The sequence below is a fragment of the Bicyclus anynana genome, chromosome 9, assembly GCF_947172395.1.
Source record: "Bicyclus anynana chromosome 9, ilBicAnyn1.1, whole genome shotgun sequence".
Lineage (NCBI taxonomy): Eukaryota > Metazoa > Arthropoda > Insecta > Lepidoptera > Nymphalidae > Bicyclus > Bicyclus anynana.
The window spans coordinates 12,154,956-12,297,843 of NC_069091.1; the positions used below are offsets into that span (position 1 = coordinate 12,154,956).

The 142,888-nt window shown below is 36.7% G+C and overlaps 8 protein-coding genes across 15 annotated transcripts; 5 read left to right on the plus strand and 3 right to left on the minus strand.

The window, feature by feature from the left end:
- The first annotated feature begins 1,174 nt into the window (after positions 1-1,174).
- Positions 1,175-44,876, plus strand: LOC112043958 (pyrokinin-1 receptor-like). The gene is made up of 5 exons (XM_024079654.2): positions 1,175-1,324; positions 33,480-34,384; positions 39,011-39,231; positions 40,609-40,726; positions 43,188-44,876. Exons 2-5 carry the CDS (start codon positions 33,592-33,594, stop codon positions 43,409-43,411), a joined length of 1,356 nt encoding a protein of 451 aa, XP_023935422.2. The 5' UTR covers positions 1,175-1,324; positions 33,480-33,591; the 3' UTR covers positions 43,412-44,876.
- Positions 44,877-49,272: 4,396 nt separating this feature from the next.
- LOC112043953 (acyl-CoA Delta-9 desaturase) lies at positions 49,273-63,072 on the plus strand. Its single transcript, XM_024079648.2, has 7 exons — positions 49,273-49,427; positions 54,317-54,493; positions 55,317-55,447; positions 57,919-58,124; positions 60,481-60,666; positions 61,576-61,682; positions 62,847-63,072. Exons 2-7 carry the CDS (start codon positions 54,325-54,327, stop codon positions 63,041-63,043), a joined length of 996 nt encoding a protein of 331 aa, XP_023935416.2. The 5' UTR covers positions 49,273-49,427; positions 54,317-54,324; the 3' UTR covers positions 63,044-63,072.
- Positions 63,073-64,422: 1,350 nt separating this feature from the next.
- Positions 64,423-75,494, minus strand: LOC112043973 (glutamate receptor ionotropic, kainate 3-like). The gene is made up of 9 exons (XM_052883613.1): positions 75,449-75,494; positions 74,172-74,373; positions 72,898-73,068; positions 70,296-70,513; positions 69,605-69,813; positions 68,165-68,316; positions 67,560-67,632; positions 65,184-65,340; positions 64,423-64,427 (listed from the first exon to the last, which is right to left on the minus strand). The coding sequence occupies exons 1-9, from the start codon at positions 75,492-75,494 to the stop codon at positions 64,423-64,425; spliced, it is 1,233 nt and encodes a 410-aa protein (XP_052739573.1).
- Positions 75,495-87,218: 11,724 nt separating this feature from the next.
- On the plus strand, positions 87,219-94,658 carry LOC112043952 (acyl-CoA Delta(11) desaturase-like). Its single transcript, XM_052883614.1, has 5 exons — positions 87,219-87,555; positions 88,531-88,661; positions 90,081-90,286; positions 91,352-91,534; positions 93,937-94,658. Exons 1-5 carry the CDS (start codon positions 87,219-87,221, stop codon positions 94,172-94,174), a joined length of 1,095 nt encoding a protein of 364 aa, XP_052739574.1. The 3' UTR covers positions 94,175-94,658.
- Positions 94,659-95,860: 1,202 nt separating this feature from the next.
- On the minus strand, positions 95,861-101,228 carry LOC112043897 (uncharacterized). Its single transcript, XM_024079559.2, has 3 exons — positions 100,807-101,228; positions 100,439-100,545; positions 95,861-100,213 (listed from the first exon to the last, which is right to left on the minus strand). Exons 1-3 carry the CDS (start codon positions 100,874-100,876, stop codon positions 99,701-99,703), a joined length of 690 nt encoding a protein of 229 aa, XP_023935327.2. The 5' UTR covers positions 100,877-101,228; the 3' UTR covers positions 95,861-99,700.
- A 1,316-nt stretch (positions 101,229-102,544) lies between these two features.
- Positions 102,545-119,278, plus strand: LOC112043960 (E3 ubiquitin-protein ligase TRIM9). Its single transcript, XM_052883714.1, has 9 exons — positions 102,545-103,431; positions 104,343-104,438; positions 105,290-105,523; positions 108,079-108,226; positions 110,504-110,646; positions 111,111-111,249; positions 111,342-111,572; positions 111,761-112,083; positions 112,589-119,278. Exons 1-9 carry the CDS (start codon positions 102,751-102,753, stop codon positions 112,730-112,732), a joined length of 2,139 nt encoding a protein of 712 aa, XP_052739674.1. The 5' UTR covers positions 102,545-102,750; the 3' UTR covers positions 112,733-119,278.
- A 1,207-nt stretch (positions 119,279-120,485) lies between these two features.
- On the minus strand, positions 120,486-130,111 carry LOC112044808 (ATP-dependent RNA helicase me31b). 2 transcript variants are annotated; one of them, XM_024080775.2, is made up of 8 exons: positions 129,972-130,111; positions 129,311-129,533; positions 129,153-129,237; positions 128,861-129,067; positions 128,393-128,564; positions 126,493-126,643; positions 124,965-125,160; positions 120,486-123,463 (listed from the first exon to the last, which is right to left on the minus strand). In XM_024080775.2, exons 2-8 carry the CDS (start codon positions 129,370-129,372, stop codon positions 123,014-123,016), a joined length of 1,323 nt encoding a protein of 440 aa, XP_023936543.1. In that variant the 5' UTR covers positions 129,373-129,533; positions 129,972-130,111; the 3' UTR covers positions 120,486-123,013. The 2 variants fall into 2 exon arrangements, with proteins under 2 accessions (XP_023936543.1, XP_052739675.1); XM_052883715.1 differs by lacking the exon at positions 129,972-130,111 and adding an exon at positions 129,709-129,820.
- Positions 130,112-132,218: 2,107 nt separating this feature from the next.
- On the plus strand, positions 132,219-141,702 carry LOC112044762 (WW domain-binding protein 4). 7 transcript variants are annotated; one of them, XM_052883721.1, is made up of 8 exons: positions 132,219-132,335; positions 137,399-137,576; positions 138,057-138,129; positions 139,338-139,529; positions 139,633-139,771; positions 140,247-140,346; positions 140,781-140,951; positions 141,457-141,702. In XM_052883721.1, coding segments are annotated over exons 2-8 (873 nt in total). In that variant the 5' UTR covers positions 132,219-132,335; positions 137,399-137,574; the 3' UTR covers positions 141,653-141,702. The 7 variants fall into 7 exon arrangements, 6 of the variants coding, with proteins under 6 accessions (XP_052739681.1, XP_052739676.1, XP_052739677.1 ...); XM_024080717.2 differs by lacking the exons at positions 132,219-132,335; positions 137,399-137,576 and adding an exon at positions 137,602-137,936; XM_052883716.1 differs by lacking the exons at positions 138,057-138,129; positions 139,338-139,529; positions 139,633-139,771; ... (1 more) ...; positions 140,781-140,951; positions 141,457-141,702 and adding an exon at positions 137,153-137,201 and having other exon boundaries at positions 132,241-136,714; positions 137,399-137,542.
- The last annotated feature ends 1,186 nt before the right edge of the window (positions 141,703-142,888 follow it).

A 142,888-nucleotide genomic window follows, 5' to 3' on the forward strand; every position in this document is an offset into this window, starting at 1 on the left:
ATTGGGAAAACGGGAGAAGTTACTCCATTTTTACAGCGATACTACTGTAAGGGCTGGATTAAGACGTCTAAGGGCGGGCGTCCGCTATTATTAAATAAAGAACATAGACATAACAGGAAGCTAACGCTATAGTTATTTTCAGTCTCTTTTCAGCACGACGATTATTCACGTTTTTCTCTTGAGACGAGTAAAGTAAGTCAATTTACTAGGTATACGGCTATAGAATAATGGTTAAAAAGTTTATTAATTCGGAGGATAACTTTATTTTTAATTATATGTATATGTACTTATACTGTTTTTATCAATAAACAAGTACTCAAAATAAAACAATTATTGATTGACTGTTATATGTACAATATAGTTAAGTGCAATTGTATCTCAATAGACACATGTACGAGTATCATTATCATACTTGGAAAGCTATAACGCGGGAGCTTTTCAGGTTATAAACATTTTTCCATAATGATGAGTAGGTACCCTATACTAATATTTATAAAGATGAAGAGTTTGTCTGTTTGTTTGTTTGCTTGAACGCGCTAATCTCAGGAACTACTGGTCCGATTTGAAAAATTCTTTAAGTGTTAGAAAGCCCATTTATCGAGGAAGGTTATATATTATCCTCTTATTCCTAAGATAATGGGACTACGCGGGTGAAACCGCGCGTCATCAGCTAATTATATATACATGTATCCTGTTTTATTATACGGCGTGGTGACTGCAGCTTGGAGAAATTAATAATAACAGGCACATTGACAGGAAAAGACCGAGGGGCCACCAACACGATGGGCTGACCAGCTGAAGGAGGATAAAGGGACGAAGTTCTACACGATAGCAGCGATGGTCACCAACAGAAACCGATGGAAGGCGTGGACCCGCAGGAGGCTGGGATCTTACCAGAACGACTATAGAGAAAGAGATCCTGTTTTAACAATAAAATAAAAATGAAAACTTGCGTAAAATTTTACTTGCGGTCGCAAGTAAACAAAATAAAACAAATATTGATTGACTGTTAAGTGTACAATATAGTTAAGTGCAATTGTATCCCAATAGACACATGTACGAGTATCATTATCATACTTGGAAAGCTATAACGCTGGAGCTTTTCAGGTAATCATTTTTCCATATAGATGAGTAGGTACCAACAACACGCGGGCGGCAGTGAGCGCCATGATTTCGCGGATGATACTCGTCTTGCTACCGCGTCTGCAGTTCACGCGTAATTTCGCAATTCTGTAAACTCGATTACCTATAAAAAACATTTGCTGTGTTACACTTAATTTTATTGTGACATTGGATTACGTAATTTGGAATACAAGTAGATGAGGTGAGAAAATTGATTATTCATTAAAGTGTAAGCAAATCGGTGAACACTAAGCATTTATTTTTGTCTCACCTTTAAATTGTTTATGTAAAAATAATTAAAAACCTAATATTTCTCTTTATTTCGATTATAGGTAGGTATTTAGCATTCATGTAGGTACATTTTAAATGGCTACATAATTATGCACAGCAATTATACGATGCAGTTAACACATGCGATTAATATACTAACTGATTGATTGGTTTAATGGAGGGAAGTAAAGAAACGTGTCTTAATCAAATATGTAGGACAAAATAAAATATCCAGGAATCCTTTAACTGCGCTAAAGTCAAACATTTGGTATCTATACTAATATTATAAAGCTGAAGAGTTTATTTGTCTGATTGAACACGCTAATCTCAGGATTTGAAAAATTCTTTCAGTGTTAGATAACCCATTTATCGAGGAAGGCTATATTCTATCCCCGTACTCCTACGGGAACGGGAACCACGCGAGTAAAACCGCGTGGCGACTACTAGTTAGAAATGAAAGCACTCATCCGTTATTTATTAGTGACACGTTGCGAATAGGTTGCCTATATAAATTGCGGCCACATTTTCCATATAAAATCTAGACAACAATGAACTAGATCAAAAGCAACTCAATAAAGTTAAATTATGCATAAAATAAGCTTTCATTTGACATATTGGACAACGACATATTAAAGTCAAGAAATTCTAGAACAGTGTTTTAAAAAACTTTCCTATCTTTCCTATCTTTATCGGTAAAGTCGTAATTTGTAATTTATATTCATAGTTTTACGTACCACGATTACCACAATAAAGGTACTTAGGAATACATAAATATAAGTCGCCGCAATGATGTTAAATACTGTTAGATGTGAAATTTTCACATCTCAATGTTAGTTGTGGTCAACAACGAACGTTATTTCAACAAATAAGACCTAAATATCATCAACAATGTAGAGTTGTGTGTTTAGGAAGTGTAAAATCTATATATACATAAATAAATAATGGAATTAAAAACAAAATTGTGCATGTATGCGCTCAGTTTTGTGGCCTATTAACAACTCTGAAACTATTAGAATGAAATCAACTGAAGCTTGGCGCGATTTGAGTTCATACTACTAAGAAGGACATAATATACTAATGTCCCGAATATATAGAATTCTTTTTATCCCGAAAAGTCCATGGTTCCAGTGGGATTTCTGGTAAACTGAGTTTTACGTGAACGAAGTCACGTGCATCCGCTTGTATATATATCTTTACTAATATTATAAAGAGGTCAAGTTTGTTGTATTGTAGGGGACAATCTCTGGATATATTGAATCAATTTGGAAAATTCTATATTTTGATATTTTATACTAGAGATAGGGGACTAGCGCATCAAATGTGCATAATTGTCTTAATTTTATTTAGTCGCTTATTAAACAACGAAAGTGATTTAATAACATAATACCTAAATAAGGTCTACAATGTCGAGTTGTGTGTTCAGGAAGTGTAAAAACTATATATGTATATAATGTTAGTAAACACAAAATTGTACATGTGTGCGCTCAATGGAGTAACAGCTATATTCGGATCACTTTTTGCAGTGATTTTGTGGGGAAGTAACATATCTATAATATAAAATATCGTTGATAGTTAAATATTATGTCTATTACGAGAACACGAACTACGCGGGTAAAACCGCGCGGCGTCAGCTAGTAAAAAGATAGATAGATAAAGTCTTTATTGCACAAAAAGTAACAAATCCATACATATGTATATTCCTAGTAGGTAGATACTTAAATATATTTAGTTTCCGGTCATCACATTCAAATTGTCTTATTCTGCAGGATCCAATTACTGCACTATTTCAGAGCAGACACTTCTTGTTAACTCTTAATTATCCTTTGGGACACCAATACAAACTCCCGCTGTTAGTACGGTTCCTTTCTTGCAACTAAGGTTTACCTTCTACAAGGCAAGCAACAAGTTAACTTACGAACTTATAGAGTGATCTCTACTAGTGAGTGATTCTCGAGTGAAAGCTCTCAAATGAAAGCGCACTGAAAGAAAATATTGATGACATAATCAAGAGTGTTCTTAGTTTCGTTAGGTCGAAAATTGGTGGTGGGAAAATTGGGATATGGAAATCCGATTGTCAAGTGAGAGTATCAATTACTACATCTCAGTCTTTACAAAAATTCTGCTAAAGAGGATTTGGCATGTGAGTTATTATTCATGCGTCCTCAAAATCGCTTCATTCTCAGCATATTTTAACAGCTTACTACAGGGCCCAGCCTTCCTCCTTATAAGTGAGGGGATATGAAACTCAGACCCACCACGCTGCTTCAATGCTGGTTGGCGGGATTAGGGCTATAATATAATGTTAAGTTAACATCTACTATAAGATACTATTAATAATGACCAGACTTTACGAGCTGTCTGAGACACGGGGTGTAACAACACCAACTTTTCAATACCAGGCTGAGAATGATTACTGAAAATGTCTTGGAAAAAAGAAAAGCTCAGTAATTATTCCATGACCCGACCCAGAATTCGAACCCAGGACCTCGTGCTCCGAAGCGCTACATAAGCTATCCTGCCTATAAAAATCTACATCTATACTAAAATATAAAGCTGAAGAGTTTGTTTGTTTGTTTGAACGCGCTAATCTTAGGAACTATTGGTCCGATTTGAAAAGAGGTCATATCCACTGGGCTATCACGGCTCAGTAGTAAAATGTAATCCACAATCTCCTTTGGTTTGAATAACCTAAAAATTCCCGTAAATTCATAGGTTCATCAAACATCTTTCTTTTTTAAGAAATCTTTACCCTTCATATAGGGCCCCCCAACTAATTTTGATACAGGGCCCCTCCAAGGCACGCTACGCCACTGTCTTCACGTTATGCACACTCAACTTCTCACAGCGCCTGGTTTATACGTCAATGTCACGGCACAGGTCACTGACATTCAACTCATATTCGCTCATTTTTCTCTCGGATTCTTTCATTAATTTCGTTCAAAACTATGTTGACGTGTGTGACGGGCCGTCAGTGAGTAAACGCAAAAATACAAAAATATCGCATTAGTGAACGCATTAGCGCTTCCTCCACGAATTTGAAATGTGTTTTCTTCACCAGAAACACATAAATATGCGAACAATAATTAATTACTTACGTTACGTGCCTACAAAAACCCCACTGAGCGCACACATGCACAATTTTGTGTTTACTTACATTATATATTTTTTATAAACAATTTTATACTTCCTGAACACACTACTCGACATGGCAAACAATATTTAGTTATTATTTGTGTTTTTGTGTAGTTTCAAAGTGAGATGTTTGGTATAGTGATTTCTTTAAAAATGAGCGGAGTTAATTACGGAATACGAAAAATTTCGACGCGTTAGTGACATATCTAATAGTATAACGACAACGTCTTTAGAGTGGAGTGTATAAAATTAATATAATTATTTTTAGCAATAGACTTTCATTCAATAATTCGTTCCCGATTTCCTTCATTGAAGGCCCTCTAGAGGTGTTGTGACGTCATCATTCAGTACGGCCATATTTGTTTGGGTTTTCGATCAACTCAACCTGGACGAACTGTACATTGCCTAGGCATTGTATAGAATACCTGAATTATACAGATTGCCAGTAACACAATACAAACTAACGTGTAGAAATTACACCATAATTTGTATTTTAAACCTAATGCAATTATTATCTACAGTGCATAAAAAGTAAATTAAATGTAGTGAGTAATTATCCAGTAAACACGACTTCAAATTTATTACATTAATTGGTTGATGAGCAAGCAATTAGATACAACTAAGTACTCGTAAGCGGCACGGCATAAACGCTACGCTGCAAAAACATTCATTACAAAGCTGAGCTGTGTTCTAGGCATTGGCATTCTTGGATAAACGCATTATTGTAATTAGTATTGCTAGACTAACAGACGCCCGCGACTTCGGAGAAAATAAGGTATTTTTTATTGTAAGATGGTCATTATCACACACGCGCCACACACATACGTGCGAAACAATCTATTAAGAATTAATTTAGATATGATCATTTAAAATCTGTTATTTCACTACGAGTATGTACTAGCTAAGGAAGAGTGGAGTCTTTAAGCACAGAAGTAGTTTGACTGATGGGAGGCTTTGGCCGTGGCTAGTTACCACCCTACCGACAAAGACGTACCGCCAAGTGATTTAGCGTTCCGGTACGACGTCGTGTAGAAACCGAAAGGGGTGTGGATTTCATCCTCCTCCTAACAAGTTAACCCGATTCTATCTTAGATTACATCATCACTTACCATCAGGTGAGATTGCAGTTAAGGGCTAACTTGTAAAGAATAAAAATAAAATAAAATAAAAATCCTAGACTAACAGACGCCCGCGACTTCGGAGAAAATAAGGTATTTTTTTTATTGTAAGATGACCATTTTCACACACACGCGCCACACACATACACACACACATGCGTGCGAAATAATCTATTATCAATTTATTATACAAAAATCAATATAAGTATCTTACTTTATTTACTTACATAAAATATATAATACTAGCGAACGTCCGTGACTTCGTCCGCGTGGAATTTAGTTTTTCGCAAATCCCTCGGGAACTATGGATTTTTCCGGGATAAAAAGTAGCCTATGTGTAAATCCATGCTATAATATATCTCAATACCAAATTTCAACTAATTCGGTTAAGTAGTCGAGGCGTGAAAGAGTAACAAACATTCATATCATCAAAATCATCAGTTTTCGCAAATCTCGGGTAACCATGGATTTTTTCGGGATAAAAAGTAGCCTATGTGTCAATCCAGAGTAAAATCCATTTCCTTTTCTTATTTTAGCCAAATCGCTTCAGTAGTAGCGGCGTTAAAGAGTAACAAGCATTCAAACATTCGCGTTTATAATATCAATAGGAGTAGGATTCAGAGTCATAGATCAGCTTTCGCCTCGTCAAAAAGCCCGCCTCTAAAAACACCTGGCCCAAAGGTGCCCATTAGGCTGGCGGCGTTGCCTCTTTGAAAAGCACTTGACAACCTTTGGAGCCAGGGTCACCAGCATAAGGGTACATAGCGGGTGGGCCGGGTGGGCCGTGCCCACCCTAAAATGGACCTGTGCCCCCCAATAATAGACTTGATGTCGTGGGCCAGGCCCAACCTAGAAAATAATCCTAGATACGCTAATGTTCGCCAGCGCGCATATCGTGGCCCCTGTCCTTTAAGCGCCGATATATGTCCACCAAGAAATAATTTAGTAATGTTCATTTAAAATCTGTTATTTCACTACGCATATGTACTAGCTATGGAAGAGCGGAGTATTCAAGCACAGAGGTAGTTTATACACTCCTAAAAGAAGGCTCCAAACTCACATGTATTTAAGTCATTTTAGAAACTTAAATAAACGATTTTTTTTTATTTTAAGGTTCCGTAGTTCACAGTCCCTTACAGTTTCTCCATGTCTGCCTGTTCGTCTGTCCGTCTGTTCGCGGTTTAGCGCAGAGATTATTGCTACTGGAAAGCTGTAAATTAACATGAGCATGTAACAATGTACATTAAGCCCTCATTCGCACGAGAGCCTTTTTAACGTCCGTTAAAAAAGCGTTCAAATATAGTATGGAGTTAAATGAAAAAAAAGTCTATTTCCAACGCCCAACACTGAAAATGCAGCACTGCTCGAAAAAAAGCTTCGTGTTTTAAAAACGTTGTCGTGGGAACGTATATTTGGGAATGCGTTTGCTGTATTTTAACGCTTTTTTAAGGTCCGGTCTCGTGCGAATGGGGGCTAAAAATGGAAACAAAGTCGTAAAATAAAATTTCGAGCAATATTTTTTTAGGGTCCACCCCCTTTACATGTAGTCCCTACATGTAAGTCGGTATATTTTTTTTACTCGTATATATGTGGGGTATCGTTGAATAGGTCTTTGAATATTTTTCGATTTTGAGATCCGTTTGTAAAATATTAAGCTATTAAGAGCTAATTTTTGTTAGAGTCAAGTGTCCCCACCCTCAACCGGCTAAATGGTTGGATACGTGAAAAAGTTCACTAAAGTAGAATATATAATGAAATTATAAGAAAAACTATAACAATTAAATCGCAATTGGTATTTAAAGAGTAGGTAATATCTATTTAATAACCCCTATTATGCAACCCTTTTATAATCTATTATTATCCGTCCATAGAAAATCCGGTTCCATAGTAGGTTTCTATCATCGATATAAATTGTTAGATGGACATATTAAAAAACGCACAATTTTATGTCATTACCCAAAGACGTGCACGCACATCTTATCTTAGTACGTAACAAGCGCATGCTGTGAGTGGACGTGAACTTAAAAAATATTTACTGTTTTTTCTTATTTTAATTCCTTAATTATGCCTTTGTGTTCATTTTGGAAGTGTAAAAACACAAGCCACATCATGAATAAAGAGAAATGTGTTACGAATGATGACGTAATCAATATTCGAAACCAATGACAATTCCGCGACGCTTTGAGACCCATCTAACGATCTACGATCGATGGTTTCTATTATATTTTTATTTAAGTACTTTGATATAGTTGCACATCGATACTCTGGAATGCCTCTAAGAGGAAGTAGCCGATGTAATAGTGCAGGTAATTTGTTGTTTACTAATTATTACTTAAACCGGTTTGCGCTAGGGTTGCCAGTACTATATACTATTGTACTTAATTCGGGTCTGCGTACTATACAGTAAAATGTCTTTATTCGCAGGATATAAGTTCCGTAAATGTGCCGCGAATATGAAATGATAATTTATATGGAATTATATATGAGATACATTTCTAGGCGGCAAAAAAAATGGCAATACAATTGATTAGTTATTTATTCAGACCTAGGCAAGACTTTAAAGTGTTTGTGTGGTGGTTTTTAGAAGCTTATTCATTTCAGACTGGTATGAATACCAGTGGCTTGCAACTTGCCACTTAAAAATAACAGTTCGTTTCATAGATGAATCAATTTTCATAAAAAATCACAACAATCGTTTGTCATTCTTACCTTCATTTTGCTATACGAATACGACCTATTCGATTCGCGATTCAGACAATATTTGCAGTCAAAACTGGTTGAAAATGCATATTTTATGCAGTCCGCGATTACAGATTTGTAGCCCCAAATAAAGGAATTAAGTTGCGGGGCGTTACCGTTTGTTAGAGTATAATATACCTATTATATTCGAGGAAGACTATATATTATCCCCGTATTCCTACGGGAACAGGAACCACTCGGGTGAAAACACGCGGCGTAGTATACTGAGAAACACTAACCTTCGACACTCCCTTGGGTAATAACATATCGGCGTTAAAAAAATTAATTAACAAAAATGCGAATGAATTATTAAAGTGCTCATCAGTATAATACCAAAGCTAGGGCTAGTTATACTTTTGTTTGGTATATTTTTTTTTTTTATTCTTTACAAGTTAGCCCTTGACTACAATCTCATCTGATGGTAAGTGATGATGCAATATAAGATGGAAGCGGGTTAACTTGTTAGGAGGAGGATGAAAATCCACACTCCTTTCGGTTTCTACACGGCATCGTACCCGAACGCTAAATCGCTTGGCGGTACGTCTTTGCCGGTAGGATGGTAACTAGCCACGGCCGAAGCCTCCCACCAGCCAGACCTGGATAAATTAAGAAAATCTCAATCTGCCCAGCCGGGGATCAAACCCAGGACCTCCGTCTTGTAAATCCACCGCGCATACCACTGCGTAACGAAGGCCGTCAAATCAAAATATGTTTGGTAATTTGGAGAGAAACTTTAACTTTATGTCTCATGGAATTTCGTTCAGTAGAAACAATTAATGTTTTGGCCGAATTAAATTTAGATTTGTCCTAGACGGAAATATATGACTCGAATTTCACGTATAATAAGTATGTATAATATATTATTTATGTGATATTTTATGAGACCAAGTTTAGTTTGAAGCAATATACCTAATGTTATATACGTCTCTGTTTCATAAAAACGTATTACAAACAGCCTATGGTTTTAACAGCGGCCTAAAGATGAAAAAATATTTTCATTCAGTACAACTAAGCCTTCTTCGATAAATGGGCTATCTAACACTGAAAGAATTTTTCGATTCGGAGCAGTAGTTCCTGAGATTAGCGCGTTCAAACAAATAAACAACACAATATTAGTTGATAGATATATATACAGGGTGTAAATAGAAAGATATTCTCACCAGTATAAGTGACTTCAAGGCCTATTAAAATATTTTAGCCTATGCGGCTGCCGATTGTAAGTCCAGGTTCAATCCCGGGTCAGGTTTCGAAATATTGAGGATTACTTTCTTTTAAGAAATTAGAAGTAGGTAGTGGGGAAGAAATAGAAGACTTAAGCCGTGTTGGTCCCAAAAATTATTGTTGAAATTTGATTTTAATCAAATCAAGTGAAGTTATCACTCTAAGTCAGCTAACCCTCATTGAAACAGCGTTGTGGGCAAGCTCCAAGATCGACTAGACTATTTTGAGTATTTTACGCCTCCGTGGCATAGAATAGTCAAAAGACTAATCCCCGGCTGGGCCGATTGAGGTTTTCTTAATTGGTCCAGGTCTATCCTACCCTACCGACAAAGACGTACCGAGAAGCGATTGAGCGCTCCGGTACGATGTCTGGTAGAATCCGAAAGGTGTCCACAATCTATATGGTTGTGGACAAAGAAAGTATCCACCTCAGCACGATGCCACACCGAGCTGTGACGCTGGTTTTCAGTGTGCCTAGAGTTATCAATATTTTCATACTGTTACTATCGCGTTAACGTAAACGCGAATCTATATGGAATTGAAACAGTTGTGCAGTAGTGCCACTAGATGGCGCTGTTTCAATTCTTTAGCGTTTGCGTTAACGCGATCGTCACAGTATAAAACTGCCACTAGGCTCTCTGGTGAAACCTTGTGTGTTCACGGACGTGTCTACGACTATGGTTAACTTGAAACTTACAACAAACAAAATCTCTAATGTTAACAATATTTATTCAACTAAACTACTACTTGCTACAACCACTACTATAAGTACCTAGGTACTAATGCCACTTTCAACGTAATTTTATAAGCCCCTTTACGTAAAATGAGTATAATTATTTAATTTCTAAAACGGAAATACGATAAACTATGTAGTGACTCATTATATGAATAGTACACAGAAATACATAATATAATAACCCTACATACCCATTTTGTTCGTGACTATGAGTGCGATACAGGTCCTTCTATAATTGGTCTGAGTAAAAACCTGTTTACGTAGGCACGTGTGCACGTGAATTACATTTTGCCGATAGCTTGTACATAATGTTTTCTGTGCCGGTAGACTTAATAAGTACTCCGTAATGTCCGTAGTCCGTAGTTGTGACCTGCAATATAATGCAATAATAGATACCGTAATAGTCATAAGGTTATTTAACGATTTTTACACAAATCATGAGAGACAAAGTAACGCTTATATTAGCTTCACTTGTAAATATGTATTGTAATGTATGTAAGAAAATCATGGAATCTTAATCTGACCCCCTTCCCCGTCTATAATTAGGATGAAATTTTGCATACGATCTAAGTTCTGATGACAATACATGACTAGCTAAGAAACAAATCCAATATAGCGGCCTCCCCAAGATGGCGGAGTGACTGTTTGAAATCCACCCCCATGATATGGATATCAAAGGAATAGGTTTGCTGTCAGGAATACGAAAAAAATAGTCACGTGACTTAAATCCAATATGGCGGACGTCCAAGATGGCGGACAGGCTATTTGAAATTCACCCCCATAATATGGGTATCAAAAGTGTTTTTTAATTTTTTAATTTATTCATGTTATTTATGTTGAATATTTATTTATATTGCCTTTTTTACGCTGTATATTTATAAACCAAATTCCTAATACAGTTTCCTTGTAGAAACCGAAATTGGATGTGGATTATCGTGCTTCTCCTGACAAATTAGCACACTTCCATCTTAGATTGCATAATCACTTACCATCAGGTGAGTAGTCAAGGGCTAACTTGTAAAGAATAAAAAAAATCTTAGATTTCATCATCACTTACTTACCATCAGGTGAGATTGTAGTCAAGGGCTAACTTGTAAAAAATGAAAAAAAATGTCTTTCCCGGATAGTTGGAGGGTTGGAGTTGGGTCAAAAAAATAATAAAAATAAACATAATTAAACAATATTTATTTCATATAATTAAAATAAATTAACATTATTAAATACACGATTGTAAAATAATAATAGTAAAAAGCCCCTTCAACTTAACAAAACATCGAGAATGACAACAAAATTATTATAAAGATTTCTAGATATTTCTATTTCCAGAGTTTCTAGCTTTGCATCAGGACAGAACTTTCCATTCGATTTCTGGAATTATTTCTTATGTTTTGGATATATCACCACAAATGTTTGAATCCTAGGAATTTCCTCTTCTTTTGCTTTTTTCCTGGGCCTTTTCCGCAGTTGGCCACTAAAGGTTGGCCGTTGTTGCTTCGCGTACTCATTGATATTTGAACGTTCGTTCGTTATCAACCCATATTCGGTTAATGATGAGCTCTGGACTCGAGCACAAACCTAATTCGATCAAAAATTAATTATAATTGTTATTGAATGAATGTATTTGGTACAATTCCGATAGCAATTGCAATTGTATCTATAGATTTCCTAGGAAATCTCTGTTACATAATTTATTTCATACATTTCTGGACTATTTTATGAATTATATCCATTTCCGTTCACAGATATAAAAATAACTTTCTGCGCCTACACTATCATTTAAAAAAAATATCTTGCTCGTACTGCCACGTGTATGAATCCGTCAAAGTACTCGTATTTTGTTTCACAGTCAACACATGTCATGTCTGGCAGCAAAAATTTAAATGCAAACAAAAAAAAATCGGATCGGTATGTCTGCACACGTTTGTAAATCTTTTCACTATTCCCAACTACCTAAACTGTCTATCACTGTGGAAAAACGAAAATTTTTACACTGTGTAAAATGGGTGTTTTGTTAGTAAATTGGATATTATTATCAGCCCATATTCGGCTCACTGCTGAGCTTGAGTGTCCTCTCAGATTAAAAGGGGTTGTGCCAATAGTCTACCACGCTGGCCCAATGCGGATTGGCAGACTTCACACACGCAGAGAATTAAGAAAATTCTCTGGTATGCAGGTTTCCTCACGATGTTTTTCCTTCACCGTTTGAGACACGTTATGTTTAATTTCTTAAAATGCACTCAACTGAAAAGTTGGTTACATGCCCCGAACCGGATTCAAACCCACACTCTCCGGAATCGGAGGCAGAGGTCATGTCCACTAGGCTATCACTTCTCTTACTACATGCAAATGATTAAAATTCCGTGAAACAGATTTTTTTTCCGATTTCTCCATTTTATCTTAGCAATATTAGCATGTTTTTCCACGACATTCATTTTAAATTGAAATTTTTAATTCGTGACATCTAATGAATCCCTATTTCGTTTAGTCACGCTATAACCTCAGAATACTATAACTTGAGAACGACTTTTACAATTCATCTTTTTTATTTTTTCCAATACTTACTTGCAGAAGATTCTTACGAAACGAGAAGTTTAAATTAAGAAAGTTTTTTTAATTAGGAAAGTTAAGGATTTTTTTCTGTAACTCTACAGAAAAAAATCCTGACTATTTTACAATTAACGTAAATTGGAGACGGACGGCAGAGTTTCTCAGCAACAACAAAACAACAAAGCCTAAAAATGAACATGAGTGAGGCATTCATTAGTCAGACCATGTGTAATGCTTATGTAGGTACCACTTTACCCAGTTATTGTTGAGGAATGTGCTCTCAAAATTGTAGACAAGTATACAATATACATCTACCTAGCCTACCTAATCTATAGGACACACAGTCCTGTTAATAGGTAGGTCCAATTTCGAGAAAGAGATGAACCGTCAAATCCAGCTCAACTGGGCAGCGTTCGGGAAACTCCTCGACATCTTTACAACCAAAATTTCTCAGTATCTGAAGACGAAAGTTTTCGGAGAGTGTGTGTTGCCAGTGATGACTTGGATCCAAGACAGCCGAGACTTGGCCGATAACTGCGACCCTCATAAAAAAGCTCAAAGTCACTCCTCGCCTATCCCAAGTAACCCATAAAGAATTACACAACAAGAAATGTGGACGGCCCCAATGCCAATAGCATACTGAAGCCCCGCTACCCCTCTCTAACTCCCTACTCTTTACGGAAACAAGTCACGCCACCTATCATCAGCACAAGCCAACACGAGGTAGAGCGACGTCATATCCGTTTCAGACTACTATTTTCTACAATACATATATATTACACGAGATATACATATATATCTCGTGATCCGAAGCCACTTATGCTAACCACTAAACTAACAAGATAATTATATTATTACTTAAGTACTACATTATCTAGAAGCTTTATTTAATAAGATAAATTGGGTTTATAACGATGCTAATAATGTTGATAAAGCCGTAGGACGCAGCTAGTCATTAAATTATAATATGACAATAACACAAATGAACCCACAATGTATCCCTGCGAGACACTCATTAATAAAATGAACTCTCCGTTTAGAATAATGTACCTATTTTATGTGCCGTATGTTTCACTAAGAACTGAAAGTTAATTAGCGTATTCTTTATATTTTCCTCAGGATTAAAATAATATATATGAAACTAAATTTTATTAAACGCACGCAACTGAAAAGTTAGAGGTGCATGCTCCGGACTGGATTCGAACCCACACCCTCCGGAATCGAAGGCAGAGGTCATATCCTAAAAGAGGAAAAAACATACACACTTACACACAAACTTTCGCCTTTATAATATTAGTAGGATAGGATTGCAAACTTATACGAGTATGTACCAACAGTTATTTACACTGGTTTCCGCCATGATAATTTTCTCGCGTTTGACATTTTTTTTCACTAATGGCCCTTAAATATGGCGTGCAAATAAAACTCGTCGCCAGAAGTTTATGTTCCTGCATAAATGAACGATGATTTTTTCTTTATGAGTATTACTGTTGCTATATAAAATTTACACGTGGCAGTTTTTTTTTCTTTCCGTATATTTGTTTGCTGTTGTTTTTTTTAAGTTGGCCCTTGACTACAAACTCATCTTATAAGCGATGATGCAATCTAAGATGGAAGCAGGTTAACTTGTTAAGAGGAGGTTGAAACCCACACCCGTTTTCCGTGTTGGGTAGACCCCCTACTTACCTGATATTGATTTCTTGTAAATTTCTAACTGTAGTGAAATTCAGTGTTAAAAACTTAAGTAAAGGTTTTCTTTTCTCAGGTTTTTACAAGTTCAAAATGTATTGCGACCACAAAGCGGATACCAACATCCTACTACAACTTACACAATGTTATAAACATATATAATATTTTTTTACTTCATAAGTACTTTTATAAATAATGTATATGTTTTGATATTATAAGATAGTATGATGTAAGTAAATAGGTACTATCAGTGTATGTATTGAATCCACTATAGTGGACCCCCATTTTCATTTCATGGACGTCCAAATTTTTTTTCGCTGACGTAGACTTGCAGGGGTCGATATAGACTACTTTGGGAATCACTGGTCTAGCCCTTTAGTGGGCATTTAAAAAAGCTGATAAGGATGATATTTGTACACGCTTAGTCGGTTAATTTTCCTTGTTTTTGTGTATAACTGTCTCGTTTGTCTAGACTTTAGAGTATACATACACAGTCTAGACGTTTGTTGTTTGGCTCGCCGACCACGAATTCGTGCCTATAAGATCAGAAAATTACAAAATTATTTATATAAACAAACTAGCGGACGCCCGCGTCTTCTTTTCAGGATGAAAAATGTGTTAATCCAGTAATCTAATCTAATTAATCCAATAAATAATTATTTGTATATATATATCGACGACGCTAACCTAATAACAACCGCCCCTGTAGCCAAGTGGCATGTCGATTCTCTTTCTACTATCGCAAACGCTCCGAAAACTAGATAAATGTATGGGAATGACATTTGCTATCGACAGGTCACGTAATCAGGATCTGTCATTCCCAATCGTCGTGTCACTTGGCTAAAGGGACCGAATCGCTTCCAGTTGTCTTGCCCTCTATAATGGTTTGAAGCACGGATTGAAGAAGTAAAAGCGTTAGCTTTTAGCGTTTTCTGTTCGGCGGTTAAAATTCAAATCAAAACTAAAATCTGACATGGTATAAACGGTACGATATATAAAAAGAATTATCCTTTTCCAAAAAAAAGAATTATCTAAGTCGGACCATTCAGTAAAAAGTTATCCGTATTCACACATAAAAAAATATACGCGCCGAATTGATAACCTTCTAGCCGTTTTTTTTTTGTCGGTTGCTATAGTAAATACGGCTAAGCCTCGCTCGATTATGTTTTCATATTTTTTGCTGCTCAAAGCTTAAAAGCTTCAAAGCTCGCCCAAACCACCCCCGAAGCTCATTGTACACATAAAAGATACTACCTACAGCTTAAACATAATTATATGATTTCGTTCAAGTTATTATTTCTGCATGCTCAAATTGCTACGACACTAATTGTTTTGCTGTGCCTGTATCCACTTGATTACTTAATTGCTGGCATACTTTTCTGATGATATATATGATGATATACGTAAATGCTCATAGAAGTAGCACATCTTACTCTTTGCCAAATAACTCTACAGGCTCCAGAAGCTGCTATTATATTGTTATGTGAAATAAATACCAAATCCCTAAAGGCAAGCGACTTTTTTTACTTTACAAGAAAGTGTCTGGCGATATTGTGGTAATAACGTGGACTATAATACTACAGCCCTACTTTATTCAATTCAATCAGAATTTTCATTAATTTAAGAACAAATTATTGGGTGTGAAATTACTAGCAATTTATACCCTCATTTTTAACTTGGTACACATCGAGTAGGGCTGTAATAATAGATGAAATAATTAATGCAGAAGATGCATGTAGAATTGTAGCCATGGCTGGGCAGTATTTTAATTACGAGTACCTACTTGAAATAGAATGTAATATGTAAGTGGTATATCATTACTAACAGACGCTGAAGTATTTTGTTTTTGTAGTTAGTATTTTAAATATGAGGTTCCTTCCAAAAATACATTTAGCAGTCTTATTATTGGATATGTTCTGCAGAAAATCAGAGCAAGACATCTTCGATAGCTATCAATGACTTTTTATCATTCTCCAATCAAAGGCTGATTTCTGTCAGTGTACGTTACATCATACATCATGCAATACATAGGTACATGTACTTTAGTGAGTTTGTTGTGGGCTCTTCTCGGACCAAAGCGCTTTGGAACTCTCGAACTTCAATTTTAAGTTTTCGATTATAATTACCACCATTAAATTAAATTATGACATAACTTGACGTCTCAGAAGTGCTTGTAAACTTAGCCTAATTGAAATAAATGAGTCTTGATTTTGAATTTTTTTAAATATCAAATGTAAAAGTTAAATTATATTTTACTGTACAACCTAACAGGATGGGCTATGTTCTATTGATAGGTAAATATCCTGTTCGCATGGTACTACTTTCATTACTAACTGTCCTAGACTTAGTCGGTGTAATTAATTTGTAATTTGCATTGTAATTAAGGTAAAACATGTACTTGGCGCAGCCTTATTATATCTACTGTGGCGCAGCTCTCATTGTAGGACTCTCATCGCAAGCTTGTGACAGTGTGCTCGAAGATTAGTTAACTATTTAAATCGCTACCGTACATTGTGCGATTGTACTATCATCGCTTGTCATCTCATACAAACTGTCACGTTGACAAGCAATTATCCTGTTCGCATGGTAGTTTCTTTATCAGATGTCTTGGACTTCGTTGTCGTAAATTGCACGCATTTAAAAATAGAATAGGGATGATGACAGTTTTTTTAAATTGCATATAAATTAAGAGTATACTAATAGTAAAGTAATTTTGTAAAAGGAACAGGGTATCTGCGATCATTACTTTCGGAGCTACAGGGATTTAAAGGGTCAGATTTGCGGCGCCGCCGCGGATCCCTGAAAACCCCCCATACAAAATAGCACGAACTAATGACGTCGTAGGCAATGTAATGATCGTTAGATTTGTATGTGCGTTCAAACAAAATTACTAATATCTATGTTATTTGTGCGTTTATGTTTATAGTTCAAATATTAAATAATGTCACATTTAATGTAAGGAAGCTAAAACTGTATGAATTTTCATCGAATTACGATAAAATATTATTAATAGATTTTGAAATTTTATAATCTCATTTATTTTGCAAATATCCAGAAAATCTTTGCTTTTTATGTATAAATTAGTTAACATTGACTCTATTTACCCGAATGTATCATAAAATATATATTCAAACCTAGTCATCATCCCCATTGTAAGGATTTATGGCATGTTTTAAGGAAATCTTTTACTGTGTTTAGAACACATAAACAAACACACTAGTACCAAAGTAAGTTTGTTTGTTCATGTTTTAATATGATAGAACTACTCAGTTGCAAAGTAGATGAAGCCGCTGACAATAGTTAGTATTAAAATAATGGCATGCTCGTAAGGAATTACTGTAGCGAGTGTACAATTATCTTATAGTAAGACTCAGTATTATTGACAGGTAACAATAATCTCACAGGAAAACCGTTGTGAATAATTTAGTACATATTTTTCTTTTTCAACCGGCGCAAAAACTGGAATAGTCCAAGATCCCAGAGCGATCTGACATAACTTATTTTCAAATAGATAAAACCTTAGGTTCTCAGTAGTGTCTCATGCGCTTTGAATACCTGTGAGTTTATGGAGCTCGCCGTGGCGCACCTAGCCAGGTAGTAGGTGAGACAGGTAACTAATAATAAATAATAATAAATAATAAATAAATAAGAGTAACTTAACTTGAATTTTTATGGCTGATTTTTGTATATGTTTTATAGAATATTATTCTAAAGTAGCATCGTAAGTGTCAGACACTTTTCATGGACCAAAACTTTGGTCAGACGCTTTAAAGTTAAAAAAAAAAAAATCAACTTTATTTATTTTTACATGTCTGACTTTTGAATATGTTATTAAGGTAACTGTTATTAAGTTATATTTCATTGGTCAGACAAATTTTAATGACCCAACAACCCCTAAACATAAAAATTATCAGCCGGGAATACTAGTGTGAGAGCACTATGCGCATATTATCCTCCCAACCACAAACTTAATATTATCGCAAAGATATCATCTCAAGTAATACTCGTATCAAAAAATATTACAGGATATCAAATTACTCAAACTTACCCTCATCAAGTTTTTTAATAACACGAATATTTTCTGAAGAAACAATAGGTTCATGGTTCTGTTATTTGGATAAAATAAAATCTCATTCACTGGTGAGTTTTCATTAGTAGGATATTTAGTATCAAAAGTATAGATCCTGGGTTCAAATACTGAGCTTCTCTGTTGTCAAAGAAAAGGGAATGCCCATCCCGGGCCTGGTCTACCCAAACCACACAGCAATTAATTAATATCTAAAAAAATTGATAATTCTACTATAATATACTCGTAGTAATGATGAAATCATTATTATATAAAAAAAATTTGTTACAACATAGTTACAACGTTTTATGACATTTTTAATTCATCTTTATTTTTTCAGAATCCAAAAAACGTTAATTCATGTTGTGCTGACCCCATCTAGCATAGGATTGGGGCAAGAGGTGGCAGGAGTAACAAAACGTACATAATTTTGACGGCCGCGTGGCGCAGTGGGTAGTGACCCTGCTTTCTGCATCCACGGCCGTGGGTTCGATTCCCAAAACTGGAAAATATTTGTGTGATGAGCATGAGTGTTTTCCAGTGTCTGTGTATTATTAGTATTTATATTTATATTTTATTAGTATTTATATGTAGTATATAATTGAATATTAATATTATAATATCAACTATCTTAGCACCCATAACACAAGCTACTCTGTATGCTTACTTTGGGGCCAGATAGTGATGTGTATTGTTTAAGTATATTTATTTATTTATAATCATTTTTTTTAAATAATCATTTGTAAGTACAATACTTTAAGGGGAATACTGGGGAAGACTGTGTCAGACATCAAGTTACCTTAATCCGGCAAAATATTAAGATTATTTTATGAACTCTGAATAATTAAAATTCGTTATTTTTTTAATGTATAGAACCAACCTAAATAGGTACAACGAATGACTACCAGGTAATTACTATACCTACACCTATACAAATAAAATATGAGATGTTTTTGTGTATATTTTTTTTGATACACAGAAATCAATGTTAAACTAACACCTTATAACAAACATAATCCCACTTGTAAATTATACCAATTCTCGCGACTCATTTGTTCTACCGTAAAATGTTGTGAGATCCATGTAATACCAAGTAGGTTATTTTATTCAGTCCGTTATTTGGGACCTTCTGCTTAAGTTATTACGTAATTAGCTAACCGAACAACATTTTATAGTGACTATATTAAAAATCTTTTATATTTTGAATAAAATAGATTTCAAATCTAAATATTAAACTTCTATGACTGCTATTTTTTTTAAACTAAAAAAATATTTTTTTTAAATAATTTATAAATTAATTAAGGCTGGAAGTGCCTTAGAGTTTTGATGATCGATCAGTTAACAGGTGACAAAATTAGGAAACTTTGACCAGTTACAAAGTTTCTTAAACTACAAATACAATAAAATTTTAAATATACCGTATCTGTACAATATCTACTTGGGTACTCCAAATTCGGTATTCTGTTTTCATCTACAACGAAGTTATAAGGGGTCGTAAATAGCTTGAATTGCTTCTAAAAAAGTATGATACGACCGTGTCACTATTGCTCGACTTGGCGAGGACACTGCCGTGCCCCCAGATACGAGTTTTGATAGAACAAGTAGTAGGTAGTAGCCTTCAAATCGATATTTTATAATACGCAGTACGTTAGTACAATAATTATTTTAAAACTACTCAACAAAATGTGCACAAGAACTTCAACTTATTTGATTCCACTATAATCACAAAAACGAAGAAAAAACTGTTGCTATTGAATTTAATACTTTTTGGATCGAGTTAAGGCCATGAACATAAACAAATTACGATTTTATACTTCCTTCGTGAACAAACGAATCGTTAATTAGTATCGAAATACTCGTAAAGATAATGCCGGTACAACGTTTTCAATCCATGATATTAACGAGTTAGTACTTATTTTAAATATACTCAGATCCATTGATGCTCTGGAAAATTATCATAAAATATTTATTAAAGTAACAACAGTTACTAGCGATCAGTCATCATTACTTCATAAATACGCGTTATTCTGTTCCAGTGTTATTTTAAAACTCTATAAGAAAATAATGTCGATAGCATCAAAAATTTTTTCAAAATTAATCACTTTTGACGAGCGGGTAAGGATTATATCATGTATATGAAAACACATTCGCAAATAATTGGGGCCCAAATATAATATATAGCAGTGAGTTATTCTTAAAAAATATATATGTTATGCTGTTGCGGACTTTTTTTAGAATAACACCGTCATACAAAATTTTTGCGCAACTGTAACCGTTTACACAGCTTTCCGTTTTTGCCATATGCTCATGCTCTACTCCTATTGGTAGTAGCGTGATGTGACTATGACACTCAGAAATAACGTCGCTTTTTATAAGTACTTGTTTTTTTTATCGGTTCAATAGATCTAAGGATTACCCCCTACAACGTCGCACTAACTTTACCTCTTTGTCTTGGTATAGACTTTATGAGAATGTTGAGTTTGACTTTGCTCGTGACTCATATGAAGTTCAAAACTTATCAGCTTTGACTGAAAACAAAATTTGTCTGGGACCGTCTGCTGGTATCATTGTTTACACACGTGACATGTCTGTTGGTACGAGTAGGTACAGATCGAGAGCCTGCAAAAGCCAGATATACCTCATTTTAGGAAGATTGATTGAAAAGGGGAATGCACACCGGCCAATACAACTTCGGTCTAGGGAATCATCATCATTATCATATTAGCCGATGGACGTCCACTGCAGGATATAGGCCTTTGTAGGGACTTCCAAACATGACGATCCTGGGCCTGTACCTGTAGCCATGTGGTACGTCGATTGTCTTTCGAAAACTAACAATTTGGGAATGACAGATTCGATCGACAACTTGATTACGAGACCTGTCGATAGCAAATGTCACTCACATAAACATATGGAGTTGATAATATGATGTATAAAAATATTAGCACCGCCTTCAAATTGATCAGCAGGTATCAACAGCAAAGTAGCAGGAACTTAATATGATGTTATTTTTCGCTTTTTAGTTTAGTCGGTACGTTTTATGTTTTTGAAGTCGGTGGATTTTTTTTTTAATAAAGTTTTACTTATTAAAGCAGAATTATTTTTATATAATGAGTAAATTGCCGGATGGTTAGGATAGGCTAGGCTAGGTTAGGATATGTAACCGGGGTGGAATGGTCTTAGGTAAATACGGTAAACAATTATGGAGTTTGAACTGTGTTGACTTTGGTCTGTTTACCCCAATTCCCAGACACTCTGTCCATATTTACAGTGGAGTAGCGATGAGGGGTTAAAGGGGGCAAACATTTGTAAATCTAGTAGGTAACTAACTCCTTAAAATTTAGTACAAAATATGGCTCTTCAAAGCCTGCAGTAATAATGGGATCGCTCGACATTTCTTCTTATAGATGTATGCTTCTTCCTTAGCAATGGTAGGTAGTTTATCTTGATTTTCAATAAATTGTAAGATGTAAATCTGTAAAAATAAGAGAGGGGGCGGAAAATTTTCTGTCTGCTCTGGGCGGTGAATTTTCAGTCGGCCCCACTATAATATGCCCACACTAAACTACTGAATATTTGCATATCTTTAACTTTACTACTGTACTTACTTTGAACAACAATTTGAATGTCTCCTCTGGGGGATATTCATATCACATATTATCATCCAACCGGTTCCGGTACGATGCCGTGTAGAAACCGAAAAGAGTGTGGGGTTTCATCCCCCTCCTAACAAGTTAGCCTGCTTCCACTTTAAATTGCATCATCACTTACCATCAGGTGAGATTGTAGTCAAGAGCTAACTTGTAAAGAATAATAAAAAAAAACCCTAATACCCATCTGCTCATTGTTTTCTGACTGATTGCACGATGTAACATGGAACAAAAAAAAATGTATAGTTTCACATCCCACAGCTTTTAAACGGCTCGACCGATTTTCATCAAACACGTATAAGAAGACTCGCCGGTAAGTCACGTTACATACAAAAAAAATTGAATCGCTTCATCCGTTCGGGAGCTATGGTGCCATAGACAAACACGTCAAACTTATAACACCCCCCTTTTTGTGTCGGGTAAATAATATTTTAAAACAATACCACGTCGTATCCCCCAAACAATGACAACGAAATCAAAGTTTTGAGTCGTAGTTTGAACAGTTTGTAAAAAAAAAAGCAAACACCAATGGCCCGGATGCCTGTGTTGTCCGGCTCGAACGGATGACGATGCAAATGTTTAGTTACTTAAATAAACCTTTTAAGTTAATATAAATATACTTACTGAATATGACACTGCATTAGTGTGATTTCTGGTTTGTTATTAGGTCTCTTTGAGAGTAAACTCATCTGAGGAGCTACTACATCATTTTTTATAGTAATAAATAGCCGACAGCCAGCGGTTATACCCCGCGTAGATCCCGTTCCCGCAAGAATACGGGGATATAATACACTATAACACACAACGTGGCTTTCTATCAGTAAAAACATTTCAAAATCGGTTCAGTAGAACTAGAGATTACCTCACAAATTTTTCCTCTTTATAATATTAGTATAGATTTAGATAATTAACGTATCAAGCAAATGACTCGCCTTTATTTATAACTAGCGGACGCCCGCGACTTCCGCCCCTAGACCTCTTTACTCCAGCCCGTACAGTAGTATCGGTGGAAAAATGGAGTAACTTCTCCCGTTTTCCCAACATTTCCTTTAACTGCTCTGCTCCTATTGATCGTAGCGTGATGAAAAGTATAATATAACCTGCCCAGGAGTATGAAGAATAATTGTACCAAGCTTCGTTAAAATCCGTCGTGTAGTTTTTATTTCTATAACGAACACGCAAATGGAAATATTGGAAATATATTTCATGTAGGTACAGAATTGACCTCTCTACAGATTTATTATAAGTAAGTATAGATTTACAATTTACAAGTTAGCCCACCACAGCCAGTTAGCCTTAACTACAATCTCACCTGATAGTAAGTGATGATGCAATCTAAGTTAGAAGTGGGCTAACTTGTTACTCGTAGGAGGATGATGAAAATCCACACCCTTTTCTGTTTCTACACGACATCGTACCGGAACGCTAAATCGCTTGGCGGTAAGTCTTTGTCGGTAGGGTGGTAACTAGCCACGGCCAAATACACTGATGGTAGGTAAGTAAAAAACCTATAAAATTATAATATATCCCGTCTCCTATGAGGAGGAAGGCTTGGCCCTGAAAGGGGGCATTAAAATACACACACTATTTCGCAGGGGATGTAACGAACAACGTGATTGTAAAGTAAGGCTAGTTGAGATAAATTAATTTTGACTTTGACTATGAACTCGTTCTACAAAATTCCGACGTATGCCCATTACCTAAGGCACAGATATCATATGTACAAGTACCTAAGGTGTCATCACAGGTAGGTAAAGTAGTACGAGTAATTACACCAGCAACCATAGTTCGACGGTTTTAAACCACAATAGATGAAGCACATAGTTCGGATATCAGAGAGCCGATGAACGTTGGGGGTCCTAAATTGCTGTAATGACGACCCCGCTTCAAAAATTGCACGGCCCACTATACGGACTCATTATATAAAACGGGCAGGGTGTTTGGAAAACCTTACTGTAATACTGCCTGCTGGACATACATGTAAGTCTCTTTAATGTGTGTCCAAATGGGGAAGTCTATCGGCTGACGATGATGATGATGATGATGATGATGATGATGATGATAATGTTGATGATGATGATGATGATGATGATGATGATAATGATGCTGTTGATGATGATGATGATGATGATGATGAATAATGAATAATTTTAAACAACAATACTTACCTACCTATAAAGTAACTGCATACTTTATTATACCTAGATTTCCTGCCCATACCATACCTTTGGCGTGAACGTCAATTTTAAACTCAATTTAAATACACATGAATACAACACCGTATCTACTCACACAAAAACGTTTAAATAACAATTTAAATGCATACTAGGTAACTCCTTCGTTATAAAAACATTGCCAGTTATTAGTAAATTGAACTTCAAAAGAAGTGAAAAAAATTTAGACACCTTTAACCTCAAGTTAATTTATAAACCGTCAGTCGTTATTTGAATTTGAATTTGAATACAATATAAATTCGAGAACAATGACTTTCAAAAATTGCGTAGTTTCCATCAAATGTCATGTGTGGTGGTAAATATTTTGTGGTAAGTACCTATTTAAAAATAGCCCGATAAGCTAACGAAACACATAAAAAAACCGGTAAATTTTCAGTGATCTAAGAGTCTGCGTCCGCGAGATCATTATTCTCTATAATCCGTCGTTATTTTATAAAATGAAACTTTTTTTTCTTTTCTTTAACTATTTCATTGGCTGTCCGGAGGAGATCGCTTTTAGCGATCAGACCGCTTTTGAGCATTTTACTTTTCTTTTATGTTTTCTTATTTCATCATCATCATCATCATCATCATCATCATCATCATCATCATCATCACCATCATCATCATCATCACCATCATCGTCACCATCATCATCATCATCATCATCATCATCATCATCATCATCATCATCATCATTATCATCATCATCATCATCATCATATCAGACGATGGACGTCCACTGCAGGACATAGGCCTTTTGTGAGACTTCCAAACATTGCGATCCTGAGCCGCCTGTATCCAGCGAATCCCTGCGCCTCGCTTGATGTCGTCAGTCCACCTAGTGGGGGGTCGACCGTCATTGCGCTTTCTATTGCGGAGTCATCATTCCAGCACCTTGAGACCCCAACGTCCATCGGCTCTTCGAACTATGTGCCCCTCCCATTGCCACTTAAGCTATGTCGGTGACTTTGGTTCTTCTGCGAATCTCCTCATTACTGTTTGGATCACCCAAAGATAAATCTAGCATAGCTCGTTTCATCGTCCGCTGTGTGACTTTGAGCCTTCTAATGAGGCCCATAGTTATGGACCAAGTCTCATCCAGGTCATCACTTGCAACACGCTGTGTTCGAAGACTTTTATCTTCAGGCACTGAGAAATTTCGGACGAAAAGATATCACGAAGTTTCTCGAATGCGGCCCAGCCGAGTTGGATTCGGCGGTACAACTCTTTCTCGAAATTGGACCTCCCTAACTTCTTGTTTAATTGCAGCTTCATTTTGTGTGCAATAAAGCCTTATTTTATTCTGTTCTTTGTCAACCAATACTTTTACAGCCAGGAAAGCCAGGTTCTACAGTAAGTAAAGTGGACTTCAAGTCTTCAAGTTCACTCTATTCGAGTAGCTACACGCGGAAAAGTGCAGCTATGTATTATTATTATTATCTATTATCAACCCCGCTGGGATGTTTTCATAAACTGCACAGCTGTACGCCTTGTGCTTAGGGCAAACTCGAAGTTTGGCGTGTAATATACCTACTTAGATACTTACAAACAATTTAATTCATCATCATCATCATTATCAACCCATATTTGGTTCACACCTGAGCTCGAGCCTCAGAATGAGAGGGTTTAGGCCAATAGTCCATCACGCTGACCCAATGCGGATTAGCAGACTTTACACACGCAGAGAATTAAGAAAATTCTCTGGTATGCAGGTTTCCTCACGATGTTTTCCCTTCCACGATATTTAATTTCTTAAAATGCACACAACTGAAAAGTTGGAGGTGCATGCACCGGACCGAATTCGAACACACCCTCCGGAATCGGAGGTAGAGGTCATATCCACTGGGCTATCTCGTTCAATATCATAAATTAAGGTAGATAGGTAGATAGATAACAATGCGCCCACGTAGCAAAATATAAATCTAGAATTTGTAATTTAACTTATTTAGTACTTTCTAGGTTTAGAAAGTATTAAAAATTTAGTTATACAGAGGACAGTACAGTAACGTTCTAGATAAATAAATTGCATAGGGCATTGAACTTAGATGTTTACAGTTGTCAGTAATATATTCGTAGCAACGCTGAATAAAGTTCAAACGTTCTGGTTTTCAGATTAGATTCTAATTTCCGCAGCTTCAGTAGTAAACATATCATATCTACATATATAGATAAGTAATTTTATTCACAATAGTTTATAAACACAATTATAAAGGACATGACCCAAAATGGCCTTTATTATTTATAATTTATAAGCAGTTCGATAGTATTTTTATAGATAGAAGATACAAATTACTGTTGAGAAAATAATTTTCAGAATTGGGACATGTCATTTAAATTGTAATACACACAGTTGTAATTGTAACACAATGAAACATCGATTCTATGGACGCAGTTTGTATAAGCACATTAGATCGTGATCATATACTTTTGACAGAGGGGTAACGTCTAGCGTGGCAGGTCTTATGGTAATTGGTCTGATACCTAACAGGACTGACATGGTGAAACCATGGTAATTGGTAACTGTGTAATACAGATAACATGTTCGTGTTTCATATTTCATATTTACTGTATAAGCAATACCAAGTATTTTACATTATAAAATACACGTGCAAGCTTTTTACTGTGTAGAGTAAAAAGCTTTTCTAAAAATTAAGTTGATATTGAGCTTTTTATAATTCGGCGAATCAATTTATGTTACGTCATGATTTTAATGGCGCTAAAATTTCACAGAATTGGGTATTTGACTACCTTTCAATTCAATTTCAATTTTCAATTACAATTCAATTCAAAACATTATTAACTTATTAATACATAAAAAATAAAAATTGTTGGGATATTTGTAAAATCTGAATCCAATCCCGAATCCAACTCGGCTGGGCAGCATTCGGGAAACTTCGCGACATCTTCTCGTCCGATATTTGGACTAAGATCGATCTAAGACTTTTGTCTTTAGGCACTGAGGGCCTGAAGACAAAAGTCTTTGAACAGTGGATGTTGCCGGTGATGACCTATGGTTCTGAGACTTGGTCGCTAACAATGGGCCTCAGAAGAAGGCTCAGAATGATACAGCGGGCGATGGAACGAGCTATGTTAGGAGTATCTCTACGTGATCGAATCAGAAATGAGGAGATCCGCAAATAACCAAAGTCAACGACATAGCTCAACGAGTTGTGATGCTGAAGTGGCAATGGGCAGGGCACATAGTTCGAAGAGCCGATGGACGTTGAGGTCCCAAAGCATGGGAATAAGGGAAAAAAGGGAATGGCGACCCGGCACTAGTAAGCGCAGTGTTGGTCGACCCGCCACCAGGTGGACTGACGACATCAAGCGAGTCCCAGGGATTCGCTGGATGCAGGTGGCTCATTGTCTTGATGTTTGAAAGTCCCTACAAAAAACCTATGTCCTGCACTGGACGTCCATGACGGCTGATTTGATGATCATGATGAAATAATAAACAGAAAAATATTCAAACTTTTCAGCAGGTCACCAGTACACTTTAGTCAAAGGGTCCGGAAAGGACCCATTGACTAAGGTATCGAGTCCCTTTTTACGTTACTATAATCCTAAAAGTGACCCCTAAATAAACAGCGATTCCAAAGCCGTTATACTTTATTATCCATAAAAAATGAAGGCTGTTGGATACAACCTCCGTCCTAATCATGTCACCATTTTCATGTCAACAGGGAGCTATAAAGATATAGGACTGGGTCATAATAACTAATACTCATATTTATAAAAATGAGTAGGTACTAATACTTGTGATTTTATTTAAAAACTTAAAATTATTATTTTACGGGTAGTTCTTGATTTTAATATCTGTACTAATATTATAAAGCTGAAGAGTTTGTTTGTTTGCTTGACCGCGCTAATCTCAGGAACTACTAGTCCGATTTGAAAAATTAATTATTTGTTAAATAGCCCATTTGTCGAGGAATATATTATACCTATATATTATACCCGTATTTCTACGGGAACGGGAACTACAAGGGTAAAACCGCGCGGCGTCAGAAATCCCTAGAGTGACCAAGCTATATTTATTTCAGATTGTTCAAAATTTTCTATCATCAATCAGTTTTTCAATTATTGATTAAATTACCAATGTATTATGATACTTCTATATATGTTACGCTCAAAGATCGAAAACGTTTAGTGAGCGGAAAAATAGCTCACAACGCGTTGTGGTCACAGTAAAACATCCACATAGCGTTATGAAGCTAATGAAAATGCGCACGACACGTTGTGGCAATCACAAAAAAACCTATCATTAAAAAGTATTACATTGGAATATCAAATAAAAACATTCAGATATCATGAATTCAAATTTAATTAAAACTTCTATTAGGTATTTAAAAACAGCTAAGTGCAAATAACTACGTACCCTTTTTCCCAATCTAAACCTTAGATCGCCATTGACGGTCAATTATTCTCACGTTTCTGAAAAGTAAACGGCAGTACCCACGCAGCATATTATACAAGTCATGTACGCAGTGACCAACACACGATCACGTCATAGTCGTGGGTGCTACAGAAACGTGAGAATAATTGACCGTTTGTGGCTAGCATTAAGTGTTTTTATTTACACGAGCGGCAGCTGCTACTGACGACTCCAGTCGACTGCAGTCGACGACGTCTCGGCGGTCTACGGTCGTCGGTTGAGTTGCCGCTCGTGTAAATGAACCCTAAGTTTTAATTAAACCTGCTAATTACAATATGTCAAAACCTTAGATACATAGATAATAGGTCAAAACACTCTGGAAAACAAAGAGAAGTAACCTAATATACTTTTAATCATAGATTTACGATTCGGTATACATTTATCTAAATAAGTAATTTCGTGAGCTCAACAATTTTATAAAACCGCTTTTTAATTAACGTTCGTACATAAAGGTCTTTCTCTTTGTCAATTTATCTCTTTAATAACACAAACATATATTGCCTCATAATGTACTTGAACTAGTAGGCTGGGGAGTCGTGTATTATTTTATGATTTAATGTATCGCCAACGTGGTAAACCGTAAACAATTCAAATCCTGCACAGACTTAAAGTTACCCTTCCCATTTCCCTTTAAAGGAGTTTTTCTTACTACTGCTCTCTCCGCAGAAACTAAGGAGTTTTAGAAACTCCTTACTTAGCTAGTTTCTACAAAGAGTTTCTGTCACAAAAGGAAAGTACTATCCACATGTAATAGTTTCAGTTATTTCGACTAGGCGTTGGCCGTTGACATGTCCGTCGAACTATCTTTAAAATCTCTTTATAGATTCTGAGAGAGACAATTTGCCAGCGTATATTTGGCATTATATCGAAAATGATATTTTATTTGTTTGATTAGACGAAAATTATTTTGTAAGCACTTTCTAGCCTCAGTCATTTCGGCTGCGTTAACATGTACGTCGGACAATCTTTCAAATCTCTTTGGAAATTCTGAGAGAGACAATTTGCCAGCGTATAATTGGCATTATCTCGAAAATGATATTTTATTTGTTTAATTAGACGAAAATTATTTTATAAGCACTTTCTAGCTTCAGTCATTTCGGCTGAGCGTTAACATGTACGTCGGACAATCTTTCAAATTTCTTTAGAGATTTTGAGAGAGACAATTTGCCAGAGTATAATTGGCATTATCTCGAAAATGATATTTTATTTGTTTAATTAGACGAAAATTATTTTATAAGCACTTTCTAGCTTCAGTCATTTCGGCTGAGCGTTAACATGTACGTCGGACAATCTTTCAAATTTCTTTAGAGATTTTGAGAGAGACAATTTGGCAGCGTATACTTGGGCATTATTTCAAAAATGATATTTTGAATTATTTGTGTTAACACTTTCTTGCTTGAATCATTTCGGCTGAGTGTTAACATGTACGTCGGACAATCTTTCAAATCTCTCTAGAGATTTTGAGAGAGAAAATTTGCCAGCGTATATTTGGGCATTACCTGTCTCTAAAAAATGAAATTTTGCTTGTTTGATTTAAATAATTAATAATGTAATATAATGTAATAACATTCTACCAGCTTCACTGCACATATAATTACAATACCTATAGTATATAATGTACAGTGTTGTTTTTAAATTTAATATTTAGCTGTTCTCTGAAATGTTTGTAATACATAATTATGTAAAATATTGATGTTCTCTCGTGGCATTTATAATAGGCCTACAATATAATAAAAATCTAAATGTAGCATAGTCTACAATTTTGAGTCAAAATAAATATATAAATCCAGCGGCGACTGGTTAGTGAACAATAACCCAATTGGGATACCACCAAAGGACATAAACTAATAATAAAAGTACAGAAATCCTTTGAAGGGTCGAGTGTTCCCTTTTATAACGAAATCCCCAAAGTAATTTTGAACCTTCTAAATGATAAATTTAAAGCTTGTGTTGAAACCTCAGAATAGTACACGAAAATCTGAGGTTAAAACATATTCATTAAGCAAGGTTATTCGACTACTACATTTCTAAACAACGAAGAGGTAGATGTAATAAATATACTATGAGATATACAGGGTGTCCCGTAATTAATGGATAATACTCAAATGGTAAATACACCACCTAATTATCTAAACTAATTTGAATAGTTTTCCAAAAATCCAAAGGCTGACCAAGATAATTTTTTTTTTCGGATTTTACAAATTATTATTTCATGTATTTTGAACTGAATGTTCTGAATAAAATATAACTTGGTCACCCTAGATTTTTTTACGTTTTTTTTTTAGAATTTTTAATATAAAACATAAATATTTTAAGTTTGAGTTTTTTATTATTATTTTTTACTTTTTAAATGGGACTTAGGTTTTTGTGTCGGGGGGTTTTAAATTTTTAATTTAATTAGTAAAAGGATCAATGAATTATTAAGATGACAAAAATGCATAAATAAGAATGGTACATACTTTTATTATATAAATATAGCAAGTATATTTTAAAAAAAATCGACTTTATGTTCCTCGCTTACAAACGCCAATTTCATATTATGTAAAGACCTAATGCATATCACATACTAATATTATAAAGCTGAAGAGTTTGTTTGTTTGTTTGATTGAACGCGCTAATGTCAGGAACTACTGGTCCGATTCTTTCTGTGTTTAATAGCCCATTTATCGAGGAAGGCTATAGGCTATATATTATCCCCGTATTTCTACGGGAACGGCAACCACGCAGGGAAAACCGCGCGGCGTCAGCTAGTAGTATCATATACTTCTGATTCTTTTAGGACATAACCTGTACTAAAATAATAATAATATGTGCATAGTTTATTTAGTAGGTACCTACCACCATATCTTTCAAAGCTTTTGTTGTGTAGATAGTTCTAGCACAAAGGTATAAGCCATCCTAACATTATTATAATGTAATTCAGTAAAAGGTAAACAAGATAAGTAGTCACATGTAAATTTAATAACCTATTTTTATGTTCATATGATTCTATTACTCACGTTAAGCGTAGTATACGAAATAAAACCCATCGAATAAATGACAATGGGTTGTTGTAATCTACTTATATTTTTATTGCCTCCATTTCTTTTGAATATCAGTTTCTGGAAGTTCTTTCAATACCATCGTAATTGTTAGGTACGATACACATAAAATAACGTATTATTGAAAATTTTGAAAAACCCCCAATCCCGAAGGTAATGAAATTATCTAGAATTTGACTTTAATGCCTGAAATTCTTTCTATCCTTATATGTGAGCCGTATCAAAGAAAATTGTTTTAGTTTTATTCCAATATAAACAATCGGATTTCCATACCCCAATTTTCCCACCTCCAATTTTCTCATCCACTACGAACATTTTCGAACAAGTCGTCAATATTCTCTTTCAGCGCGCTTTCATTTGAGATCCCACTCCAGTACATTTGCATAGAAATTCAGTTATTCTTCCCCACTTTCATCCCCTACAACTTTTAAACGGCTCAACCATTCATCAAACACTAGCGGACGCCCGCGACTTCGTCCGCGTGGAATTTAGTTTTTCACAAATTCCTCGGAAACCGTGAATTTTCCGGGATAAAAGTAGCCTATGTGTTAATCCAGGCTATAATATATATCAATATAAAATTCGGTTTAGTAGTCGAGGCATGAAAGAGTAACAAACATTCATATCATCAAAATCATCAGTTTTCGCAAATCTCGGGAAACCATGGAGTTTTTCGGGTTAAAATGTAATCCAGAGTAAAATCTATTTTCATTCCAAATTTCAGCCATATCGCTTCAGTAGTAGCGACGTTAAAGAGTAACAAACATCCAAACAAACAACATCCAAACATCCATACAAACTTTCGCGTTTATAATATTAGTAGAATGTCACATCAAACATAACATAACAACATAAGAATAGTTGCACATAAGTCACCTTTATTACAAAAAAAAACTAAATTTAAATCGCTTCATCCGTTCGGGAGCTTGCACAGACAGACTGACCGACAGATAAACACGTCAAACCATCAAAATGAGTTGGTCACGTAATTGCTACAATCCAACGCCAACGCGCCCACTGCATCCATGGCCGTGGGTTCGAGTCCCAAAACTGGAAAATATTATGGGTGTCTTGGGTGTATTTGTACATTATATAAATATCTATATGTAGTTTATAACTTTATAATTACATATAAATAATAAAATACGCTGTCTTAGTAAGTAGGTGTATTTATTTATTTATAAATGAGGTAGGTATGTCTGGCTATCGCAGACTCTCGTTCTATTATATAGGCGAAACAACTAACCTTAAGCCCTCGCGTGGAGGGTCGATCATCCCCCGCTCGAGGGTTCTCAAGGGGACCTAAGGTATCAAGCGGGTTGCAGGGAGCCGCTGGATACTGGCGGCTCGAGATTGTTTTGTTTGGAAGTCCATGCAAGAGGCCTATGTCCAGCAGTAGAAGTTCATCGGCTGTTAATAACAATGATGATGATGATGATGATGATGATGATGACCTCCGATCACATAACGTTAACTAAGTAAATTATTTTGTTTCAGGGACTCGGATTTCAAAGAAGAAACATGTGGAAAACTTCAATTACGACTACAAAATAACTACATTGAAATTATAAAACGACAGTAAATTATAATGTAGAATGATTACATAATCATGGACCCCCTCGACGATAATATAACCAATACAGACATGAATGGCTCGCACGTGGTCGACCCAACACATATATTTGGCCCTCAAAGAGATTCTCTGTACATCGTAGTCCCTATCACTATAATTTACTCTCTTATTTTTATCACTGGGTTGTTTGGGAATATAATCACATGTATCGTTATAATCCGAAATAAGAACATGCACACTGCCACAAACTATTACTTATTTAGTTTGGCCATATCTGACCTCCTCTTGCTCGTGAGCGGGATGCCACAAGAAATGTATTCAATTTGGTCCAAATGGCCATATATATTCGGTAACGTGTTCTGCGTAATTCGCGGTTTAGCGGCTGAGACATCGACGAATGCCAGCGTTCTGACGATCACTCTGTTTACAATAGAGAGGTACTTGGCGATTTGTCATCCTTTTGTGTCGCACAAAATGTCTAAACTATCGCGAGCAATAAAGCATGTTCTACTGCTTTGGCTGGCGTCGTTTGGTCTCGCTTTGCCTCAGGCACTACAGTTTGGTATTAAAGACCACAGAGGTGTCACGATGTGTTTACAGACAAGGGTCATTATCGAGCATTCCTTCGAAATCTCCACTTTCTTTTTCTTTTTCGCCCCAATGATGGTTATCACCGTTCTATATTCTCTCATCGGTCTGAGGCTAAATAAATCTAATTTAAGCAAGGATCACCTCGAAGGAGATAGTTTAAAGAGGAATTCCAAAATTATACAGAAAATGCATCGAAAAAACAGTACGCAGTCAACAAAAAGAGTTGTTAAGATGCTTGGTAAGTAATAAGTGTAGTCTAATTATTTTTTGTCCTACTAATATTATAAACGCGAAAGCTTTGGATGTTTGGATGTATGTTTGTTTGGATATTTGTTACTCTTTCACGCCTCGACTACAGAACCGAATTATCTGAAATTTGGTGTTGAGATATATTATAGCCTGGATTAACACAGGCTACTTTTTATCCGGGGTGTAAGGGGGAGGCTAGTACCAGTCAGTCTCCCCAACTGCCAACCTCACCTGCTCGTGGTGCACCCTGCAGATGGACCGACGAGGCTCTGGCGACCGACGAATGGCGGTATATCCATTCCCACAGGCTAGATTACGAAATGCCTCAGGCCGGTGTCGGGCAGCAGCGACACCGGCGCGAGTAATCTAGCACTGCGCTGACCAACCCGCATGCCCAGCGTGGTCAGTACTGGGCAAAACTTTGTATGGACGGCAAAAACAAAACACAGCCCCTAGTCCCCGGCAGCCCCGCTATTCCTGGCTCTGGCAGCGGTTATGGTAACGGCGGGGCAAGGGGTGTTAAGAATCTCCGGCAGAGATTCCGCTGCCAACCCCGACGACTAGACCTGGCAACATACAACGCACGCACTTTGAGGTCCGACGAAAAGGTCATCGAGCTGGAAGAAGTTATGAGCAAGTTGCACTGGAATATCATAGGATTGTCTGAAGTCCGAAGAGAGGGGAGGGCTCGATAATCCTTGAATCCGGCAACATGCTCTACTACCGGGAGGGCGACCAACAGTCCCAGGGTGGTGTCGGATTTATCGTTCACAAGTCCCTCGTGAACAATGTTGTAAAAGTCGAGAGTGTGTCGAGCAGGGTAGCGTTCCTGGTCCTCCGAATTACCAAACGGTATTCGTTGAAGGTTATACAGGTTTACGCACCGACCTCGACACATCCCGACGAGGAGGTAGAGGTATTGTATGAGGATATTTCTAAAGCCATACATGCCTCAAACTCTTATTACAATGTTGTGATGGGGGATTTTAACGCAAAGCTGGGCGAACGTAGCGGTTCAGAGTTGAAAGTGGGACGATTTGGATATGGGCAACGGAACGATAGGGGCCAAATGTTGGCTGACTTCATGGAGAAGGAGGGCCTCTTTATGATGAACTCCTTCTTCAAGAAGCCACCACACAGGAAATGGACCTGGATGAGCCCCGATGGTTCCACGAAAAACGAGATCGACTTCATCTTGTCTACCAGACGGCAAATATTCAACGATGTTTCTGTGATCCATAGGGTGAAAACCGGTAGCGATCACCGAATGGTTAGAGGCACGTTGAATATCAACATTCAGCTGGAACGGTATCGACTGGTGAAGTCTACGCTCCGACCTACTCGTGCCCATATTCAAAACCCCGAGTCCTTTCAACTAGAACTGCAGAACCGCTTTGATTGCCTAGCAAATTGCGAAACTGTGGACGATCTGAACAACAGGTTCGTGGAAACTGTCCATTCCGTTGGGTCTAAGTTCTATAAGACCCACCGTGCGAAAAGAACCAAAAAGTTCTCGGACCAAACACTTAAACTCATGGAAGAAAGGCAAGAAATGAGATTACAGTCTTCAGCAGATGCGTCAAAATACCGACAAATCAGTAGACAGATCTCTAAGTCGCAAACCAGCGACTTGCGAAATTTCAATACCGAGCGTATTAAAAATGCGATTGAAAATAATCGAGGCTCGAAAGTTTTCGCCAGAGATCTGTCTATTGGACAGAGGCAGCTGACGCGTTTGAAGACCGAACACGGTAATCTAATTTCTTCCAAGCCCGAGTTATTAAGTGAGGTCGAGAAGTTCTATGGACAGCTATACACGACTACTCAGCAGCCTGTTGCCAATTTGGCTAAAGACCCTAGAGCCAAGTTGACCCGACACTATACCGAAGATATCCCGGACGTCAGCCTATACGAGATTAGTGTGGCTCTCAAACACCTGAAGAACAATAAGGCGCCAGGTGAGGACGGAATCACAGCAGAACTCCTGAAAGCGGGTGGAAAACCGATACTTAAAGTCCTTCAGCGATTGTTCAATTCCGTCATTCACGAGGGCACGACGCCTGAGGCGTGGCATAGGAGCGTGGTGGTTCTGTTCTTCAAAAAAGGTGACAACACCTTGCTGAAGAATTACAGACCCATCTCGCTGCTAAGCCATGTTTACAAATTGTTCTCGAGAGTCATTACGAATCGTCTCGCTAATAGGTTTGACGACTTCCAGCCTCCCGAACAAGCCGGTTTCCGAAAAGGCTTTAGTACCATAGACCACATCCATACGCTGCGGCAGGTTATACAGAAGACTCACGAGTATAACCAGCCACTTTGCTTAGCGTTTGTGGACTATGAGAAAGCCTTCGATTCGGTGGAAACCTGGGCTGTGCTAAGGTCATTGCAGAGATGCCGAATTGATTACAGGTATATCCAAGCGTTGAAGTGCTTGTACGAAAACGCCACTATGTCAGTCCGTATTCAGGATCAGACTACGAGGCCAATCCAGTTGCAGCGAGGAGTGCGTCAGGGAGATGTGATCTCTCCGAAGCTATTTACCGCCGCACTGGAAGACGTCTTTAAGCTTCTGGACTGGAGCGGACTTGGCATCAACATCAATGGCGAGTACATCACTCAACTGCGGTTCGCGGATGATGTAGTCATCATGGCACAGACTCTGGATGACCTTAGTACCATGCTCAATGACCTCAGCAGCGTTTCTCAACAGGTGGGCCTGAAAATGAACATGGGCAAAACAAAAATAATGTGTAATGCTCATGTATCGCTCCACCCAGTTATAGTTGAGAACGCTGCACTCGAAATTGTAGACGAATACATATACTTAGGACATATGATCCAGTTAGGTAGGTCCAATTTCGAGAAAGAGGTGAACCGTCGAATTCAACTCGGCTGGGCTGCATTCGGGAAGCTTCGCGACATCTTTTCGTCCGAAATTCCTCAGTGCCTGAAGACAAAAGTCTTCGAACAGTGCGTGTTGCCAGTGATGACCTATGGTTCCGAGACTTGGTCGCTAACTATGGGCCTCATAAGAAGGCTTAGAGTCACACAGCGGGCGATGGAACGAGCTATGTTAGGAGTATCTCTGCGTGATCGAATCAGAAATGAGGAGATCCGCAGAAGAACCAAAGTCACCGACATAGCTCAACGAGTTGCGAAGCTGAAGTGGCAATGGGCGGGGCACATAGTTCGAAGAGCCGATGGACGTTGGGGTCCCAAAGTGCTGGAATGGCGACCCCGCACTAGTAAGCGCAGTGTTGGCCGACCCCCCACCAGGTGGACTGACGACATCAAGCGAGTCGCAGGGATTCGCTGGATGCAGGCGGCTCAGTATCGTGATGTTTGGAAGTCCCTACAAAAGGCCTATGTCCTGCAGTGGACGTCCATCGGCTGATATGATGATGATGATGACTTTTTATCCCGGAAAAATCCATGGTTCCCGAGGGATTTGTGAAAAACTAAATTCCACGCGGACGAAGTCTCGGGCGTCCGCTAGTTCCTTTATAAATGAATCTACCAGATGTTTTGCAACATTAAACACATATATTTTTTATGGCCCGAATAGGGATTCGTGTTTATTATTTTTTCAATAAAAGTATAAATAAAAGTGCAAATAGTAGTACACATAGCCTGTTATTTGCTGTTAAAACCCATCTGCCATATCAAACACAAACGCTAATTATCTGCTAATGATGTCGTAATGATATTTTAAACTTTAAATGGTTAAAATTTGCTCTGAGCTCTCATTGCTGTTGCGACGAGCTTAAAATTTTCGATTCGACTGAAATTAATGAGACATTTGTATGTAAAGTAAAAGCATCAACAGTTTATTATAAAGGCCAAACCTTTCTCCTATAAGTATATTAGGTATAGACAGATCACCACGATCAATCAATGAACAAGTCAAAGTTCGATATTTCATATTCATAAATTAACTGTTTATTTAACGGTGAAGTCGTTTGATTTTTTTTTAATATTATTATATTAACAACTGCAAGTAAGTAGTGATAAGTAGAAAGATTATTATTTTTACAATATTGTGTGTTACAAAGTTATTTCAGGTACTTCTAACAGTAATAGGTACCTACTGGTTAAGAAACTGTCATAATTTTAATTTCTTAAAATTTCTTTTTCCTCTTTAAATGGTTTATAAATGAAAATATATAATATTTACTAACTAAAATAAATTTAATGTTGAACTCGAAGTTATACCGACATATATATCATTTCTTTTGTCGACAAACTCGATAACCATACACATTTGTAACATTAAATTTGGTTCCCAAAAAGCTATGATATGATAATATTTTAATGCAGCATTTAATAATCTAAAATCAGCTTTCTTCTCAGTCATAGGCGTATATAGGCGTAGGCTGGGTGGTCCGTGCCCACCCTACAATGGACCTGTGCCCACCCTAGGATTCTAGCGATATGGAATTCTATTATGATACTAATAATAGATTTGACATCGGGGGCCTGGCCCACCCTAGGAAATAATCGTAGATACGCCAATGCTCTCAGTAGATTAACCATCTAAATACGTCTCGTTTGCATTCTTTTTTCTTCAGTTATCAAAAGAAGTTGCAATTTAACTAGAATTTACTAATTACAGTTGCTGTTGTAGTGGCATTCTTCATCTGCTGGGCACCCTTCCACGCACAACGCTTGGTAGCAATCTACGGCACTGCTGAGAACCACCTGGCAAAGTCACCCATCCTGCTCTCCGTGTACTACTTCATGACATACACGTCCGGAGTGTTCTACTATATGTCCACCTGCATAAACCCTATATTCTATCACATCATGTCAAACAAATTTAGAGAAGCTTTTAAGGTAAGTATCATAACGGAAACTTTTGCTACCGCGTATTGTAATTGGTTGTAGGATTCTTTATACAGCTTGTTTGTAATCTCTGAAGTATTGCAAGTAGATATTAATCCTAAGTTTATTTAGAAAAAAATCCATATACTACTTTTCTCAGAAAACGAGACAAAAACAAAAATTGCTCAAATACTTGAAAAATTAACATTTAGAGCCTCGATATACTGATTTAAATAGTACTTGAAATGGATTGGAGTGACAAAATCATAATAGAAATAATGTCCTCAACTATCGGACGCTCGCGACTTCGTATGCCCTTAGACCTGTTTAGTTTAGAATCGGTGTTTCATTGTGTTAAAATTACACGTGATGTAGTGTGTACTACGATTTCAATGTTTAGTTGGGTGCAGTGTTATGATACAGAATATATTTATTGGTGTTAAATATTTTCGATGTGTGAGTTTACCTCGTCCCCCTCAAAAACGACAATTTAGTTGGTGAATTTAAGTGCGATACAAGTAAAAAGTTAATTGGTCTGAGAGTACATAAATTTACTATGTTACATATTCTATCTGTTCAGCGTACTCTGTTAATACAAACGTGGGCAAACGCTTCTGAACCAAGAACAAGAGAATATTCAGAACTAGAGCTAAACTTATAAGTTATATCTTTATGTTACCAGCTTTCATTTGGCGGAATAAACCTTCTAATATACCTATTGGATATTTTATTTCGCTCATTTATTCAATAGTACCTAATTTAATTTTAACAATGTTTTTAAGACACTAAATATTACAACATATTTCATAAAAAACACAGCACTCTCGTTGCAGGGCATTTTGAGTGCTCAAGCAGTTGAGGTCAGGACTCTAGAGTGAGAAAACTTAATTTTGAGACTGAAAACTAGGAAACAGATAAAGGGTACGTCCCCAAAGTCACGGGCGTCCGGTATAAAAATCATTATCGTCAATGATAGATATATTACTAGCCCATGAAAAATGAGGCGCTCAAAAGAGGAAACTTATACACAACTGTGGTCGACAACGAACGTCTTGTAAACAAATAATACCTGAATATCGTCTACAATGTCAAGTTGTGTGTTCAGGAAGTTTAAAAGCTATATATATACTGATATACATAAATAGACAAAATTGTGCATGTATGCGTTCAGTGTTGTAGCTTAGTTGTAGCCTATTATTCGGATCACTTTTAGAGGGGATTTTGTAGGGACTTAACCGTTCTATAGTATAAAAATATAATTGATTATCATTATTCATCAGCCTACTGTAACAGCCCAGCCCTGTAAGTTAGGCCTTCTGTTCTAAAGTGGGTGGGCCTAGCTAGTGTAGGTATAACTTTGAAAATAATTCTATTTTAATTAATTTTCAGTCAACAATGTTGCAGTGGTGTTGTCGTGACCGCAGTCATCCTGTAATACATAGATGTTCCTACTCGACGGTTCCCTTTGCCAGGCACGCCGCATCAAACAAATCGTCACTAAACTCAGGTGAGCTACGAAGGTTTTATCCAAGTTTTAATGAACTAATTAACGGACGCCCGCGACTTTATCCGCGTGGCATTCAGTTATTCATAATTCCCGCGGGAACCATGGATTTCTCCGGGATGAAAAATAGCCTATGTTAATCCAGAGTAAAATCTATTTCCATTCCACATTTCAGCCAAATCGCTTCAGTAGCCGCAGCGGAAAGGAGGAACAAACATACTTACACACTTGTACACTTTCACACTTACACACTTTTGCCTTTACAATATCAGTATGATATGATAGAGGACCCTGCGCGCTTTCACCCACGTAGTCCCCGTTCAGTGGTAATAGGGGTGATAAAAATGTAGTCTAATAAGACTCGCTATAATAAAGCTTTCCATTGTTAAAAGAATTACCAAAATTGATTTGGTGGTTTAAGGCGTAAAACGTGAGAAACAAACAAGCAAATAATATAGCTATATAGCTTTTTTACAAATTTGTTTGGTAAGTGATGATGGAGTCTTAAGATGGAAGCGGGCTAACTTGTTAGGAGGAGGATGAAAATCCACACCCCTTTCGGTTTCTACACGACATCGTACCGGAAGGCTAAATCGCTTGGCGGTACGTCTTTGTCGGTAGGGTGGTAACTAGCCACGTAATTAAGTTAGAAATACTTACGTAACTTCATATTTTAGTTAACTAGAACCGTTTTTAACCGACTTCAAAAAGGAGGAGGTTCTCAATTCGGTCGGTATTTTTTTTTTTTTTTTATGTATGTACACCGATTACTCAAAGACGCCTGGACCGATTTCAAAAATTCTTTTTTTGTTTAAAACGGTATAGTCCCCATTTGGTCCCATTGCCATCATGTCAAGATCTGATGATGGAATCCTGGAAAAATTGAGGGGAACTTTCGAAAATTATATGGGTATCTAGTGGGTTCGTAAACTTTTCCTTTTAGTACTTTTAAGCACTACAATTCCATGAAGGTTTAAAATCGATCTGATGATGGAGCCATAAAACAGACGAGGGAACTCCTCGGCGATTTACAGCAGTTACCTTGTGTTTGGGCTTGATTAATTTGTATTAATGAGAACTTTCCACATAGAAAGGTTGTAACTGTCATTTAGGGGTTTGGTGATGAAGACCAAGGACAATTAAGGGAACTCCTTAACAGTTTACAGTAACTACCTTGTGTTTGGCCTTGATTCATTATTATTGCTGAGAACTTTCTACCTATGTGAGTTCTGTCTGTTATTAGGGGTCTGATGATGAAGACCAAAGTCAATTAAGGAAACTCCTTAACGGTTTACGGTAGCTACCTTGTGCTTGGGCTTGATTAATTTGTATTGCTGAGAATTTTGTACCAAGATGGGTTGTGACTGTCATTATGATGTATTCGTTTGAGATGAAATTTTACACTAAAAATGGAAAAATAATAAAAATTTTAATAAAAAAAATACAACCGACTTCAAAACCTAAAAACGTACCCATTAAACTAAAAAGCGAAAAATAACAATAAAGGCGGTGCTAAGCCGGTGATGTATTAATTCAAGCCATGTGAGAATATCTTATAGATTTAGATTTTGCAGACAGTGTTGTTTCATGTGGTCCTGTCAGAAATGGCTTAAATTAAGACAACACCGGCTAAGCACCGCCTTAAAAATGATCAGCAGGTAGAACATATTATGATGTTATTTTTCGCTTTTTAGTTTAATGGGTACGTTTTTAGGTTTTGAAGTCGGTTGTATTTTTTTTATTAAATTTTTTATTATTTATGCTATTGAAATACACAAACCAGCATTTTTAGGGAGCTCTTTACAGAACGAAAACGATTACAATAACGACACATCAATTGTATAGAAACAGTTTAAATAAACGCCTTAGATGATTGATCTTATGCTTTGACAGAAGGGTAACGTGTAGCGAGTCAGGTCGCTATATATTTCGTCTAAGGCGTTTAGGTATAATATCAATTGTGATTTAAACTGATGAACCCTTCTTTTGGTTTGGATTCTCGCAACTTCGTTTGCTTTGAAATCCGATTTTTTTAGTTTTTTAATGGTTAGCAAGCTTGCGGTTGGCAATTACCGTCGTCAATCGTCAGCCTCAGTTCTGGTATTAATACCATACTTGAGAATTTGCATTTTTTAGTTTGTAGGTACCTACTGGTCTAATCTGGCTTCGGCCAATTAATAGCAGTCTAGCACTATCTTTCCTTGCTTTTCCTAGGCCTGCCGATCAGCATTTATCACCAATCACAACATATGATGACGCAAATCACTTCTCGGACCAATGCGCGTTTGGAACCCTCGTAACTTTAATTTTAAGTTTTCGACTATTATTACCACCATTAGATTAAATTAAATTATGACATAATCTTGACCTTTTAAAAGTGCTTGTAAACTAAGCCTAATTGAAATAAATGAATTTTGATTTTGATTGATTAACAAAAAATATTAAAATGTTGCTGTATTTACAGGGAATTCCGGCAGGAATGAGTCATCAAACATGAAGATACATAAGCTGGGTTTCAAAGAAGACAGCAAGACAGTGACACCACCACCACGAGAGTGGAAAGTCTGCGAACGTTGTAAGAGGACATTGACAGCGTCCACACAGTCGTATGGACTGAACACTTGCAGTCACGAGATGAGTGCGAAAATTGGCCCCAACCTGCGTTCAAACAGCCATCTTGGAATATAACTTTAAAAAATATATAGGTATATTTTACTGTGCTGCAAATCAGCCAGACCATTTTTGAATGTTATCGCCGTGTAGCAACGGACGGCTTCAGTGTGCTCGTGGCATTCGAGCCGTCCACATCTCTTGTTGTGTAATTCTTTATGGGTTACTTGGGATAGGTGGGGAAAGTAACTTGAGTGGAAAATGGGAGTGCTTGATATCAGACAAAGGATCCTTTAACCCTACACACATCGTTCACAAGTGCGTGACTTCACTCAAGGTCATTCTCTGCCATTCTAGGGTCTTCTTTTGGTTACAGTATGATTTGTTAATTAAGTTGTCCTGACAAGTGTTGTGAACCTTTGTTCGACATTAGTTTTCTTATTTTTGTAATCTCTTTTGAGTCTGCTAAAACGAAAGAGAAAAAAAACTATCCTGATCTAGATAATAGTTAATTGTTATAACCTCAAAGTTATCTAGCAAACATGGCACGTGTTTTCCTACAATTATTATATAATTAAAATTTTCACCAACACGTTAATCTGATGAGTTATAATAGAGTTTTATCAGTTTAATTGAGTTACCCGTTTATTATAAGTTATAAATTATGGACCAGTGGATAAACCATTATAAGTTAGATGAATCATGAACTCAAGACCGCCTTATTTATTTGTCAAAAGCACGGATATAAATGCTAAACTGTTTCATTTATGGTCAAAAAAATGCCAATGACGATAACACTTACAAGATCTTCAATGATTATTATTTACCAGTTTAAATATTTAATTCAAGGCGGAATTGAACATGGCAACATCTGAAAATATCTTAAAGCATGAGATCAATTTTAATTAAAAATCTTTTAACTAGATTTTGTTAATATTTGTTAACGTCTACATATTTATGACGTATTTTTGATACATTATTTTTTTATAACTTATTTTCTGTATATTTATGTAGTTAAGGATAATATAATTCGAAGGCATTTATGTAGATAATAATCTGAGACAGACTTGAACAATCAAAGAGTTTTCTTACATTCTTTCTTCCCTGTGAATCTACTCGTACTACTTACTTTGTATATGGGCATGAAAATCTCATGTAGTTATTTAATTCACGAGCATTTAGGGCTCCCCACACGGGCGACCGGCCACGACCACAAAACGCCGCTACTGGCATATTTTATGTAGTTTTCCTACATTTTGTATAGATTCGCCGCACACGGTTGACGCCGGTGGCCGCCACACGCTACAATCGTCGCTGCTCGCTTCTTGTGGCCCGCACCGGCCACTAAACGGCGCAACACGCCACTCACGCGATTATGATACTGCATATCGTCGGTCCAGATGTGATACCTCGTAACTAACAACTTCGGTAAAAATTGATTTTGATGCAGAAAGCTTCAAACAGCTTTTCCGGTGGTAGCCCGTAAATATCTTGTAGTACGTACATTTAAAATGTTTTTGGTCGCATAAAACGACTTTTAGTGATACCGAAAAGATAAGAAACATCTTTTAGGTATCACTAAAAGTCGTTTTATGCGACCAAAAACATTTTTAATTAGTATTATATATTATAGTATATAATTATATATTATATAATTATATAATTATATATTATTATATATTATTATATATATATAATTATATAATTATATATTATAGTAGTATAGTCTCTCCTGTAAAGTTCGTCAGTTTGCACGTACGAGCTATCACATCTAGACCGACGACATCTGGGTTAAATAAGTAACAGCCACCAACCACAAGTGTCGACCACCGGCCACAAGTGGCTTCTTGCTTCTTGTGGTCGCGTGTGGCCCGTGTGCGGCGACACTTAGGTAAAAGTTTAAATTCTCTTGATATTAATATTTGTCTTACAGGTTCAAGGTACAAGTTATTATAGTAATTGTTAACTATTATTATTTTTTTACACCAAGGGTTGACTGTTAGAGATCGATTGTGCATTGTGTAGAATAGGTTTGTGTTGTGTGTGTAACAAGGGATTAAAAAAAATATATGGCCACTATGACTTAATTTTGTAAATGTCTACATGTAGTATCATTAAGCTTTTCTAATATTTTAGTGATAGCGAGATAATTTAACTGACTTTCCTAAATAAGTACGATATGTGAAATTAAATCTAAAAATATAGGTTTAATCTGAAAAGCTGTCCTAATTATTGTCCTTACAACTTCTACAAGCAACTTTGCTGATATTTATTCGGACTCTATCTATAGAAAAAGTAAGTGTTATGGGACTGATATTAGATTGGCGTACCCACAATGAGTGCTTTGACAGGGTATACAAGATGATGTAAAACTTTATGTACTATAGGTATTTTAGTAGTAGGTAATTGTAAGTAGGTAAACTTTTTATTTTAAATAATATGAAAAGAACTAAAAGTAAATCATTAATAGTAATTATACATTTTCATAATTATGTACCTATTATAGATATTATATATTTTTTTTCAGCCAGTCTTTAACCAATAGGCTTAAACAAGAAATAGTCTTAATTATACATGAGCTGCATGGCATGGCTTAAATGGAGTGGATCTTTAATTATTTGCACATCCTTCGAAATTTAATAATAAAATATGTGTACTGTAGTACTATAATTAGAAAAAAAATTGTAGTATAAAAAAAACATGTGAATTAAAATGTTATTAATAAACAAATTGACTAATGTATATTACTTGTTACTTTAGAGTGTTTTAGAAAGGAATAAACAAGAAGAAGATAATTCTAACATTAAATAATTATCAAGCAGCTGTTTTATAATTGTTTCAGGGTATTTGATAACACAAAAAATGCACCGAATTATCCAACACTCCGCCTTTTCTGAAAGTTGGTGAAAAAAGTATTTTGTAGTAGTTACTTGTATTTCTGCGGGTATATTTTACAGTTAAGTAGGTTTTTGTAAATTGTTGTTACATTTAAAAAAATATATTTTAATGTACCTACCTATTTTAAATTTGAAAATGTAAATAAAATGGCTTTTTCTAAGTATGTATTTGTATCCATAAGTTTCTATAAATACATTAAATGACTAAGTGTTTTATAAGCGTGGCTCACTGTTATAATCTGTGCAATAAAATATGTATATGTAGAGCGAAAGCCTGCGACATCCAGACCTACTTTCCGACCACCTACTTACGTCATTTTATGAAGGTTGAAGCTTTGGAGTTTTACCATACATATACATAACATAAATATAAGTGCAGTAGCCAATTATGGAGTTTGGGCCGTAGCAGCTTTCAAGCTTCCAGAAATTGATTCTTCAATGGTGATGATAACAGTTTCTCAATCTATACTTATAATAAATCTATAGAGAGGTCAATTCTGTACATGAAATATATTTCCAAAATAACTATCAGGGGATGATTAGAGATCGATTCTGGTGCCAAAAATACAATCAGTAAAATTTTTGTCTGTCTGTCTGTATGTTCGTTATAGAAACAAAAACTACTCGACGGATGTTAACGACATTAGGTACAATTATTGTTTATACTCCTGGGCAGGTTATGGTATACTTTTCATCACGCTACGATCAATAGGAAGGGAAATGTTGGGAAAACGGGTGAAGTTACTCCATTTTTACAGCGATACTGATGTAAGAGTTGGATAAAAGAGATTTAAGGGCGGACGAATTCGCAGGCGTCCGCTAGTTGTATATAAATTAAGAGTAATTGTAACCCATTTTTTTGGAACTAACAGGGTACCTGCGATTATTACTTTTGGAGCTACAGGTATTTAAAGAGTCACGTAAGTGCCACGGATCGCTAAAAACCGCTCCGTACTAAAAGGAATTAATGACGTCGTTAATGCGTGAATTCGTTATATTTGTATGGGCACACAAATATCTTTGTTAAGTATTTGTGCGTTTATGTTTATACTTTATGTAATGAAAAATGACGCAGTGAATGTAAGAAAGTTAAAAATGCATTTTTCATCTAATTACGTTAAAATGATTTTTGATTGATTTTAAAATTTTCAAAATCTTATTAATTTTACAAACATCCTGACAATCTTTAATATTTACCCGAATGTTTAATCCCATTTACCAAGTACCTAACTTTTTAATATTTTATACGGAATAGCATGAGGATTCATGTTTTCAGTCGCCAGACGTTTAGTTTCCTACAACCTGAAGATCCTGTTAAACAGGGTTTAACAGGATCTTCTGGTTTCAGGGTTGTTTCTGTAAGGGTTGTCTTAAATGCCATTGCGTTTAAGTTAATATCAAATTATTACAATGAGGTATGTGTGGCTTTTGCAGGCTCTTGGTTCAATATTGTAAAACCGTCGATACAATAATTATTATAAATTAATTTTAAAATCATAATAATATATAAGGTACAATTATTGTAATATACTTATGTGTAAGTCTGTGTTTTCCTACTATAGGAATAGATTTAAGAAATAAATAAGACTCGATGTTATTAGAATTTTAAATTTTATTAATGTCATTACATAATAATGAAAAGAATAAATAAATTAATTTCTTAAATACTTCTTTGTTTTATTATGATCATCGTCATCGTTATCAACCCATATTCGGCTCACTGCTGAGCTCGAGTCTCCTCTCAGAATGAGAGGGCTTAGCCCAATAGTCCACCACGCTGGCCCATTGCGGATTGGCATACTTCACACACGCAGAGAATTAAGAAAATTCTCTGGTATGCAGGTTTCCTCACGATGTCTTAAAATGCACACAACTGAAAAGTTGGAGGTGCATGCCCCAGACCGGATTCGACTCCACACCCTCCGGAATCGGAGACAGAGTTCATATCCACTAGGCTATCACGGCTCTGTTTATTATGATATTACGAGTATATTTCTATGAAAAACCCCCAGAATTTCGATTTTTAACATACTTACTAGCTACACTTATCGCAGGACAAGGATTGTAGAGGAAACATCTCGGGGACTTTTTTCTGTATTTTTTTTATTTTAGATTTAATAGTATCAGATATAATTTACCCTCCACAGTAAATTTTCGTCTACGAATAGGTATCTCTTGAATCATTAGACATGTCACACAATCTGCACCAGCTTATGTGTATAAGTATCTTCTGTCATCAGCACTACGTGGCGCATAATTATGATCCAAGATACGATAAGTGGACCGAGACCCAACAAGTTAAAGTGTTTTTCAAAAAGCATGGGTACGGTTAAGTTACGGACAGTTGCCTTATGACGTTTATAATACGTACTATTATTGTAAATCGTGGAAAACTTTCAAGAGTGAAACGAACTGTCACCGTATCCATGCTATTTGAAAAGCACTATAGCCCGCTTCCATCTTATAAGTCACTTATAAGTCATCGTCACTTACTACCAGGTGAGATTGTAGTCAAGGTCTAACTTGTAGAGAATAAACAAGAAATTAAAAAAAGATTGAGGGCAGTCGAGTCGAACACCAGGAAGCATGTAACAAGGAAGGGAATGTAAATTTTGAATTAAAGAAATTCATTTTAATAGCAATCTGAAATGAAAATTTAAAGTCTACAGTCTTACATATATTTTGTATAGTTTAGCCTCATTGAGTCTCGTCATAAGTTTTTTGGGTTTTTCTTACAAGGGAAACCTTAATAGCAACCTAGAGTTGGGAAGTTGGCGGTGTTGGTACACCCACGTGCCTCGGTGCCGTCGGTCCTGCGCTCTGCCGTCCCATCGGTGTGTGTGAGGGAAAATAGTGCACCTGTGCTTGCGCACACAATTGTACACTATAATATCTCCTGCGTACACGGTAAATCAATAGAGATTGAATGCTGTGGCTGAAAAAAGAAAACCCGATTCGGTCGGGAGCACATATCTTAGCACACATTTGTTACTGTACCTACTATACTGCGTGAACAAATACATTCTATTATATTCTACTCAATCCAAGTTGTCCCGTCATTAAACGGGGCGAGAGTGCACGACCCGTGTCGCGTGCAGTACCGACCATGACGTGTGTGTTTTGATGCCAGTCATTGTAGCACTACCTCGGCGCAAGCACGCCAGTGCGCGGACCTTGGATACGTTCGATTACAAAAGGTAAGCTCATTAAATATTAAAAAAAACCGCAACAGCGACTAGAACTCGCTTGAAGTGGTTACGTACCATGAATGTACTAATTTACCTGGGCTAATTAAAGTTGACCCAAAAACAGTAGCAATTTATCGCATGTAGGTAGGTACTTATTTGTATTTGTTGAGATATAGCTACCATCAACGATTTTATACTAACGCGTGGAAATCAATGTAAATTTTCAACCTCTATTTCACCACTTTTTTTTTTTTTTCACGGGTTGAATTTTAAAAATTCTTGAATAACGTTGTATTTTGTATTTTTTTATGATTTTTTGAAAATTATAACTCTAAAAATTAAGGACTTTCCATACAAACTTTTAACCCCTATTTCACCCACTTTTTATTCTATTTTTGCAATATAAACTATCCTGTAACCTTTTCCGTATTATGGTCTCAAACCGCGCCATCTGAATCAGGAGATATTATAGTGCACCTGTGCTTGCGCACACACTTGTGCACTTTAATATGAGAATTATTAATTATGATGAGATTAATTACCGTGACCGAAAAGTCGGTCGGGAGTATATTAATAGAAGAAGTGGATGAAAATAGACGATATAACTATACGTACCATATTTTATGTTAAACAGCACTTTAAAAAATCAATTAAATATTCTAAGATCTTACGCATCATCCAAACTGTGAAGCTTGACACGGAGTTATACTAAAATGTTTATGCCATAGTAACTATTAAGCTGTGATAGCCCAGTGGATATGACCTCTGCCTCCGATTCTGGAGGGCGTAGGTTCGAATCCGGTCCGGGGCATGCACCTCCAACTTTTCAGTTGTGTGCATTTTAAGAAATTAAATATCACGTGTCGAAAACGGTGAAGGAAAACATCGTGAGGAAACCTGCACACCAGAGAATTTTCTTAATTCTCTGCGTGTGTGAAGTCTGCCAATCCGCATTGGGCCAGCGTGGTGGACTACTGACCTAACCGCTCTCATTCTGAGAGGAGACTCGAGCTCAGCAGGGAGCCGAATATGAGTTGATGAGTGAACTATTGCTACAAGTGGCTAGTTACAATACGTACCTACATTGACCTATAAGAGATCGATGGATACGTATAATTTTTTTTGTTGGTGGGCACTTACAAAACTCAGAAAAATGTATAGAAGTGACATCGAACCTGTTTGTATCGAAATATTTAGTTTAAAAGTGAAAAAAATAAAAAAAAGTTGCCATACACAAAAACCAACTCCAGCGGGCCTTCTCGATCTGAAACACGTAAGGTACAAAAGATTCGCCACGTAAACTTAACATACGAAACAATTTAATTATATTAAGCGAATTCAAATTTACAATTGAATTCGTGAATTCGCGAACGGAATCGAATGTATTCGCTGACTCTGCTGAGCGTTTACTATACCTAGGTATATTTATATAAGGTCATGAAAACAATGAGTTTTTGCAGTGTTTAAAAAATTTGTGCATATTCTCGTCATAAAATACCTACCATTTATACAAAAACTATAGCTCTGCTTTATGCATTTTAAATAGGTTCGAATAGGTAGGTACTATATGGGTTGGAACAATGATAATTATTATAAACTATTTATAGAGTACGCGCAGCAAAACTGAGGTGAACAAATGTACATAATTGTCTTAATCTCATTTGGTCGCTTATTAAACAACGAAAATTTTTGACAAATAGTACCTAAATATTGGTGTCTACAATGTCGAGTTGTGTGTTCAGGAAGTGTAAAAACTATATATATATATATAGTGTAAGTAAACACAAAATTCTAGATTTGTTTTTCACCTCGCTTGCTGAATTTCGCAAAACTTTTAGCAGATACGTTCAAGTAATGCAGGACTAACACAAGAATTATATAAACGCATTCGGTTTACCCTGTAATGTATGTGATAAATAAATAAACGAAGATTTTGCCCGTGATTTTTGCGGTGATTATGTAGGCACGTAACATATCTATAGTATAAAATATCGTTGGGTAGGAACCAATATTCGAGCACTAACTTATAAGTAGGTCTCTACTACGACACCCTTGTGATTAGGAACCTAATCACAAGGTCGAAAACTCAGCGTTTTTACGGCGAAGACGAGAACCCCGATATTTGGCGTCACCCGGACGTGTGCTTTTAATCCACGATCTTGGGGGCTCGGGGGGGGCTAAAGTTAGGCCAAAACACCCATCCAAAATGGCCATCTAGCCTAGGTCCGAGAGGAGACGCCCTTAAAGAGTCGTTCCGCCCACATCTTCTGTATCTGCCTTCGGGCCCCATCAGGCGATGCTTTGATTTGATTGCGATGCTCGCCCAAAACCTCCCGGTGGCGCGGCTTACACAATCAAAAATCAAATAACAATATATTAAATACAAAATTTCTGTAACTCACTATTTTGGTCTTTATTTACAACCTATTATAATAAGCATCAAATCAATTGAGAAATGTCATCTACCTAGTATATGATATCCACCAAAATGCACCGGATAACATTTGTTACATAGAATTTCAATTTCGTATAATTCAACTAGCATACATCAGAGATAGTGAATTAGCCGTTAAAAGATAAGGGACCAACAGACAGACTATCGCATTTATATTATTAGTATGGATTAGTAATAGGGATGACGACTAGGCTTGATTATATTGATTTTTATGATACGTTCGGTAAACTAATTTATACATAAAAAGCAAAGATTGTCTGGATATTTGCAAAATAATAAGTTACTAAAATTTCAAAATCTATTAAAAATCTTTTATCGTAGTTAAATGAAAATTCAAACAGTTTTAGCTTCCTTACATTAAATGTGGCATATTTCAATATTTGAACTATAAACATAAACGCACCAATAACAAAGATATTAGAAATTTTGTTTGAACGCCCATACAAATCTAACGATCATTATGTAGCTACGACGTCATTAAATCGTAAATTTTGTATGGGGCGTTTTTCAAAGATCCGCGGCAGCGCCCCAAATCTGACCCTTTAAGTCCCTGTAGCTCCGAAAGTAAATGATCGCAGATATCCTGTCACTTTTACAAATATCTTTACTATTAACAGACTCCTAATTTATATACAATTAGGAAAAACTGTCATCATCCCTATTGTAATACTGAACACGGAAATAACTATTACATATTAAAAAAAAAAACTATTTCTGTAACGGATGTTACGATCTTAGAATATTTTACCACGACTCAGCCAATAATAAATAAAGACGTAATCACCTATATGTATATACATAAATAGTGATTATTTAGTCGATGATTGAATTTACATATTTTGAATATATTTAAAAGGTTTGACGATGAAAAATTATGCTGAGTTCAATCAAATGTGACCTTTTCAGAAGTCTACAGCTATAATGAAGTGAACCAAGTTAATAAATACGACGATACACACCTATATAGTAAACATACACCTTTATATTATGTCAGTATCTACCTGTGTGCCTAGAGGGAGTTTTCAATATTTTTATATTGTTACTATCGCGTTGACGTAAACGCGAGTTTATACGAAATTGAAACAGTTGTGCAGTAGTGCCACTAGATGACACTGTATCAATTCCTTAGAAATTCGCGTTTCCGATAACGCAATTGTAACAGTATCAAACTGACACTAGGCCCTCTGATCTAAATATTTTTCACATATATATATATTTTTTTTTATTCTTTACAAGTTAGCCCTTGACTACAATCTCACCTGATGGTAAGTGATGATGCAGTCTAAGATGGAAGCGGGCTAACTTGTCAAGGAGGAGGATGAAAATCCACACCCCTTTCGGTTTCTACACGGCATCGTACCGGAACGCTAAATCGCTTGGCGGTACGTCTTTTGCCGGTAGGGTGGTAACTAGCCACGGCCGAAGCCTCCCACCAGCCAGACCTGGACAAATTAAGAAAATCTCAATCTGCCCAGCCGGGGATCGAACCCAGGACCTCCGTCTTGTAAATCCACCGCGCATACCACTGCGCCACGGAGGCCGTCATATACTACTAAACAATATGTAGTTAGTCTGATGCGACGTATACTGTAAGTTTTAATTACTTAACGAGTGAGATTGAAATAGTGACTTGCGCTACCAACCGGAAGTCGTGTAGAAACTCAAAGGGGTGTGGATTTTCATCCTACACCCAACAAGTTAGCCCGCTTCCATCTTAGATCATCATCGCTTACCATCAGCAGGTTATATGTAACTCGGTGTACCATTTAAGTAATCAGTCACTACATCGTTTTTTATCATATTTTCGTTTTTGCAATAATCTACCATTGTGTTTTCACCGTAATTACATAATAATCGTCATTTTACGTTAAATACATTAGTCTAGTCAATTAGGTGTGGGTTCGAGTCCGGTCCAGGGCATGCACCACCAACTTTTCAATTGTGTGCATTTTTAGAAAATAATAAATATGACACGATGATAGATAAATCGATGTAAATCGATGTCGTCATCAACCCATATTCGGCTCACTGCTGAGCTCGAGTCTCCTCTCAGAATGAGAGGGGTTAGGCCAATAGTCCACCACGCTGGCCCAATGCGGATTGGCAGACTTCACACACGCAGAGAATTAAGATAATTCTCTGGTATGCAGGTTTCCTCACGATGTTTTCCTTCACCGTTTGAGACACGTGATATTATTTAATTTCTTAAAATGCACACAACTGAAAAGTTAGAGGTGCATGTCCCGGACCGAATTCGAACCCACACCCTCCGGAATCGGAGGCACAGGTCATATCCACTGGGATATCACGGCTCATCAAAGTTGATGTAGTAACTTATTACTGCAATGGTACACTGAGATACATAATAAGGCCGTAGGTGAGATTGTAGTAAAGAGCTAACTTGTAAAGAACAAAAAAAATACGTCTATATCGGCCCTTACAGTTGCAGATATGTCCACGACAATGACCGTGGAGCCTGCCACGGTGCAGTTGCCAGCGCTGAAGAGGACGCGCGAGGCTGACTGGCCTGCTGTCCTGTTCTTCATACACATCCACTTGCTCTCGCTGTACGGCGCCTGGCTGGTGTTCACTGAAGCTAAGCTGTTGACAGTTTTACTGTGTAAGCTCATCATCACTATCCAATCCATATATGCCATAATGTTGCCAAGTAGCATTGCTGCATTGCTGCGACCAGTGGTAATCAGGGTAATCTGAAGGGTAATCAGTGTATAGTCTGACAAGTTTGTTGATAACACTTCCATGATATGTGGTGTGAAATCATGCGTCCGGCGATTTGACGTGCATCAGTCATGGGTTTTTGATTCATCGCAACATCGGGAGGGTTAGGAATGAAGTTGCCAAGCTATAATAACAACTACGAGGCAAGTTGATGAATATAAGGCAAGATTTATCAGTTTTTATGTGTTTCTTGCGAAGTATGAAACACATAAAAACTGATAAATCTGGTGAGTCATCTGTTTGGACTATAAACAATACGCTTCGGTGGTGTTCATCATCATCATCATCATCATCATCATCATCATCATCATCATCATCATCATCATCATCATCATCATTATCAGCCGATGGACGTCCACTGTTGCCACTGTTGTTGTTGTTCTGTTAATCCATCAAGTGATCGGTATGTGATCGGTAGATATCCTTAAAACCTTAAATACTTTTTGAATTCAAGCTTTTCGATGAGAAAGGCTAACTCAAGAAATACAATCTATACTAATATTATAATGCTGAAGAGTTTGTTTGTTTGATTGATTGAACGCGCTAATCTCAGGAACTACTGGTCCGATTTGAAAAATTTTTTCTGTGTTAGATAGCCCATTTATCGAGGAAGGCTATAGGCTATATTATCCCCGTATTCCTACGGGAACGGGAACCACGCGGATAAAACCGCGCGGCGTCAGCTACTTTTCTTATATTTCCAGTGGTTTTCCTGTCATCACTCGCCACACTGGGAGTAACGATCGGCTCGCACAGGCTGTGGACCCATCAGACGTACAGAGCCTCGACGACATTAAAAATAACTCTCATGCTATTTCAAACACTGGCTGGACATGTAAGTAATTTTAAATTACATATACCTTGTCCAGAAGGGGCGAATTCGTCGCGAATCATATCGCGCGAATTCATGTGCGTTGTCGAAGTACTAGACATCACTACATCGCGTCCACAAGCGTATTCAAAATACGCGCGTAAATCGGGTGCACTACGCCAGACTCTCGACTCTCGTATTGCGCGCGAATCAAGATACTACGGACACAGTATACATATAGGGACGCCTTGTTGCGTCCAGTTAACGCGCGAACTCTAGAGCTAGTGCACGTTCAACTCCATGTTTCGTACTGAATTCCTCCACAAATGCTCGCGCGCGCGCACCTTGAAGACGCAACGGTCGCGCGTAATACGCGCGAGAGAATCGCGGCGAATTCGCCCTTTCTGGACTGAACCTTAGTACTAGCCCACGCCCTCCATAGTTCCCGTTCCCGTAAGAATACGGGGATAAAAAAGCCTATGACACTCAAATAACATAGCTTTCTAGTGGTAAAAGATTTTTCAATGTCGGTTCAATAGGTCCAGAGAATAACCTAATAATACCACCAAACTTCACCTATTTATAATATTAGTATAGAAACGAGTATTCTAGAATGTTGTCGGAACCTAGTTTTATTTTTATAATAAATTTCGGTTAGGTTAGTTACTAGTAATTTAAATATTATTGTACTTTTGGCTTCAGTGTCGATTATATAATGCCCTTACACTGAACATTTCGAAATATCTTCTATAGAATGCACAGAATTTGACCAGTCGCAGATTTATTATAAGTACCTATAGTTAACAGTGAATATAATAGAAATTAATGGATACAATAGATAGATTTTCCTCACGGCGCGAGGCGGTCCGGATAATTACGAGGCCATAATAATCAATGCCGGCACGACTTAACTTGGAATAGTTATTTCTTCAACAAGAGAACAAAGTTGGCTGCGAGTGCCGAGTTTGAATCCCGAGTAAGCGAAGGATCCTACAGTTGAAGTATCGTATCGTAACGAGTGATTTTAAGTTAGAATCCTGAGCCTTGTGAGGGATTCAAAGGTGCAAGAAGCGAAATACTTTGCTCTCGTGTGTCCCATACAAATACTTATTTATATTGACATTGTTAAAAATTAAATAAAAAGGAACTAATAAATAAATAAGAGAAAAAAAATATAATAAATATATAAACATCAATAATGTGAAAATTTACCTACCTACAGGTATAGGTAAATTTTTACTCACACACTGTATTTATTCAGCAAACATGCATTTTTGAGTTAGAGAGTAAATGAAAATGAAAATGTAATTATATTCAGGCACAACATGTTCCGTTTGAGTCGACTTCAGGCTACGAAAATATTAGAATGTGTTTTCTTTTCAAGAAATTACAGCGCAGTTGGGAAGCCTCGCAACGCAACGTACCTACGTTAGATGGTCGGTCCCGGCCATTAATAACACATACATACAACATATCTGATAGTAATTATTACGGTGCTACCTTCATATTCATCAAAGTAAACTGGACTTTAACTAGTACTAATTAATGTTCACTTTGCTTTGAAAGAATTTGATGCTTAAAATCCTAATCCATGTTTTTTATAGAAGGCCGTAGCACTTTGGGTCCACCAAACCGCATTAGAGCAGCATCGTGGGTCTAAGCTCCAAATCCACATTTCTATAAGTAACGCCTCAGCCCTGCAGTGGCGCATAATAATATAGTATTACAATAAAGAAGTGGTGTTATAATAATTAAATAAACAACACGAGATTTCATTAATTATCACAATCTATTCATCAAAACAATTAATTGTTTAACTAAGTAAAAACACGACCAGCCATATTTTCACCACAGACCATAACTAAAATAAAATCTTTTTAACAAAAAAATTTAAACGACTTCAAAATCACAAAAATAAACTAAAAAGCGAAAAATAACATCTATGAACCTTCTGATCGCTTTGAATGCGGTGCCAAGCCAGTGGCGTATTAAATAGAGCCGTTTCTGAAAGAATTGCGGGAAAGAACTTATAAAGGATTTAAAGACAATCCTAAAACTTTATAATTTAATCGGCTTTAGAAATGCATCACTGTGTTGGCACCGCCTTCAAAGTGATCAGAAGCACTTTTTAGTTTATTTTTGTGATTTTGAAGTCGTTTAAATTTTTTTGTTAAAAAGATTTTATTTTTCTGTTTTTAGTATGTCCTAGCATAGTGAACGAAAGCGCCACAGTACGACCAATTTCGTTACTTTAATTTTAACACAAAATTACTAAACCGATTTTCATGAAAATTAAATGGGACCAATCTGGAAGATTACTTTTTCAAACAAAAACAATTTTCAAATTTTTTTGAGTAATGACGAAGTAATGAAGTAACAATAATTGAAAAAAAACATACGCGTCGAATTGAGACCCTCCTCCTTTTTTGAAGTCGGTTAATAATCGGCTCTGAGGGCCTGACATTAATATCATTGACTCTCTATATTTTTTTCAGGGTTCAATATACGACTGGGTAAAAAACCACAGGTTCCATCATGCCCACTTCAAGACTGACGTGGACCCATACGACTCAAGAAAAGGCTTTATCTACGCACATTTTGTTACTAGGCTACAGAAACTCAGCGAACAGCAGGAATATCTGAAAAACACGATTGATATGACAGATATTGAAAAAGATTCAGTTGTTATGTTTCAAAAAAGGTAATATTTTCACTGGAACGAAAAAAGTATTTACGCTTAACGATTGACGATCAAGTATACCCACGTTTCTGCAGCACCCACGGCTATAACTGATAGTGTTTTGGTCGCTACGTGCATGACGGTTTGATTTGACGCATACATGAAACGTTTTCGGTGCGGGCAGCGCTGCAGAAACGTCGGTATACTTGATCGTCAATAGCTAGCTTAAATTACTCATCAATAATATTGCATTGGTACATAATGTTAAGGGAGCCGTGATAGCCCAGTGGATATGATCTCTGCCTCTGATTCCGGAGGGTTCGAATCCGGTCCAGAGCATACACCTCCAACATTTTAGTTGTGTGCATTTTAAGAAATGAAATATCACGTATCTCAAACGGTGAAGGAAAAACATCGTGACGAAACCTGTATACCAGAGAACTTTCTTAATACTCTGCGTGTGTGAAGTCTGCCAATCCACATTGGGCCAGCGTGGTGGACTATTCGACTAACCCCTCTCATTCTGAAAGGAGACTCGAGCTCAGCAGTGTGCTGAATATGAGTTGATAATGATGATGACATGTTGATAAAGGGTCACAGAAAAGAACATAAGAATTTCATCCAGACGGAAGTGACGACTACACTAGAGAGAAGCCGTGGATTATATACTAGACTGTAGACTAGCCGACACCCCGCGGTTTTACCCGCGTAGCCCCCGTTCCCGTGAAAATACGGGGATAAATACAGTCTATGACACTCACAAATAACTAGTGGTAAAAGAATTTTCAAAATCCGTTCAGTAAATCCCCTACAACACCACAAACTTTACCTCTTTATAATATTAGCATAAATAAATTACACCACACAATTCTTAGAATCTATATTGATTCGCCGTTGGCGGGTAAAAAATAAACAGCTATCCCTTAGTATCGCTAAAGTTCAAAAACAGCCTTACCTACATATTTGTATTATAAATAACGTTATTTTGAACTTTAATCATCAAATGTAGTGATGGATTATAAAAAAGAGACCGAGAAAAGGTAAAACCCGGAAACGCTGAAACTGACAGAACAACGACGTCGGGTCGGCCAAAGAATATTAAATCAGAAATACTTTCTAATGTTGAACTTTTTCTTAAATCTTTTTAATAAGTTAATTTTGGAACATAATACTCCATTAATCATATTACAAAGACTGATAACCTTTTTGACTTTTGCCGTTTTATTAAATCTTAAACAAAGGAGAATTGCTAAAGGATCATCTTGCTTTTTTCACAAGTACCTAGGGATAAAAATTTGATAATGCGCCAAGATGTCTAAACTTCTAAAAGCTTATTCGTTAAAAAAGTTGGATCCATTCATTAATTTACAATTATTTACACCAACTATAGCAATAATATTTAACTACCTAAACCTATTATAAAAATAAATACTCATTCATTTATTTGATGAGAATACACAGATTAACAATATAATTATGGCCATTTGTGGCGTACAACAATTATAAATGTAAAGACAATAGTGATGAAGGAGGGGTATTCTACTCGATTTAGAGATCCGTTTGTAAAATATTAAGCTTTTAAGAGCTATTTTTTCTTACAGTCAAGTGTCCCAACCCTCTACCGGCTAAACGGTAGTTTATGGATATGTTAAAAATTCACGAAAGTAGGATATGTAATGAAATTACGAGAAAAACTTTAACAAATAAGTAGCAATTACTATTTAAGGAGTAATAGTCGACCAACTTGAAAAACGTAATTGGAACTCGAATATTACATACTAATTCTATTGCTAATTAAAAAGATAAAGTTGTCAGAAGAATAACTAAATTTGTTATGAGTATGTATATTATTTACGTCTATAAAGTGATAAAAAGAAAATTTGAAAAAAAGTAAGGATGAATTTTTCATAGCGTTAGCGTTCTGTTCTGTAGTCTATCCCATGTTGTGGGGTATCGTTATCGTGTATTTTTGTGCATTACTTAAGCGATTAAAGTGCTTCAAATTTAATCTACAGAACCCTACACTGTGCGTGGCCCGCACACGCACTTGGCCGGTTTTTTTTTTATTTTAATTATCCTTTAACCTCAATGCAAGGCTGCTTATATTTAAAAAATATACATTGTTAATTTAATTTATCAATAAATTAACAAGGACTTGTTAAAAAATGCAAATGGGTTCATTACAAACCTTTGTAAAAATTCAATTGAACCATTTATTTAGCAATAATACACAAAATTATTTTATATTAAAACTACCTACTTAAATTGACTACCTGAACCTAATATTTTGTATATATTCACAATAATAGTAGAAGTTATAGAAAAATTCATTAATTCAAAACTTCCATTTGTCTTTAATAAAATATCCAATTTTCAGGTTTTACTGGGTTTTTTATGGCGTTTTATTTCTTTTGTTGCCAATTAACGCGCCCCTGGAATACTGGAACGATTCGATATTGAGTGCTGTTTTCGTAATTGGTTTCCTACGCTACGCCATTGTTCTGCATTCCGCGTGGCTACTGGAGAGCGGAATTTGCGTTTGGGGCCTTCAGGAAGGCGAAAAGTAAGACTACATCTATCTATATATACATATAAAAGCGAAAGGTTAATCATCACTAAGGCCTCCTACGCACGTGAGTTTTTTAACGGATGTTAAAAAAACATTCAAATACAACAAATGCATTCCCAGATATATGTTCGACGCGACAGACGACATTTTATCGAGCAGTGTTGCATTTTAAATTTTGGACGTTGCGTTGGAAATAAACCTTCATACCTACTTAATTAAACGCTTTTTAACGTCCGTTAAAAATCCTCTCGTGCAAATAAGAGCTAAAAATCGAAGCCGTTTATAGTAAGTAGGTACGTGTACCTACTAACAATAAGTATAAACTAATGAAGCTCAAGCTCAGTCCGTAGTTTCATGCATTATTTACTAGTTTTATTAAAATCGGGTCGTAAAAAAAAATTGTGTTGAAAAAAAAACGGCTCGCTTCGCTCGAACTAGCTAAAACTTTAGTCGAATATAATATATATCATTACTAGCGGACACCCGCGGATTACCATGGATTTTTCCGGGATAAAAAGTAGTTTATGTATTAATCCAGGCTATAATATATCATAATACCAAATTTCAGCTAATTCGGTTCAGTAGTTAAGGCGTGAAAGAGTAACAAACATTCATATCATCAAAATCACCAGTTTTCGCAAATCTCGGGAAACCATGGATTTTTTCGGTATAAAAAGTAGCCTATGTGTTAATCCAGAGTAAAACCTATTTCCATTCCAAATTTCAGCTAAATCGCTTTAGTAGTAGCGGCGTTATAGAGTAACAAACATCCAAACATCCAAGCATACATCCAAACATCCATACAAACGTTTATAATATTAGTAGGACTATCTTTTCAGGCACAAATGGGCTACAACTCAGAGACGTAAAGCGTGTTTATAAAAAAGATATTATCTTTTTCAGATACCCTCCGGATACAAACTTAGTGTTCATCCTCTCAAAATCATACTGGCCGGAGTACCATTACATATATCCACACGACTACAAGTCAGGAGAATACGGCACTTACGGTAAAATTTCTATCATAAATTTCTATACCAATAGCTATAAATAAAACTGAAGTGTTTGTGTTATTTCAAGATAACTGTGTTTTCTAAAGTGCTTTACACGATCAAGCGTTTTTATATATTCTTGTCTGCCTGTCTGTCTGTTTGTCCGGAATAATCTATGGAACGGCTGGACTGATTTAAACGGGACTTTCACTGGTACAAAGAGAAGCTTATTGAGCATTATATGGTAATGTTATTTATGGTGATGCTTTCCACTTACCACCACGTGAGCTATCCGCTTGGTCCGTTAAGTATGACCAAATTAAAAAAAATGGCATGACGTGATGGCCTAGTGGATTTGACCTCTACCTTCGATTCGGAGGGCGTAGGTTCGAATAACTTTTCAAACTTTTGTTTTAAAGGAAAAACATCGTTTGGAAACCGGCATACCTGAGAATTTTCATAATTCTGTACGTGTCTGAAGTCTGCCATTCCGCATTGGGCCAGCCTGGTGGACTAAGGCCTAACCCCTCTCATTATGAAAGGAGACTAGTGCTAAACAGTGACCCAATGTGGGTTATTAATGATGAAACGTAATACGTTAAAACGTATGCATAATTTTGATGTAGTCGCTAATGGGTCCGTAGCCAAGTGGAAAGGCGTTCGAGATACATAATTACCCAGTGGCCGAGTTAACCAGAGACATGGATACGATTACCGTCGGATCTGCAATTTTTCATGTTAAGAAATGAAAAATTGCGAAACCGACAAAAATATAAACGCTTCTCGCCGTCTGAACGCTTAGATCTTGTTAACTACGCAACGGATTTTAATGCGGTTTTCATTTTTACTAGTTCAAAATGAAAACCGCAGTTGGACTAGCTTTTACAGTTCGTTTCATAGAATGGTGCGGGTGACAGTTCGTTTCACTCTTGAAAGTTTGCATTAACGATAATAGTACGTAGTATTATAAACGTCATACTGCTACATATTTTTTAAATCTGATTAATCGGGAAACACTGTATTAGGAGTGGGTACGACAATTTAGACCAACGAGGCGGGGATCGAATCACCACCCCTCGGTGAAGAGACCGACCGCTGTTACCGTTGAGCTGTTGAGGCTCAAACATTGGACAACGAGTTTTGCTTTAATATAGTTCTAAATTTAGTGAACTTCTTTTCCAGACTCAGGCTGTTCAACTGCTTTCATCCGTGTGTTTGCCGCTCTGGGTGAAGCTACTCATCTCCGTACTTTAGAAACAAAGACGCTACAAAAAGCCTTAGCTGTATCGGCCAAAACCAAAAAACCGTTGACCGCGTGCATTCAAGACGCCATTGGTGAGCAGATTTTAGCGAAAGATCACTTCTTAAAATCTGCATGAAACTCGTAAATAAACATATTTATTAAGCTGTTGGAACTTGTTTTATTTAATTTTAATATATTGTAGGTACGTGATATTACTTATGTAATTGAAAATTACAGTTGAAACGCTGCACTCGAAATTATAGAGGAATACATATACCTAGGACATATGGTCCAGTTAGGTAGATCCAATTTCGAGAAAGAGGTGAATCGCCGAATCCAACTCGGCTGGGCAGCATTCGGGAAACTCCGCGATATCTTTTCGTCCCAAATTCCTCAGTGCCTGAAGACAAAAGTCTTGGAACAGTGCGTGTTGCCAGTGATGACTTATGGTTCCGAGACTCACTAAATATGGGCCTCATAAGAAGGCTTGGAGTCGCACAGCGGCCGATGGGACGAGCTATGCTAGAAGTATCTCTGCGTGATCGAATTAGAAATGAGAAGATCCGCTGAAGAACCAAAGTCACCAACATAGCTCAACAAGTCTCAAAGCTGAAGTGGCAATGGACGGGGCACATAGTTCGAAGAGTGGATGGACGTTGGGTCCTAAGGTGTTGGAATACAAAGCGCAGTGTTGGTAGACATCCCCATGATGGACTGATGTCCTCCCATGAATTGCCGAGGGCCTAAGAAAGATTCTATAGTTACGCCACTGCGTACAATTAAAATATATATGTATATATCTATGATATGCCTACACTGAAGATTAATTAGTAATAATGGAGAAGGAATTTTCCATTTTGTATAATTTGTACTTAAAGTGCATACCTACCCTATTTAAAAATCTTCATCACTGCAAGTATGTATAAGAAAATCATTTAATAAAAAATTCGTTGAAAACGCTTTTCCAAACTGCTGCGGTAAGTCCTCCGATTATTCCAAGCATATTCAGCAACTCCTGTCAAAATTGAAGGACGATTAGCGTATTGTAATATTACATGTTTAGTTTACCAACTAAGTTATTTATAATCATCATTAAGCTTATTTTAACGGCCCACTGCAAGGCAACGCCTTACAGGAGAGATGATATGAAGCTTCGACCTAAAAAGTGCGTTATTCGATACTGCGTTATAAAAGAAAAATCTTCAATCCGATTCCAAACAGCTTAAACGATTATTTTTATTAAGATTCATTTTATTAAGATGGCGTTTTTAAAGGAATATAGAAAGGATTATTTTATAAAGATGTCGAAAAAGACGTCTATTATTAAATGAAAGTCTTAAACAATGGGCTTTGTTATTCAAAAAGTAAATTTTAGATTCCTAGAAGAGGTTTTGAGAATTTATTTACGTAATCTTTTGAACAGTTACTCGTATTACATTAGATTTTAAACCAGTTAGGTACACAATATTAAAAATTGTTGTAATATTTTTGGAGCTAATTCTCTTTCAGGGCAAATTAATCTGGAATTTAAATTAGGATTTGAACAATAACCCTTTTGTATTATAGGTACCTAATGTATAAATAAATATTTTAATAATTATAAATTTAAACATACTAAAGCATTATCTACTAAAAGTACTATGCTTAAGATATTTTTCTTAACTTAAATTGTTTAGACAGTTATTTTAAGACTATTATTAAGGTTGGGAATTTTTTTCTTAGAGCGAAGCCTTCCTTACATCTTAGCGAATATAGTCTCATTAGTGCGTTGCTTTGCGTCGTCGCAACAGATCAACCCTTGCCACACTTGCGTTGCGATAACGCACGACGTCGCAATGGAAGAGGACGATGTATGCACCCAGTCAGTCTCAACAATGAATCGAAACAGCTGAAACACTGTCCGTTGTTGCAACAGAGCTCCGTTGAAACCTCGCTGCGAGGATTCAACGTTAATGTGGTGTGTCATGTATACTAATATTACAAAGAGGTAAATATTGAGGTATTGTAGGGGGGTAATCTCTGGATCTACTGAACTGATTTTGAAAATTCTTTTTTCAGTAGAAAGTCACGTTAATTCTAGATGTCATGGGCTATATTTTGTCCCCGCGATTGAAACCACGGGGCGTCGGCTAGTTTAAAATATACCTATGGAAAACGGCGCAGCGTCAACGCGTCAACGTTGCAACGAAACGAATTGCACTAATAGGGCATCGCTTTCAAGCTATGTCTACGACTGCCGTCTTTGGCATAGCAAACTGAATATCATAATGGCTTACCTAGCAGCAAAGCAGCGAGCAGTCCCGCTAAGATCACAAACAGAGCAGTCCTGACGTCAGCGGCTCGGGCCGACGCAAAGCCCGACGGCGGCGTGCACTGCGGCATGGCGGGCACCAGCGCCGCCTCCAGCCGCGACAGCACAGCGGCGCTGCGTAACTGTAAAAGACTACCAGCAAAGTCTAATTATGTTAGATGCGGTGACACTGCGGTTATAAAAAAGGACCGTAGTTTGGTGTTTTATGTTCTGTGGGCGAGTGGGTGAGTTCACTGTCTATGATTTTGTTCTAGAAACTACCAGTTTCTCTATTGATCTTTGGCGGCCTTCCTTCTTGTTGATGAACAACTGTATGGAGTATTGAACGGTGCAAGTTTATCGCATCATGATCTAAAATCTTTAGCTACTATAGCAATAGAGTAGAAACCATATATGTATTAACTCGTACATCACACTAATATTATAAAGGCGAAAGTTTGTGTGTAAGTGTGAAAGTGTGTAAGTATGTTTGTTCCTCTTTTACGCTGCGAACTGCGTACTGAAGCGAGTTTGGAATTTGGAATGGAAATAGATTTTACTCTGGATTAACACATAGGCTACTTTTCGACCCGAAAAAATGCATGGTTCTCTCGGGATTTGTGAAAAAATTTTAATAAAAAAAATTCAACCGACTTCCAACTCAAAAAATAACTTTAACTAAAAAGCAAAAAATAACATCCTACCTATGTGCTACCTTCTGATCAGTTTGAAGGCGGTGCCAAGCCAGTGATGTTTTAATTAAATACGTTTAAACTACAAAATTTCTGTGGTGAATAACCACACACAGAAACAACTTTAATTAAAACACGACACTGGCTTGGCACCGCCTTCAAACTGATCAGAAGGTAGCACATAGGTAGGATGTTATTTTTTGCTTTTTAGTTAAAGTTATTTTTTGAGTTGGAAGTCGGTTGAATTTTTTTTATTAAAATTTTTATTTTTTTATTTTTAGTGTTAGCATACCCACTGCGTGTGTACAGTCACAACCTATCTAAGTGGAAAGTTCTTATCAATACAAAATTATCAAGTCCAAACACAAGATAGCTACTGTGAGCCGTCGAGGAGTTCTCTTCACTGTGCTTCGTCTTCATCACCAGACCCTTAATACAGTCGCAATCCATCTAGGTGGAAAGTTCTCATCAATACAAATTTATCAAGTCCAAACACAAGGTAGCTACTGTGAACCGTCGAGGAGTTCTCTTCACTGACCCTCGTCTTCATCACCAGACCCTTAATACAGTCACAATCCATCTAGGTGGTAAGTTCTCATCAATACAAATTTATCAAGTCCAAACACAAGGTAGCTACTGTGAACCGTCGAGGAGTTCTCTTCACTGACCCTCGTCTTCATCACCAGACCCTTAATACAGTCACAACCCATATAGGTGGAAAGTACTCATCAATACAAATTAATCAAGCCCAAACAAAAGGTGACTGCTGTAAATCCTTGACGAGTTCCATCGTCTGTGATTCGGCTCCATCATCAGACCAACTCCAAACCTTCATAAAGTTGTAGTGGTTTAAAATACCTTATGGAAACACTAACAAAAGTACTAGCCGTCTCTACAACTTTCGAAAGTTCCTCTCAATTTCTCCAGGATGCCATCATCAGATCCTGACATGAAAAAAATGGGACCACCCTGGAAGTAAACCCTACAAAACAAAAAAAGAATTTTCAAAATCGGTCCATAATTGACGGAATTATCGCTGGACATACATAAAAAAAAAAAAAAAAAAAAAAAAAACATACATACAGCCGAACGTAGAACCTCCTCCTTTTTAGAAGTCGGTTAAAAACTGAATTCCACGCGGATGAAGTCCTGAAAGGTGTCGCCTTAAGAAAAAGCATAGCACGAAAATTACAGCTTTTAAACATTTATGTCTGTCTTACTGTATGCCCCAATAGGTAGAAATCTATCTTTCGTCTCCATCAACTGGTAAGCTCATCGGGTTAATGAGTGGCCTCAATGGTTTTGTACATAGCACGGCTAGTTGGCTAGTGCTTTTGTCTCCCTCTTTGGTCCCTCAATAGGTGAATGGCCCTTCGATAGCTTTGTATAAAGTTATCAGCTAAGGCTTTATTGGCTAGTATGTAGACCTAGCTGTTGATAAAGTAGTAATAAAATTAAAGCAGGTACCTCATGAGGATTGGCCGAGCATACGGAGAGCGCGCCGGTAGAGGGAACGCGAGCTGAGCACGCGTCGAATGCACGGGCAACTCGCGCAAGTCACAACGACCGCGGGCTTGGCTTAGAGACCTGATAATAACACTAAGGGTTCATTTACACGAGCAGCAACTGCACCCGACGGCAGCCAACGGCAGTCGACTGCAGTCGCCGACGTCTCGGCGGCAGTCGAAGGCGATCACCGACTGCAGTCGGCGGTACCAGTTGCCAGCTGCTGATGGCAAAGTGCTGTTCGTGTAAATTAACCCTAATAGTACAATATTGAGTACCACACTAATAGCCCAGGATCCGTGGAGCATTATTACAATTGATTACCATCAAGTTAATTTTCCGTGAGTAGTTTCATCTTCATGAGTCGCTCAACTTTTTATTTACGAAAATTCTTGATTCTGGTAGCTAACTGGGTTACCAGGTAATAAAAATTCTTGAGCGCCGAAACTAGATAATGTACCACGCAATTTGTATTGTGGCTGTTCAGTTGGTTTAACTATTAATTAAGCAACAGTAAAAAAAAACATCTGGCTGATGGTGACCTAATTTCGCTAATTTCAGTAACTACTGGTAGTAGTGGTAGTAGGACCAGTAGACCAAAAAAAATTCAAAAATCTTTCAGTGTTCGATAGCCCATTTATCGAGAAACGCTATAGGCTATATATTATCTACCTATTCCTACGGGAACGGGAACCACGCGGGTGAAACCGCGCGACGTCAGCTGATTGGCGATAATGGTGAAATGACTAACAACCACAAAGAAAGTAACCTGAGAGTTGAACGAGCCACGCGCTGTCCAGCGAAGAAGGCGTAGTCCTGTCTAGCAGCTCTCACCAGACCCTCTTCTGCTGAAGATACTAGGTTTTCCGCTTCAGAATACCCGCGGATGTAGAACGCGTTGAGCTGCACGTCTTTAGTTGACTAAAATTACAAAACAGGGTTTTATAATAGCCCAGCCTAACTGATGGTAAGTATCCATGATTTCACCTGGATGCCAGAAAAATTTATCGATGCAGCACAATGCTGAGTTAACCTGTTTGAAGGTTGTGCCAAACATAACAAGTTGCTATTTGATGCTTCTAATACTTGGGTTTTGGTCTCGAGATGTGTTCAGGCATCAGACACTACAATTTGCATTAGGCTTTGTTATGTGTGTGTGCTATAGTTCAGCAAGTCGCGAAGCTGAAGTGGGAATGGGCAGGGCATATAGTTCCAAGAGTCTATGGACGTTGGGGTCCCAAGGTGCTGGATTGCGCAGTGATGGTCGACCCCCCACTAGATGGAACGAGGGCATCAAGGTGGGAGCCGCTGGACGGTAACTTCTCGAAACCGTTGTGTTTGGAAGTATTTGTGAAAGGCCTATGTCTAAGTATCTATGACTATGTGATGTTAACGATGATGATGATGATTGTGACACAACTTTAAAATAAACGTCTTTTCTTGCTTTCAAAGTAGAAGAGGGCATACCGCAGGGCATGTTATGTAATGCACGCAACAAAGTGCCGATATTGTCAGGCTTTAAGCCTCAAATGCCCTTCTGACCGGATACAGCACTGCTGCTTGGGACTGACAGCAAGAATAAGCATAGCGGTACTTCTTTCATTTTCTGAATGCGACTAAATTAGCAAATAGTTCAGAAGTTAAAAACTCCTTAGCACTAAAACCGCTGGCGTCATACGAGCATATTTGCCAACAAGACACGAGTAGATTGTCTATAACACTCGATACTAAAACACAGTCGATCTTTTATAAAATTTATGTTTGTCTGTCTATTTGTTCGCGCAAATGTTTGAACTTGGACTTGGATGGACTTTCGTAAGAAGATAGAGGAGGTTATTGAGCAACATGAAAACTTCCAAAATCTATGGTTACCACGGGTTTTATGTAAAAACTGAATTTCACGCAGGTGTCCGCTAGAAAACAAATTATTTGACTCACCATCAAATACATTTGGTCAGCTCCATTCCGTATATATCCAATTTTCATATTAGATCGATACTAAAACACAGTCGATCTTTTATAAAATTTATGTTTGTCTGTCTATTTGTTCGCGCAAATGTTTGAACTTGGACTTGGATGGACTTTCGTAAGAAGATAGAGGAGGTTATTGAGCAACATGAAAACTTCCAAAATCTATGGTTACCACGGGTTTTATGTAAAAACTGAATTTCACGCAGGTGTCCGCTAGAAAACAAATGATTTGACTCACCATCAAATACATTTGGTCAGCTCCATTCCGTATATATCCAATTTTCATATTAGATTGAAGAACATCAGTGAGAGAACCCACACTGGACATTCGTACAGACAGCACAGAGGTTATAAATGCTGCATAAGCATTGTAGGTCACCAGAGCAAAGAACAGGCACACTACGAGGACAATGCTAGCCGCCGGATTCTGGGGTGTCCGTGTACCACCTATAGGTAGATAATTAATCAATACATCATCATCAATCCATACATATAAATAAAATGGAAGTATCTGTGTGTGATTTCAAGAAAACTGTATTTTCTGAAGTGCATAAAATTATTTACACGAAACCTACCTACATGAAACGAACTGTAGTATAGTAGTATACAGTTCGTTTCATGTAGGATGGTGCGGGTGACAGTTTGTTTCACTCTTGAAAGTTTGCCGCAATACTACTGAAGCGATTTGGCTGAAATTTAGAATGGAAATTGATTTTACTCTGGATTTCCCGAGATTTGCAAAAACTGATGATTTTGATGATACGAAGGTATGTTTGTTACTCTTTAACGCCTCGAATACTGAAATGAATAAGCTGATATTTGAAATAGAGATATATTATAGCATGGATTGAAACATAGGCTACATTTTATCCCAGTAACGTCCATGGTTCCCGAGGGATTTGTAAAAAACTAAGAATAAAGTTAAGAACCTTGTTGACAAAGGATTCCAGTTGACCAAATAATGCCCTCAATGAAACTCATTTGTCTCACTTCCAGTGAGGATTTTGTACTTCGGCTTATGATCACAACTACAATAGCTGCCACCAGCACTACACATACTACACAAGCTATTAGTTTTGTGCTAAATGGTGCCAGAAATATGTCTCGTACTGCAGAAGTTTCTTGGTGACGAATGTAAATGTTACACCTACGAACATACAAATGATATAAATAACAATGAAAATACAAATGGTATATAACGTATGCAAGCCGTAGAAAGTCGCTGGAGGCCGCGACTAATGTAACTTCTGCTGTATCAGCCGAATCAACGATACGGGGTTCCCGGACTACATGGGCTACACGTGTGAAAGCAAAATTTAGTAAAATGTAATCCACAATCTCACTGAATCTGGTGCTTCCCCAAAAAAAAACTGCCTATTATAGTTTTTACTTTAGAAAAGTAAGAAAAAGCTATCGTTTTTTAATCGTTAAGCGTGCGCCCAAAAGTTGAAAAGGTGTTTCCTACATGGGTTAAAACACTGTCATATTTATTTTAAACAAGCATTTTTGTTTCTTTTGTGAAGAAATCTTTACCCTTCATTTGGGCCAACTAATTTTGATACTGGGCCCATCCAAGGCACGCTGCGCCACTGCTCAGTACCGTGGTGTTCGGAAGTCCCTACAGTGGACGTACATCGCCAAATATATATATAAATTAGCGGACCCGCTCAAGCTTCGCTTTGACTTATTAATTTATTTATTTGCACTTCTTTCCTATCCCTACCTTACACTACCCTACTCCTACCCCTACCCCTAACCTACCCCTACCCTACCTCTACTCTACCCCTACCCTACCCTACCTCTACTCTACCCCTACCCTATCCTACCCTACAACTACCCTACCGCTACCCTACCCCTACCCTATCCCTATACCATAAACCTACCCTACCACTACTCTACCCTACCCCTACCCTATCCCTTTACCATAAACCTACCCTATACCATAAACCTACCCTACCACTACTCTACCCTACACCTACCCTTCACTACCCTACCCTAGGATTTAGGGGTTTGAAAAATAGATGTTGGCCGATTCTCAGACATACTGAATATGCACAAAAAGTTTCATCAAAATCGGTCAAGTCGTTTCGGAGGAGTATGGCAACGAAAACTATGACACGAGAATTTTATATATTAGATAAATAGGTCTTATGAACAAAACCTATCATAAAACCTCAGCCTACTAGCGTACTTAGTATCAATCAGAAGCGTAACTACTAGTATACGTACTAAGGCTTGTGGAGCTTATCCCTTTTTGGGAGCCCGTTAATTCATAATCTTAAAGAAAACCAAAACTCGGTTGGACTGATTTGAATAACCTTTTGTTTTGTTCTATCTGATATTTTCAATCCTACAAAAATTAGGATAAGATACATCCAAACAGTTAAATGTATATTGGTTATTGTATTTGTATAGAATGGTAACTGGGTCTTTCGGTTGAATTTTATATATTTTTTCATCTCTCATCTCAATGTTTAGGATTGTTGATGAGAAAATTGTTGACTCAAAGAGTCAACTTTTTCCGACGATTCTCATAAACTTAAGCATATCAAAGGCAAAAGTCAGAAACTCCTGATTCAAATAAATGTTTGCCTTTACACAAACGGGTCTGAATTGCTCATAAAATATTGTGAACAACTTCAGAATTTCGGCAATGTAAAGAGATGAAAGCAACGAAACGAAGCCAATTCAAGCAGTAGGTATATAATTTCTAATATTTTATTTCTATATTATGTAAAAAATTAGATTTAGAGGTTTGTCGTTTAGTAAAATGTTGGGTTTTTTGAGCTATCTTATAACCGTAACACAGAAAACATATGTACAAGGTAGTAACAATATAATCTCAAGGACGATTAGGTAGTAGGAATATGTCATGAAATACAAACCCATACAACTCCTAAAATCTTTTCGTTGATGAAGAAAACACTCAACAAAAATAAATAGATCTAGATATTTTCATACAAATTTTAGACGTGTTAGACTAAAGCTTTGATTGCTTAAAGACATTCTATTGAACTGGTAAATAAAGAAGATATCATGGAGAAAATCGAATTCTAGACGGACATGAACATCTACAATCCTACTAGTCCTGCTATTATTATAAACGCGAAAGTTTGTTTGTTTGGATGTTTGTTACTCTATAACGCCGCTACTACTGAAGCGATTTAGCTGAAATTTGGAATGGAAATAGATTTTACTCTGGATTGACACATGGGCTACTTTTTATTCCGAAAAAATACATGGTTTTCCGAGATTTGCGAAATCTGATGATTTTGATGATATGAATGTTTGTTACTCTTTCACGCCTTAACTACTGAGCCGAATTAGCTGAAATTTGGTACTAAGATATATTATAGCCTGGATTAACACATAGACTCCTTTTTATCCCGGTAAAATCCATGGTTTCCGAGGGATTTGTAAAAAACTAAATTCCACGCGGACGAAGTCGTGGGCGTCCGCTAGTTTGTGTATATTTAAATAATTTATCGAAGGAGTTTATTAGTTCTTCGTGTTCGTATTGTAGGTACTTGCATTGTATCAGCTATAGGAAAAATGAAATCCATATCTTTGTGACGAGGGGATATCGCCGTAACTGGTTCTAAGGCCACATCCACAGAGTGATCCATTAAAGCTCCCAGAAGGCCGGTCCACGCTCCTTCGTATGTGCGGAACCCAAGTTTGCCGTAGTACCGTGTAACTGATCTACGAAACACAGAATACACTAGTTTTAACAGTAACAAGAAAGTTTTGCACAAATTATTACTTAATTCCTGAGCCGTGATAGACCAGTGGATATGACCTCTGCCTCCGATTCCGGAGGGTGTGGGTTCGAATCCGGTCCGGGGCATGCACCTCCAACTTTTCAGTTGTGTGCATTTTATGAAATTAAATATCATGTGGCTCAATCGGCGAAGGAAAATATCGTGAGGAAACCTGCATACCAGAGAATTATCTTAATTCTCTGCGTTTGTTAAGTCTGCCAATCCGCATTGGGCCAGCGTGGTGGACTATTGGCCTTACCCCTCTCATTCTGAGAGGAGACTCGAGCTCAGCAGTGAGCCGAATATGGATTGACTTATATTTTCCAGCAATGCCATTCTAACATAAGTGCTAGTTGGCAGAATAGAAAGTACGTAAAGTTAAGTAAAGTGTTACATGCATTGCATGCAGTTGCAATATTCTTAGAAAACTAGAAAAAAATAAAAGAGCGCCATTTTATTACACAGATTTAAATTCAAAATTTGCGTTGCATGAATTATAAATTCAGATTATGTAGTAAAATTTTGAAGAAAAGAACGCCATGTTATGATTTATTAGGTATTATGAAACGTCAAGTTATGCATTTGTAGACACTCTGCTACCGGTTTGGAAAACTTAAATATGTTTTATAAAAAAATTGTTGTGAAAATTAATATCTAGTATACAAAGTATACAAATATTTAAAAAATGTAAAGTTTAAATGGTAGGTGGTAATCTCTTGTTTTACTGAACTGATTTTAAAAATTCTTTATCAATAGAAAGTCGCGTTATTTGTGAGTTCATAGACAAAATTTTATCCCTGTAAAACGCTAACCACGTTAGCTAACGGGATCTAAGCGGGTGAAACCGCGGGGCGTCTGCTAGTTGAATCTGTGGTCCTATAATATTCCTCATTTATTTTTATTATTGAAAATTAGCGCTGTATGCTTTTTTGCATTATTATTCTAAGGTAATTGTGATGTGTGTCATAATGGTAGCAATAAAGATATTTTCTTTCTTTCTTCTTTCTTTCTTTCTATTTAAATATTATATTGCATAATGTTTACGTAGCGTTTAGCCGTAAGGTGAGAAATTGTAAAATATCATCCAGCAACTCAGGCGCCGATGGTCCATCGTCGTCTACAGCAGTCGACTTGTCCTCTGAACAGTTGCATCTTCCTACAATGAACTTCTCCCGCATGAAATTACGTGCTTCTACTGGATATGGGGTTTCTACTGAAGACATAGACTGCTTCATATTCCATGCACCTGTGAACAATATAGATCTTCTATTAATATTACAAATAAAAGTTTCATATATAACTACAAATGGGCAAGAGAATATTGTATAATGCTGTATCGATTCATCCAGTTGAGAACGTGCACTCGAAATTGTAAGCAAATACATTTTTTTAAAGAATATTTGCCATATCTTTTAATATGACCAATATTCCCATTCCCCTCCAACTAGTCGGGAAAGACTGTATTAGGAGTGGGTACGACAAGAGACCAACGAGGCGGGCGATAGAATACTGGTGATGATTCTGTAAACTTTGCCATTGAGCTATTGAGGCTCATAAACCTACCTAGAACGTATGGCCCAGTTAGGTAGGTCAAATTTCGAAAAAGAGGCAAACTGCCGAATACATCTCGGTGTAGCATTTGGAAAACTTCCCAATATCTTTTCGTCCCAAATTCTTCAGTGACGAAGTCTTCGAAGAACGCGTGATGCCAGTGACGACCTATGGTTCTGAGACTTGGTCGATAACTTTTAAAAAGGCACGCAGCGGGCTATGGACCGAGCTATACGCTCGGAACTTCTCTGCGCAATCGAAGAGCCGAGGGACGTTGGAGTCCCAAGTTTCTAGAATGGCGACACCGCACTTGAAAACACGCTGTTTTAGCGACCTCTTACCAGGTGGATTGACGACAACAAGCGAGTTCCAGGGACTCGCTAGTTAGAGGCTGCTCAGGATTATGTTATTTCAATGTGCCTACAAAAAGCCTACTTCGCGTCGTGCAGTGGACGTCCATCGGATGATATGTTGATGATGAAATATTATATGCGAGTTACAAGCCGAATAATATCTTTAGAATTTCTTACCTAGGTATTTTACATAAAGCGTCGAATTCATTCGCACTTTTGAACACTGTATAAGATAGACCTTATTCAAAGTTTCATTAATATTATTTAAATCACTCCATTTCTTCACAACACTCTTTAAGTTAAAATGACTAACATTGATTGGATGAAAAGTCCTCGAAAAATTGTAATTTGAAATTCCTGAACGGTACAATGGCAAATCTCTTCCAAGATTCGAGTATTTACGCTTCTTTGCAATACCTTTAAATCTCTCTGATGTTTTGTAATAATTTCTCTCATAACCCATTTTTCCATTGTCAAAAGTAAAATCATTATGAGGACTATAATAAGAAAAGAAATCGTTCGGTCGTGAATTTTGTAGATTTTTAAAATTTTTCCATATTTTAATATTATTTTTGTAGTCAAAGTTGTGATCACAAAGGCCAAAGTTAGTCGATCGTTGCTCATCAGTAATCCCCAAGACAATATTCTGATCAAAGCGCAGTGCAGTTTTATTTAAAACGTCGCTTAATATTTTATAATCTTTCACTGTTCTGGCCACAACCAACCAGTCGTAGGAGAGAGTATTCATTTCCCATTGGTGTAACTAAAACACATAATTATTTTGATTATTTACCTGGTACAATATACGTAAAAACAAAATGAAACATTTTGTGGTAGATACGAACTAATAAACGATCTTGGATGACTTTTATGGTACAGATAGTTTACCCAGTATTTCCGCGGTAACAGGATTACAACGCGGGTGAAACCGCATAGGTGTAGCCAGGTAACCAGGTAACATAAAAATTTTAATAAAAAAAATTCAACCGACTTCCAACTCAAAAAATAACTTTAACTAAAAAGCAAAAAATAACATCCTACCTATGTGCTACCTTCTGATCAGTTTGAAGGCGGTGCCAAGCCAGTGATGTTTTAATTAAATACGTTTGAACTACAAAATTTCTGTGGTTATTCCAGAAACAGCTTTAATTAAAACACGACACTGGCTTGGCACCGCCTTCAAACTGATCAGAAGGTAGCACATAGGTAGGATGTTATTTTTTGCTTTTTAGTTAAAGTTATTTTTTGAGTTGGAAGTCGGTTGAATTTTTTTTATTAAAATTTTTATTTTTTTATTTTTAGTGTTAGCATACCCACTGCGTGTGTACAGTCACAACCTATGTAAGTGGAAAGTTCTTATCAATACAAAATTATCAAGTCCAAACACAAGGTAGCTACTGTGAGCCGTCGAGGAGTTCTCTTCACTGTGCTTCGTCTTCATCACCAGACCCTTAATACAGTCGCAATCCATCTAGGTGGAAAGTTCTCATCAATACAAATTTATCAAGTCCAAACACAAGGTAGCTACTGTAAACCGTCGAGGAGTTCTCTTCACTGTCCCTCGTCTTCATCACCAGACCCTTAATACAGTCACAATCCTTCTAGGTGGAAAGTTCTCATCAATACAAATTTATCAAGTTCAAACACACGGTAGCTACTGTGAACCGTCGAGGAGTTCTCTTCACTGTCCCTCGTCTTCATCATCAGACCCTTAGTACAGTCACAATCCATCTAGGTGGTAAGTTCTCATCAATACAAATTTATCAAGTCCAAACACAAGGTAGCTACTGTGAACCGTCGAGGAGTTCTCTTCACTGTCCCTCGTCTTCATCACCAGACCCTTAATACAGTCACAACCCATATAGGTGGAAAGTACTCATCAATACAAATTAATCAAGCCCAAACAAAAGGTGACTGCTGTAAATCCTTGACGAGTTCCATCGTCTGTGTTTCGGCTCCATCATCAGACCAACTCCAAACCTTCATAAAGTTGTAGTGGTTTAAAATACCTTATGGAAACACTAACAAACGTACTAGCCTTCTCTACAACTTTCGAAAGTTCCCTTCAATTTCTCCAGGATGCCATCATCAGATCCTGACATGAAAAAAATGGGACCACTCTGGAAGTAAACCCTACAAAACAAAAAAAGAATTTTCAAAATCGTTCCATAATTGACGGAATTATCGCTGGACATACATAAAAAAAAAAAAAAAAACATACATACAGCCGAACGTAGAACCTCCTCCTTTTTGGAAGTCGGTTAAAAATGAAAAAAATGGGCCCACTACTAAGTATTTAAACTGGTTAGGTTTTGTAAGTATAAATGTTAAATACCTATATATAAATACTGAATGCTAAGCTACTTTATCATCAGCTCTTTTACGTTTTCAAAATTTTCTGAGTTCAGTTCGATCGCGATTTTCTGGTAAAGATTCGAGTGCCCCGTAACTTGAGAGCTCTGGGGCATGCTCCGCCTAGCCCCTGGCTATCGACACCATTGTCACATCCAGGCGCACCCGGCCCCCGTGGCGCAGTGGTATGCGCTGTGGATTTAATAGACGGAGGTCCTGGGTTCGATCTCCGGCTGGGACTATTGAAGTATTCTTAATTGATACAAGTCTGGTAGAAGGCTTTGGCCGTAGCTAGTTACCATCCTACTGACAAAGACGTACCGCCAAGCGATTTAGCGCTCCGGTATGACGTGTCGAAACCGAAAGAGGTGTAGATTTTCATCCTAATAACATAACATGTTAGTCCGCTTCCATTTTAAATTGAATCATCACTTACCATCAGATTGTAGTCAAGAGCTAACTTGTAAAAAATCTATACTAATATTATAAAGCTGAAGAGTTTGTTTGATTGAACGCGGTAATCTCAGGAACTACTGGTCCGATTTGAAAAATTCTTTCTGTGTTAGATAGCCCATTTAGCAAGGAAGGCTATAGGCTATATATTTTCCCTGTATTCCTACGGGAACGGGAACCACACGGGTAAAACCGCGCGGCGTCAGCTAGTAGAAAAATATACGTCAAGGACATCATCAGAAATCATTGATACCTGGTTGACTACAGAAGTGAAACTTTTGCCAGCATTTCCTCGAAGTGTTGGAGCGAGGATAACTATACCTAGGAATGAATTGGTACCAGATTTCTCTTTGACGTTAACTGCTGATGCTATGCCATTCACGCTTAAACACTTTACTAAACGTAGGGTAGTCCAATCACATTCTGTAAGAATACGAGTATCATTGTTAAGAGTAGATATTATAATGTGTTGCTCTACTATCATCTAGTGAAAGTCCCATTAAAATTGATTCAGTTGTTCCAGAGATTAGCTCGGATAAACAGACAGACAAAAAATTTAAAAGTTTCTTTTTTTTTTTGTATCGCTTGCGTAAATGAAAGCACAAGTATTTGAAGCCACAGACAGATAATGTTTAAGATTCATACGGCTTCCGTAGCGCAGTGGTATGTGCGGTGGATTTACAAAACGGAGGTCCTGGGTTCGATCCCCGGTTGGTCTGATTGAGATTTTCTTAATTTTGGTCTAGCTGGTGGGAGGCATCGGCCGTGGCTTGTTACCAACCCTACCGGCAAAGATGTACCGCCAAGCGATTTAGCGTTCCGGTACGATGTCGTAACCTAACAAGTTGCCCGCTTCCATCTTAGCATCATCACTTATCATCAGGTGATATCGTAGTCAAGACTAACTTGTAAAGATTTAAAAAAAAATTGCTCGTTTAAATGCAGAATACATTAGTAAGATACGAACGTGCGTCATAATGTGGTGTTTGTATGATGACCTGCTGCCACCCGCGCCACACTGCGTACTCCACCACGAATGATGATGACGTCACCGTCACCGAACACTGACATTCACCGAAAGTTCCATAAACACTTAACAATATGAAAACGAAAGGATAACCTTCACACTTCATTGTAAATTTTACCACTGAAGTTATCATGAAAAACAATCTTTTGAGCCAAGAAATGCGATATCACGCAAACGAATGCATTCTGTAAGAATACGAAATACTGTTGATAAATAGAATACTGTTGTTGAATAGGTCGTAGATATCTACCCATATACAGCTCACTGCTGAGCTCGAGTCTAATCTCAGAATGAGAGGGGTTAAGCCAATAGTCCACCACGCTGGCCCAATGCGGATTGGCAGACTTTACATACGCAGAGAATTAAGTAATTCTCTGGTATGCAGATTTCCTCACGATGTTTTCCTTCACTGTTTGAGACACGTGATATTTAATTTCTTAAAATGCACACAACTGAATAGTTGGAGGTGCATGCTCCGGACCGGATTCGAACCCACGCCCTCCGGAATCGGAGGCAGAGATCATATCCCTTGGGCTATCACGACTCTCGGAAAACCCTTGAAGGTAATAAAGTTAACTTAATATAGACTTTTATGAAAGAAATTCTTTCTATCATAACAAATTTAAATGTGCTTGGAACATGTGAACCGGATCAAAAAAAATTGTTTATTTTTATTGGAACGAAGTTCCTTATTTCATTATAAACTATCGGTTTTCCATGTCCCAATTTTCCCACCACCAATTTTCTCATCAAACGAAGCTAAGAACACTCTCGATTAAGTCATAAATATTCTCTTTCAGTTCGAAAGAAACTGGTTTTCTGGCCGAAACCGAATATTCTGCCGTGGCTTCAGTTTTGGCCAAAACCGAAACCTAAACTCTCGTGTTTGAATATAAAGTTCCTTAAAATACTTAAATTTAGTGTATTTTACCAATTATTCTGCATTAATTAGGACATGAAATAGAAACACTACTACTACAGTATATTAAATTTGTAAATAAGTCTCAAATGAAAGTGCACTAAAATTTTCAGTGCGGACAAGCTAACATGACCACTTCACTGTTCACTTTCCTTTACTTTCCACGCCACACGTGCAGAGTGTGGTAGCGGCTTTAAACTATAGTAAAGCTATTGAGACAAAAAAAATAATGCCAATATCTGACATTACATAACATAACATTTATCTATCAGCAAATTAAACAACTTCTATCAACAGTCTTAATTGTACGTACGAGTAATTCAAACACGAACGACCTAGTAACACAAACTCAATTGTTGTATTGTGATATGTTGTTACATATTATGACAATGCCCATCAAATAACAGAGGTATTGAAATAGGCAATATATAGGCAGAAATCCAATTATAACCAAATCAAACAATAGCCTATTCAATGATTACTTTGAGTCTTTGACAGATGAATGATGATACCTACGCATAACAAATTTGATTAAATTTTCATTACATCAGTCCATGAACAGGTGAAATGATTCAAAGGGTAGGTAAGGTTTCATCCACACTCCATAATAATATAATAAATGCGAAAGTAAGTCTGTCTATATTACCTTTTCACCGCTCAACTGCTGAAACGATTTGGATGGAATTTGATAAATTGAACCTTGGAGCACAGGGAAATTTTTTCTTTGTTTACAAGTTAGCCATGACTACAGTCTCACCAGATGGTAAGTGATGATGTAATCTAAGATGGAAGTGGGCTAGCTTGTTAGGAGGAGAAAGAAAATCCACACCCATTTTCATTCTACACGACATCGTACCGAAACGCTAAATTGCTTGGCGGTACGCCTTTGCCGGTAGGGTGGTAACTAGCCACGGTCGAAGCCTCTCACCAGCCAGACCTAAATCAACTATGAAAACCTTAATCGGCTATGTCAGGGATCGAACGAAGGATCTTCTATATTCGAGAAAAATTAAACTATCTATAACTATCAATATCGGCTTAGCCGTGAAAATGTAATTAAAGATAGTCTTATAACATATGTCTTCATTCGAATCAGCCTGTAGTCAGAATATCCCAAATACGTGATAAATAAAATAATCAATCAAACGACTCATATGTGAAACCTGACACGTACTGCATGAAACGTGATTGTAATGCATTTTTTCACATTGTATTATTACCTGATCACAGTGCTATACCTACATAGAGTTGAAAAACGTTTATGTTTTCATATAGTGATGTTATTTTTTAAATACTGTGAATGACTGAGTGCTATTGTGTAAGTTGTTTAAAGAATTTTTGACCCCTACAGAGGGATGTTATGATTTGTACGTCTGTATTTGTGTGTGCAGTTGTGTATTTGCGTGTAAAAAGTTGAAAGCTGACGTGACGAGATGGTACATTTGTTGATGCAATAAGCCAATCCGAAGGTATCGACATTTTTCTTTATTCTAGAGTTTTAGAGCTAAGTGAGTTGAAGTAAAGAACGTTAGTTAATTAACATTTTTTTTTATTCTTTACAAGTTAGCCCTTAACTACAATCTCACCTGATGGTAAATGATGATGCAATCTGAGATGGAAGCGGGCTCACTTATTAGGAGGAGCATGAAAATCCACGCCACTTTCAGTTTTTACAAGACATCGTACCGGAACGCTAAATCGCTTGGCGGTACGTCGGTAGTGCGGTAACTAGTCACGGCCGAAGCCTCGCCAGCCAGACCTGGACCAATTAAGAAAATCTCAATCGGCCCAGCCAGGGATCGAACCCAGGACCTCCGTCATGTAAATCCATCGCGCATACCACTGCGCCACGGAAGCCGCCAAAAATGTTTTGTTTTTATAAATATACTAGCGGACCCGGTCAATAGACTTCGATAATTTTTTTTCGTGAATAACGCTTAGAAGGCTGTTACTATATCAGAAAATAACTCTGAGCACTATGCCGTCACTTCTGAGCGGTACAGATGAGTACGCGAGTGAATGGAATTTTTTAGGTACAAATGATAAATTACGACTAATTATTAATGTACGGCTTTGTTATAGTGATATAGATGATTAAAAATAAATGTCAAAAAACCTAGTGCCGTACTAAGAAGGAAGTAGGAAGTCAGTACAAATTTTTAATTCGTCGACAGTTGCAGACGCAATAAAGGTTATTTATTACTGTAAGGCATTTGTGTAATTCCTTTTCTACACATATACATATATATACTTTACCCGTAAACGCCGTACATATTTCCAGCGCAGGAGTCGAAAGATAAGGGTCGCAACCCTTATCTCTGATCTGATAGAGATCTGATTATCTGATAGGTGATGATGATATTAAACAATATAAAATTAAACGATCTTGACAAATAGATAACATTTTCCAGCAGGCCGACTGGTTCAATTAATGAAACCTCTTCCGTTTTGACCACCAACGACAACAATAAAAAAAATTCAAGTATCGGGTCGTAAATTTTTTTTTATGTAAATTATGTAATGTGTAAAATCCCTTACTGCATCTTGTGTTAATGACGCATTGAACTATTTATGAGTTTAGATCACATGTTTTATAGCTTTATTGGTCCCAATAAAACTTAACATGGCTCCTAAGCTTCGTTAGGTACAATGTAAAGTTAAACTTTGTATATAATATGATAGAACCTAAACGAACTAAAGCAGGTATGGGCAACCTTTGACATGTGGGCCAAATTTTAACATGAAAATACGTTTGCGGGTCGCTTCACAGAAAACTTATGTACAAATACAGAAGATTCACTCTGCAACGTCATTTAAATAAATAGCGACTCTCTCTACGACACAATATGGCGCAATTCAGTTTGAACAAAATTATTAGCGAGCCGTTTTATTATAATAAGAGCTGTAGGTAACAGCTCTTATCTTCATTACAATCTATTCAAACAACGTTAGGGTTGTCTTCAAATACAAAATACTTAATACTAGATATAACGGGCTATGTTCGCGCGTTTTGTGGATAAAATAAAAAAGTAGTGCGTGCGTCATTCATTGGACAAACAATACATCAAAACATAACTTTTTAAATATTCATCCACATTATGTAGTACTACAGAAAAAAATCAATATTTTAAAATGTTTTTATTTCTACTTTACTGTGCGTTTTGTCTAAAAAAACTAAACTTAAGAATGATACCAGAACATGGGAATGATATCTGGAATCTGCTACGACGCGAACTAAAATATAGTCTAGGAGCAGACACATAAAAATCACAATTGTCTATAACGCCGGCTTAGCACCGCCTTCATATTGATCAGAAGGTAGAACATAATAATATTATGATGTTAATTTTCACTTTTTAGTTTAGTGGGTACGTTTTTAGGTTTTGAAGTCGGTTATATATTTATTATTAAATTTTTTTAGAGTTGCAGTTATAAAAAATTATGCATAAACCATGACAGAAATACAAAATGTTATGTGGTTCAAGAACTTTTAAAATTCAACCTCTTGAAAGGGGTTGATGAAATCTTCGTTATCAACCCATATTCAGCTCACTGCTGAGCTGGAGTCTCAGAATGAAAGGGGTTAGGCCAATAGTCCACCACGCTGGCCCAATGCGGATTGGCAGATCACACACGCAGAGAATTAAGAAAATTCTCTAGTGTGCAGGTTTTCTCACGATGTTTTCCTTCACCAGGGTTATCACGCCTGAAAATTCCATTAATTTTATAGTGAAGAATGTCAAGCGTACCTACCTACATTGGTATACCAAGGGACTAATTAGTTAACAAATTTTTAGCTTTTATAGAATTATTACAAATGGACTGAGCATAGGCTAACATACTTTCAGCCTTCATTTATTTTAATTATTATTATGTAAATACAAATTGTAAATTTTTGCTATCTTAAATAATAATAATTAAAATTACAAAGTCTTATACAACTTTTTTAAACTATTATAGGTAGATGACCTATTAAGACCTATTATAAAGTGTCACTAAATTCGAGACGGCGAATAGAACAATTTACTTACTCAAAAACTTAGAAAACAGCGATAATAATTAGTCATTTTCCGTTCAGTTAATGTTTAAAACATAAATGTATTTTTACTAATGACGTCCATCGGTCAAAGGTTAAGATAGTCAAAAACGTGATCCTGTAAACTATAAACAATCAAAATAATTGACTTCAGGTCAACAACACACTGTTTTTTCAAACTAACTTTCGTCATCAACACTAATACTTATATAAAATTAGCAAGTATAGTTCCATTCATCCATAGTACATCGAAAAACAGGTCAAGTTCGAGCTCTCGCGCAAAGAGGGTTCAGTACAACTGTACGGACCTTAAGCCAGAACTACCAACTGGAAGTCCTGGGTCCTGGCTTCACGTGGAATGGTGGCAAGAATTTAGCAAACCAATAAAAAAAAAGAAAAAAAAATATTGTCCGCACTTCCGTATTGGACAAAAAAAAACGTGAAAAATAGTTCGGAGAATTTTTTTTGCACTAAGAGTCTCCACGGCAAAAGGAAGTACATAAAAAATTATCAAAAAAAGATGTTAATTAATGAATAGGGAATAATAATCTATGAAACAACTGAAACCTACGAGTATACCTAACAGACGTCCACGTGTTCTTGAGGAATAAGACTTGATAGACAGAAAAACACTCGAATCTCGTTGTTGATGTTTTTTTCTTTACAAGTTAGCCCTTGACTACAATCTCACCTGATGGTAAGTGATGACTCATTCTTAGATGGAAGCGTACCTACTAACTTGTTAGGAGGAGGATGAAAATCCAAAGCCTTTTCGGTTCCTCGACGACATCGTGTCGGTAGGGTAGTAACTAGACACAGCCAAAGCCAGACCCGCACCAATTAAGAAAATCTCCATCGACCCAGCCGGGGATCGAAACCAGGACGTCTGTCTTGTAAATCCACCGCGCATACCACTGCGCCACGGAAGCCGTCAAATGTTGTAGTTTCACGTATTAGATTTAATGTACCTTGAAAAAGTAAACAGAATGTTTCGTCTTGATTATTTGATTGCCGAACACCAATACAAAATTCATGCGATTTTCCTGGTCCCTATTTTATTTAATCATTTGCTACAATTGGTGGGCAATTTATTTGCATAATTAAATCAACGTTTTTGAATATTGTAATACTTTCCTCGATGGTTTTTAAAAGCGTTAGATATCCAACTTTTGCTTTAGTTTCAAGGCGTTTCTTATGTTAATGAGTCGGAAAAACTCCAGAAGTTTATTTGCTCGTAAAAACTACGCTTTTTCAAGTTGTGGTCTCAGTGTTGTAACTGTTGTGTCCAAGAATCGTTACATGGTCAGTCGATCAGTAAAGTGCAACGTTATAAAACACTTATGTGTATTTTCCAATTACTGGAATTTATAAAATAAAACCAAACTGCTGCATGGATGTCTTCGTTTCATTAAACAACACTGATACATCTTAGTGAGTACATTTAGTCTTAGTGAGTACGTTTAGTAGTTCATATTTTTAAATCTATAACAAGGAATTATAAAAACAAAATATTTTTAGGGTACATACATGTAAAGAGGGGATGATTTTTTTTTACTCGTTTACCTCATAGTGTGGGGTATCTTTGAAAGATGTGAGGGGTCATCTGCATACAAATACCGTTATCAATTAGGTAATAAGATAAAGTTGTCGGCAAGATAACTCAAAGTCTAATAGAACTAGAGCTGAAATTTATATATCTATACCCATTTAATATATAATTTTCTTTTTACTTTTAATTTAGTATATACTCATTACGTCTATAAAGTTGTAAAAAGAAAATTAATACAAAATCTTTTTGGGGTTCCTAACGTCTATCCCAGTAGTGTGGAGTATCGTTATCGGTATTTTTGTGCATTAAATAAGGGTTTTAGCTAATTTAATCTACGAAACATAATATAATTTATGTGATGTATGTTTTCGAACCATTGGATTTCCCTCGTAAACAAAAAACAATTTTTAAAAAATAAAAAAAATATTTAATTATTTTTTTTTAATTACCTCTAAATGTGATAACTATATTGGCGAAATTACATTTTTCATAAATATTATACCTATTTGTTTTAATAATCAATTTTTAAAAAATAATTAGGGTATGTGGGAAAAAAGGTCAAAAAATAACTGATGTCAGTCAGTATACGCGTTTAAAGATACAGCCATACATATCACAATCCCGGCAAAAAAGGTTTTCTTAATAATTTTACTTTAAAAATTAATAACTGACAAAATACAAAAAAAATCTTAAATGTTTTGACACGATCTTATAAACCATGTATACAAATTAGGGATGATGACTAGGTTTGAATATATTGACTTTTATGATTCATTCTGGTAAAAAAAGGTCTGTTAACTAATTTATACATAAAAAGCAAATATTTTCTGGATATTTGCAAAATAAATAAGATTATGAAATTTCAAAATCTATTAAAAATCTTTTACCGTAATTAGATGAAAAAATAAAAAGTTTTAGCTTCCTTACAATTCATGTGAAATTTTTCAATATGTGAACTATAAACATAAACGCACCAATAACAAAGATATTAGAAATTTTGTTTGAAATCTAAAGATCTTTATGACCTACGGCGTCAATTTAATCGTACCATTTTGTATGAGCGCTTTTCAGGGATCCGTGGCAGCGCCGCAAATCTGACCCTTTAAATCCCTGTAGCTCCGAAAGTAATGATCGCAGATATCTGTTACTTTTACAAAATTGCTTTACTATTAGCATACTCCTAACATATAAACAATTAAAAAACTGACATCATCCCTGCTATTTAATTAACAACGGAATTACAATGCCATTTACAAGTTCCAATTATGTTTTTTAAGTTGGTCGGCTATAACTCTTTAAATAGCAATTGCTAGGACAGACGACGGACGGATAGACAGACGGACATGGCGAAACTGCGAGTATAAAGGGTTCCTTGTAGACTATGGAACCCTAAAAAGCGTAAAATGTACCTACTGAAGGCGTCAGCTTTTCATAACTTTTTTTCATGATTTGTGCCGCTGACAATGTGATTTTTTCAGATATTACCTTTTTAGTTATCAAATCTTAATATTACAAATAGGTAAAGTCTGTCGTATTGTAGGGGGTAATTTCTAGATCTACTGAACTGATTTTGAAAATTCTTTTAACACTAGAAAGCCACGTTATTTGTGAGTGTTGTAGGCAATAATTTATCCCCGTATTCTCACGGGAACGAGAACTGCGCGGGAGTAACAGCAGAGCATCGGTTAGTCGTTAATAACTAAATAGTAATCTAAAAAGTTTGTCCAGTAGGTAATTAATTATAATTAATTACATAATGGACAAACGTTTTGTATTTTTTTTTTTTTGGGATTACCGGTGGGCGACTTGTACCTACTTGTGTACTAATAATGTGGTTTATTGTTACAGAAAATGGTACCAGCGGTCACCGTCACGAAAGTGCTATCAAAACAGAATTACAATGACTACAATCTCATAGAGCCCGAAGAAAAATACGACTTACGAGATAACTGCACCAGTAACGGCGTCGCGCACAAAGTAGTTGATTATTTTGACGAAGCGATTCCAAAAAATGATCCCAAATTTCTAGCACCCATTAGAAGATGGGAGAAACGTATGGGATTCGTGACGCCACTTCGATGGATAAACCTAATTATTATTTCTTTGTTTCACATATTAACTGTTGTACACATTCTATATTTGGGATTACGTTATGGGATGTCTCCAACATGGCAGCATATACTGTTTGGTAAGACCTGATTAGTAAGACCTACTTTGATACAAACTATTAGGTACTTACTTTGATACAAACAAGGGAAATTCTTTTCACCGAAGACTTTTCAAGGACACCATCTTTGCACAATTTGATTAATAATGTTATGATCATTGAAAATGGCTGTGCGCCAAAGATTTTACTAGAAATTTCATTGATATCCGTTCAGTCATTTTGAAGCTGAAAACAGCGTAACTAACCCGGACTTTAGTTTAGTTGTACCGCGACTACGTCAATGTAAAATTCATTTTGTTTTCGGTTAGCTTTGCTAATATTACTTTTTTATGTTTAACGATTTTTATTGCATGTACTTTTAACCGTCACGTTGAAAAAAAAATGTGCTGGGCAAAGTTGTACATCTTGATTAAAAACATGCTCATAAGGTTTCCAAAGATGTAAGATATTAGTACATTATACTTGAACACTTCGTCACAATTGCTATTTTAGTTCCAAAAGGGGTTGATTATCTAAAAACGCGTTACTTATTAAAATTTGTTACTGTCTCACAATAATTTACATTGACAAAAAAACAACATGAAAAGGCCCATTTTAATGTTATCTGGTTTTCGTTTTAAACGTTTTTAACACGATTTTATTAGCTTTACATAAAACTAAATATGTGTGTAAGAAAATCTTAGAATCTTAATTTGACCCACTTCTAAATTTTCGATTAGGATGACATTTTGCACACGCTCTGAGTTTTGATGACAATACATGACTAGCTATGACAAATCCAATATGGCGGCCTCCCCAAGGTTGCGGACTGGCTGTTTGAAATCCACCCCCGTGGTATGGATATCAAATTAAAGGGTTTGATGTCAGAAATACGAAAAAAATAGTCACGTGATATAAATCCAATATGGCGGACGTCCAATTTTTAATGCGTGCTAAAGGCGTGTTTTTTAGTTTTTAAACTATTATACTTATTATTTTTATGTGAATGTGTTTCAGAAATGCTTGTCGGAACCGTAGGTGGAATAGGCGTAACAGCGGGCGCGCACCGGTACTGGACACATAGATCATTCAAAGCTACGCTACCACTCGAAATCATATTAATGATAATGTTTTCCATATCAGGCCAGGTAAAGTTGTTGAGATGTTAGTTATCTTTTCAATCACGAAAAAACTATTGGACAGAATTTGATAAAATTTGATTATAGTCTGGACTAACACATAGAATACTTTTATCCCTAAAATCTAAGGAGTTCCCTTATTTACCGGGACGCACCACACAAATTAGCGGACATCACAAATAATTTCACGGTAAAATAATTTCACTAAAATGCAATATTACTTCTCTTTAATAGGTACAGATAAGAATATGTAGTATATTCAACACTAGCCGATCAGAAGCCCAAAACTACGACCAATCTCAATGAAGAGGAGCCTCTATAGCTCCACGCTAATTGGTAAAGAGGCCGGACTCGAACTAGCACCGAAAGGTTATGGGTTCGATGACCGATCGCTGAATTCTTGTCGTACCTACTACTTACTTACTCCTAACAAAGGCTTTCCAACTAATCGGAGGGGAACGGAAATATAGATTTTAATTTTAAAGATGTGAGAAATATTCGTAAAAACAAAATAAAGCCTAGGTAGTAAGTAGGTAGCGGAGGAGATTCCCTGAACCATCCGTCCTGTAATAATCCCTTGTGAACTCGTAGTCTTTTACCGATATCTGCAAGATAGCACGTAAAAATAAAAACGCCATATCCAGTAATGCACTGTGAGTCGATATGACATAGCCATGCTTTCTGTTGGTCCATTGTACCAGATCTGCGATGAGGCGGTATGTCCATCTACATTTAGACGATGTATCCTATTCATTTTGCCAACTCGCTAGGGTTTATTTTTCCAGAGTTCCTGATAATTCTGCGGGCCGTTCTCCTAGCAGCATCAGTGGAATCAGCGCTAGTATACGCTGTGCTTTCAGTACTTGTTGTTTAAGCATATTAAATTTGACAGCTGGTTCCCAGATTGGTGCCGCTTACAAAAGTATGGACTGTGAAACCATAGCACCAATCCGTCCTTATTTTGATGTAACTAGGACCCTTGGTATTAAGAAGAAGGAGGAGCTGCATACATAGGGCTCCTACAGTTTTAGAAGCCTTTTCGCAGACTGTTCTTAAATTAATTATCATCATATCAGCCTATAGACGTCCACTGCAGGACATAGGAATTTTGTAGGAACTTTGAATCGCTAGAATGTGTTCAGTCCTCCTGATCGACCATCATTGCGTTTTCAAGTGCGCGGTCGACATTCTAGCGTTTTGGGACCCCAAGTCCTTAAGCTCTTAGAACCATCGCCACTTCAGCTTCGCGACACGTTGAGCTATGTCGGTGACTTTGGTTCTTCTACGGATCTCTACATTTCTAATTTAATCACGCAGAGATACTCCGAGCATTGCTCTTACCATCGCCCGCTGTGTGACCTCTTCGAAGAAGGCTCTGTAGTGGGCCCGTAAAATAGGCTGATAACGATGATTATTTATTTTTTTTAGAACAATATATTTAACTGGGTGAGAGATCATCGCGTCCATCACAAGATGTCGGAGACAACGGCCGACCCGCACGACGCACGACGAGGGTTCTTCTTCTCACACGTGGGCTGGCTCATGATGAAGAAACATCCTCTGGTTGTCAAGGAAGGAAATAAAATGGACATGAGCGATATCCTCAACAACCCGGTTGTCCAGTTTCACACAAAGTAAGTCTTTAAGTCTACAAATGATTTTAAGATTGAACCATGAGCGAAGGGGTAAAAAAAAGAATCCTGAGTGTCGCGAGGTATTCAAATTGCAGCTGTTAATTGAATATAACAAATTAAATACAAACAGACACTTAAATTTTGCGCACGGTAGCTTATGTTTATTATGATACCTCTCGTGCCTTTGCATACCTCGCGATGCTCAGGATTCTATTTTAAACCTTTCGCTTCACTGGTGGTTCATCTTAGAATCCTCTGCTAGCTCGGCATTCAATACGCACACCCGCCGTAAAAATCTACTGTGCTGCCTAAACAAATAACTATTTTATATTTTTAGCCATATATTTAGTATATTTTTAATATGACCAATATTCTTGTTGCCCTCCAATTAGTCGGAAATAATATGTTAGGAGTGGGTACGATAATAGTCCAGTAGGCAGGGATCGAATCCATGATATCTCGATTCGAGTCCGCCATCCTCACCGTTGAGCTATTGAGGGTTAAAAACTAAAGAGTTTGTTTTATTGAACATCGCGCTAGGGAATTTGGGTATTGGACGTTTAACTTTACGTGCGAGTGAAACTGCGGGGTACAGCTAGTACCTAAATGATAAGTAGGATGGGATACGGGTTTAGGCCTTAAAGCTTCTTCTCACGTCAGCCACTGACGGTCCAATAAGCTCACATGCGCTAACGGCTTGATAGCCAATAAAACTGATCGTGTGTTTTTCGCAATGTGCATGGCATCATGCCGATCGCGACCAACACACGATCAGTTTTATCGGACGTCAAGTCGTTAGCGCTGCAGGCATATATTGTCATGTAGTGAGTGGCTAGCAGTAAAGTGTCGAAACTCTATGAAGTTGGTACAAAAATGTATTTTTTAATTTTAGATCTAATAATAATATGGGATAACCTATACTAATAGCACACTAATAGTTAGTAGGTATGTAGATTGTAGGTATCTATGTATTTCTTAATTTATAAGTAGGTATATCCCTCAAGACATAGGTAGGTACCATCTACTTATTAACAAAAACGTAATTTTAGTAAACTTTTATTTCAGGTACTTCTATTTCTTCAAAATACCATTGTGTTTCTTAATACCTATTGTGATGAAGGTGATATTATTTAATGAACCATGGAGTGTGTGCGTATCAGGCACATTTTTACGATACTTAGTCGCATTAAATAGCACATGGGCAGTAAACAGCTTTGCACATCTCTGGGGAAACAAACCCTATGACACGTAAGTATTAAAATAAAAACTAGTTACCTACCTACAATCTACATAACATAACTCATTATATTGGTCTGAGCCAGGGCCCGCCCGTCCATACGGCGAACGGAGAAGTCGCTCCAGGCGCCCAATTCTAGAGAGCGCCGAAATAATAATCCTACTCAACCGTAGACGGTACTGCGCCTGATTTTCAATTGGTCACCTAACAGTATGGTCGAGACCTTCGTGTTCCATTTTTAATTTATACTCATATTTTGGTATAGGTATCTACATAATTATTAGGAACAAACAGGAGAGGCGCCATTATTGGATCTCGCTCCATTTTGAAATTTATTTCGGCCCGGCGCTGGTCTGAGCTACATATTTGCTGGATGCACTCGGCTCAGTATCGTGATGTTTGGAAGTCCCTACAAAAGGCCTATGTCCTGCAGTGGACGTCCATCGGCTGATATGATGATGACGATGATGAGCTACATAACACCCTGCTTAAACATCCTACTTCCTACTAATGTTATAAACGCGAAAGTTTGTATCTTTGTTACTCTTTAACGCCGCAACTACTGAACCGATTTGGCTGAAATTTGAAATGGAAATAGTTTTCATCCCGGAAAAATCCACGGTTCCCGAAGAATTTGTGAAAAATTAAATTCCACGCGAACCAAGTCGCAGGCATCCGCTAGTACGTAATTATTTTAACAACAAAAAAGCTCCGTTGACGTGCGCACTTTGCACTCTGAATGTCGTAGCTGAGAAAATCGACATATTCTCTTGTACTTTGTAACTCATAAGGTTTGCTAAGTGGTTTATCTATACTAATATTATAAAGAGGTAAAGTTTGTAAGTTTGTAAGTTTGTAAGTTTGTAAGTTTGTAACAATTTTTTGAAATGGGGTAATCTTCGAAACTACTGGTCGGATTTTAAAAATTCTTTCACCAATAGAATGCTACGTTATCGGGGAGTGCTATAGGCTATATTTTATATTTCTATCATATATAACTACTGAGTTATCGCGGGTTTTCTCTTACAGGTCGGACCGAAAAACTTACTTATTCGCATGCGCTGCCTCAACCATTGCGTATAACTGAAATAAATGTATGGAGGCTTTTTGAACCTTTAAAAGTTCTACAAAAAAGTCCGCGACACCATATATCTATCTTTTATATTTTAGCAGATATAGTACTTTTAGTACATTAATAAATTATTTAAATTTTAAATTAAGGTTTACGTCATTATTTACACAACTAAACTTAAATCCTTATCAAAATAAATTATTTAATAATCACAAGGATATTATAAAGATAAGATTTGCCCTTTACAGTATGTTAATTAGTTATATAGTTTCGGAGATAATACAAAATTTCTGAAAGTCGCAGAAATGCCGCTATATGACGCCCCGCGGTTTCAATTACGTGGTTCCCGTTCCCGTGTGAATATGAGGACCAAACATAGCCTATGACACTCGCAAATAATGTAGCTTTCTATTGGTAAAAGAATTTTCCAAATCGGTCCAGTAGATCCAGAGATTACCCCCGACAACCACACAAACTTTGCCTCTTTATAGTATTAGCATAGAAGTCGCTTGGGAAATTATAATCTTTTTGTCATTGCACCACGCACAAAAGGCTGGACCAATTTTGCTGAGGGTAGGGATAGGATAGCATAAGGGGTAGGGAAGGGGTAGGATAGAGGTACGGTAGGGGTAATTTAGGGAAAGTTTAGGGTAGGGTAGGGTAGGGTAGGGTACGGATAAGGTAGGGGTAGTGTAGGGTAGGGGAAAGGTAGAGGTAGGGGAAGGATATGGAACGTATAGGGTAGGGGAGGAGTAGGATAGGGGTAGGGTAGGGTAAGGTAGGGTAGGGGTAGGGTACGGGTAGGGTAGGGTTAGGGTAGAGGTCAAGTAGGGGTAGGGAAGGGTTAGGGTTAGCGGTAGGGTAGGAGTAAAGTAGGGGTAGGGTAGGGGTAGGGTAGGGGTAGATTAGGGGTAGGGTAGGTATGGATAGGTTACGGGTAGGGTTAGGGTAGGGGTAAGGTGGGGGGAGGGTAGGGTTAGCGTTAGCGGTAGGGTAGGAGTAAGGTAGGGGTAGGGTAGGGTAGGGTTGGGTAGGTTTACGAGCAGGGTAAGGTAGAGGTAGAGTAGTTTACATCAATTTTTACGCGGACGAAGTCGCGGGCGTCCGCTAGTTTGTTATATTAGGAAGTAGAATTCATTTTTAAATGTAAGTATTCAGGTAAATAGAAGTAAGTTTTAGATTTATAATGTAATCACGAGGACCGTAGTTCGAGTCCCGGGACTATGAAATACTGAGCTAATCTTTCTTTCAAGGTGATCGAATATTTTGTTATCCTGACGCCTGCGAGAAAACAAGTGTAAACTTTTAATCGCTTATTAACGCCATCAAACTTTATTTCAGCACTATAATGCCCGTTGAAAACTGGAAAGTATCAATATTTGCAATGGGCGAAGGTTGGCATAACTACCACCACACTTTCCCATGGGATTACAAGGCGGCAGAGCTCGCCTACTTCATAAACATCTCAACAGCCTTCATAGACTTGTTCGCGAGCATCGGTTGGGCATACGATCTGAAAAAAGCATCGCCATCCCTCATTGAAGCTGTTGTAAAGAAAAAAGGATATAAAAAATGCTAAATTAAATTTAAATTAAATACCTTGTTAATATTGAAGTGTTTTTTATCATTTACATTGCAATCAACGTTGCCATTTTCACTAAATTTTGGACCATTCCGCACATTTTTCCGGGTTTGTTTTGTCTATTTAATTATGCATCTACGAGTATCATCGACACACGACACTTATTGGAGACATACTTAAAAAGAAAAATACTCAATAAAATCAGTGTAATTTTCAATATGTTAAAAAAAATTAAGTAAGTAAAGATAACAATTTTTAAATCTGCTTTTTTCCTTTATTTCTACATAAGGGGATTTTGCGGAGATTAAGGATATTTTTGCCCAGAATTCGGAGATTTTCGCTTACTTTTTTGAGGAATTGAACAATACTCATTAGCGACGCTAATTGCAATGTATCGTTTGTCATTAATATTTGTCTATTTGCCCAAGCAGTGAGGGCATAACCAAACAAAATTAATGTATATTTTTATTAATTTATTATATAAAACAATGATTTTTTTTTCAAAATTTATGGTTTTTCTATTTGTGTACCCTTTCCTTTCTAGTAGATAAGCTATTTTGTTAAACCCATGTGCCTTGTAAAGCACGTTAGGCCGTTAGCCCTGGTAATTAGGTACTCATCATTATACCATCTGATCATCATCATCATCATGATGAACATCTGATAGTGATCGTTAAAGACTCAATTTATCGCTCTAAGCCCGCCAACTGCATTATAGCAATACGGTGTAAGCTATTTATTATTATTCCTATAAGGTTCCTGTTGGGACCGTCCAGTCCGAATCCGAACTATACTATGATGCACTGTTTAACAACAAATAAAAAACGATTGTTTATATAGCTAGTCATTTCACACCCAATATTATTAATTATAATAAACTTGTTCATACATTAGTGAAAATTAATTTTATTAATAAGCTTAGAACAATTTTAGATATTGATAATATTATATTTTGAATAACATTTTGTAAAAAAAACAATACGTAATTTAAAATAAATAAGTTATGAAATGACATGAATTTTCTATCTTCATTTCTAATTTACTTGATGGTAAACAGTGCACATCAAGTATGAATTTATTATAATATGTATACCTACCTACCAGCGGCAAAGAGTCCATACAGGCCTTTTCCGCCGGGCTACTTTTTAAAAATCCACCAAGTTTACGTTTTAATGTTTAAAAAAAAGTTGCAAACATTCGGCCATGACGATGATATTCACAATGTCAATACTAACAGACGCCCGCAACTTCGTCCGCCTTTAGACCTCCTTATTCTGTCACAAAATCCGTACTTAGCGGACGTCGACTGTCTCTAAACTACCTCCCTGCTAAATTTCATTTTTGTACGTAAAGCGGTTTTCGAGATTTCGTGATGAATGACCTTTCGCATTTATATATTATGATATCAGAAAGCAGATGTAGAGCTGCCTTGATAGTCTCCGAGCCAGGAACAGATTTTCATTCCTTCCGGGCCAAAACTTGTACAATGTTATGTGATGTGACTAGTTCACCTATAGGGTTCATCAATTCTTAAGGTGGATTCACACAACCCAGTGTAATGATTATTTTTCACAATCTGAATACAATAATTATCTTGTAGTTTGGACGCCGGCAGTCCCGCCGGGGGCGCCGGGCTATGTGGATCCGCCTTTATAGAAAAAGTAGTAAATAAAAAAACAGATACTGAAATGTGTTTTGTCTGTAATTCTTAGATTTTGAAAACCTTTTTTGTGATCACCAAATGATAATATGAATTCAATCATTTCCTTAATTAGATAAATCGATAAACATTTTATTTTTACAAAAGCAACAATATACTCGTTTATATAGATACACACCGCTCTCAATGCAAAATAACAACGAAGTGACAATTAAAATAAAAAGAAAATCAAACATCAACTATTAAAGAAAATATATATCTACTTAATTATTTCGGGTAACAAAGAATTATAAATAGTTTGTAAAATAAATTATTTTATATAATAAATAATCAATACAATACCATATAAATCCATTGAGTTACTCGTATTATGTACAAGATGTCAAGAAGTAGGTCATAAATACCCTTTTGGTTTTTTCAATTTTACGGTAAATAAAATCCGTACGATGCGGATCTGTGGACGCCTACCGTTAAAATCCCAATGATTTATTTGTGAGATGTACATTGACTTATTTAAATTTTTCATTTGTTTATTTTCTCATTTTTAAACGACTTCAAAAAAAAAGGATCATTAGGGATCTGGTGATGAAGACGCAAGACAGTCAAGGAAACTCCTCAACGTTTACAGTGGCTACCTTGTGTTTGGGTTTGATTAATTTGTGTCAATGAGAACTTTACATCAAGGTGTGTTGTGACTGTCATTAGGAGTCTGGTGATGGAGACGAGGGACAGTTAAGGGAACTTGTCAATGGTTTACGGTAGCAACCTTATATTTGGACTTGATTAATTTATATTGATAAGAACTTTACATCTAGATGGGACAACAGAAATAAAGAAGATTTTGAATGTTCATATTTCGTAGGGGTAAATGGGAAGTGATGTATGCGAGTAAAGGTTAATATAATAATACAGGCATAGCGTCTGGTCGTATGCTTTCTCCCAATTGATTTAAGCCTAAAACTGGCACCAGTTGCGGAGTAAAATGTTAGCTAGGGTTGAACCTGTAATGCCAATTGCCAAGGGGCTAGTGATGTCTTCTCTAGTACGTAGTACACAGTAACTCAATGTATAAAACATATCTTATATTTTACGATACAATGGATGACTATTGTGACAGCTTCTGAAAATAATAATAATGAATAATAATGTTAACGTAAAGAAAATTGAGTCATTTGTTTAATTATTATTATTCGTCTATTGTAAGTAGAAGTAGCTATTAAAAATATTTGTTACATACGCATTATGTTACATTGAAAAATGTATACTTTGAGAACTTGTAAAGTTCTCTATAATATGCATTTATCAACATTTTCTTAGATAAATATTTTAAATAGTATCATGAGTTCTTATAACGTCCATCGTAGTATGTCGTAAATAGAGAGCTCTGGAATGAGGGGGATGCAGGACGACGACAGAGGAGTTCGAGAGAAAAATAATGTGCAGCCAAACCGCTTAGCTGAGCCCTCTAGAGTGCATTACAGAGACGCGGGATGACGACAGAGGAGTGCGAGAGAAAAATAATGTCCAGGCCAACCGCGTAACTGAGTCCTCAAGAACGCATTACAGGGATGCGGGACGACGACAGAGGAGTGCGAGAGACAAATAATGTCCAGGCAACCCGCTTGACTGAGCCCTCTAGGGCGCATTACAGGGATGCGGGACGACGACAGAGGAGTGCGAGAGACAAATAATGTACAGGAAAACCGCTTAACCGAGTCCTCCAGGAGACATTACAGGGATGCGGGACGACGACAAGAGACCTGTGCTTCAATGTATGAGTAATACATACGGCCACCCGCTCCTCAGTCCCCAGCACTGCTGTAACACGCGGGCGAGGATTTAATTATGTTATTTGCTTATTTGTTGGCGGATGCACACCACACATTATTAATAAGCGCTGCCAACTTTTTAGTAATAATATTTTTTAGCTAAAATAAGATCCGAGACGAATATTCAATTTTTTTTTCAATCATCGTTTATTTTCCAGTTCCAATATATTTTAATATCTACTTCTTTACTCAACACCTTGGTCTAAAATCCTGAGCACTTAACTGATTATATTAGAACTGTCTATCATTTTTATAGCAGCACCACAGAAATCTTGTATATTTATAGGATTTATAGCCTGACCGGAACAGATGAAAGGGGGAATTGGGTTCGCCAAAAGTACTTTTTGCAGTTTGTGCCTAATAAAAGAAATTGGTTAATTTATATTCCGCAACAAAAAGAGTGTTTTTAATCTTCTGGACAGGCCATAAATCAAATAATTGTATTTATTGAGCATATCACACAGAATTTTGTATATAAAAAAGAAACGAAATTAAAAATTAAATAATATAAATCTGCCTACATTAACAAAACTGATTATCATCCGTTGATTTTCATTACAATATTTACGTACTGTAATAATATGATCAACACTTAACTTGGGCTCATGAGACTGGTTTGTATAACACACGCGGTGCCTTCTCTAAAGCCCGGTTTCCTCTGCTAGTACAACCGTCCCCTAAATTTTAGGGTTCCGTTGTACCCGAGTTACCCGAATCGTTTAGGTCCTAAATTATTTGGATAACTCGTAAGAGTCATACTTGAACATACTTGTATTTCCACCAACCAAAAGGACAGAGTGAGCAATAAATAAGCAAAACGCTTTGTTGGTGGAAACGCAAACCTATTTCATTGAGGTACGACTGCCCGAGGCGCCTAACCATTAATGAGTCCACAACGGCATTTCGCCGACTTTGTAGAACCGCCAGTTTTAACGGCCTCCCTAATTGTGATATCTTAGTATAACTATCTTGCAATTAAATCAAGCATATTATATTAACAACCCTATAGAATGAAAATATCTATAAGAACCGTGTTACAAAAAAAAACTAGTTAAAATGGTTGATAGACTACTTTCATTAAGGCACGATAATTTCGGTAATTTTTATTATGCTGTTCAAATGTAGTTCCATAATAAGCAATTTTAACATTACTTGTGCTATTAAACATATTTAATAACTCTATTTTCATTTCAAATAATTAAGTGGCCTTAATTTTCAGTTTTCAGAATGATATATAAATATCTTTATATATAAACACATCCAAATTAAATTTTGATGCTGATAAAATCTCTTAATTCATAATAGGCACTTGACAAGTTAAAAACAAACAGATTTTTTGCAACATAGTTTATATAAATTGATTGATTTAATTATCGCAAGCTTTCAATCAATAGTATAAACAATGATTATTATTATTGCTAGCATTGTTTTGTAGGGGAACTCAAGATTGATTTGAGCATGCAGATTAACTAGCGGAATGCTACCATTCATGTAATTGCCCTTAGTACAGTATGTTTCGGCCCTAATCATTATTAACAACCCATAATCGGCTCACTATTGAGCACGAGTCTCCTCTCAGAATGAGAGGGTTAGGCCTCAGTCCACTATGCTAGCCAAATGCAGATTGGCAGATTTTACACACATTGAGAATTTAGAAAATTCTCAGGTATGCAGCCTCATGATGTTTTTCCTTCACCATCGTTTGAGACACATATTTAATTTCTTAAAATGCACATAACGGAAAAGTTTCAAACCTACACCCCTCGAATTGAAAGCAGAGGTCATATCCACTAGGCTATCACATCTCGCACTAGACAATTATGTCTCATCTCTAGGCCCTAATCATGATCATAAAAATCTGTAGATGCTTTCTACAGAAATACTTAATCTAATAGGTCCCTGCAATGCTCAAGTCAATCCCTTCCCGCTCCCCTACCACTTACCAATTATATTTTTTATGTGAGATGCCTATACAATATCTCTAATATCTTCTAATATCATACAAACATGCATAAAATTACACCTAAAACTGATTCAGTCTTCAATTGAATAGACATTTTGACTATCTGATTCAGATTTATGTATTTCAATAATTTTGGCTTCTTTTATGGGCCTAACGTTTTCATCGCTTGGAAATTTACGTTTTAAACTTAACACTTTTTTTGTATTGGTACAATCATTCTGATCATTGTTTGATATTTTTCTTTTCTTTGTCTTTGTGATCACCTGCTCAAAATCTGAGGAATCATCATCAAAATCTGTGTAAACGGGAACAGAGCGACCACTTCTGGTTGAGCGGAGCGGCTGTACTCTTGTTGTTTCAATAATTTGTATAGGCAATGGCCAAGAGGCTAAATTGACTGATTGCCTCGCTTGACGATAATTATTTATTGACATTACTTTTATATATGCAGCAAGAGTTCTGGCTTTCTCGGCTGGTGTTATTGTAGTAGGTAAGAGACTCCAGGGCATCCGTCTATCTTTAACATTTATATACCTCCTCTTCAATACAACTTTTGGTGCTGTTTTACTGCCACCATCGTTTACCTGTAATATATTAAATACACTATCAAATATTATAAATTGATACTTGCAATTTTGACACATAGTAAAATAGTTGACAAGTAGACATTACTGACTTTTGTCAGTGTAAAAGACAACTTTCATTTAACATAAAATTGAAATTGGGATATTTTTCAAAACTCAAGATTAAGCAGTGTCCCATGTCTATATCAAAAATATGCAATTTGTTAAACAAAACAATTAAATTACCAGTTTTAAGGACTGTTCTTCACGCACAGTAGTCTTTGAAAACTTAAGAGCTTTAAGTAAATCTATCATTTCCTCTTTACTTAAATTATCTTCATCCAATCCATAATCTACAAAAGAAATACAACAATAAGTAGGTAAGTAGATGTAACTTAAAAAATTTCTACAGCATTTTTAACTGAATTTTCACCAGGCATTATTTTAACTTATTGATTCCTCTGTATCATCAACAATAATTATGAAATGTTTGGTTCTTAAATTTTTGTTTTTTCAAGTAAGTAATTTTATGTTTGATTTATTTGATTCACTTAATTACTAATAAAAGTATGTTATCTGGTGGCTTGACTATAAAAACATTAAAATCTACTTACCATTTAATTCACTTTTTAAACTTTTGATTTCTTGATCATCACTATCGTCTGACGATATTGCTGATTCCATAACAGAAATAAATTTGTAAGTCTAATCAAAACGAATATCCATTTCTTTGAGCAATATGCGTTTACTGGGATATATTCAAAACAAAACAAGGATTTCTCCAAGCAAATTAAAACAATCTCTTAAATAGATGAAGATATTGTTTTCGCGGTGACGAGAGCGCTTTATAAATTTACCTACTAAGTAAAAATTAGGTAAGAATGTAAAATGAAAAATACTTTTTTGTTTAATTAGACGCTAATTTTGCAATTTGTGTTAGAGTTGCGGTTACTGTAAAATGTAAATAAAAGGTAATAATAATAAAACCGTCAAATTGTCATCTGGATTATTGACCCCGTGCTTGCCAGTTGCCTGATGTGCTAATCACAGAGTTGTTATTTATTATTTACTTAGCCGTCTGTGGTTGCCTAAGACGAATCATATAGGGACCTGCCTCGCTTCTAAAAACGTTATTAAAAATTGTTTGTTCAATCGATATTTCATTGTTGTAATCGTTTTCATCGTTTAAAGAGCTTTCTAAAAATGCCAGTTTGTGTAATTGAATGGCATAAAAACGGTCAACAATAATTTATTAAAAGATGAAGTTACGTTTCATTCGTAAGAATTTCTAACTAATGTATATCAAATCCTACTAATATTATAAACGCAAAAGTTGGTATGTATGTTTGGATGTTTGTTACTTTTTAACGCTGCAACTACTGAACCGATTTGGCTGAAATTTGGAATGTGAATTTATTTTACTCTGGATTAACACAATCATAGGCTACTTTTTATCCTAAAAAAGCCTTGAATTCACGAGATTTACGAAAACCTTATAATTTTGATGGTATGAGTGTTTGTTACTCTTTCACGCCTCATAGATCGTTGATTTTTGATCTTTAACAGAAGGGTAACGGTTAGCGAGGCAGGTCCTGTTATCCAGGTCGAAGCCCGGACCGGATTCGAACCCACAGCCTCCGGAATTGGAGGCAGAGGTCATAACCACTGGACTATCATGGATCTGAGTGAGTGAGTATGTTATACAATATACTATTTATTGGTGTTAAATATTTTCGATGCGTGAGTTTACTTTATGACCCATAAAACGAATGACTTTCAATGGTGAATTTAAATGCGTTTTATGTTTATAGGTAATTGGCCTGAGAAACAGAATGTAATCCTATCGCAATCACATCACCACGCTTGTCTTTGTCATACTCATCGTCGATCGTCTCGACCAATTATAGAAGGACCTGTCTCGCACTCATAGTCATGAACAAAATTGTGTCATTTTCTGAGAAAAACGAGCTTAGATTTTGCATATATCTTATACTAAACTAGAACTTTTTGCCTGTTTTTTATACAATTCAATTACACAAAAAGGAATTTTTACGGAGTTCTTTAACCGACGAACACGATTACAACTATTTAACATCGATTCTATAGAGACAATTTTTATAATCGCATTAGATCGTTGATCATATACTTTGACAGAAAAGTAACGTCTAGCGAGGCAGGTCCTATACAATAATTAGTCTGAGTCATCTATTCTGAATAGTTTGTCAAGCTTAACAAGTTTGTCTGTGGCAAAGAGTAAATTCCACAAACGGGTAAATTCGTAGTATTAGTGTTCTGTGGTAAATTTCATGATTCTATTCTCCTTGGAGTAAAAATTAATCGTGATCTGTGAATTAATCTAATCTTTGATTCTTTGTCTGTGGCGTGTGTATTTTGTGTATTTTTATCGTTTTTTTACACCTTTACTTTCTGAATAAACTTTATTAGTTCCAAGCAGAAAATCTTTAGGAACATTAATAAAAAATGTGTTATTTCATTCCACAAGCCACTAGTATAAATAAATTAAACACTTATCATACATAATTGTTATCAAGTCCAAAATGGAAGAAGAGCTCAGGTGTATATGCAAAGAATTCTACAGGGAACCAGTTTTGCTTCCCTGCGGGCATGCACTGTGTCGTGTTTGTGCTGTTTCCCTTCAAATCCACGTTAACGATAACGACAACGCATCTGCATTGAATACAGACTACCAAGAAGCGGACAAAGCATCTGTGTCGAGCGAAACCGATAGTGGTGTAGTTTGTGGATCAAGGCCCAACAGTTACGCGGGCACTCCAGCCGCGCCGGCATATTCTAGCGCAGTTTATAACATAACTTGTCCATTGTGTGGTAAGCAAACATTTTTGGACGAGAATGGAGCCGAAGGGTTGCCCCCATTTCGCGTTATGCGAACTATCGTCGAACGTTTCGGTGGTGTCACCGTGGCTCCTGCCGCGGAGGAAGCGTGTCAAATGTGTGAAGGTGATAAACGGGTGGCCATTGTTCGCTGCGAGCAGTGTTCCGTACGTTACTGCGCCAGCTGCAGAGACGCCTGGCACCCGACTAGAGGCCCGCTGGCGCAGCATGAGCTGAGAGCTCTGGGCACAATGTGCACGGACCACGGCTCACCACCCGTCCTGTACTGCAACACGTGCCTGCTTCCTATTTGTCAACGATGTCTGGCTGAGAGACACTCTGCTCATGAAACACAACATTTATCTAGTGCATCTAGAACTCATAAGGTATGTAATATATTCATTTGAACATGTAAATAAACAAAAATCCTTTGTGAATCTTTTCTCTACTCTATTCCTATATAAAGAGGAAAGATTTGATTGTTTATTTGTATGTTTTGAATAGGCTCTAGAACTACTGAACCAATTTGAAAAATTCATTCTAAATTCTAAATTGAGTGAATGAATTTGGTTGGAGGTTGGAGAGGTGAAAGATGACCAACATTGGTATACAAAACAATCTTGAGATAAGCTTAAAGGCCCTCAAGGTACAATACAGGGATGTTACGGAGCTTCAACTCAGACACTTTTAAATCTGAGGTTGAAGTATAACACAGCAGTGGTGGCCTGAGTCAACTGTTATGAATGGGTTATTAATGCAAACATGCCAATTTTTTTTTGTTTGTGTTTTATTTTATATTTAAAAAAATTTAATTAAAAAAATTGACTGAATAATGAATGAAAATCTATCTCCTGCCACCACTTCTGACCTCTGTCTCCGGTTTCTACTCCGATAAAACATATTTAAAAACCCAGACTCTGGTTCTGAGAAAATTAACTCTGTTACATCAATCTGTTGAAATGTTATGGAATCGCTAATTTTGGTGTAGTTTTTAATAGTGTGTGGTAAGGCTTGGGCTTAACATGCTCTTTGGATACAGAGGTGTAACACACAGACTAACTGGGCAAACAAAGAAACATTCATTTTATCTACAATCATTGTAAAGATTTATAATTTTGATTTTCATTGACATTGCTAATGCTCCAACAATTGCACATCTCACAAATGTATGCTAAGTCAAAACTTCATTATAAAACAATCAATCAATATATTTATTTGCAGATACAAGTGTACATACAGGTGGTAGGTCGATGCAAATTGAATACATAGTTGATTCATTTTATATATTGAATTTCAGACTGAATTATCTCAAACGCTACAACAACTGTCTGAAGAAGCGAAAGCTATGACTGAATGTATACAACTAGTCAAAGGATCGGGAGATAAGATCAATGTATGTATGTCACATTTACAGCACAATTACTAATCACTTCTTCTTCTTGATGTAGTGGCTCTGCAGGTCTTCAAGGAATTTAAAATTCATTTATTTCAAGTAGACTTACTTTACAAGCACTTTTGAAATGTCAAGTTTGACTATTTGTAGACTCGACCACCGGCCCCTGGATCCCTGTATAAAGTTCACAGCCTCACCACTTGGGATTGCCACTGATTAGATTTCCCCTCCAATACTGGTTGCCATTAGGTACAGCAGCAGTTTTTTGGTTGGGGTGTGTTACCTCCTCCATGTTTACTTTGAGTACTTTCACTGAAATAAATTATTTTATTTCCTATTGAGATTTAAAAGTTATCGTTTTTATTAAAATAATGTTTGGAATATTTTATTAATATATTTTATCAAAAATTTTAATTGTCAATATTATCAAAAATTTTAATTGTTCAATTATTGACTTTCATTACTATCAGTGTTATTGGCTTACTGATCCTCATTCTGATTCTGTGGTTCAGCAAGTATAGAGAATTTGACACTAACAATCACTATCAGATATTGAATAAAATAACCAATACAGAAAATATGGAAGACAGGTTATGCCTGGGACCTAAAGGGGTTTTAAAATTACTGCACCAACAAGGTAGTCTTGGTATTAGCCTATTAGGATTAATGATAGTTTGTCTCAGTAATGTTAAATTATTACTGGACCTCACTCCAGACAACTACATGTAGGATGGTGCGGGTGATAATTCATTTCACTCTTGAAAGTTTGCCTCGATTCACGATAATTATGAATGTCATACTATACCCATGCTATCTTAAAAACACTTTGACATCTAATATTTCTATTGTAGGAATCTTGTGAAGAATTAGAAAGGCAAATAGATCATGCTTGTCTGGAAATCACACGTGCTGTCGAAAGAAGAAGAGATGAGTTGATAAGAGCTGCACGAAACACAAAAACGGAAGCTGTAGCAAACATGCGCTCCTTCATGTCGCAAGCTGCTCAAAAAGTGCATGAAGCTACAGCATTATTACATTTTTCAATAGAAGCTTTAAAGGAATCAGATCATGCAGCATTTTTACAGGTTTGCTATTATACTCCTCATTATTACCCATTTTCAGTGTTCTGATGTAGATGATTAAGATTTAAGTGTTTAAAAATTCTTTATACATATGAAGCATGCCAGTCATGCCATAAATTAAGTCAATTCAGTACACACTTAAAGAGACTTAGTAGAAACTTTGTGTGTAAGTGTGAAAGTGTGTAAGTATGTTTGTTCCTCTTTTACGCTGCGGCTACTGAAGCGATTTGGCTGAAATTTTGGAATGGAAATAGATTTTACTCTGGATTAACACATAGGCTATTATTAATCCCGGAAAAATCCATGGTTCCTGTGAAAAACTGAATTCGCGGGCGTCCGCTAGTATATAATAAGACTAACTTAATTGTAACAGTAACTGCTAACATTATGGCTATCTCTTTTCTTGGTCAATTAATTATTAAGCCACAATTGCAAGCATTGGGCTGAACAGTGAGAAGCACGAACCTGCACATGAAGTGTTTTACAAGAATTAAAGATGTGTGTTGTACACAATAGGGGCTCGCTCGTGAAACGTTAGCCAACGCGCGTCGTCGTTCAATAAATGTGTAAAGGGAATAGTGGGAAAAGTTAAACTATTGCTGCACCCACTCCTAACACAGTCTACATTATATTAGAAGGGAAAAAAATATAAGTCAGCTTATAGGTGATGAATAGCTTAGACTATTAAGGTTCGAGTTCACCGACATTCGTTTAAACATAATCAACCGTTTAAATAAGTTAAACGCCGTTAAGTCCAAATTTCCTGTTCACCACAGCCCATATGCCGGTTATGGACGTAAATCGGGCGTTTATCTTAACCGAGCCTGCATACCCCGGTTAAGACGTCTTTGACAGATATATTTGCAGGCTACGTTTATGTAACGCTCGGAAGTTTCTTGAATATTACTCTCTCAGCTACCAAAACGCAAAGGACCCATAAAATTATAAAACAGTTTATTTTTCATAACAGAAATAATTATTTTCTTCCATAAATAAATCACTTCCTAGCTTTGAGGTTTTATGCTACTGGATGCTGCCAGCTTCGATTTCCAAACAAAAAAATATGACAAAATGACAAATATCTATTTGACATGGTAAATCGGTGTTCCCAATACCTATTTTTCTAAATCCCTACAAATTGAAGCGGAAACTCCCCAAATTGGGGAAAGAAACATTTCACAATTCCCCAAAAAATTCCCGCCATTTGGGGAATTCCTCGCAAGTTGGCAATGCTGTTATTGATAACAGATAAATTATTCTTAAATCGTTCACTCGCCGTTCTCTATCACTCGGTTTACAAACCAAAATCAAAAAGCGTCTGGTGAACAGGAAAAAAACGCTCCTTGTTCAAACTACGTTTAATAGTTGATGGGCCGGTTCTGTGAACGGCGTTTAAATGGAAGTCGGTGAACTCGAACCTAAATGTAGCCGCGTTAGCCCATTGTATATATGCTCTGCCTTTGATTCGGAGGGTGTAGATTCGAATCTGGACCAGGGCATGCACCTCCAATTTTTTAGTCATGTGCACTTTAAGAAACTTCAAATGGCGAAGGAAAAACATTGTGAGGAAACCTACATACCTGAGTGTTTTCTTAATTCTCTTCTTGTGTGAAGTCTGCCAATCTGCATTGGACCAGCGTTGCGGACTACTAGTGTTACTCCTCTCATTCTGAAAGGAGACTCATGCTCAACAGTGAGCTAAATATGGGTTGTTAATGATAATGGAGAAATCATTAAATTCTCTATTCATCATCATCTCCTTTCCTTTATCCCACTTAAGTGGGGCCGGAAAAATATGTCAATCTTTTGATTTGACATATTTTTAATGGTTTTACGCTAGTGATTTTACGACCGGCCGCCTGCCTGACGTCGTCCCTCCCTCCCTCGTCCTTGGGAATTCTCAATTAGGTGGGTTTTTTTAACCGCCACCTTTCGGTTCAATGGGCACCTCATTGGTAGTGGACCCTTTGTCGGAATGTGGGTAACACTATTATCGTTTATTGTATTTTCCCTTAGTCGTTTACGACATTCACAGGAAGATATGGAGCGGCCCTATTCTTACACCGGGAACCGCACAGTTAAAATTTAATGGGGCTTATGACTAGATTTGAATATATTGATTTTACATTTGGGTAAATAAGGTCAATTTTAACTAATTTATACGTAAAAAGCAAAGATTGACTAGATATTTGCAAAATAAATAAGATTATAAAATTTCAAAATCTATTGAAAATATTTTATCGTAATTAGATGAAAATTCATACAGTTATAGCTTCCTTATATTAAATGTAACATTTTCAATAAATGAACTATAAACATAAACGCACAAATAATACGACCTCATTAATGTGTACCATTTTGTATGAGGCGTTTTTCAGGGATCCGCAGCAGCGCCGCAAATCTGACCCTTTAAATACCTGTAGCTCCGAAAGTAATGATTGCAGATACCCTGTTACTTTTACAAAATTGCTTTACTATTAGCATATAAGTGTATGTATATACAATTTAAAAAACTATTATCATCACTATTGCCTATTGAACTATAGTTTTTACTGCAGGTGGGTAAAATTCTAACAGCTCGGGCGCAAGAAACTGCATCCGGCCTGCGGATGTCACTCGAGACGCCGCCGTCGCCGCCGGCGCTCACGCTGGACATCGAGCCTGTCTTGAGAACTGTCAAAGTCCTTAACTTTGTTGAATGCATACGTAAGTATCTTAATTCTATTAGTGCAGTACATTCAATTATACTCTTCTTTATGGCTCTAATTTGAAGCATTATTTTTTTTTCTGTTACCAAACAAGAAATCATACAAACAAACCAATCATAAGTCTTCAAAAAGTATCGTAAAACTGAGGAGTCCACGATCTTAGCTTGTTCCAGTTGGAGACAAATTAAAGATGGATAGAAAATGTAAACGTAAAATTGTAGCAAACTTTTTTGATAACATAATGATTTCATTGTTAAAGTAGAATTATCAACATTTTTCTAGATATAAGTAAATTGCCGGGTGGCTAAGGAAGGTCAGGGATGGCCATTACCTTCTAACAGATTAATTAACTGTGCAATTTGCGACATATTTTATTTTGTAATTGTTTAACTTAGCTACTTGCAACGCCATCTTGTATACAATTTACATATATGCTACAATTAATACATTATGACTGTGTCTATATTTGGATACCAATGACGTAAATATAGCATCTGACTGAGGCCCATTGCGAATTCATTAAATAGGGCCCCAAAAAAACTTTTTAATTTTTTAACAATTTTTTTTAATGTTAGATTACTTCAGAGGTTACGGCCTCAAGGATGACAAAATGCTACGGACCCATGGCTCGAAAGAGGCACCCTTCGAGACATGGGCCCTTAGCATTTTGCCAGCACTGACACCCTATTAGCTAAGCTACTTTTTTATACCTCTACCTTACGGTATAAAACCTCGAGCATGGCGTTTTGGGAAAAAAACGTTTCTTTAAGGAAAGATGCCTAAAATGTAAATGTTGAGAATTAAAACTTATTTCAATGTATGCTTGCTATTGCTATAATAAACAGTAGTATAAAAAATATATATATATTTTTGTCTGCTTTTGGACTGCAGCTCCTGAGATGGAAATGAAAACGCAAGGTAAACTTTAAAAAAAAATCATGTGTATTTATGCATGTAGGGTAATTTGTACGAACATGTTTAAAGACTTTCACCGTATATATTTTCTGCATTTATTCAATTGATGTCAAGAAATCTTCCTAATTATTCGCACTCGAACAGTTTTAGCCTAATGAAATTATCAAATAGTCTTGTCAATATATATTGTGTGTGAATTTATTTTATCAGCTAAGTACTTGATGAATCAATATTTAATCGTGAACATGAGTGCTGACTACAGACCATGCGATAGTGAGCCACGCCTTAGTAAGGACTAACAATAATAAATAAATAACGGTTTTAAATGACGGACTAACGGATCTCCACTTATCTATAAGAATGTCCGGCGTACCTACCTGATAAGGCAATGCATTTATTTAAAATTAAAATTGTTAATGATTGGTCTAAATAACTTCTTAATATGTATGTTTATCTAGACAACTGGAATGAGTACCCAGTATTGTCACATTTTCCAGTTATGGGAATCGAACTCACGACCTTGGATGCAGAAGTCAGCGTCACTACCACTGAATCACTTGGTCGTCAATTAGTAGCAGTTGCCGCAAGGATTTATAACTCATAAAATTAAAGCTTACGATGTCTCGCATCGACATCGACTTTTTTATTGATGTGTAAATTTTTACTCTCACACTAAAAAAATACATGAAATTAAAAGTGGAATTTATCGTAATAATTTAATGCTAGTTTGGTTATGTATTGTATCGCGTCTTTTCACAAATCCGGTCAGTCCCTTGACTCAAGGGATAAGGCTGTCCCTTGAATCATTTAACTTATATATTTATAGAGGGGACATCTGACGAAGCCAGACGTGAGATCTGTCCTATAATTAGGGACTATTCCACCCAATTCCCGTGGTATAGGATAACGTTCACTGGTGTCTCGACAGTGCTCCCACCTCCTCTTGTAGCCTTCGTGAACCTGACAATATCTTACACACGTAATTTAAAGTAGCCAGAAGCCAGAAGCCAGACGGGTGATCTGTCCTATAATTAGGGACTATTCCACCCAATTCCCGTGGTATAGGATACAGGTTCACTGGTGTCTCGACAGTGTTACCCCCCTCAAACCTTCCTGTAGCCTTCATGAAGCTAACAATATTTTTCAACGTAATTTAAAGTAGCCACAAGCCAGACGGGAGATCTGTCCTATAATTAGGGACTATTTCACCCGATTCCCGTGGTATAGGATAAGGTTCACTGGTGTCTCGACAGTGTTACTCCCCTCAAACCTTCCTGTAGCCTTCGTGAACCTGACAATATTTTTCAACGTAATTTAAAGTAGCCTTACAGCAAGGTGATGCGAGTGTGTTTGTGTACAGCGCCGGGCGCGCCCGAGCTGGCGGTGGAGGCGTGCGCGGCGCGCGGCTGCTCGTGCACGCTGGCGTGGCGTGCGCCGGCTTGCGCGCGCGCCGTGCGCGGCTACGTGCTGGAGCTGGACGACGGGCTGGGCGGGCCCTTCCGGGTACGTCACTTTGTAAAGCTTCGCCGGGTGCGCCTGTGCGTGCTGGAACTGGACGACGAGATGGGCGGGCCCTTTTAAATCATCGTCGTCATCAACCCATATTCTGCTCACTGCTGAGCTCGAGTCCCCTCTCAGAATGAGAGGGGTTAGGCCAATAGTCTACCACGCTGGCCCAATGCGGATTGGCAGACTTGACACACGCAGAGAATTAAGATAATTCTCTGGTATGCAGGTTTCCTCACGATGTTTTCCTTCACCGATTGAGACACATGATATTTAATTTCTTAAAATTCAATTGAAAAGTTGGAGGTGCATGCCCCGGACCGGATTCGAACCCACACCCTCCGGAATCGGAGGCAGAGGTCATATCCACTGGGCTATCACGGCTCACGGCATTTTAAATCATATTATGAGGTAAAAAATATGATTGATTTTGACTTTAAACAAGAATGGTTGTTTGTCAGGAGGTGTACTGCGGGCGCGAGACCGTGTGCACCATCGACGGGCTGCACTACGCGTCGCTGTACAGCGCGCGGGTCAAGGCGTTCAACGGCGCGGGCGAGGGGCCCTACAGCGAGGTCATCGGCTTGCAGACGTCGCCAGGTGAGTGCACTTGTTCGAGTCATCATCGTCGTGTAACATGTAGGAGGTGCACTGCGGGCACTGATATGGTGATGATGACGTTGTGTGTGCAGTGGCGTGGTTCACGTGGGACGCGCGCTGCGCGAGCGCGGAGGGCGGGCTGAGCGTGGACGCGGAGGGGCTGCGCGCGCGCGCCGCGGGCTGGCAGCCGCGCGTGGCGCTGGCCGACCAGCCGCTGGCGCGCGGCGTGCACTACTGGCGCCTGCGCATCGACCACTACGACGGCAACGCCGACCCCGCCTTCGGAGTCGCGCGCGCCGACGTCGCTAGGGACAAGATGCTTGGTAACTGCGTATATTTATATCCTTGTTTTGCCAAAGTTCCACTAATCCAAAAAGTCACTTTCAAACTAAACTAAACTATCAATAACAAAATTCAGATTTTCTTTGTTTATTCGACGCTGCCCTCGGGCGGGCTTAACAGTTGAAAGATTAAATCCAATGTCAGCATGAAAATCAGACATTTTCCGTAGGGAGCGACGCACTGGGTTGGGCGATGTACATCGACGGCTCGCGCTCGTGGTTCGTGCATGGCGGCGCGCACGGCGGGCGCGCGGAGGGCGGCGTGGCGACCGGCTCCACGGTGGGCGTGCTGCTCGACCTCACGCGCGGCACGCTGCGCTTCACCGTCGACGAGCAGCCGCAGGTACGCACGGGCGAGCACATCGACGGCTCGCGCTCGTGGTTCGTGCACGGCGGGCGCGCGGAGGGCGGCGTGGCGACCGGCTCCACGGTGGGCGTGCTGCTCGACCTCACGCGCGGCACGCTGCGCTTCACCGTCGACGAGCAGCCGCAGGTACGCACGGGCGAGCACATCGACGGTGAGCGTGAGTGGTTCGCGCACGCTCCACGGTGGGCGTGCTGCTCGACCTCACGCGCGGCACGCTGCGCTTCACCGTCGACGAGCAGCCGCAGGTACGCACGGGCGAGCACATCGACGGTGAGCGTGAGTGGTTCGCGCACGCTCCACGGTGGGCGTGCTGCTCGACCTCACGCGCGGCACGCTGCGCTTCACCGTCGACGAGCAGCCGCAGGTACGCACGGGCGAGCACATCGACGGCTCGCGCTCGTGGTTCGTGCACGGCGGCGCGCACGGCGGGCACGGCGGTGGGCGTGCTGCTCGACCTCACGCGCGGCACGCTGCGCTTCACAGTCAACGAGCAGCCATAAGTCCAGCTCACGCAAGCCAAATCAAACACCCCCTTTTCATGTTGGTGTCGGCCGACGCTTGTCGAGACTTGCCACGCATCTAAATGTAGCATCAGACTACAGACGTAAAGAAGTAGTAATCTCACTTACAGGGCGACATCGCATTCACGGGGCTACGAGGCGCGTTCTACCCCGCCGTGTCGCTCAACCGCGGCGTGGCGGTCACGCTGCAGCCCGGCCTGCCGCCGCCGCCGCCGCCCCCCGACCTCGACCTCTCCGCCCTCTCCATAGAATGACTCGTGTCACTGCAGACTTGCCCTTCCATGTGATATTATAATCACTGGAAAGCGGAATATATAAATAGTTTAAATAGGTAATTATGGTTGGTTTTCGTGACGTTTGTTTTCGTCTTACAAAGCGTACAATGCTTTAATTTGATATTTTTTTCATTTTGTATAAATTTTAAAACAAAATAGCTGCCATAAATGCACTTCATGGCGCCTTTTTATTCAATTTTTATCCAAATTCTTTATCCAAAGCAAGGGGTAAATTGTTAAAATTTACCCCTTGCTTTGGACTACGCTCATTTGATCTTCAGTAGTAAAGGATGAAGATGCATCCTAAACACCGCCAACCTGCTTCGGAGCAGTGTGGTGGGTCACGAGACCAGGTCATTGGAATTAAATAATGAATATAGCGTTTTTTTAGATATCACTATTTATAACAATATGAAGCTTGTACACTAAACTTTGATTTTTTTTTACGTCCGTACTTAATTAATACTTATTTATATTTTTCAATTAACTTAATATTTTTTTATACTACTCGTATGTTGATAAATGACATTGTGAAGGTTGCTAATATTTTTTATTTTATTTTTACAAGACTGTGCAGGTTTATGAAGATTATTATAAAAGAAAATTAAATATTAATTTTAGTTTAAGCAACATTTATTCCATAATACGAAAATTCGGGTATACCTAAAATTGTAAATAATGCAAAGCGAAGCTATCATAATATTAACTATTATTTTTATTATTAATCTTGGAAGAACACATAATCATACAATATATTTTTAAAAATAAACAGCGCAAATTCTGTTGTACAAAAGCGTAACTTATAGTCTGGCAAGTTCGTTGATGACGCTCCCATGATATGCGGGTGACGGGGGGAAAGACTGCGCGGGACTGGTGCGTGCGGGGAAGTGAAGTGCGTCAGTTGTGGGTTTTTCATTTATCACGCCTTCCAGCCCGCCCCAGCATAGGGAGTGTTACGAACGAAGTTTCCAAGCTATAATTAGGGTTACATCACACATAATATAAACTCGAAAAGAGGTCGTTACCGCATAAATAAGAGATCCGGCATATGAAATATATACCCTCATCTGTTATTTAATTGGAATAATAAGTGACTTTTTAGAAGATTCAAAAGAAAAAACCAATGTCGATCAAAGGTAATTCACAATATTTGTCAAGACAACTTAATTAACAAATCAAACTGTAACCAAAATAAGACCGTAGAATGGCATAGAATGATCTTGAGTGGAGTCACGAACTTGTGATCGTTGTATGTAGGTTTAAGGGATCCCTTTACAGTTAACTAACACTCCCTTTTTCCACCGCCTATCACAAGTAACCCATAAAGAATTACACAACAAGAAATGTGGAGTGCCTTATCTCAATTTCTGCGTGTGTGTAGTCTGCCAATCCGCATTGGGCCAGCGTGGTGGACTTTATTAGTCTAACCTTTCTTATTCTGAAAGGAGACTTGTGCTCAAAAGTGAATCGAATATAAGTGGTTATTGATGATACACGATGAATAAATGATATTATAGAGCTAGGAAACATCGTACAAATGACTTACAGCTTTTAACATTAAAAAAATATAATATCGACAAAAGCAATATGGAGCCCCTTTATATATAATTACATATATTAAAGAAATACTAAATTGTGAAAAATAAAGATTTCCGATTTTGCCATTAATATACCAGTATACTGTATGGTTTTCATAGATTATCTCAGACACATGTTAATTTTTCAGTTCAAAGATTTTTGTACAACAGATTTAGCTGGCGTAAGTTTAGACAAATGCAAAAGTGGTCATGGACTTAATAATTAAAATACTGCCATTAATCTATACTTATAATAAATCTGTAGAGAGGTCAATTCTGTACATGAAATATATTTCCAAAATAACTATCAGGGGGTGATTAGTGATCGATACTGATGCCAAAAATGCAATCAGTAAAATTTTTGTCTGTCTGTCTGTCTGTCTGTCTGTCTGTCTGTCTGTCTGTATGTTCTTTATAGAAACAAAAACTACTGGACGGATTTTAACGAAACTTGGTACAACTATTCTACATACTCCTGGGCAGGTTATAGTATACTTTTCATTGCGCTACGATCAATAGGAGCGGAGCAGTGAAGAGAAATGTTGAGAAAACGGGAGAAGTTACTCAATTTTTTAAGTTTCCGTCGCGTGTACAGCCTTAATGGTTAAAGCTACATAGAAATCATGTATGACGGAAATGTTCTCCTTAAAATTATCTATAAAAACACAACAGCATATATATGTCTATCTTTTATGGTTGACTCACAATAGCACGTGTAACTCTCGATAGCTTAGCAGTTCGGAGCTTTCTAATTAAATTTGTCTACTCTTATGTTTATAACACTCATCACTCATCCCTAACTAAAAAAGTTAACATTATTACCTATTCAATAAAAAAAGAATCATAAAAATCGGTAAAGAAACACCAAAGTTATACAAGAAATACGCTAAGCCATCGCGCGTGCATACTAATTCATGCTATATGGATTATTTTTGTGTAACGGTTGCCGCGCTCGACGCGACTCGCGGGGGGGGGAGGGGGAATAAATAAAGAAGTGCAGCATTAATGAGTAGGGTAGGGGTAGAGTAGGGTAGGGGTAGGGTAGGGTAGGGGTAGTGTAGGGTAGGGGTAAGGTAGGGGTAGGGCAGGGGTAGGGTAGGGTAGGGGTAGAGTAGTGGTAGGGTAGGGGTAGTTGAAAGTATACAACGACTTTCACGCGGACGAAGTCGCGGGCGACCGCTAGTATAAGAATAATTTTAAATGATTGGGTCGATTGAGTCGTATAAATAGTGGATGCACAATCAGCGACCAAAAAAGTCCCCACTCAATGAGTGCCAAACACAACTCTTGGCACTCAATTCAAGTATTCATTTGCAAATTCAACCCTAAACTCAATACTTAAGGTTGAACTTGCTCTGAATTTGGGATTTTTATTATTATTATTTTATTATTGGAACACATTTAAAAGCCTTTAGGTATAATTTTCTTTACCTATAATTCTAAAACTGTCATAGCAATATTGGCCAGTTTTTAAGTGAAATTTTCTATATGATTGTGCGTCCTTTTATTGTAAGAGGTCAATGCCGCAGACTTATAAATTAGCTAGATACCGCAAATCTATAGCAGTAACTTCTTTTGTATTTTAGTTTTTGTATTCTATTAAATGAATGGCATCTAGCTAATTATAAGTCCTTGAACGTAACTATGGTGTGTCCTCATTTGAGGTTTAAATTATTTTTAATTAATCACGTATAGTGACTTCGCTTCATCAAACTCATGGTTCATTCCGTTCGGACGAAAGAATCCGTCGATATCAATATAGACAATATAACTAGGATTTTTAGTAAATGTTATTTTTAAAATCGTTAGAATTATACGTAAGCATACTTAAAAAATACAACCACTTCTGACTAGCGTTTGTGTTAGCGCAGCGTAGACGCCGCGACAAACGCGTCGCGTGCGTTGAGCTGTCGTGACGTCACGCTTGTATAATAGCGTTGTATGCATGAACCAGTGGCGGATTTACCAGTAGGTTGAGTAGGCCTTCAATTTGGCCCAAAATATTTTGTTTTACAGAAATAAAGAATAACATATCTAAATATACCTACATAGAAATAGAAACACTGTATCATTAAAATTTTAAAAATTAATAATAATTTTAAAAGAATTTTATTAAAATTTATTACAGTGAATAAATGTAACTGAACAAAAAGAAATAAATAAATTTAAAACCCAAGTTCTTGAGTTAATGAATTAATTAATATCAAGATGGCGCCCTTAAAGCAACTATGACATGACAATTGACAGCAAATGTCAAATCGAGTACTGCATTGAAAACGTCATCAATCCGCCAATATTTCGAAAGAATTAAAGTAAATTAGTAGATTTGTATAATCAAAAATAGTTTAAAAAAATATTTTCTTTTATTGCCGCCAGTGTACTGATCCTGGGCTCCATACAATTTTGGACCATCTCCTTTAACGAATATTCTTACACTGTACGTGGTGTACATATACTAAAATACTAACATTTGCGTGACACTATCATATATACAAAACTGCTTTAAGCTGCCTATAAATGGGAGTAGGGTGGCGAATTTCAGAGGTCAGTAGGAGGCAAAACTTAACAGCTTACTGGCGGCAAGTTTGTAAATCCGCCACTGAAATGTATTGTGATGTCATCGTTGACGCAACGTTGTAGTCGCGGCGTTAACGCAACAGAACAATAATTAAATGTGCGTTCAGATGCGCAATGCGAAATATTAGGTGTCAGCGGGAACGTAGCGACGCTGCGGTAAGATTCACGCTTCTTGAATTAACGTATCTTATGTACATACTACCTGCAGCTAACTTCCGAGATGTCATAGAGTTTGAATCGGACTACACTTAATAATTGGTAATGCACGAAAACAAATTGTATATAATAAAAATAGAAATTATGAACTTTAGACGTATATTTAAATAAAAAAAGAGTGGTTGAAAAAGTGTTATTCCGAGAATATTAGGGCGAAACTGAAAGGAAGACAAAAAAATCGCAATATTTATTTCCCCACTTGGCCGCACATTTTCTGAGCAAAAGGAACGCTAATAAGAAGGGCTTGTGTATTACTTAAGTCTTTAATATTTATGTATTATATAAATGATGAACTATGTTACTGTAATGTAGGTTAGATAGATGCTAGCAACAAATTTTATGATTATGTTAGAGTGCGCGAGAGAAGATAAGTTGCGCATGGCCAAAATCGGAACTAATCAAAAGTGTTGCCATCTAGTCGTCTATCTCTATCTATCTCTTGGCGGGTAAAAGAGATCACTGATGTTGGCAACATAATAGCACTGCCAGCCGCAGACTTGTCTTGCGCGCACTCTATCCGCAAATAACTTTCAAATGAAATCCCAATTAACAGTAAGTTTATATTAATGATGTTTTTTATACTTATACAAGCCTTATGTTATTTTTACTATAGCAAAATGCATTGCATTCTCTTTGCGTTAAAATAACGAAATCAAATATGTAATTAGCTAGTGCCATATTCCGGCATCTATGAATATAGACTCCCCGCTACGAAAAAAGTCCCGTGACTAAAACCTGCACTAAAATTGACAGCGTCTTACACAAATGACAATAAGACCGCCATTGTCAAAAGACAAAGACAATGAGCGCCATTAAGACATTATCACCGCGTCTACAGGACTAGTTTTGTGGCGCGGAGTATAGTATGCACTTCCGAGTCCGCTCTGAACACGAGGCGTATGGTTGCGCATAATGTACAAACCAGTGAACTTGAGTGTTGCAACTTCAGAGCGGATATAGAAGTATAACGCATACTCTACCTGTATCCTGTATTTTAGTTCAAATGCTAAGTCAATCAATCCTCCTCGGAAATATTATTTTAGGTTTGATTTTTAATAAAATTGGTAAAAATCGAGGTGCGAATAATATTTATCGCTTATTTATGTTTTAAGTATTACGTCATTTTATGATTTTAATTTAAGTAGAATAAATAATTTACGCGTACAGTGTTAAAAATGTGAATTTCCTGTTTAACAAATGCTTAATGCAGTGGATTTATTTATTTTTCTTATTTTTTGGGGGACCTGAATTGCAACTAAAAATTCCATTTCCCACCAAATTCCTATAATGTTTACAGTGATAACTGAATACTGAAAATACTATACATACCTATATCAATGATTTTAAACTATTAGATACGTTACGTGCCTACGAAATTACCGCAAAAACCGTTTCAAACTCAGCTATTAGCGGACACACTCACAATTATTTTGTGTTTACTTCACTTTATATTTATAGTTTTTAGACTTCCTGAATACAACTCGGCATTGTAGACAATATTTAGGTGTTAATATTATTGTGCTCAGGTTAGAGTGAAACCACACGGTGCGGTGCGGCGCCGCACCGGAAACATTTTGCCGCATCACTGTACACATGAGGTACGCGGCGCCGCAATACGACACCGTTGCGACGTTGCGTGCGACGCAAAATGTGTGCCTGTCACACGATGCGCTCCGGCGTCGCACAGGACTTGCAACCACCGAGACGTGGCGGGGTGAATGCGTTGCGACGTCGGGGTGGCATCGCTCAGTTGTTTATGCCAATGAGTTATTAACATACTGCCCAATGTTGCTATGGCGCCGCTGCGACATAACAACCTTGCGGCGTCGCACCGCTCGTGTGCCCGCTGATACGGTGAAATCGTACGATTTGCGATGCGGCGCCGCAACGCATCGCAAATCGTACGTAATACCTACTCGAAATATCAATTGTTTTTTTATGGCAGCTTTCTTTCAATCACGATATAGTTTTAGTAATTTGTGTGTGGGCTTTTCTTTTATAACATATTTAACTTAATATTGCTCTATATTTATAGTTCAACTTATATCGTTTTCTGTAAATGATTATTAGGTACCTGATTTATGTACTTATTTCTATTCTTAATTATCTAATATGAGTGAATGCCTCTTAATAAACACTTATATTTATTATTAAATTATCTTTTTATTTTTCCGTGCTTTAAAGATTTTTTTACAGAAAGCAGATTTCTTAGTTAGGGTCAGATCTATTTATGTCTCGGAAATCACCTGCTGATGTCGCAACGCATAGGTCATACATAAAATCAAGACGTCTTACAAGAGACGACAGCGGGTGGAAGAGAGGCGCGCGGTGATGCCTTGTCGCCGCGCCCTTACGGTACCGCTGATATCTAAAATCTTGTATAGCGCAGCTTAACGCACAATGTTCCGAAACGTCATGGGTCTAATCGAGTCCGCTGACAGCAACGTGCCACTGCGTAGCTAATATTAACACGGCTGTCATGTTTTTGTTTACTACACAACTATACGCCTTCGTCTTCAGAGCGGAATCGAAGTTTGATGCTAGAGTGGGCACGATTAGTTTGCGGGCCTAAAATTAATTGCGGAATTAATCAAAAGTGCCGCCATCTTATCGTTTATCTCTATCTATTCTCTTGGCGGGTAAAAAAGATTACTAACGCTGGCAACGTCGCCAGTCGCGCGCACTCTAGTACGAGATCCGGCATAAAACATTTATACCCTTTAAATTGTTCTTTAATTAAATAAGAAATAATTGGTATAGAAAATTTTCACTTTGCAGATTATATTAATTTAAAAAAATATTAATTGCGGCCGCAATTTAACAAGATTTTTTTAATTTATTTAATCTGCCCTCATTAGTTAATTGAAAAAAAATCGTACACTAATTAATAGCACGTTAATAGAATATAACTAAAATAATTCAAAAAATAATGGTTGCCTGCTTTTACACTGCATGACTGCAACTGTAGTTTAGCCAGAAAGCAGTTATGTAATTTATATACCTACTCTCATCAATTATTTAGTCATCTAATATGGCAAATAAAAGATTATTTTAAGCTTAATCTAACTGTGTTAGGTTAAAAAACATCGTGAGGAAACCTGCATACCAGAGAATTTTCCTAATTCTCTGCGTGTGCGAAGTCTGCCAATCCGCATATTGGGCCAGCGTGGTGGACTATTGGTCTTACCCCTCTCATTCTGACACTCAAGCTCAGCAGTGAGCCGAATATGGGTTGATAATGATGATACAAAAGCTGATTAAAAAGTTGACGTAGACAAAACAAAATGAGGTCTTGACTTGATGGCATCTCGATGCAGTGATTGGTTTTATTTGAGGTAGGTTTAGAAATAATAATGAAAATATTTGTGTGAAGAGTTTATTCTTGGCCCATTTTTCAACAAGAATATATTTTTTTCATACAGAAAGAGAACAAAATATTATACATAATATCGACTATTTGTCATATATTTTATCTATTTTTAGCACATCTTTTTTGGTCTCACTACAAAATAAATATATTCATTAAAAAACTTCTACTATCACAAATCATTTTATATCATTTTTGGTCTCTAGAACCTAAGTATTGTTAGTGATACATAACAAATCACAATTAAATTTGACCACCAGGTACTTACATTGTGTATAATTAACGAAAGAAGACGCGAACAACGAAAGATATAACCTACTCCACAAAACAAGAACATTCAATCCTTTCTAACACCTGTAGGTGTAGGTAGTTAGTACAAAACTGTTTATGTGGGTACTAATTAGGGTTGCCAACCTTACTATAATATATAGTATTGTACTATATTTCGGGTCTGCGTACTGTTGAAGAAATATATAGCACGCAAAAATAGTGTATTTACAAAACTGATATCTAACAAACAAAATTAAAAAAAAAAAATTAAAAATTTTGATGAACATTAGTTTTCAACTGATACAATAGCGTCTAGGCTATTCGAACTTGTCTATCTTACTGAGTTCCAAACACTAAACAAACAAAATTTTAAAATTAGATGTGAAAAGCATGACACTTATTTCAGACAAATAAATTTTGAAAAATGCAACAAGAGTAAATAAATGTTGTTTTTTTAAAAATAAATGTTGATTTGTTGCTTATTTCTTGATATATTTATTTAAGTGTACTTACTATAATTTTTAAAGCTAAATCTGAAAAATACTATATTTTTCTGAAAAAATGTTGGCAACCCTAGTACTAATTTGCTCCTGCTAAACCTTCATGCATCCATATAGTACAGAAGTTACAATAAAATAGTTCAATAAATTACAACTCACTCATTGATGTGCCGAATAGTAAAATATACAAAAAAAAAGATAATTTATGTGTATAATATAGCATGATTTCTTGAATCTATTACATTTTTACAAAAATATCAATGATATGCTGACTAATTAATTACGCCTGGTTAAAGATGTGATGGTAAAAATAATGGCCCATTTCTTATCCAAAGTTGATTGATTTTCATTCACTACAGTCCAAATAACTTTGCACATTGAAATATTAATGTCCTGTTAAAGGAAATCTTTTACAACCATGTCACAATTCACACCAATTTTACTTCATTTAGATCTAAAAGCTATTCGGAAGACGAAATTATTAAACATTTTCATCCATTTGCCATTTGCACACATTTTACCAGGCACGTGCACAAAATATATCACAGACAGGATATTTGAACAATGTTGAATTGTTTCACTAAAAATTACAATTTTCAACATGAATATTGTAAGTGCTTGGAAACATCGCTTAAAAACTAAATTTTATTCAAATTGTGATGTTGACTGAGACCAATTCACATAACTCTTCACGAGACATCCCAAAGATTTAGATCCCCAAGAGCTGTTTAACATTAAATTGAACACAAACACTCTTACCTACAATGCCCCTAAGCAGAGCAATGCTCACAATGCAAGCCTGACAATATGATTCCATTGCTCCACTTCGTTAATTAGTCACACTTCTTTTGCCTTCTGTTTTGCAATTTCAAAATTCTAAGGTTGCCCTTTTGCAACTTCCATTTCATCATTAATATTCAAAAAGGAATGACAAATGGTCTTTCACATCTGAACAACCCACCATCTTAGTGACACAAATTTAATTTTCATTAAATTTATTCTTATACACATACTGTGACTTGTTCCGCTTCAACAAAATAAAAAACAACTGTAAAATCAGGTTAACACAATATTTGACTCTACATGAGAAATATCAAGAGGTCAATATAATATATATTTTTTTTTTAATTTGATAAGACCTACTAATTGGAAACTTGAGTTGCTATTTGCATTGCTTTAACCTGATTTTAATATAGGATATAGGACGGCTTGATATTAAATTGACATTGTTTCAAGCGGACAGAAACAACACCATTGATGCTGATTTATCAAAATAAACAATTTCTTTTTTCATGTTCATCTCGAGCTAGACTTTTTGCCTACCCATACACAGACTAATATCATATTAAGTTTTGTGTAAAATTAATCCAGCGCTAGCCCAAGCATAAGTATGGGTAGGGTACGCAAAGATGCACATTTTGAAAAGTCTACCACAATTTATGTTAAGATAACTGACAAATTTAGATAGACTCTCACAAGTAGGATACTCAGATAAATATTTTACTTTTTAACAATCTTAGGAAACCGCGCACAGAATCCAATATGGACAAAGAACGCAAGGTACTTTTCGCAAGAAGTCCCGATGTTTATTATATACACTTTAAAAAAATTAACCCTCTCAAGGTTCAAGTCTTACACCACAATAAACTATATACACGCACATTTTGTTACAATAAATTCATTACACTTTTTACAAATAAGTTTTTGTTTTTGTGTTACTACCATCCTATTGCCGTTCACCAGTGAGCGGCGGTTACTTGTCGCCGTCGTCGTCGTCCGCGCGCGACACGTACAGCGCGGGGTCGATGACCTTCGGGATGGGCTTGATCTCGGTGCCCAGCTCCTGCTCGATGCGGTGCAGCGCGAACCGGTCCTCGTACGTGATCAGGTTGATGGCGATACCGAGGTGACCGAAGCGGCCCGAGCGGCCGATGCGGTGCAGGTAAGTCTCCGCCATGCGCGGGAAGTCGAAGTTGATGACCACGTTGACGGCCTGCACGTCGATACCGCGCGTGAACAGATCCGAGCACACGAGGTTGCGGCACAGGCCGGCGCGGAAGTCGTGGAACACGCGGTTGCGGTGCGCCTGCGCCATGCGCGCGTGGATGTAGTAGCAGCAGTAGCCCAGCTCCGTTATCTTCTTGGCCAGGAGCTCCACCCTTTGGGTCGAGTTGCAGAATATTATGGACTGATTGATTTGCAACTGGAACAAAATCATCATCATTAACAACCCATATATGCACCATGCACCTCCAAAAAAGTAATATTAACAATAAATACAAATAAAGTTGGGTTTGGTTTTCTAAAATATTATGGCACATCAAGACAAACTAAAACTATAGCTTATGCGAATTAACTTAACAACTGGCTTGAGTGACATTAGTTTATAGTATTGAGTGCAAAAAGTTTTGATTTATTAGTATTCACTCAAAATTTTGGTTTCGCCCATGCTATTTCTGCTATGCAGTGGTGATTGTTATGCTAATGCTATTTAGAGGGTCAAGTTTTGAGCCCAGTGTCAAGTTAATTTACACTAGTTATAGTTTGTCTTAAATGTACAAATTCAAAATTAATTAATTGTATAATTTACAAACACTTATGAAACATCAAGTTTGTTAGTAGTGGCACTACTACTAGGAAGACAGGCGTCGAGAAGACAATTTATTTATTAGCTGTTTACATTTTCATTTTAAATATTCAGAGAAATATATAAATTATGGATTTGGTCAACTTGGAACTGATACAATTTTCATTTATGCTATAATAATATATTCATGATATTGAGAGTTTATTTTGAAGTTGACAAAGGAATACGGCCTTCATAGATCCTTTTTAAAGCTACACTCTGATTTATTTATGTAGGACAAGCTATTTTTATCAGTCCATTATAAAGAATCACAAACACAGATAATATTCAGTGTATTGTTAAGTTTGTAGGGTTATCAAAAATGTCAAAAAGTGTACAAATATAACAATTTATATCTTATCATACAGGAAGATAATATGCACTCATAATTCTTTTATTTTTATTTCATAACTGTTTTGAGTGACATTATAATATATGACAAGCACTTGGTGTTTAATGGTAGTCGTCTACAGTATAGGATGCATCGCATCAAACAGATTGCAGTATTCTATGTCTTTGAATAAAAAGTTGTACAAGTGCAATCTACTGATCCGCATCGTATGGATCGCATCAGATTTTATGGACCGTAAAATTAAAAATCCGTTTGATGCGAGACGTAAGATACGTACGATGCGGTTATGTGCACGCCTACGTTTATATGCATGAATACACAAATTTTATAATATTACAAATTAAATAATTAAGAAGCTTAGTTCCTTAAAAAGGATGTCAAAATATTGAAGCCGTAACTACAAGTTATGCTCGGACGCCCTCGACTTCGTCCGCCTTTAGACCACCTTAATCCGGGTCTGTCACGAAATCCGTTCTAACAGATGTTTAGTAACTATAATTCACATGCCAAATGGCAATGCCCACCGGCCCATACAACCGTCCAGGGAACCCAGGTATACCTCCGTATAAAAGTATATGAAGATGATAATGTAATGTATAAATAAAGATCTGGTTAAATAATTGGCTTAATAAACTTGGAGAAGCTCTTTACTTGAAAATGTGAATATCGAAATAATTTATACCCTCACAGGATCAATCTATCTAATGAATGTAAATATCTGCTTACCTTTGAAAAGAGTGTATTTAGACAGTGCACTTTTTGTCTTTCCTGCACAAATGCATAGTACTGTGTCACTCCCTTCAGTGTGAGCTCCTCCATGAGATTAATCTCGTACGGCTCTCTTAAATGTTTCTCCATGAACTGTTTCACACTCAATGGGAAGGTTGCTGAGAAGAGAAGAATCTGACGTTCTTTTGGTAGTCTGAAATTAAATATTTCAAATCAAAACAACTTGTATGTATTTTTACATGACACAAAATAAATATAAGTCAAATTGTTGTTGCTAAAAAGAACATCACACATGTTTATTTAGTTTCAAGTTTACTCTCAAAGCTGACGATGTGGACAGTGATAATGTAGAAACATGTTGGTGAAGCAATTTACCCACTACAGGGCTAAGACTCCTTATATGATAGAATATAGAGCTTTGACGCTCCAAATCAGGGTGACAATTGAATTTCTAATAATCACTATCATAAATAATCATGTTAATGATTGTATGATGACTGGGATCAACAGATTAACATGTTTTCTGAATCACAGGGGTGTGACCACAGAATATAGAAATCTCTGGAATTCGCTTGTCATTTTCAGTTTTAAACACTGGGCGCGTGTGGTAAACGGACATGATTATAGTGTAAAAATATATATGTATAGACACACTAACAAACTCTACATATTTAGAAATTATGATATTGACTGAAAATAAGAAATAATATCAACTTCAGAAAGTGAAATTGTAATAATCCACAAACTACGAATTTTTTTTATGGCACTGTTTGAATCAGAAAAAAAAACTGCTTCAAATGGTCTGGGTCACGTTGAATACTTATAAAATCAACATTAAAAAAAATAGGTTTTAACTTAAACACCTGCATCCAAAAAGGTTGTACTCGTAAGTTACAAGAAAAGAGAGATAAATTTCATTAATTTACAAGATAAGAGTTAGATAGTTCAAGTATTTCCGCTTACAATGTTTTTTGTTTTCCTGAAAAAAAAAATGCCTTTGAACCAACTCCATACAATTATAGTGCAATTACAGCGAATTCTTTAACATTCTGTAAAAATAGTTCAAAATGTTGTAGTCAACAAAATTTTCACAAATAACAGTCAGAATGACATTACAGTGTTACTGATATTTAGAAAAAAACAACAGGTTTAATATCCAAAAATTGTGAGTATAAGTTACCAAAAATGCATGATAATAAGGTTTTTTGAAATAAACTGAAAACGTTTTTTGGCTCTGGTGAACACTTTCGTTTTTGTGGATGACTAACAATAATTAAACTAAAAATAATTTGAAAAAATAACTTAACTGGATTAATTTTGAGTTTGAAAGTTGTTTTTTCTTTACTTATTATATTACATTATAAAATGAAATCTTTATACCTGTGTTAATAATATATTTCATTCTCGAAAAAAATTCCATTTGTTCACCTCTACCAAGTTCAAGTAAGATATTTTGGAGATTAATAACATAAATGTAAATGTTTCATATATTGGCACAGAGTAGAAATACATATTAATGCATTACCGTGATATCACAGTATCCAGCATGCCCTTGAAGTCCTGAGAAAGAAGTTTGTCTGCTTCATCGAGGACCAGCATCCGGCACTGGTCCATCTTTGCTACTTGTTTATCCATGAGATCAATTATACGCCCAGGTGTGGCAATTATAACTTGGACTGAAACAAGTCATTGACAATATAAACTATATATATTTTTAATTTTGACTAATATTCCCTTTTCCTCTCCAATCAAAAGACTGGGCTAGAAATGGGTACCAATGGCAAGTATAAAAACCATTAGCTTGCAGTGTACCATTTTTTTTCCAGATAACAAATAATTTATTAATTTATTTATTTATTTTTTATTTATTTTTGTAGGTCACATCTAATTTTCCTTTTTTTACAATAAAAAATAACAATTTAAGTATTGCAAAATGTTTTTGATCAGTTGAGGATTAACATCTATAGATATTTGTAAACATACAACAAAATCTCTAGCAAATCAGCACAAGAGGCTAGTTGACACTTTTTTTTAAGGTTAAAATATTTAAATTGTTCATTGTCCTTCTTGACTAGATTGTAAAAAAATTATAATATTATTTTGCGACTTGAATACTTCCCTGCAAATTTCCAGTCACATGACTTACACAGTTGAATGGTTAATGTTAAATTGAGCTTTTTATTAAACATCAGAAAACACTGTCTGCTGTCTATGGTCTATACTGTATAGGTTATCTGTGTACCAAACTGTCAAGCAAATTTTGTTTACCAGTTTTTGCCACAAAATAGCCGAAATTGTTTAGAATTAGAACTAGAATAGTTTAGTTGGTGTTTAGAAAAATTGAGAAAACACAATTTTCACTATTTCTGATTAAAATTGGTATTTTGGACCCTTGTTACATATACTATATGAACAAGAATCAGAAATGAACATCCTGTATATTAAATTTGACGAGTCAACTTGCCTACTGTTATACTAAACATGTTAAAAACAAAACCATTTTATTACTAGAAGACCCCTACAACTTAGCATCATCCACAATTTTTTTTTTTTTTTAAATCATGGAACATCTTACAAAATTTTACAAATTATTTAATAAACCATCCTCATGACAATGTATCTACATGTTAATCTGTTCAGTAGTTTCAAGTTTATTGTGAACAGACAGACAATAGTGGTGATGGACTTGATTTTATAAAATATTATTAAGAATAGATTATTAAATCTAAGAGCAATTAGAGAATACACTAAATAAATATATTTGATATTTTATATATTATAGCAATAAATATAACTAGACTACAGCCTTTCTCGATGAGTACTGTTTACCAACAAACAAATTAAAAATGAGGGTATAAATAAATCAGGTCATTTCACACCTAATAATAATTATAATTAACTTGTTCTTAAAATAATGAAAATAAATTGTTCTAAGCTTGAACAATTAAATATGGTTAATATATTTTATATAACAATGACATGCATTTTCTACCTTCATTTGTAATGTCTTTGTTGGTAAGAATCTATACTAATATTATAAAGCTGAAGAGTTTGTTTGTTTGTTTGTTTGTTTGTTTGATTGAACGCGCTAATCTCAGGAAATACTGGTCCGATTTGAAAAATTCTTTCAGTGTTAGATAGCCCATTTATCGCGAAAGACTATAGGCTATATATTATCCCCGTATTCCTTCGGGAACGGGAACCACGCGAGTGAAACCGCGCGGCGTCAGCTAGTCATCAAGAAAGGCTGTAGTAAAGTTTAAAAATGATAAAAGAAACAAAACAAACTACATAATATGTTTAAATTATGCATCAAAATGTACTGTTTTTAAAAGCCAAAATAAAATCATTAAGAGCAACAGTATTTGCTTAAAATATGCACTCCCAGTATTACCAAACAGAAAGTTTACTTTCGCCAAACTTACCATTTTGGTAAATACGCATTATGTCATCTCGCAAATTTGTGCCTCCCGTGGTGACCATAACACGAATGTCAGTGTGCTTGGCAAGCTCGATGCATATTTGTGATGTTTGTAACGCTAACTCTCTAGTCGGTACCACAATTAAAGCTTGTATAACATCTTTTTTAGGGTCAACCTGAAAAAAATATATACTTGAATGAGATGTTCTTATTTATCTATAACTAGCAAAAATATGTTATCTTTCAGAATTGGTTTTATCACTTATCAGCAAGTGAAGGGGAATCCAAACAATATCATCATATTTAAGTTTAATTTTATTATATTCAAAATGCACACACAACATGCAAATTAAATTATGTACATAAATTTAGCCACATTGATTCTAACACTTTTAGATATAGAAAACATGAATATCTGAACATTATTACTATAATTTGGATTCATAATTTATCAATCAGGTTTCAAAGTTACCTGTTCTAAAACTGGAATACAATAAGCGCCTGTCTTGCCAGTTCCATTCTTGGCTCTTGCTAATACATCTTTACCACTAAGTGCAATAGGAATAGAAGCCTCCTGAATAGGGGATGGCTTTTCCCACCCCTTTTCAAAAATTCCCATTAATATTTCTCTCTTCAGACAAAACTCTTCAAACTCATTACCTCTTGTATCTGTGACATCCTGAAAATAAAAATATTTCAACAATGAATATTGTGGGATGACCATATTAAACAAAGTATTTGCATGCAGGCTTTTAGACACTTACACTGGTTTTGATTCTTCTGTCTTTGGGGGGTAGTTTTAATTTCGCTTTCCACCCAATGTCGTCTACAGTTTTATCATTTACATCTCTGAAAGGTGACAATTACGATTAAGAGAAAGTCGATACCCAACAACAAAGGAAACGGTAAAACACAAACTTACCCTTTTTGATTGCTCATGTTTCCGACGTGATTACTTGAACTAATTCTATTTTCGGTCATCATTTTTGCCAAATATGCCCACTAGGGGTGACTAAAATTAGAAACTTATCACAAGTATTTATTTTATTGAAGTCCAACACTAAACAAATTTCACATTAAAAGTCACTTTTAAATACATATGCTACGCTAAAGTTTATCACGTCCACCAACTTAGCAGGGAATATCTGAAACAAAATCACAAAGAGCAGTTCAGTAATTTAATCAATTCCCAATGAAATGTATAATTGTATACTCGAAGCAGATTACGAGACGCGTCAACAAGCAATACATAGCTACTACTGTTTATAGATATATACTATGAAACTAGATAGGAAAAGAACTAAAATCTTAGTTGTTTACTGTAACTAAAAATCCCGCCGCTTAGTTTAGGCCACATATTTTGAATATTATGCGTATAGCTGCCAAATAAACGATCGATTAACATGATTAAGAAAGATAAAATTTACAAACGAATTTCTATTTTTAATATGGCCGACCTACAGTGTATTTGAATAAAGACTATTTACAATGCATAGAATTAAAGTTACAAGTACATAAACATTCTAGTAGTTATTAATTAATTATTTAATTGATATTTTAGCAAAAATAAACAGGAAATTCACCTTGATAAAACTTTAAAAAAGACGACGACACTCGATACTCGAAGGCGACATCACAAAAGTAAGCAGAAGTGTTGCCAGTTTTCAATGTAGTTTTCAGTTCATAATCCTAAATAATAATATCATTTAATCATGATAAAAAGTAATAACGTAAAACTATCTTTTATTATAGTGCTTAAATATACTTTGCTATTAATTTAATTATATATAAGTAGCTACACTTATAAAATATAAAATTAAGAACAGCATTTCGTTTTTGATTCAGTAAGGATTGATTATGAAATATCGATTAACAAAACATCGATGTTTTTGAAGTAAACAAGCAAGGCATTGAGAGTTTAGATAAAGTTTTACTTCAGTTGTGTAGTAAAAGCATAGTCTCTTTTTTCAAATCAAACAGTCAACACAACATTATTAGTTTAATTTGTAAATAATTAACAAAATTAAGAAACCTCATCAATCGCAGCTTTCGACCATTATTAACAGGACCGGTCTCGCTTACCGTTTCCCCTCTGGCAAAGATAAAAAATCTTCGACCATTAATATCAGGACCTGCCTCATTAACCGTTACAACTCTGGCAAAGATCAAAAATTGATGTTCTAACGCGTACAAAAAAACTGTTGCAATAGAATCGATGTTTCATTGTTGTAATCGTTTTCGTTTTCGTCATGTAAAGACCTTCCTAAAATGCAGGTTTGTGAAAGGCATGAAAAACGGCCAAAAACTTGTAGTTCAGTAAAAGATGGATTAATGTTTAATTTGTAAGTATTTCTACCATAATTTTATAAAATTTGTAATAAAAACTATTTCTAAAAAGAATCGATTCTTTTGACGGAACATCAAAAAATCGATCAAGTAATCGAATATTCTATGTATATGTTCTGTGGAGTGTGGATAGTAAAGATAAGCGATGTGCTTGTTCGTTTATGTAAAAATTACGCGTTGTCTTAGACCATTAATAACTGGACGTGGTTCGTTAACCGTTACCCCTCTGGCAAAGATCAAAAATCTATGATATAATGCGTTTATAAAAACTGTTGCTACAGAATCGATGTTTCATTGTTGTAATCGTTTTCGTCGTGTAAGGAGCTCCCTAAAAATGCCGGTTTGTGTTAATTTGAAAGTATTTAAACCTTAATTTTATCAAATTTTTAATAAAAACAATTTATAAAAAGAATCGATTCTTTTGACGAAACAGCCAAACATCGATCAGTAATCGAATAGAATATTCGATTACTGATTTAATCTGTGGATAGTCTAAGCAATGTCACAGTAAATATGCAAGCAGTAGTTTGACTTCATACTAGAGGTCGAAACGCGAGCCATACCTCAATTTCAATTTCAACTTACTAGTAAATAGATTTTATTAATTAGAAATAAGACTAGCTCACTAACATACTAAACTTAAAACAGATACACTAACAATATACTAACATAGAAAAAAAAAATTAAAACTGTTACTCTTATTAATTGAAAAACTTGTTTAATGTAATAATGTAAGGAATAATAAAGGCTTTGAAATTGAGAAAAACATAAGGGATTATAGGGCTAACATAATCTACGGAACCCTACACTGCGCGTGGCCCGACACGCACTTGACCGGTTTTTTAATATTTGGTCACGTAGTGTGGAGGTAATACCTAGATGGCAACACCAAAATAAACATATGAATACGACCTATCCTTCAAGGTCATTGATTAGTATCAGCCTTATTTAAATCTACCAATCAAAAAACAACACGCATTTTATTGATCACTTCCTATTTTATTACAATTTACAAAATATTTTATTTGTTTACATAAAAAAAGTATATTTTAAATATAAATATAAATCACAAAACTAAATGGAAATACAAAGTTGGCAAATGTAATTAAAATGCTGGAGCCAGGCAGCCCTATCACATGTTTACGTACCGCGCGCTGTAAGTATTTATTTCAAAAATATGGCCGAGTATACTGCTTGTATATATTTTTACTGTGCACAATGTGTTTGTTTGTGTGTGTAAAAATTACGCGTGTGTGTATTGCGAGTCAAATTTATAGTTGTCTGTAGTGTATGGACACAGAATATACTTAATGGTGTTAAATGTTTTCTATGTGTGAGTTTACCTCGTCCCCCTCAAAAAATTACAGACTTTTTGTTGGTGAATTTGGGTGCGAACCACGTCCAGTTATTAATGGTCTAAGCGCGTTGTATCCGTAAGTTTTATTTTATCTATGGTTTCATTGGTTGACATCTGACAGTGACACTGACAACTTAACAATAACAAGTGACATAAACAGCGTTTTTTCCGCTCGTTGACTAGTTGGCGAACACACGTGTTTTTGTTGTTGTTTGCTTGTAGTTGAGACCTGGTGGAGGTATTGGTGAGTTGTTTGTGTGTATTGTATTAACACTCGTACAGATTTTGGGGTGACCGATTTTGGGATGGAGGCGGAATCGCCGGGGGACACCCCGGATGCAATGGATACGTCAGTGACCCAAGAGAGAAGTAGGAAAAGAAATGCTGAACCGATAAATCAAAATACAACCACAAAGCGAGTTATCACTAGCTCAGATAATGAAGCTGCATCGACTGAGAACGTGTACACTCACCCTTCCCTCACTATTCTAGACAGAACGTATGGTCCCAACGACTTGGGTCCGTTCATTGTCCACATCACACGAATCGAACCTGATCCGGCAGCCGGATTATCTCTAAGACCTATCAAAATTGGACTTCTTCTCACTAAGAACAACATTGAGAACATTGTTCGTGATGGTGTTAAGTCAGTAGGTAGAAATAGAGTTTCAATCGAATTTAAACGAGGTGAGGATGCTAACACATTTCTACAGCATAAATGCCTAAATGGTTGTAAGCTTAAAGCTAGTATCCCCGCTTTCAACGTTACAAGAATGGGTCTCGTCAGAGGCGTTCCTAAGGAGTGGTCCATGGTGGAACTCGTAGAATCTCTGGAATTACCCGAGAACTGTGGTAAAGTCCTCAAGGCGAGGAGACTTAATCGTAAAATAATTAATGAAGGTACTCCATCTTGGGTACCTACTCAATCTGTTGTCCTCACATTTAGTGGCCAAGTTTTGCCAAAACATATATATGCATACTATACATCAATGGTTGTTGAAAAATACCTCTTACCCACAATACAGTGCCACAGCTGCTGTAGATTTGGCCATGTTAAATTACAATGCAGAAGTAAACCCAGATGTTTCAAATGTGGTCAGGAACATTTTGGAGAAAGCTGTCAGTTAACAGGAAATGCTTTGTCCTGTGTTCTGTGCACAGGCAAACATCAGGCTACATATAAAGACTGCCCAGAACACCAACGCCAACGCAGCATTAAAATTATGATGTCAGAAAATAATATATCATATATTGAGGCCGCAAATATAGTTCCCCCAGTGCGCAAAGCTTACTCCTATGCTGACATCTCGGCCACAATGTTCGCCCCAGTGCAGGAGATTCCATTAAATAGACCTCCTGTAATGAACCCCAGCAAATCCTATAGGAAAACTACTTTCTCTTCACCACGCCCCAGACCGCCCCCCTCCAAAGGCTTCAACAAACAAGCTCATAGCGCTATTGTTAATCCCCCCTCATTTTCCTCACCCAATGGAAGTGCTCTGCACAATCAAATTAAGTTTTCCACAGAGGATCTCATAGAAATAGTAACAACCTTAATTAATAACTGTGTGCTGAAACCTCACACAAACATACCGAACAACGTTGCTCAAAAAATAGAAAAATTTACTTCCCACTTTAATGTTCATAATGGCTCAGATAGTCCAATGGAACAGCAGGAGTGTTAAAAATAAAAAAATCGAAATAACCTCACTCATAAAACACCACCATCCCGTCATAGTTGCCCTCTCTGAGACATGGCTGAGGCCTGAGTCTTCTTTCAGAATTCCGGGCTTCGCCTGTCTTCGGGACGACAGACATGATGGACATGGTGGTTGTGCATTACTCATTAAAAAATCCCTAGTATATTCTCAAATTCCCCTGTCTATAAATTCACAAAATATTAACATAGTTGCAGCTCGAATTTTAAATAAAACATTTGTTTCTATCTATATACCTTATCCTAATAACAATATCAAAGATGAATTAGTATCTCTGCTCCTTCAACTCCCTACACCTCTAATCTTATTGGGAGATTTTAACTGCCATCACATCTCTTGGGGCTGCTATTACAGTGACTCTTTTTCTAATGTACTTATTGATATATTTGATAGAATTAATGTGTGTATACTGAACGATGGATCCCCAACTCGCAGGGTTTACCCTGGTCAAGATCCTAGATCAGCTGTAGACTTGTCAGCTTGCCCACCAGATATTGCCATATCAACATCTTGGAAGGTATTACCACACACACATGGAAGTGACCATTTCCCAATTGTAATATCATTAGATCAATATGTAACACCTGTCTTACCCCCTAAACCCCTCTTAAAGTATAGACTCAATAAAGTAGATTGGAAACTGTATGGAAATTCTGTGGAAACCTTTTTGTCAAGACTTGAACCCAGAACCTCTGGAACCTTGCAAAGGTATGATCTGTTTCAGCAAGCTATATTAAGTGCTGCTGAAACTCATTTCCCCCTAAAACAAAACTGCCAAAAGTTTCTGTCTCCGCCCTGGTGGGATTCAGAGTGCACAACAGTAATACAAACAAGAGATGAGTCAGAGACTACATATAACAATAGTATGACTCCAGAAAATTTCATTGCTTTCCAAAAAAACTCTGCCAAATCTAGAAGAACCCTTTCTAAAAAGAAAAAAAATGGTTGGAAAGGCTTTTGTGAGAGTTTGTCTCCTAGATCCCCTTCAGGTCTAGTCTGGAAAAGCATTAAAAGATATAGAGGTTCTAAAAAGATGGATTCCCCCATAACTAATGATCCAGCAATGTGGATACACAAATTTGAATCACAATTAGCCCCGCCATTTGTCCCAGACCTGGCATATTTCCCAACCTCTAACAATTTTAGGAATTCAGACAGACTTGACAAAGAATTTTCATTTGAAGAACTCCAGATAGTATTAGGAGCTGTTCAAGATTCCTCTCCTGGAGAAGATGGAATCCCATACTCGTTTCTAAAAAATTTAACTGTCAATGGCAAACAACATTTACTTGACTTACTAAACAATATATTTATAACGGGAAATATTCCACAATCCTGGAAAACCCAAATTATCATTCCCATTCTGAAGCCAGGTAAGGACCCTGCTGAGCATAACTCCTATCGCCCAATTGCTCTATCATCCACTCTCTGTAAGGTACTAGAACACATGATTAAGAATAGACTAGAATGGTTCGTAGAAAGCCGAGACATGTTGGGAAAGACCCAGTTTGGCTTTCGTAAGAGTAGAAGCACAGCTGACAGTCTAAGTATGCTCGCTACCAATATACATCTTGCCTTCTCAAGAGGGGAATACCTGGTAGGTATCTTTCTGGACATAAGCTCTGCATATGATAGTGTTGATCTTCCTATACTCAGGCGTAAAATGCTTAATCTGAGTATTCCTGCGAGGATTGTACACTTTGTCATGAATTTATTCATGGATAGGTCTATCAAAATTCGTGTTAATGAAGAACTTAGGCCCCCCAGAACTGTGTGGAAAGGCCTTCCTCAGGGATCTGTCCTTAGCCCATTGCTGTACAATATTTACACTAGTGATCTAGAATTAGCAGTTGACAGTTTTTGTAACACACTACAATATGCAGATGACCTGGCTCTATACTCCTCAAGCAATTCAATTAGTGAAATATCCATACAGCTAAACTCTGCCATGCATTACCTGAGTATTTGGCTATCAGAACACGGATTAACTCTCTCTGCGTCTAAAAGTAAAGCAGTAATTTTCACTAGAAAAAGAACAATTCCAGACCTAGAAATAAGGTATGAAGACCAGATCATTCAGATGGACTCCTCAGCTAAGTTTTTGGGCGTTATATTTGATTCAAAGTTAACAGGGTCCCAACACTTCAGTTATATTGCTGAAAAGAGTGAAAAAGGAGTTAACATAATAAGAGCTCTGTCTGGTGTATGGTGGGGTTCTCACCCATACTGCCAGAAGCTTTTATATAATGCACTTATCAGAAGCCATTTTGATTATGGTTCCTTTATATTTGAACCATGTAATAAAGAAGGGCTGGAAAAGCTTAACTTGGTGCAAACAAAGTGTCTTCGCATAATTGTAGGAGCCATGAAATCCTCCCCCAATGCAGCTTTGATGGTAGAGTGTGTTGATCCCCCCTTAGATCTGCGGAGACAATACTTATCAGATCGGTATGTTTCTAAATTGATTCAAGTAAGTTCACACCCCCTATTACCTTATTTAGACTCTCTTTCACATAAGGTTAATATTGACAACTATTGGGTAAATAAGGATCCCCCTAGACTTGTCAGGAGTTATAGGCGATGCAAAGCATTACCTCAACCAATATCTCAATCACCAGCGCCTCCCATTTTTAATTGTAGTTTTGATGCCCTTATCTTCAAGCCTAATGTCTTGTTAGATCTTGGTATATCCAAAAATGACAGAGAAGCTAATAGAAAACTATATCAAGCCTTAGGAGAAAATTGGATGGGATGGACCATAATATTTACTGATGCCTCCAGATTAACTACCAACGGAAATGTAGGCTCAGCCGTGTGGATACCGAAGTACAATGTAGTGCTCTTATTTAAAAATCCTTGTCAGACATCGGTATTCACCGGTGAAGCTATTGCCATTCATGAGGCGGTACAATATGCCAAATCCCATAGCCTAACTAAAATATTGATACTTTCCGATTCAAAAAGTTGTTTGCAGGCTATATCAGGCAACATCTTTAAAAGCAGCAGTAATAGCTCCCAGATAATTATTAACATCAAAGAAGCACTACATTATTGTTGTGTTAATAATTTTGAAATAGCTTTAGCATGGATCCCTGGACATAGTGGGATATCTGGTAATGAGCAAGCAGACTTATGGGCTAAGGAAGCAGTTAAATCTGGACTTCCAACCTATAGTTCCATATATTGTAGTGATATTCTCCCCTTGGCTAAAACCTATTTGTTCAGAATGTGGAGTCGTAGATGGAATGAGCTAACCAAAGGCAAACACTATAGAAACATTCAACCTGACATACCCTGCAAACCCTGGTTTTTCAAATAAAAGAACAACATCCGTTTTATGTAGATTGAGATTAGGACATGTATGTACGCCCGTATTCCTGAATAAAATCAGGGTGAGAGATAACTCGCTTTGTGAATGTGGTATTGACATATATTGGTATTGACGTATATGATATTAAAATATGAATATACACTAACATGGTTCTATATGATGTTCGAGATACATATTTTATGTTAACCCTATAATCTGTAACCATTCCCTATTTTACTAATTAATACCTATTATATGTTGTGTTGTCTTGGTGTTTAGGTCTAACAAGCGGTATATATAAGAGCGGTCTCTACAAGAACTGAAAAGAAAGCGCAACGGAACAAACAACATGATGTCTTTTCCACTACGTTGACATTGGCGGAATTATTGCGAAACAATCGCAGTACAAAGTGCCATAGACAAGAAAGAAGAAGAAGAAGACATAAACAGCAAATATGTAAATTTTCTCCTGATGAGTAAATATCACAATCACAGAGTACTTAATATGTTCTTTGATTTTGATTTTTGATTTCATTTGATCGTTCATCTTCCAGAATTAAGTTTTTCAAGTCCATTTCCCAATCTCTATACAATTGGCTCTTTGATCCCGATTCCCATTATTCCCCTAAGTGATCCACATTGAATATATATTAGAGCTTCATCCTATCCCAAAGAATATCTTACCCAGATTCCAATTTTTACAAATCCACAAAACAGAATTCCTAATGTTGTTATTTGCGTGTTCTAATCATTATCGTATATGAATTATTATAAATTGCTTAGAATTTAACCATCTAATAATCAAATCAAAAAATATGTGAGTTATCAAACTTTCTGTATCCATTATTGTAACGAAACGTGTAAAATGTATAATTGTTACGTTGTTTTTATTTAATTCTATCACTCATAAATATGAATTTTGTTATTTTCAACATAGGACCACTTACTGGAAGTCGCAAGATCGTAAATTTTGTGAATTTTGCAAATGCTGGTTTGCTGACAATAAAGTAGTAAGTATTTCCAACATCGATATACCTGACAATATTAGATAATAGTAATAAATTAGGCTTTGCGCTTTAGTTGTTTTGAGAAAGTGTACCTTGTACACAAGTGGCTGTACACTGGTTTAAAAGGTCTGTAACATCTTTTGTATGTGTAACTTATAATCAACAATTGAATTTGACTTTGTTATCCAACAAAATGAAGATCAAAATGAAAAACTCTACCAGAACTAGATCTCACTTTAAATAATATAATATGTCGTCATCAACCCATATTCGGCTCACTGCTGAGCTCGAGTCTCCTCTCAGAATGAGAGGGGTTAGGCCAATAGTCCACCACGCTGGCCCAATGCGGATTGGCAGACTTCACACACGCAGAGAATTAAGATAATTCTCTGGTATGCAGGTTTCCTCACAATGTTTTCCTACACCGATTGAGCCATGTGATATTTAATTTTTTAAAATGCACACAACTGAAAAGTTGGAGGTGCATGCCCCAGACCGGATTCGAAGCCATAAAAATATGTATGTACCTATATTAGTGAACATTTGCCAAAATAATGTTTGTGCCAATTTAATTCAACATGTCTTATCACTATCACTGTAGTATGTAAGATTCTCCAGTGGTAGGCGTGTTAGATCACAGGGGGCACTAGATGAGACAGGGACCAAATTATGGAGGTCCACTGTAATTAACTTTATTGCTAATACCCTACCTTATCAGCGGATAGACGTCCACTGCTGGACATAGGATTCTTGCATGGACCTCCAAGCACAACGGCCAGCATCCAGCAGCTCCCTCAACCCTCTTGACATCCTGGGTCCACCTAGTGGGGGGTCCACCAACACTGAGCTTTACTGTGCGGGGTCACCATTCCAGTACCTTGGGACCCCAACATCCATGAGCTCTTTGAACTATGTGGCCTACCCATTGCGACTTCAGCTTCGTGACTAGCTGAGTTATGTCAGTGACCTTGGTTTGTCTGCGGATCTCTTCATTTCAGATTCAATCATGCAGATAAACTCCAAGCATAGCTGGCTCCATCGCCTGCTGATTGATTTTGAGCCTTCTAATAAGGCTCATAGTCAATAATACTTACTCTCTACTATTATCACAAACACCTGATAATTATTGTAAATCAATCATTAATAATGTGGAGTTTGGTCATCAGCATTTTATCATAATTATTTACTTACAAAACATATTTGTGTTTCAGTCCATATCTTTCCATGAAAATGGGAAAAGGCACAAGGAAAATGTTAAAAAGCACATATCACAGCTTAGTAAGAAAAGTGCCAAGGACTTCAAAAAACAGGAAAAGATTGAAGACGAGATGAAAAAGATGGAAGCTGCTGCAATGAGTGCTTATTTAAAAGATGTTCGAAACAATGCAGACCTAACTTCTCAAGTAAGAAATACTACAAGTATAATTAGATAGTTAGAAAATCCCCTGAAAGTCATAAATTTACTAAATATATTATTATAATGATATGATTGTGTAACATTTACAGAGTATCAATGAGCTGCTTGGCAATTCTGGAAGTACAAGTAAAGATATTGTAATACCATCTGATGCTAAAGAAACACCTGTTTGGCAAGAGACTAAGAGTGACGATGGGAACATATATTACTGGAATACAGAAACAAATGGTAAACTGACATGATATTTGTATAATCTGACCAGAAACATATATTAGCCATATTTCCATGCAATATGGCAAACAGTCAAAATCTGTTATAACAACATTAAAAGACTACTCATATTCAGTTTGATACCTCGCGCGCACGACTTCATACACGCACAGTCCTTCCCACTGCCCCGCTCGAAAGACTTTTCACCCACGCAGTCCTTTCCCCCCGTCGCCCGCACATCATGGGAGTGTCATCAACAAACTTGCCAAACTTTAATGTTGATACTAACATCGCAACAAATGAGAGATTGTGATCCCCCAGACAAGGCATTTTATGTTTTTGTTCAGGCTATCTACTCAAAATAGATTAGTTATATCTAAGTCTGTTTAAATTATTGTATCAATAAAATAGTAATTAATTAATAACAATAAAAAAATACAAAATTACGTAATGTAATAATTTCATCAGTATTGTTTGTATACTTTGCTTTCAGAGACAACATGGGATCCTCCAGATAATTTTATATCTTTGGCACAACAAGAAGAAAAGAAGTTAAAAGAGAAGGAAGAGCAAAAACGAGAAAAGATGCTAAAGTATAGTACATTTGTTTAAACATTTCCTTTGCATGTCTATCATACTAAAATAAAGCAATAGTTGTGTGTCTGCACAAGCTGTATCTGTCCATACTCCTTCACACTGCAACTACTGAACTGATTTAGCTGAAAACCAAATCCATGGCCCTGGCCTACCCTAATGACCCTGCAATTTACTTAAATGTATTAAAAAAATCTTGATAATTCTACTTTAACAATCAAATCTTTATCAAAAATGTGTTTTTATATCATTTTTAATCCATCTTTAATTTGTCTTCAAAGGAGAAAATAAAGATTGTTTTTGAGTTTTACGACATTGTTTGAAGACTTATTATTTTTAATAAGTAAGAAGTTTTACAGTTTCAGTGCATTTTAAGAAATTCTATCACAGCTATCACGGCTCTTTCAATATTCAATTTCAATATCTTTTTTAGGAAACAGAAACAAAAAGAGGCGATCGACGAAGTAAAAGCTCTGATGGCGCGCGAGAAAATGAGAGAACTGGCCGTGGACAAAGACGAGCCGAAGCCTGTCAAAGCCGATGTGCCGTTTGGACCAGCACCTTGTGTCAGGCCATATGGAACGTGGAAACCTGTTGTTAAAGAGTAAGTATGAGTGAATGTGACCTCAGTAGCCCAGTGGATATGACCTCTGCCTCCGAATCCAGAGGGTGTGGGTTCTAATCCGATCCGGGGCATGCATCTCCAACCGTTGTGTGCATTTTAAGAAATTAAATATCACGTGTTTAAAACGGTAAAGGAAAACATCGCGAGGAAACCTGCATACCAGAGAATTTTCATAATTAATTTTTTAGTGTGTCCTAGCATAGCGAACGAAAGCGCCACAGTACGGGCAATTTTGTTATTTTCATTTTAACACAAAATTACTGAACTGATTTCCATGAAAATTAAATGGGACCAATCTGGAACTCTTTCAAACAAAAAAGAGAAATTTTTCAAAATTGGTTAAGAAAAACTCGTCGCGTCGAATTAAGAACCTCCTCCTTTTTTTCAAAAATCTGGCTATCAAAATTTTTACAAACCTCAGTTAAAAATATTATAAGCTTTGCTAAAAAAAAGCTGAAATATAAAATGGACTTTTTTTTTTCAGACCGGAACAAGATATCGACTTACAGTTGCCTAAATCCGAGAAAGAAACAATTCCGCCCCCAGTTGTAATGGAACCGGAGAAAATTGTGTTCAAAGAAAAACGGGTAGAATCCCTCGGCGACGGGCCCGTGGAGTTCAAGAAGAGGAAATTTAATAATCACAAACGAAATATGAGACAAAAACTAGATGATGATTAAGTTTTAAATATAACATTTATAAGTTTATAATATAATATTTATAAGTTAAACAGTGATTTTATTTAGAAAGGTCTAATTTCTGTTACCATTTTATTTATTACTTACTTATTTAGTGATGTGTGGTTCAAATCAGGACCGCGGGGCTTGCACCTCCAATGAAGAATATTTCAAAATTGGGGGATTTTTTCCTAATGAGAGCATACGCTGCGCTGCGTTAACGGTTAAAGTTTCGCAAAAAAAAAGATGTATTACAGAATTGTTCTCCTTTAAAAGTTCTAAAAAATAATCTGCGACAGTTCCCGCGGGATTTGTGTAAAACTGAAATCCACGCGGACGAAGGCGCGGGCGTCCGCTAGTTACAAATAAAATGGAAGTAAGTTTATCATTATTTATTCGTATTTTTTTTTAAATCTTTACAAGTTAGCCCTTGACTACAATCTCACCTGATGGTAAGTGATGATGCAGTCTAAGATGGAAGCGGGCTAACGGGCCGAAACAGCCTGTACACAGGCTGTTTCGGCTAAACTAAATTAAAATAGATCGACCGATTTCGACGGTACTTTCACTGGCAGATAGCTTATATTTAAGGGATTACGTAACATTTTGCCTATATTTTATCCGCGTATTCCCACAGCAAAGGGGACATCGTTGGAAGACCGCTAGTGGAAAATGAAAAAATACATAAAAAAGTAGGTGTAGGTAATTAATCTTTGATTCTGTAGGCATGAGTATCTACTTACATTAAAATAGTAGGATTAATGGCTCTTCTCTATTACGCAATGTTGTACCGAAGGTGAAGGAAGATGCGCTGTGTTAATTGGTCTCAAGAACACCACTGTTATGGGTGTAGGCAATCATTAGTTGTCATAGCTTAACTTATTGATCTAGGTAGCAGGTAACTTGGTACGTGGCTTATGAAGACAAGACGGAATACTAATTAATTAACTAGGCAAGAATCGATTAAGTAGCTATACTATGGATATGGATATCTATAGTTATGGTATTTAAAATCAACATCATACATATCAGCCGATGGTCGTCCACTTCAGGACTTAGGCCTATTGTAGGAACTTCCAAACACCACGATCTTGAGCCGCCTGCATCCAGCGAATAATGGGAATGGGAATATTGGTCATATTTAAAAGATTTGGCAAATATTCTTTTTAAAATAAATAAATATCTCATTCGTACATACAGGCTAAACAATGTACCTAACTAGCTATGAACCCGGCTGTT

Bases quoted from the DNA above. Each gene is read 5' to 3' on its own strand.
- LOC112043958 (XM_024079654.2), top strand. From the start codon at position 33,592: ATGGACCCCCTCGACGATAATATAACCAATACAGACATGAATGGCTCG. The intron at 39,232-40,608 runs GTAAGTATCATA...ATTAATTTTCAG, and splicing joins AATTTAGAGAAGCTTTTAAG to TCAACAATGTTGCAGTGGTG. The intron at 40,727-43,187 runs GTGAGCTACGAA...CTGTATTTACAG, and splicing joins CAAATCGTCACTAAACTCAG to GGAATTCCGGCAGGAATGAG.
- LOC112043953 (XM_024079648.2), top strand. From the start codon at position 54,325: ATGTCCACGACAATGACCGTGGAGCCTGCCACGGTGCAGTTGCCAGCG. The intron at 54,494-55,316 runs GTAAGCTCATCA...TTATATTTCCAG, and splicing joins GCTGTTGACAGTTTTACTGT to TGGTTTTCCTGTCATCACTC. The intron at 61,683-62,846 runs GTAAAATTTCTA...CTTCTTTTCCAG, and splicing joins AGGAGAATACGGCACTTACG to ACTCAGGCTGTTCAACTGCT.
- LOC112043973 (XM_052883613.1), bottom strand. From the start codon at position 75,494: ATGGGTTATGAGAGAAATTATTACAAAACATCAGAGAGATTTAAAG. The intron at 67,633-68,164 runs GTTACTTTCTTT...TTACACGAACAG, and splicing joins GTGGCTCGTTCAACTCTCAG to CACTTTGCCATCAGCAGCTG. The intron at 65,341-67,559 runs GTCGGCGACTGC...AGTCTTTTACAG, and splicing joins CCTTCGACTGCCGCCGAGAC to TTACGCAGCGCCGCTGTGCT.
- LOC112043952 (XM_052883614.1), top strand. From the start codon at position 87,219: ATGGTACCAGCGGTCACCGTCACGAAAGTGCTATCAAAACAGAATTAC. The intron at 87,556-88,530 runs GTAAGACCTGAT...AATGTGTTTCAG, and splicing joins ATGGCAGCATATACTGTTTG to AAATGCTTGTCGGAACCGTA. The intron at 91,535-93,936 runs GTAAGTATTAAA...ACTTTATTTCAG, and splicing joins GGAAACAAACCCTATGACAC to CACTATAATGCCCGTTGAAA.
- LOC112043897 (XM_024079559.2), bottom strand. From the start codon at position 100,876: ATGGAATCAGCAATATCGTCAGACGATAGTGATGATCAAGAAATCAAA. The intron at 100,546-100,806 runs GTAAGTAGATTT...TTTCTTTTGTAG, and splicing joins TTTAAAAAGTGAATTAAATG to ATTATGGATTGGATGAAGAT. The intron at 100,214-100,438 runs GTAATTTAATTG...AATATATTACAG, and splicing joins AAGAACAGTCCTTAAAACTG to GTAAACGATGGTGGCAGTAA.
- LOC112043960 (XM_052883714.1), top strand. From the start codon at position 102,751: ATGGAAGAAGAGCTCAGGTGTATATGCAAAGAATTCTACAGGGAACCA. The intron at 108,227-110,503 runs GTAAGTATCTTA...GTTTGTGTACAG, and splicing joins TAACTTTGTTGAATGCATAC to CGCCGGGCGCGCCCGAGCTG. The intron at 112,084-112,588 runs GTACGCACGGGC...TCTCACTTACAG, and splicing joins CCGTCGACGAGCAGCCGCAG to GGCGACATCGCATTCACGGG.
- LOC112044808 (XM_024080775.2), bottom strand. From the start codon at position 129,372: ATGATGACCGAAAATAGAATTAGTTCAAGTAATCACGTCGGAAACATG. The intron at 126,644-128,392 runs GTAAGTTTGGCG...GACTTGTTTCAG, and splicing joins AATGCGTATTTACCAAAATG to TCCAAGTTATAATTGCCACA. The intron at 125,161-126,492 runs GTAATGCATTAA...ATTTAATTTCAG, and splicing joins CTGGATACTGTGATATCACG to ACTACCAAAAGAACGTCAGA.
- LOC112044762 (XM_052883716.1), top strand. From the start codon at position 133,730: ATGTTCATAATGGCTCAGATAGTCCAATGGAACAGCAGGAGTGTTAAA. The intron at 136,715-137,152 runs GTACAATATGCC...CGTTTTATGTAG, and splicing joins CTATTGCCATTCATGAGGCG to ATTGAGATTAGGACATGTAT.